Source organism: Lithobates pipiens, unplaced genomic scaffold, assembly GCF_037356315.1.
Source record: "Lithobates pipiens isolate NorthernLeopardFrog02 unplaced genomic scaffold, aLitPip1_a1.2 Scaffold_13, whole genome shotgun sequence".
In the NCBI taxonomy this organism is placed as follows: domain Eukaryota; kingdom Metazoa; phylum Chordata; class Amphibia; order Anura; family Ranidae; genus Lithobates; species Lithobates pipiens.
In genome coordinates this window covers 188978650-189119943 of record NW_027507718.1, presented here as the reverse complement: position 1 = coordinate 189119943, position 141294 = coordinate 188978650, and the positions used below count along the sequence as shown (strand labels likewise).

The window sequence follows — 141294 nt, the reverse complement described above, 5'->3', positions numbered from 1 at the left end:
TAAGGACGTGGCGTCAACCACCTCTCGGCCTGCCCCTGCAGAGCTGACAAAACATCCGCCCCAGTGTGGCTCCTGTCCCCCAAACAAACCAGCGCAAGCACGGCATGGCATCGTTTTGCCTGCGTACTTGCGTAGCCCCTGGAACGCTTACGGAGCACCGCTGGTTCTGAGGACAGAGCACTGGAAGAGGCCATGGAGGAAGAAGAAGAGGAGGGGGTGGAGGAGAGAGGTGTGTCACAGTAGTAGCATTTTGGAGGCATGGTGGCGGAACAACCTCCAACACTACTGCACCTTGTCCTGCATCCTTCCCAGCAGCCAGAAGAGTGACCCAATGGGCCGCGAAAGACAGGTAACGTCCCTGTCCATGCCTGCTGGACCATGAGTCAGCGGTAATATGCACCTTACCGCTGACCGCCCTGTCCAGCGAGGCAAGGACATTGCCTTCCACATGCCGGTAGAGAGCCGGAATCGCCTTCCGTGAGAAAAAGTGGCGTTTGGGGACCTGCCACTGAGGAACCGCACATTGTACAAACTCACGGAAGGGGGCCGAGTCTACCAACTGAAAAGGCAGCAGTTGAAGTGCTAGCAATTTAGCCAAGCTAGCATTCAACCGCTGGGCATGTGGATGGCTGGGAGTAAACTTCTTCCGCCGGTCCAGCAGCTGGGGCAGGGACATTTGCCTGCTATAATCGGATGTGGATGTACCACTAGCAGAGTTCCCGGAAGCACTTGGCTGTGACACACCTAATTCTACACCTTCATTCCTCTCAGAGCAGGTTTCAGAGAGGACTGAAGGTCTAGTGGGGTTGGAGATGCCAGCTGATGAGGAGCAAGGAGAGGTCCGCTTTGTTCTTTGGTGTGGGTCTTTGAGGTACGCTTGCCAACGAGCTGCATGGCAGGTCAACATATGTCTGGTCAAGCATGTGGTGCCCAAGCGGCTGATGTTTTGGCCACGTGAGATACGCTTGAGACATATGTTGCTAATAGCAGCGGTGCGATCTGATGCACTCGTCTCAAAAAAGGCCCACACCAAAGAACTTTTAGAATAACGCGCAGAGGAAGCGCTCTGCGCAGGCGGAGCTCTGCGGTGTGATTCAGTTGGTGTGCTGCCCCTAAGCTGACCCCCGGAGGGCATCCTGCCTCGTTGGACATGTGCCTCCTCCTCCTCCTCCTCCTCCTCCTCCTCCCTCCTTCCAGGCACCCACGTGGAGTCAGTGCCCTCATCATCCCCTCCCTCTTCATCGCTGTAGCAAACCTGGCAGTATGCTGCAGCTTGTGGAACATGACTGCCAGATTGCTGTCCTTCTTGAGCATCCCCTCTCTCTGCGCTCACGCTACTGCCTTCCTCTAGCTGAGTGTCATCATCAGAGCCCACCAAACACTGGGCATCCTCCTGGAGCATGTACCCAACACTGTGCTCAAAGAGTTCAGGAGACTCCTCAGGAGGACGTGGTGGGTCTAGGGAAGGAGTCACTGATGATGACATTGAGAGGAGGGAAGACGATGTGTTGGCAGCTGCTTTGCTACTACCCTGAGACTGGGTGAGAGAGGATGAGGAGGATGAAGAGGGCTTGGTCATCCACTCTACCAAGTCATTGGCATGTTGCGGTTCAACATGTCCAGCTGCAGAAAAGAAGGACAAGCATGTCCCATGGCCACGTGCTGATGACAATGCACCGCGTCCACGACCAGCACTGTTGTCTCTAGACACAGAGCCTGCTTGCCCTCTTTTATCGGCTCGCGCCTGTCTGCCTCTCCTTGCTGGCCTTCCAGACATGGTAATGGCCTGAAGGGAGTTGGGTAAAACAGTAGTTGGGTAGTTTATATTGTGCTGGAGGCACACAACACTCACTAACTCCTGCAGATGCCTTTTTTATAGAACAGCAGAGATAAAGGGGTATATACAGATGTATACTGTGCTGTGCTGGAAGCACACACAACTTCCAATAACTCCTGCAGATGACAATTGGGCCCAAATAGAGAACAGCTATGTAGGTGGATTATAGCGGTATGTACTGGGTACAGAGCACGCAGACAGCACGCACTATCTCCTGACACTACTGACTGCAAGCTCTATTATTAAAGATGGACCACTAGCTATATAGGTGAGGTGAATATCACGGTGTATACTGCGGTCAGGGCACGCAGACAATAACCAGAAAACAGCAGAGTTAAAGGGGTATATACAGATGTATACTGTACTGTGCTGTGCTGGAAGCACACACAACTTCCAATAACTCCTGCAGATGGCAATTGGGCTCAAATAGAGAACAGCTATGTAGGTGGATATAGTGGTATGTACTGGGTACAGAGCACGCAGACAGCACGCACTATCTCCTAACACTACTGACTGCAAGCTCTATTATTAAAGCTAGATCACTAGCTATATAGGTGAGGTGAATATAGTGGTGTATACTGCGGTCAGGGCACAGACAGTAACCACTACACAAGAGCAAGATAGGAAATCAGCCAAAAACGATTGGTGTGTAACTGTGTTGAAGGTACACAGAACACCCACTGCTTCAGATGCCAACACACTACACGAGGCCGCCTCAAAGGCGGCCTTATATAGTGTGGGGCGTGCACTACACAGCCTGAGCTATGATTGGCCACAGGCAGGACGCCCGTGGCCAATCATGGCTCTCCTCGCTGCTGGCGCTGCGATTGGCCAAGCATGCGGGGTCACAGTGCATGCTTGGCCAATCATGAGCCAGCAATGCACTGCGCCATCGCAGTGCATTGTGGGCCACACGAATTTTGCCGCGAACGGCCCAAACGTTCGGAATTCGGCGAACGCCCGAACGACCAATGTTCGAGTCGAACGTACGTTCGACTCGAACACGAAGCTCATCCCTAATCCTGACAGTGGTGTAGTAGAACCAGTTTCCAGTGGGATGGTACCCTCTGAACCAGTTTCCAGATACTTATAAGTGAGACTTATCTCTTTGTAAGACAGGGAGGACCGTACTCGTTATTTGCTATCAGTAGAACCTTGACTGTATCCTGAAGAAAATATATAACAAAGAATGTTGGCTGCACTAACCCTTATTTTATGTGTTTAAAGATACAGTACACCACCTATATTACCAAAAAATATATATATATGTATAGATATACAGGTGCTAGAAATCAATAAAATGACATGACATGCATTATGCCAGTGCCTATATCATATGTATGAATCAAACACCAAATATCATCACCAAAATTTTCTGTGAATGTGAAAAATTTATAAATAAAATAAGATAAACAAATAAAAATGTAAATGTCCAATATTTCTGCTGGTTAAGACGTTCCAGTATTTAGTGAATCCCTCTACCGAATTTTCTGCTGTGTTCAAACTGCTCAAGTACTCCTATATTTAACATCCATGATTCCGTGTTTCATTTTGTATCCACTAGTTTAGTGACGACACCACCACCATAAGGATTTGCCAGTCACCAGATTCTACTATAGAAAGCGCCTTTGGTTCATTGGTACGGATAACCACTCCGCTTTGGTCTATGCTGCTCCCAGTAAATAGGTATATAACAATGTCCGCCCTCATCAGGGGCGAATCCAGAGTCTAGTCTCGGGAGGGGGACTGCTATAAAATATGTTCTTTTAGGGGCAATTTATATGGGAAATGACTGGTATTGGCGCTTCAATCATTACGGCACCATGGTTGTTATGGTGTCAGGATGATTGAAGTGCATTATTTCTATTATTACATTGTAATATAAAATTACATGGTTCAACTCACCATAATGCAGAATCAGTGGGAGCCCTGAGGATGTCACTTGCCATGTCGCCTGCCACCAAATGTGGATTGTCACTTGCCACGTCACTTGTCACCAAATGCGTAATGTCACTTGCCACCTCACCTGCCACACATTGTGGATTGTCACTTGCCACGTCGCCTGCCACATATTACGGATTGCCACTTGCCACAACACCTGCCACACATTGGGGATTGTCACTTGCCACCTGCCACACATTGCGGATTGTCACTTGCCACGTCGTCTGCCACATATTATGGATTGTCACTTGCCATGTCACCTGCCACACATTGTGGATTGTCACTTGCCACGTCACCTGACATATATTATGGATTGTCACTTGCCACGTCACCTGCCACACATTGCGGATTGTCACTTGCCACGTCACCTGCCACACATTGCGGATTGTCACTTGCCACGTCACCTGCCACACATTACAGATTGTCACTTGCCACGTCACCTGCCACACATTACGGATTGTCACTTGCCACGGATTGTCACTTGCCACGTCTCCTGCCACACATTGCGGATTGTCACTTGTCACGTGGCGTTGCCTGCCACACATTGCGGATTGTCACCTACTGTGTCACTTTTCTGCTAAGGTGGTCTTTTGCTGTGTCCCAGAGTGAAGTTAGACAGCAGAGAGATAAATAATCTCTCTGCTGCACACAGCTTCCCACACAGTGAGGGCGGAACTGCAGGGATGCAGGGCAGTGAGAGATGATGTCATCTCCCTGCTCCCCTGCCCGCTGGTTTCCTGATTGGCCAGCAGCCCTCAGACACTGAGCCGCTAAGCTGCCTCTCACCTGCCCACTCACCAACCGAGCCGCCCGCACTGTCACCCATGGAACCGGCCACGCTGTCGCCCACGGAACAGTCCGTGCTGTCACCCGCGGAACCGGCCGTATTGTCATCTGCAATTCTCGGGGGAGGTAATTGCCCCTTTGCCACCCCTGGATCTGCCCCTGGCCCTCAGAAAAAATGGACAATGATCATTGCGCCGTATATATATGCGCATTTATCATAAAAACAGACTGTTATGTACCTAGTGGTGAGCCCGGAATGCAGAAGGAGACCTCTCTTGCGTCCGCGACTCACGGCCCCTGATGGTGGTGACAGGAGGCACGGGAGTCAAAGCATAAGTGCCTGGCAGGATCAACAGCCGAAGGATGGATCAGGCTGATTTCAGGAACTGTAGGTGGACAAGCAGGCCTCAGTAGCAGGGGACAGGAACCAGTAAACAGTAGGAGATCAACAGGAACAGGTAGATAACTCAGGAGCAGGCACACAGAAGAGTCAGGCAAGCCAGGTCAAACCAGACAGTCAGTAAAGGAACAGATGCAGCAGGCGGAGGCAGGAACGTGGAACAGGACCGGTCGGTAACGGATGAGCACGGATGGACCAGAGGATAAGACAGGTGCAGAGTCGTAGACAAGCCGGAGGTCAGAGGCAGGCAGAAAGCGAGGAAGGTCACAGGTCAGGCCGGATCAATACACAAACAGATCAGATTCAGGCAATAGACTCAAGAACGCTGTAGATCAAGCAGCAAGATCTGAAGGGAGAACTGGGTTTAAATAGCAAGCCTGGCGCAGATAAACGCGCGCGCACCCATGCACACACACCCAGGCACCCACAGGCGCGCACAGTCAGGCGACGGACCACTGTCCTCAGCCAGCCTTTCCTGACACAGACTATGCCACTCACATTTATAAGTGCCCATATGTCGGTACCAAACTTGCCTAGTGGTTTGAATGGGTGAAGGTATCGCCATGTATCTCCCGTTCCGGCGTGTGTCTCAAGCCTCGTCGTTTGGCAGGAAGTGACGTAGTATTCTTCCCAGCAGCCTCTACGCGTTTCGCAAGTACGTTTGCGTCATCAGGAAGCTGCTTACTATCTGTACGTTACTATAAATGTCGTGTTTTGAGGCCAATCGTTGGTTCTGCATTACCGCCATCTTAGTTACTGTTATGTTTTACCCATACCCTATCTCTACATTCTCATTGGTCCCCCACTCCGTGCTCCCAGAAGTTAGATTAATCTCAAACACCTTTACTAAATATTCCCAAGGGGCAGTTTGGATTCACATATCTTATGCCTCTCCCAGTACTTTTACCAAAGTCACCCCATGTAAGCGGCTGGAACAGTTTTTACAATCCTCGTTGGATTGGTTTGACAACTTTACTATTTAAAAATATTTTAACCACTTAAGGACCGCCCGCATGTAATTATACGTTGGCACAATGGCACGGACAGGCACAATCACGTACCCATACGTGCCTGCCTTCCAGAGGGTGGGGGGTCTGTTCGGACCCCCTCCCGCTGGCTGCGGCGGTCTGTTTCGCTTCAGGAGCGATCCGGGATGAGGGGATGGCCATTGGTTTCTGGCCATCCCCTCTCGATCGCTCCTGGTGATTGAGAAGCTTCCCCTGCCTGCGTAGTGTAAACACAGGCAGGAGGAAGTGATGTCACTCTCCTCGGGGCGGTCTTTTTGACCGGACGGCGAGGAGAGAAGACATCCTAGTAAGTGCACCAACACTACACTGACATGTAGGTACACAAATCACCCCCAGTCACCCCCTGATCACCCCCCCCCGACCTCCCCCTTCCTCCCAGTCACAGTGCCAATGATTTCAGTGATCATTTATTTACTGATCACTGCATTTAGTGTCAGTTGTGACTGTAAAAAGTGTCAGGGCAGTTGGTGTTAGGTCCAGGGTAGCCCCCTAATAAAGGTTTAACCCCTTGATTGCCCCCCAGGTAACCCTTTCACCCCCTTTTGCCAGTGTCACTAAGCGATCGTTTTTCTGATCACTGCATTAGTGTCACTGGTGCCGCTAGGTAGCTAGTTATTTTTTAGGTTCACCGCCCGGTTTTTATAGCATTAGGTACCCCCATATACTACCTAATAAAGGTTTTAACCCCCTGATTGCCCCTAGAGTTAACCCTTTCACCAGCGATCACCGTAAAAGTATCACTGGGGAAGCTGGTTAGCCAGTTAGTTATTTAGTTATTTAGGTTCCCTGTCAGGTTTTTATATAGCGTCAGGTACCCCCATATACTACCTAATAAAGGTTTTAACCCCCTGATTGCCCCGAGGTAACCCTTTCACCCCCTTTTGCCAGTGTCACTAAGCAATAGTTTTTCTGATCGCTGCATTAGTGTCACTGGTGTCGCTAGGTAGCTAGGTATTTTTTAGGTTCACCGCCAGGTTTTTATAGCATGGTACCCCCATATACTACCTAATAAAGGTTTTAACCCCCTGATTGCCCCTAGAGTTAACCCTTTCACCAGCGATCACCGTATAAGTGTCACTGGTGACGCTGGTTAGCCAGTTAGTTATTTTGGTTTTTATATAGCGCCAGAGACCCCCATATACTACCTAATAAAGGTTTTAACCCCCTGATTGCCCCTAGTTAACTCTTTCACCAGTGATCACCATATAAGTGTTACGGGTGACTCTGGTTAGTTAGTTTGATTTTTATAGCATCAGGGCACCCACCATTTATTACCCAATAAAGGTTTAACCCCCTGATCATCCGGCGGGTGATATCAATTAGGTTTTAGAGTCAGATAGGGTCTGCGTCGCCCCTGGCAGCGCTAGGTTAGTGGCAGTACCGCTAACACCCACGCGCAAAGCATACACCTCCCGTAGTGGTATAGTATCTAAACAGATCAATATCTGATCTGATCAGATCTATACTAGCGTCCCCAGCAGTTTAGGGTTCCAAAAAAAGCATTGTTAGCGGGATCAGCCCAGATACCTGCTAGCACCTGTTTTTCGCCCCTCCGCCCAGCCCACCCAAGTGCAGTATCAATCGATCACTGTCACTTACAAAACACTAAACACATAACTGCAGTGTTCGCAGAGTCAGGCCTGATCCCTGCGATCGCTAACAGGTTTTTTTTTGGTGGCGTTTTATATTTAAATCCTGAAGGCAGTGCTTGGTTTTCGGGGTCCCGTACACGGCTAGGCTCCCAAAAAGTCCCCCACATGTGGTATCCCCGTGCTCAGGAGAAGCAGCAGAATTTATTTTGGGGTGTCATTTCACATATGCCCATAGCATGTGTGAGCAATATATCATTTAGTGACAACTTTGTGCAAAAAAAAAGTTTGTAATATTCCCACAACTTGAGGCAAAATATAAAATATTCCATGGACTCAACATGCCTCTCAGTAAATAGCTTGGGGTGTCTACTTTCCAAAATGGGGTCATTTGGGGGGTTTTGTACTGCCCTGCCATTTTAGCACCTCAAGAAATGAGATAGGCAGTCATAAATTAAAAGCTGTGTAAATTCCAGAAAATGTACTCTAGTTTGTAGATGCTATAACTTTTTCACAAACCAATAAATATACGCTTATTGACATTTTTTTTACTAAAGACATGTGGCTGAATACAATTTGGCCTAAATGTATGACTAAAATTGAGTTTATTCGATTTTTCTTATAACAAAAAGTAGAAAATATTTTTTTTTTCCAAATTTTCAGTCTTTTTCCATTTATATCGTAAAAAATAAACATCGCAGAGGCAATCAAATACCATCAAAAGAAAGCTCTATTTGTGGGAAGAAAAGGACGCAACTTTCGTTTGGGTACAACATTGCATGACTGCGCAATTACCAGTTAAAGCAGTGCAGTGCGAAATTGTAAAAATACCTCTGGTCCTTAGGCTGACAATTGATCCTGGGCTTAAGTGGTTAAAATATGTTACACATTATAATAATTCTTAATCTTTATTAGATCTACCTACGTGGGCTCAATGCACATTATGTATTAGTATACATGATTTTTAATTGTTCTATACTGTTCTATTCATGTTGTGTATTTTTCAATAAATAATGTTTATTTTCATACCTCTTCATTGATTCCTATGCCTTTAAAGTCTGACCTTGGTTTACTGTTATAGTACACCTTTTTCTTGTTTATTGCCTTGATGCAAATGTAAAGTCCCAGGATGGTTGTTGGGGGGTAAATAATAAAAGCAAAATTTCAGGGCCAAAAATCAATTTTTTATTTAGCAACACAATAGCAGCAATAGTTATGTGCATTGTGCAACAAATGATCCATATATCAAAAACACACCTAGTCCCCATATTGTTGTAGCTCAGTGTTTCTCAACCTTTTTTCAGTCAAGGCACCCTTTAAAATTCCACATAATCTCACAACACCCAATTCTAAAATATAAAAAATGAAACTAATAGTTTTACACAATGCAACATCCACATGCGTAGGACACCCAACTTTAGAGGTGATTTCTTCTTCCAATGCACACTGGTTAGTATTCCAATGTTTCTCTTCTCCCTCAGTTTCTCTCCCTCACTCAGCTGAGAGAAACTGTCCAGGTGCCTGCGTCCTTCTTATCAGCCGATGATGTAATTGGTTGTTAGGACACTGGTGGCTAAAAGGTTGTAATGGTGCAGAATATGGCTTTATGTAACTAATAGGTAGCCTTGATCCACCCGCCAGCTTGTATACAATTTTTGGGCAATTTCTAGGCATTTGGCCAAGGCACCCCTGAAGGCACCCTGGTTGAAAAAGGCTGTTGTAGTCCACAGTTCACATGCAGCATATCTTTTGAAATTTCTTCCTCCATGTGCTCTATAAAGAGAACAACTGAGCTTTGCTCTTGTAATTTTTACTCAACAGAAAGATTCTCAGTGGGAAGCAGTGAAATATTTTAAAATACCAGTTTACAGTGCCATCCCCTGGACAGTTAAAGTGGATGTAAACCCGATTCATGAAATTTGAGCTGGGTACATACTGTAAATCTGCAGTGTTTTCTTATCTCTCTTCAAAGCACTATGCATTGTAGCTGTCTCCTGCTCAGTTCTTCTATTATCAGCCTGATAACTCCTGACAAGTTCCCCGTCTCATATGATAAAAGCAGCCTGAGTTTTGCATTGGGGAGGATGTTATAAATAGATTAGCAGAGGCCTGAACTATGCAACGATCCGAGCTGAAAGTCTCTACCTATGAGGAGAGGCTTTCCTCCAATCAGCTGTCTTGGCTGTATGCCCAGGCTTCACTGCAGTGCTAACCAGGAAGAGAAAATCTCCTAACATGATTTTAACTTTCTAAACAGTATATAAAGCTGAAGACAGCAGATATACATGTAAAACTTATTTAGGAGGATTTGTTTAATCCCTGTGTATCATCTGAGTCTGTTCACTTCACTAGGTTATGTTAGGGTTTACATCCACTTTAACAACATTTTAGATGATAAGGTTGTTTGGAATACCACAGCATTTTTAAGACTGTTGTTTTACAAACATTATAAAAATAATTTCTAAAAAATATACAGTGTTGTGTTTCCAAATTCACCACCTATGAATAGAGATTCCCTTAACCACTTGCCGACCAGTCGCTGCAGTTTGGGCTGGGCGAAATGTTGCTTCACCTTTTGGCCACTAGGGGCGCGTGCACCCACAGAGCGTGCCCGGAGCCCATGCGAGTGCCCGGCAGGTGCGATGACCACCGGGCTCTCGCAAATCATTCGTGACAGAGTGAGAACCGAGATCTGTGTGGTTCTTTCAGGGGAGAGGAGACAGATCATGTGTTCATACTATGTATGAATACCAATCTCTATCTCCTCCTAGACAGTCCCATCCCTCCACAGTTAGAAACAAACATAGGGAACACAGTTAACTCCTTGATCACCCCTAGTGTTAACTCCTTCCCTGCCAGTGACATTTACATAGTAATCAGTGCATTTTTATAGCACTGATCGCTGTAATATTGTCAATGGTTTCAAAAATATATCAAAAGTGTCCGATGTATCCACCATAATGGCGCAGTCTCCATAAAAATCACAGATCGCCGTCATTACTGGTAAAAAAATAATAATAATAATGAAAAAGCCGTAAATCTATCCCCTATTTTGTAGACGCTATAACTTTTGCACAAACTAATCAATATATGCTTATTGCGTTTTTTTAACCAAAAATATGTAGAAGAATACATATCGGCCTAAACTGAGGAAGAAATTTGTTTTTTTGATAAAAAATTTGTGATATATGTTATAGCAAAAATAAAAGATATTGTGTGTAACGACACCCCGAGTATGAAAGGGGTTAAAGTCGTTTAGGATATTCCCTTCCCGAACACCAAGGCAGCTACCGAACACTTCCATCAGCCAAACAAGGAACCCAAACGAATAATTCTCCCCCACATACGAGACGAGGCTCTGTATTGAGGTTCAAACAGGAATGAATCTTATGCCGCGTACACACGATCAAACAAGCGGGTGGAAAAGTCCGGCAAACTCAAGTCCGCCAGACAATCCCCCCGTGTGTAGCCTCCGGCATATTTTTTGACCCGAAAGTACGGCGGACTTAGAAAGAAGTTTTGCACTCCAATCTTCCCGCCGGACTCGCATTGGTGGTCTAGGAGGAGATAGAGATTGGTATTCATACATAGTATGAACACACGATCTGTCTCCTCTCCCCTGAAAGAACCACACAGATCTCGGTTCTCGCTCTGTCACGAATGATTGCAATGGGTAGCCGGAAAACGGTGCCTACTGCAACCCTTGCGGCTACAGTGTCTCCGGTGTGTTAGCTCTCTGGGATGAGGCTCTTCTCTAGTAGGGTCATGGTGGTGCCAGTATCACGTAGGCCATTGGCTACCTTTCCATTAACCCGGACAGCCTGCTTGTGTTGCTGCCTGTTGTCCTGGTTAGCTGCTTGTACTGGATCAGCCTCATGCAGGACACCCCAAAGTTCTTCCTTCTCCACTCAGTGAGCCGCAGGCATGGATGTGCGGGGATTCCCCCTGCTGGCTTTCTCCATGCCTGGGACTGCCTGACTGGATTCAATGGACAGTCTGGCTTTTTGTGCCCTAGCTGTTTACACCCGAAACACCTGATGGGTTGTGAGTAGTCCTGGGAGTTGAACCCGGGCTGCTGAGAATAAGTGGCTCCTGGAGGTGGTTCTGTAGGGCAGTACGACTGTGGTCGGTAGGCGCCTCTGGAGGGGGTGCCGCTGATCGATAATCCACCCAAGCTGTTGTCTTGACCACAGTGTTATCCAGTTTGCAGACGTCTGTGTATTTGTCCGCCAGGCGAGCTACTTCAGGCAAGGTGAAAGGTTTTTGGTCCCGGACCCACTCTCTGACTTCCGGGGGCAGCTTGTCAAAGAAGTGCTCCAGCAGGAAGAGCTGCAGCACTTCTTCCCTGGATACTGCTTGGCATCCAGCGACCCAGTGGGATGCCGTGCAGTGTAGGTGGCATGCCCACTTGTTATATGAGTCTCCAGTCTGCTTGCTCGTCTCTCGGAACTGCCTCCAGTGTGACACCATACCTGGCCAAAAGTGCTTCTTTTACCAGCCCATAATTCATAATCTCCTCGTCTGGGATGGCCCTGAACGCTTCATTGGCCCAGTCTGACAATTTCCCAGATAAAAAGGTAACCCATTCCTCTGTGGGCACCCGGTGTAGGGCACATTGCCTGTCAAAATCGGCAAGGTACCCATCAATCTCCCCTTCTGCTTCGATTAAGTTTGTATATACATTTATAAAGATTTTTGTGTTAAACATATTTCTTTTTTATTTTTCATTTTTTTTTACTTTTTATTAAATTGTTTCTCCATATTATTTTTTCTTTTTTATTGACATTTTGCCAATACCAAATCTTTTTTCTCAACATTTTTTTGAGCCAGCTTATTCATTTGTACTGGCCCTCTATTAATGTATGACAAGGAAGTTATATTTTAACTTTATATATATGCGCATCATTTCCTGTTCCTGTTTTGTTCCCATTACATTGGCTTGGTATCAAAACGAGGCTTGAAGAGCACGCCAGGCCGCCATTTGTGAGATCTTCATATATTAATAATCGATTAATTAGCCGCAGGTTTGTTTGCGGAATTATGGGGGTTTAGTTGTCTATATATACACAGCAGGATCAGCGGGACGACACCACATATGATATCTTTGTAGATGAAATGAGTCGGGGTGGTGCCGGTTGTTCCCATTGTGTTGCCATCCGGATTTTTAAAGCGCTTGCATTTCTTCCCAAATGTGAGTGTAACCATTCATTATTATATTAAATGTTCTGTTAAGCGAATTCACACTATGTGATTTTTTATTTCCTTTGACCTTTTATGCGTGCATCCAAACCATGATGTTTACCTCTGGAGCCTCTCTATATCTGACTTGGGCCACCTGGAAGAGTGTGTATTTACAAATACATCTTCATACTGGCTGATGCCTTCCAATCATTGGTGTATGATCACCATAAAGTCATGAATGACTCATGGGGCATACACCTTATTGAGTCCATTCAATCTGGTAAGCCTCAGTGTTATTGATGGTGGCTTCTTATTGTCACTAGTGATGGCCGAACGGTTCGCCCGGCGGTCGTTTCGCGGTGGATTTCGGCTGTTCGCGGTCCGCCCGTTCTGCGGACTATTGGCGCCGTTCACCCGGCGGACTTCCGTGTTTACTGTGTAAAAGAACTTTGACCTATGATGACACATCCATCATGGGGTACAGGACAACCAATTGAGACATTACAGCACATGGACACTTGGACATTCCCCCAACTTATAAATTCACCCGATCCGGCGGCCATTTTACATTCTTTCTTCTGTCACTATAGGGAGAGGTTGCTGTGTGGAGCAGGGAGAGATTACAGTGACCCAAATCGTTAGCTATTTGGTACACAAAAGTTATTTTCAGGACTGGTATAGGTGTTAGGTGTAGTTCAGGATAGGCAGTGCTGTGCTAGTGATTGTTGCAGCAGCCTGAGTGTCTTTTGTCAGTTTAGAGAAAAGGACAGGATGGTGTGTGCTGCAGGGACAGCCAGTTTAGTCATTAGCTGTTACTATCAGGTCCACAAAAGTGCTATTTCAATTATTGTTCCAGTAGCCTCTGTTTTGTCAGTTTATATAGGGACAGGCAGGAAGCAGTGTGTGAGGCAGTGAGGGTCAGTTTAATCAGTAGCTGTTACTATTAGTTCCACAAAGGTTCTTTTCAGGACTGGTATCAGTGGTATGGTAATAGGCTTGTACACGTATAATATTCTTTCTTCCAAATATAGAAAGAATATTATACTTGACTGCTGCCCTTCTGCTGCAGTCTGCTAATCATTCACAACCCACTTGTTCCACAAAAGTCCTTATAAGGACTGGTAACTTGGTCTGTCCAGGGTGCTACAGTACATAGGGTTGAGTGAGGTACAGTCTGCCATTCCATAAGGACTGGTATAGGTCCACAGTACATAGGGTTGAGGTGCACTACTGCTGACCGCTGCCCTATACTGCAGCAGTCCTTCATCGGTATAGGGACTGACGTACAGTCTGCTAATCACTCACACACAACCTACTTGGTCCACAAAGGTCCTTATAAGGACTGGTAAGGTATAGGGTGCTACAGTACATAGGGTTGAGTGAGGTACAGTCTGCCATTCTATAAGGACTGGTATCGGTCCACAATACATAGGGTTGAGGTGCACTACTGCTGACCGCTGACCTATACTGCAGCAGTCCTTCATCAGTATAGGGACTGACGTACAGTCTGCTAATCACTCACACACAACCTACTTGGTCCACAAAGCTCCTTATAAGGACTGGTAAGGTATAGGGTGCTACAGTACATAGGGTTGAGTGAGGTACAGTCTGCCATTATATAAGGACTGGTATCGGTCCACAATACATAGGGTTGAGGTGCACTACTGCTGACCGCTGCCCTATACTGCAGCAGTCCTTCATCGGTATAGGGACTGACGTACAGTCTGCTAATCACTCACACAGAACCTACTTGGTCCACAAAAGTCCTTATAAGGACTGGTAACTTGGTCTGTCTAGGGTGCTACAGTACATAGGGTTGAGTGAGGTACAGTCTGCCATTCTATAAGGACTGGTATCGGTCCACAATACATAGGGTTGAGGTGCACTACTGCTGACCGCTGCCCTATACTGCAGCAGTCCTTCATTGGTATAGGGACTGACGTACAGTCTGCTAATCACTCACACACAACCTACTTGGTCCACAAAGCTCCTTATAAGGACTGGTAACTTGGTCTGTCTAAGGTGCTACAGTACATAGGGTTGAGTGAGGTACAGTCTGCCATTCTATAAGGACTGGTATGGGTCCACAATACATAGGGTTGAGGTGCACTACTGCTGACCGCTGCCCTATACTGCAGCAGTCCTTCATCGGTATAGGGACCGACGTACAGTCTGCTAATCACTCACACACAACCTACTTGGTCCACAAAAGTCCTTATAAGGACTGGTAACTTGGTCTGTCTAGGGTGCTACAGTACATAGGGTTGAGTGAGGTACAGTCTGCCATTTTATAAGGACTGGTATTGGTCCACAATATATAGGGTTGAGGTGCACTACTGCTGACCGCTGCCCTATACTGCAGCAGTCCTTCATCGGTATAGGGACTGAGAGTTTTGTCACAGGGTCATTTAAAAAAATGACAGGCAGAGGAAGAGGCAGGCCCTTCCGCAGGGGTGGTAGGGGTAGGGCAGGAGCAACAGGCTTGAGCCAAAGTGGGAAGTTGCAGAAGGTGCGTTCAATTACTTTAAAGGACGCACCAGACTTGGTTGAGTGGCTCGCTCAGCCTTACTCTTCTGCACCCTCCTCATCCTCTCGATCTGCACCCTCTTCTTCACTCTCTGCTATGTGCACCCCCAAAGACACTACCACCAACAACACCACCACCACCACATACCTTCCGTTTGAGTCACAGGAATTATTTTCCGATCCATATGAAGACATTTCTGATGCGCAGCCACTCTTGGTATTGGATCAGGAAGAGGAGGTAGCAACAACCGCTACTCAGCAGTCTGATGACAGTACCCAGATCAGCCCAAGGAGGAGGTTGGTCCCCGGTGTTGCTGCCTACTCCGAGATCTCTACTTATAGCGGTGGGGAAGGTGACGTTGATGATGACGTGGCTAGTGATGTCACGTGGGTGCCCACAAGAGAGGAAAAGGAGGGGAGTTCAGAGGGAGATATGGACCAGCAGATAGGGAGGAGAAGCAGGAATAACTTACATTGCACAGGAGGGACAAAGCAGACTGCAAATGTATCAGGAACGAGTCATCGATCATGTACGGTCACATCTGGCGCTCCCAGGACACCGGCACATGGCTCCGCAGTGTGGGCTTTTTTTAACGTGTCCGCTGCTGACAATAGCGTTACCATCTGCAATCTTTGCAGTCAACGCATTAGTCGCGGTAAGCCCAACACTCACCTAGGGACGACCGCCTTAAGAAGGCACATAAGCAGCCATCACTGACCCGAGTGGGAGCAACGGAACACACAAAGCCACACTGCAGGCTCTCACCATCCAGCCTCGTCTTCTACTTCTCCTTCTCCTCTCTCCTCACAATTGTCCTCCACTCCACCTTCCATCATGCCAAGCTCACGTTTTTCTGCAAAAAGGCAGGCTTCCGTGGGCCTTTTTCGAGTGTAAAAAAATGATGAAGCCGGATAACCCTCTTGCCCAACGGTTGACGGCTGGCTTGTCAGAACTGATAGCCAGCCAACTACTGCCATATAAACTGGTGGACTCGGAGGCCTTTCGAAAATTTGTGGCCATTGGAACACCACAATGGAAGGTCCCAGGAAGGAAGTATTTCTCAGAGAAGGGCATCCCAGAGCTATATGGCCATGTTCAACGGCAAGTGAATGTATCTCTGGCACACAGTGTCGGTGCCAAGTTACATCTGACCACAGACACGTGGTCTAGCAAACACGGGCAGGGAAGGTATATCACTTTTGCTGCCCACTGGGTGAACCTTCTGACGGCCGTCAAGCATGTAACCCGTGGCACCCATGTAGATTTGGTTTTACCGCCACGGATTGCATGCAGGGCTGACTCTTCTTCTCCTCCTCCTCCTACTCCATCCTCCTCCCTCTCCTCCTCAGCTGACTCCTCCTTTTCCGCTGCTAGCGTCTCTTCCGCTGCGCCGCCCAAGCTCCCCAGAACCTATTCGACATGCCAGGTGAGACGTTGCCATGCTGCGTCTGTTGTGCCTGGAAGCCAAGAGCCACACTGGCCCGGCACTGCTTTCAGCTTTGCGTTCACAGGCAGATCAGTGGCTAACACCGCTCAATTTGACAGTTGGTAAAGTGGTGTGTGACAACGGTGCCAATCTGCTTATCGCATTGAAACAGGGCAAAATCACGCACGTGCCATGCATGGCACACGTCTTAAACTTGGTCGTGCAGCGATTCCTTGTCAAATACCCTGGGGTCCAGGACATCTTGCGGCAGGCAAGGAAAATCTCGGCCCATTTCAGAAGATCTTACACGGCCATGGCTCGCCTTGCTGACATTCAGCGGTGACACAATCTGCCGGTCAGATGTCTTATTTGCGATTGCCCGACACCATGGAACTCAACCTTCTATATGCTTGATAGGCTGCTCCAGCAGAAACGTGCAGTTAACGTCTACCTGTATGAACTCTGCCGCAGAACCGGTTCTGGGGAGCTGGGTTTTTTTTCACCGCGCCAGTGGCTGCTCATGCGCGACGCATGCAGACTTCTGCGCCCATTTGAGGAGATCACCAAACTGGTCAGTCGCAGCCATGGCGCCATCAGTGACATGGTACCTTATGCCTTCTTTATGGAGCGTGCATTGCGTCGTGTCATTGATCAAGCTGTGGAGGAGCAGGAGCGGGAAGATGAGGAAGTCACAATGCTGGATGAATTCCCAGGGGGGGCTACTCTATCTGAGACAAGTGAACAACAGGAGTCTGAAGAGGAGTCAGAGGAGGATGGTGCCGGGGCGGATGAGGAGGAGCAAGAAGAGCATGCTTTAAACCTTTCTGGGATCCCTGTTGTGCGTGGATGGGGAGAGGAGAATGAAGAGGACGACATTATCCTGGATAATGAGCAGGAGCCAGGCCACCACACCGCTTCCACTTTAGTGCAAATGGGGGCCTTCATGCTCCAGTGTTTTAATAGGGACCCCCGTATAAAAAACATAAGGGTCAAGGACCAGTACTGGGTGGCAACGTACTTAGACCCCCGGTACAAACACAAAATGGCGGAAATGTTACCGCCGTCACAGAGGGCTGTCAGAATGCAACACTTCCAGGCCTTGCTTCGAGAAATGCTGCATTCTGCTTTTGCGTGCGCTGGCAGAGGAGCAATTCCCACTGCCAGAGAAGGAGTTGCGGGTACCAATCCAACAGCGCCTGCAAGAAGAGGCTGGTTTGAAGATGTGTTGGTGACTTCGGATATGAGGTCATTCTTTCAGCCGACCCATCGACAGGTGTCATCCGGATCTAGCATCAGGGAACGCCTAGACCATCAGGTGTCCGACTACATGGGGTTAACGGCCGATGTGGACGCTCTGAGGAGTGACGAACCCCTGGACTACTGGGTGGGCAGGCTTGACCTCTGGCCAGAGCTTGCCCAATTTGCAATCGAACTGTTGGCTTGCCCCTCATCCAGTGTCCTGCCCGAAAGGACGTTCAGCGCAGCAGGGGGGATCGTGACCGATAAGCGTACTCGCCTAGCTCACGACAGTGTTAACTACCTCACATTTCTAAAAATGAATGAGGCATGGATCTCGGAGGAATTCAACACATGTGACCAGTAGACCATGTATATGTCTATAAACAATTTTTTTAATCGAGCACAGAGACCTTCTTTCTTCATTTGGCTCACTTCCCTGTCCATAAAAAGCACACCGTACTATATGCCCGTACCCTCCTCTTTGAAGAGGTTGAGCGGTGTCATATTTCTACTGGGGCTGCTTATTATGAGGGGCTCCCACCATCCCTGTGCTGTGCTGACATCCTCCTGGGGCTGTACCTCTGCTGTGCATATTATGAGGGGCTCCCACCATCCCTCTGCTGTGCTGACTTCCTCCTGGGGCTGTACCTCTGCTGTGCATATTTTGAGGTGCTCCCACCATCCCTGTGCTATGCTCATTATGAGGGGCTCCCACCATCCCTGTGCTGTGCTGACTTACTCCTGGGGCTGCTTATTATGAGGGGCTCCCACCATCCCTGTGCTATGCTGACATCCTCCTGGGGCTGCTTTTTATGAGGGGCTCCCACCATCCCTGTGCTATGCTGACATTCTCCTGGGGCTGCTTATTATGAGGGGCTCCCACCATCCCTGTGCTATGCTGACATCCTCCTGGGGCTGCTTATTATGAGGGGCTCCCACCATCCCTGTGCTATGCTCATTATGAGGGGCTCCCACCATCTCTGTGCTATGCTGACTTCCTCCTGGGGCTGCTTACGGTGCAGGTGTCAGTGCTGTATATCACGGTGCTGATGTCAGTACTCTCTATCACGGTGCTGCTGTCAGTGCTGTATATCACGGTGCTGGTGTTAGTGCTTTATGTCACGCTGCTGATGTCAGTGCTCTCTATCACGGTGCTGTTGTCAGATGACTCTTTCACAGTGCAGGTGTCATTGCTGTATGTCACGCTGCTGGTGATCATCTCCTGCACCCTCTTCTTTGCCTACCCTGGTCCCTGACCTTCCCTCTCCTCCATTGCCTTAATGCGCTCCATAGTCCTGAATTGTCACAACAATTTCCCATATAAAAAAAGAATGCTTGTAGTTGTCGATCCCAGATTCACCTCATACATGTGTTATGTCATTGGCCATGTGGTGGGACTATGTTTGCACAGCTATTAATTATTTTGTGGCTGCAAATTTGACTTGTAGGTTTGCGAAGTTCGCCTCCCATTGAAGTCAATGGAGCCCGCCGCGAACGTTCCGGTTCGCGAACTATCGGCCGTGTTCGCGGTCCGCGTTCGCGAAACATCCCGTCGGAAGTTCGTCCATCACTAATTGTCACTTCTCACGCACACTATAAATGTCTGTTTTGGAAGTCAAATTTTAGTCCAGCAAGATTTATTCATCTATCAACACCTCAACTTTTACATGGACTTTTAGAAATTCAATGCATTGTAACTAATACCTTTACAGTGGACTTTCACATTCTGATATTTATGTGTTTTTTGGCACTTTATAATTTAATGTATTTTTTATATGTCAATTATTACACTTTATATTTCATGATTACCCTTATTGTTTACATATATGGTGTTAAGGTTTAATCGTTAAGCATCCTCATTTGGTTTTATTTTCACATTGCCTATTAGCGCTGCACCTTTATTCCTTAAACCCCAAATACCTCCCTCCGCATTTCCCAGCCATTGCTTCATGGCAGAATAAGGAAGAAGAGTGTCTCCTGGCAACCAGGATTGACAACCACCCCCTGTCACCTCTCCACCCCCAACAAACCCCCTTCTGCCTCTCCACCCACAACAATAAACCCCTCCCGCCTTTTCACCCCCAACAATAACCCCCCTCCCTACCTCTCCCCCCCAACAATAACCCCCTTCTGCCTCTCCATCCCCAAAAATAACCCCTCTCCTGCCTCTCCACCCTCAACAATAATCCCCCTCTCGCCTCTCCACCTCCAAGGATAACCCCCCCAACTCTCCACCCTCAACAATAACCCCCCTATCGCATCAACAAAAAAAACCTTTCCTGCCTCTCCACCCCCAACAATAACCCGCCTCTCCACCCTCAGCAATAACCCCCTCCCACCTCTCCACCCACAACAATAACCTCCCTCCCGCCTCTCCACCCCCAACAATAATCCCCCTCCCACCTCTCCACCCTCAACAATAACACCCTTCAATGCTTCTCCACCCCCAACAATAAACCACCTCTCCACCTTCAACAATAACCCCCCTTCCACCTCTACACCCCCAACAATAACCACCCTCCCTGCCTCTACATTCCCAACGATAACCATCCTCCCACCTCTCCACCCACAACAATAACCCCACTCAAGCCTCTCTACCCTCAACAATAACCCCCCTCCCTGCCTCTCCACCCCAACAATAACCCCTCTCCCGCTTCACCTCCCTCAACAATAACCCCCCTCCCGCCTCTACACCCTCAACAATAACCCCCCTCCCACCTCTCCATCCTCAAAAAAAAAAACCCTCCCACCTTTCCACCCCCAACAATAACCCCCGTCCCTCCTGTGTCACACAATTCATAGAGCCCGCCTTCCTCCTAAACTACAGAGGTGCTGAGAAGAGGCAGTGTGGTAATCACTCCTGGCAAGCAGAAAAGTAGCGTGGGATATTTAGTCCTTAGAAACTGAACGTAAACAGCAGAGGAGAAGCAGAAAACCATGCAGGTGGAAGAGGAAGCTGTGGAAAGAAATGGACAGCAGACAAGCAGCATTTGCAACACAAAATATTTTTCAAGAAGCTAATATTGGATTGTCAAATGTAACTATTGTTTCTACTGGTGTTACAATGCTGTATTATAAAATAAATGTGTAGACTTTCTATTAGGTCCTGAGTTTTTGGTGCATTTTCTAAAAGCACGAGTCTTGCATTCTGCATCGTTGGTGTGCTTTCTGAAAACATTGGACATAATAGAAAGTCTATGGGAAACCACGGGTAGTCTGCATGAAACCATGCTGCGACCAAACCAGTGTGGCATTGTGAAAAAGCCATTAATGGGATGACGGCCATAAAGTATAGACGTTGATTTTTTAAAGAAGTTAAAGTTGTTGTAAAGGCACAATGTTTTTTATCTTCCTGCATTCTAAGCATGACGGTAAAAAACCTTCTGTGTGCAGCAGCCCCCCTAATACTTACCTAAGCCCCTCTCAATGCAGGAATGTCCACAAGACATTCTCTTCGGGGACTCGCACTACTGATTGGCTTTTGGCATTGGCAATGGCTCTCCCTGCTGTCAATCACAGCCAGTAAGCCAATCAGGAGATGGAGGGGGCAAGGCAGAGCTGTGCCTTCGTGTGTGAATATACATACCAAGCCGTATCTCGGTAGTGTGCCTGCTTGGGTGCCCCCACAGAAAGCTGCTTGTTGTGGGGGCATCTGGCAGGAGGGAGGAGTATCGGCATGAGACCGGAGAAGAAAAGAGGAGGATCTGGGCTGGTCTGTGCAAACCCACTGCACAGAGTATTTAAGTATAACATGTTTTTTTCTAAAACAAAAAAAACAAGGCTCTAATATTGCTTTAAAGCAGAGTTCCACCCAAAAGTTTCTCTGGGAGGGAGGGAGGAGCGTGTATTTGTTTTTTTAAAGGTACCCTGTCCCCACTTCCGGGAGATCGGACTGAGGCGAATTATGTCAGCAGCTCCCCCCCCCCCTCCTCCCTCCCCTTCTGCCAGCCCAGTGAGAGAGTGCAGTGCACTTCGCAGTAGGGACACAGCTGTGAAGCTAAAAGGCTACACTACCGGGTTCCCTTATCTGCTATGGCGTTGGCAGCACCGGACCAGCCGTTGTAAAAATCAGCTGCGGTGCCGACATCGCTGGACTCCTGGATAGGCAAGTGTCCTAATGGTAAAAGTCATATACAGTATGTGTAGCTTCTGACTTTTAATTGTTAAAGGGGTGGACGGAACTCTGCTTTAAGGCTGCATTCACACCTGAGCATTTACTTTTCAGGCAGAAAGTCGCACATTTTTGGCACGATTTTGCAATGTAAAAAGCAGAAAAACGCCTGTAATCTGCCCAAAAAATAGGATTTTTGTACTCACCGTAAAATCCTTTTCTCTGTAATTCACCGACCGACACAGCTCCTCTCTGTAACTACATAGGTTGTATAGCCTGCCATTAGGAGAAATTAGGCAAAATTGTTACACAATACACACAACTTTAATCCTGCCCCGGGGGGCGGGCCCGTGCTATCAACCCTCCTCCTGCTGCTAGCAGCTTCAGTACATCAACAAGCAGTATAACATAGAAAAAACTAGGGTTGGGTGCTGTGTCGGTTGGTGAATTGCAGAGAAAAATTTTTTTACGGTGAGTACAAAAATCCTATTTTCTCTTATATTCACCGACCAACACAGCTCCTCTGTAACTACATGGGACGTCCCCAAGCAGTGCCAAAGTACCAGGGGTGGGAATAAACAGCATTAAAAACTTCATCCACCATGGCAAGTGGGATCTAGTGAAACTAAACCCACAAAAAAACAGAAGTGTGTGGAAACTCCACCACAAAGTTGGGCAACCTCAACAGGAGTGATCCCCCAGACCGCAACCTTGCGGAAGTAACATAACAGTGCAATAATGAAACGGTACTGTGTTTTTAGCGAAAAAAAACAGGGAAAAAACTCAATACCAACTACACGGCCGCCTTCAAAACTTTGCGGCCAAAACCAGCATCAGCCGATGCACTGACATCTACCTTGTAAAACTTGGTAAACGTATGGACAGACCACCAGGTCGCCGCCTTACACACCTGAGCGACAGACGCTTGGTGTCGGAAAGGCCCAAGACGTTCCGATTTCTCTTGTAGAGTGGGCCGTGACTGGAAAGGGAGGCACCTGCCCCTTCAAGGCATAGGCTTGGACTACAATCTGTATGATCCACCTGGAAATGGTGGCTGACGAGATCGCCATACCCTTCTTAGGACCAGCCACCAAAACAAACAGTGAGTCTGACTTCCGAAAGGAAGCTGTGACAGACAAGTACACCTTCAGTGCCCTAACCACATCGAGGGCGTGAAGGGCTACCTCTTTGGGGTGCTTCGGCTTAGGGCAAAACGATGGTAATTCAATGTCCTCATTGATATGAAATGCCTAGACCACTTTCGGTAGAAAGGACGGTTGCGGACGCACCACCACCTTATCCCTGTGTATTACCAGATAAGGCGACTTGCAGGACAAGGCCGGCAGTTCCGAAAACCTCCGGGCCAATGTGATGGCCACTAGAAAGACCTCCGAAAACCTCCTGGCCAATGTGATGACCACTAGAAAGACCACCTTCTGTGAAAGGGTCAACAGAGGAATCTCCCTGATATTCTCAAACTTCTGAAGCGCCGACAACACCAGGTTCAAATCCCACGGAGGCAACGGAGGATGCACCGGAGGGACTACATGGTGCACCCCCTGAACAAAAGTAATCACTAGTGAGTGAGACACTAGGGGGTCGCTGAAAAAAGACAACCAAACCTGAAATTTGCCCCTTGATGGTGCTCAACGCCAACCTCTGGTCTACACCTTGCTGAAGAAACAGCAGGATCCTGGATATAGATAAGGAGTGCGGATGCCACCCTTTCGCCTCACACATGGAGATATAGGCCTTCCAAGTACGATAGTATATCTTCCTGGAAGAAGATTTCCGCGCTCTCAGCATAGTCGGAATCACCGAGTCCGACAGACCCCGGTTCCTCAATACCTGGCTTTCAACAGCCAGGCCGTTAAAGCCAGTGAAGGTAAAGCAGGGTGAAAGATTGGACCTTGAGATAGGAGTTCCTCTCGCAACGGCAGCTGCCAGGGAGCGTCTGCCACCAGGCGCACCAGGTCTCCGTACCAGGCCCGCTGAGACCAATCTGGGGAGGATTACCGGAATCCCCTCGGCATCCACTCTGCGAAGCAGATGTGCCAACAGTTTCAGCAGAGGAAAGGCGTAGATCAGGTGGTACTGATCCCATGGAGCCACCAGCGCGTCTGACGTGTCTGCCCATGGATCACTTGTCCTGGACACAAATCTCGGGACCTTCCGATTGAGTCGGGAGGCCAATAGATCCACATCTGGTGTGCCCCATTTCAGGCAGAGCAGCCTGAATACATTTGGATGCAATGCCTATTCTCCTGGGTCCAGCATCTGTCGACTCAGATAGTCCATCTGCCAATTTTCCACCCCCGGGATGTAAATGGCTGACAGGGCCGGAACGTGTCTCTCTGCACACCGAAGTATGTGAGCGACCTCCCGAGCAGCGGCGGAGCTTCTTGTTCCCCCTTGGTGATTTATGTATGCCACAGCCATGGCGTTGTCTGACTGTATCCTGGTCGGATGCCCTTAAAGACACGTCGACCACGTGTGGAGGCACAGCCTGATCGCTCTCAATTTGAGCAGATTGATCGGCAGCTTGGATTCTTCCGTCGACCAGAGGCCCTGAGCCGACTGAATCCCCATCACTCCTCCCCAGCCGGCCAGACTGGCGTCTGTAGTGACCACTGTCCATTTTAGAGGAAGGAACTATTTTCTGGCCGGAATCACCGGGGAACTCAAACACCAGATCAGGGAGTCCCTGACTAACATTTATAGGTAAAAATGATCCGGGGAAAATCCGATTGCCTCTTGGGGAGATCAGGAAGGAATTTTTTCCCCTGCTGTAGCAAGTTGGATCATGCTCTGCTGGGGTTTTTTCCCTTCCTCTGGATCAATATGTGGGTATAGAATTGGGTATATGGGATTGTACGATATTTTTAATTTTTATTTATTGTTTTTAAGGTTGAACTGGATGGACTTGTGTCCTTTTTCAACCTAAATATGTAACTATGTAACGATGTAACTACCGTATGTAATGCATGTTAGTTTGTTTTTAAAGTAATACAATTTCATTCCACCATGGGGTCTTTTCTTCCCTAGAGTTTTCAGTCTGTATTTCCATTTTCCCTCCCTTTTTTCTCTGGTTCCACCAACCTCACGTTTTTAATTGATATTAAATTGGATTGTACCACCCCCTTTTTAGGAGGAATGGATATATATATATATATATATAAGATAATTTTATTGTAAACCTGTATGCTATGAAGAAGGCTTTGGCCGAAACGTATTAGACCTTTAGATGTAGCACTGCTGTTAGTGCCCATTAAAGATTTGTAAAAAGAAGCAATCGTGTTGCCGGCATTTTTTTTGCTATTGTGTGAAACTTACCTGAAAGCGCGAAGCATTCCAGAGATGCAATGTCATCGCTGGAAACAATGTCCATCTTTACTCGGTCTTCCTTCCGGGTTTAAGACTCTGGCTCTGTGACTGACCGAAGCCGCCGGTCATGGCACAGGGCTCTCAAGAAATTGCACGGTTGGACGTTCTTTCAGAGCACGTGCACCAGTGATTTTACTGGCTGCATGTACAGTAAATATCTCCTAAATGGCACTCCTTTAGGAGATATTTACACTACTTATCGGTAAGCCTTATTATAGACTTACCCAGTGCTGTGTCTTGGCCTAGTCTTTTTTGCCTTTGCCGCCCCCCTTCCAAAAAAAAAAAAACCCTTGACCTGTCCTCCCCACGTCCCGCACAGGTTCAGCCTCCCGTGGCTCGCTTGCCTTGTTATATATCGTGCACTCAGCACTGGCACAGTATGGATGCATACTTGGCCGGGGGGGGAGCGACTGACGCCCCCATAAAACGGACCATGACTGACTGTCAGCTTAACTGGTGGAGGCGGAGCCTAATGCTCCGCCTACCCACCTCTGCGCGACATCATTGCATGCAGTCCAGCTTGGAGGGTCGTGACAGGTCTCTCTGGTTACCAGAGGAGGAGGATGACGATGGCGGGAACTCTCAGGTAAAACGCAGCCACTGTGCCCATGAATTGCTGCCACCAAGCGCAGCCAATGTGCCCATCAATTGCCACCACTGTGCCATCAAACGCAGGCACTGTGTTCATCAAACGCAGCCATTGTGCCCATCAATTGCAGCTACTGTGCCATCAAACGCAGGCATTGTGTTCATCAAACAAAGCCACTGTGCCCATCAATTGCCGCCACTGTGTCATCAAACACAGCCACTGTGCCCATCAAAGCAGCCACTCTGCCAAAAAATGCAGCCACTGTGCCTATCAATTGCCACCACTGTGCCATCAAACACAGCAACTGTTCCCATCAAACGTAGCCACTGTGCCATCAAACACAGCCACTATGCCCATCAATTACCACAACTGTGCTATCAAATGCAGTCACCATGCCCATCAATTGGCACCATTGTGCCATCAAACCCAGCCACTGTGCCCCTCAATTGAAAGAGGAAGGGATGTGGTTTACAGATGATACAGCGTGTCTTAAATAGGAAGGGGTGTGGCCTTGACAGGAAGGGTGAGAAGTATTTAAATTAGGGTGTGCATGAGTTTAGTCAGGCCTAGGGCAGCACAAAACTTAAATACACCACTGGACTTACCCACAGGTGAAACTTAAAGGAGTTGTAAAGGTTTATGGTTTTTCACCTTAATGCATTAAGGTGAAAAACCTTCTCTGCTGCAGCAGCCTTACCTGAACCCTATCGTTCCAGCGTTGAGAATGAGCCCAGTAGCTCCAGCTGTTGTCTCTGTCCTCATTGCATAGATTGGTTCCCGCTGCTAATGAAATCCAGTGACACGGGAGCCAGGGTTGAATCCTGCTGTCTGTGTCAATTGGTGCAGCAGTGGAATTCGAGAGCCTGCCTGCATGGGTGCCCCCATGGAAATCAGCTCTCAGTGGGGGCATTCGAAGAAGAGGAGGAGCCAGGAGTGCTGCCAGGGCACCCCAGAAAAGTAGGATTGGGGCTGCTCTGTGCAAAACCCTTGCACTGAGGTATGACATGTTTGTTCTTTAAATAAAAAGCTAGCCTTTACAATCACTTTAGCTACTTGCTGACCAGCCCCTATCATTATAAATCGCCATAGCTGTACGGCAGTCCCTTTAACAGCTATAGCGGGCGCATGTGTCGCCGGAGCTGATGCTTATGGCTGGTGGCCTCGATATCCACCAGCCACCCATGATCACTCCACAGAGAGCCAGAATGGGGATCTGTCAATGTAAACAAACAGACCCCCGTTCTGACAGGGGAGTACTGAGTGATCGTCTGATCCTAGTGATCAGGTACAGTGATCTCTCTCTACTCCTAGTCAGTCCCCTCCCCCCACAGTAAGAAACACCTCCCTAGGGAAAACTTAACCCCTTAATAGCCCCCTAGTGTTAACACCTTCCCTGCCAGTGACATTTCTACAATAATCAGTGCATTTTTGTAGCACTGATCGCTGTGTAAATGTCAATGGTCCCAAAAAAAGTGTCCGATCTGTCTGCTGCAATGTTGCAGTCCCGATAAAAAAAACAAAACGCTGATCACCGCCATTACTAGTAAAAAAAAAGAATAAAAATGCCATACATCTATCCCTTATTTTGTAGACGCTATAACTTTTGGGCAAGCAAATCAATTGTCCGTTAAAGCCGCACAGTGCCGTAAGGCAGAAAACGGCCTGGTCAGGAAGGGGGTAAAACCATAGTGGCCAACTGTCCCGAAAGTCTGTCAATGTGGATGTCGGGGCGGGGGCCAGTCGGATGTCGGGGGCCAGTCATGGTATGTGGATGTCGGGGGCCAGTCTGTGAATGTATGTGGGGGCCAGTGGTATGTCGGGGCCAGTCTGTGAATGTGCGGGCCAGTGGTATGTCGGGGGCCAGTCTGTGGATATCAGGGGCCAGTCTGTGAATGTGGGGGCCAGTCTGTGGATGTCGGGGGCCAGTTTGTGGATGTTGGGGGCCAGTCTGTGAATGTGGGGGCCAGTCTGTGGATGTCGGGGGCCAGTCTGTGAATGTGGGGGCCAGTCTGTGGATGTCGGGGGCCAGTCTGTGGATGGTCGGGCCAGTGGTATGTGGGGGGCCAGTCTGTGGATGTCGGGGTCCAGTTGTATGTCGGGGGCCAGTCTGTGGATGTTGGGGGCCAGTGGTATGTCGGGGGCCAGTCTGGAGATGTGGGGGCCGGTCTGTGCAGTATGTGGGCGCAGGTCTGTGCAGGATGTGGGGGGCCGGTCTGTGGATGTCAGAGGGGCACCAGATGTAAGGAGGGGCTCCGCTGATGGACACAGATGGCGGTCTGTGGATGTGGGTACCTCTGATGGGGCACCTGATGTAAGGACAGACTCCGCTTGGGACACCTGATGGCATCTGGTGGCAGGCAACGTGGCTTGTGATGCGCTCGTGGCTCCCACTGATTCTGCATTAGGGTGAGTTGAATGATTTCATTTTATATTACAATGTAATAATAGAAATAATGTGCTTCAATCATCCTGACACCATAACAATCATGTCGCCGGGATGATTGAAGCGCCAACACCAGGTATTTGGAGTATCTTTATCTGCTGATTGTCAAACTCTGGAAAACACATATTGCTATTGTGGTGTAGGATCGGGGGGCTGCTGTCCCTTCTTTCCCCCTCTCCCCCCCTCCTTTCCCTCTCCATCCCGCATTCATCTCAGACTCTAACCACACCCCTTTGAGCCACGCTCCATGTAAGCCATGCCTGCTATTTAAGTAAACCACGCCCATTTTTCGCCACGGCGCGCAGCGCGTGCCACATTTTTACCTTTTCCTATGCCACACCTATAAACGCATGCCCCGCCCCCTAATTATACCACGACTCCGCCTACTGCCAAAAAAGTGTCCCGAATTTTTTTTTTTTACAATGTTGGCAACTATGTAAAACCTTCCAGTTTACTTCCTCTTTAAGAAGTTTCAGCTATTACATTGTGAAAGCATTCCCTCCAATTGTCCAGTCCTGTGGAAGCTTTCCCCTGAGTGGGAAGAGCACATTACTGATAAAGGCAGTGAAGGCTCAGTGTAACTGTATGAGGTCCTCCCTTCTTTACTAGATCACCATGCTCGGCACAGCAGCCACACCCTCAGTCGTCTCCTAACGTACAAGTGGGAAGGACACACGTTCTGCAACGCAGGGCACGCCACTCCCGCTCTCCACTCCACTCCACGCCTGTGTTTACCAACAACTCCCCCGTCTCCACATGACACACCGCCCTGTTCATCTAAGTGGGCGGAGACTGCTGGCCCCGCCGTTCGGCTTCTTGCGCTTTCGGACTGGCGGTTTTGTTGGAGTGGGCGGGCCTTCTTCTGCCAATCACCTTAGAGGTTGTGTAGGAAGGCAGCTTGTGTACAATGTACGCAGAGGGATCAGGTAGGTAGTGGTGTGTGTGAGCGGGAGCCATGGCTTTAGCGCAGCTCCCTGTTTGTAGCAATGAGAAGTTTTAAAGTGTCGGCCAGGAGACGTGAGCTTAGTGTGAGTGTGTCTATAGTATTCTACACATGTTTATGTACAGAGAGGACTTGTTCGATTTAGTTCTTAGCACTGCATAACCTGCACAAATGATGGCAATAGTAGGACTGAACTTCCTATGTATACATGATGGGGGTGTGCAGGCACTTCCTGTGTCCTCCTATAGTGTGCATGTCTGCTGAGCTCTGTACTGAGGTGCACTTTACTGTATGTGCATCCACCGCAGAGCTGCATGCAGGGAATTCATAGAAGTAGGGACAGCGGCTGTATGCGCACAACTGCATGTGGGCAGGAGTGGGTGCACAGACGCAATCGTAGTTCAAAGCTTGCAAGCGGGCAGGAGTGGGTGCACAGACGCAATCGTAGGTCAAAGCTTGCGAGCGGACAGGAGTGGGTGCACAGACGCAATCGGGTGTCAAAGCTTGCAAGCGGGCAGGAGTGGGTGCACAGACGCAATCGGGTGTCAAAGCTTGCAAGCGGGCAGGAGTGGGTGCACAGACGTAATCGGATGTCAAAGCTTGCAAGCGGGCAGGAGTGGGTGCACAGACGCAATCGGGTGTCAAAGCTTGCAAGCGGGCAGGAGTGGGTGCACAGACGCAATCGTAGGTCAAAGCTTGCGAGCGGACAGGAGTGGGTGCACAGACGCAATCGGGTGTCAAAGCTTGCAAGCGGGCAGGAGTGGGTGCACAGACGCAATCGGATGTCAAAGCTTGCAAGCGGGCAGGAGTGGGTGCACAGACGCAATCGGGTGTCAAAGCTTGCAAGCGGGCAGGAGTGGGTGCACAGACGCAATCGGGTGTCAAAGCTTGCAAGCGGGCAGGAGTGGGTGCACAGACGCAATCGTAGGTCAAAGCTTGCAAGCGGGCAGGAGTGGGTGCACAGACGCAATCGTAGGTCAAAGCTTGCAAGCGGGCAGGAGTGGGTGCACAGACGCAATCGTAGGTCAAAGCTTGCAAGCGGGCAGGAGTGGGTGCACAGACGTAATCGGGTGTTAAAGCTTGCAAGCGGGCAGGAGTGGGTGCACAGACATAATCCTATTGCAAGCGGGCAGGAGGACGTCAGCGGCACATGCGCTGCGAAGGTCAGATGACTTCACGCGTGTATGCGCGAGGGTGACATAATCGCGGCTTTGGCCACTCACAGTGCCGGAGCTGCAATATTCCCGGAAGAAATGCAAAGGGAATGTGTCAGCTTCCTTGGCGTGGACCGTCATCAGATGTCGAGGCCTCGTTCTAAGGTGAGTATTTCATAATGAGCTAGTATAGTACAACCGCTTTCATTTGCAGGGATTTTCTTCCTGTTTTGTCCATGGGACAGGAAATGAAGGTAAAATAAATTGACTGGGCTTATAACCCTCCATTACATTATCCAAAAAAGGGGGGAAAAAAAGGTTTACCTATAGTTCTACTTCAATCTCAGAATTCTCCACTTTCAAAGAAATATCAAAACTTTCACATAATTTCCAAACAAGTCATTAACTTTCCACACAAGTCTCTTTATAAATACCTTCCTTTTTTTTTTTTTTTTTTAATATGGCCTTCCAAACCTGCCCGTCTAAAACACATTATATAAAACGCATACTATTGGTCACAGTCTCTCTGCTCTAAGCACCCCCCCCGCACTCGAGCACTGGTCTGTAGAAGAGACGGGAGTGGCTGGCTCAGTCTCTCAGCAGCTCGCTGAGAGGCTGTGCCGGCCCAGGGTTGTGGGCAGACTATTGTTGCAATATTGCGCCAGCCTGGGCCAGCTCTGGAATGTCAGCTGACAGCAGGCTTAAGCTCGCTGTTGGCTGAAAATGGGTCACAGGAGTGCAGAACGAACTAAGTAAAGCCCCTTTTTTTTTTTTTTTTTTTTTTTTTTTTTCTCTTTTTTTTTTTTTTTTTTTTCGGAGCTAGAATTCTGCTAAAATGTTTACAATTTCGAGGGTTCATTCACGACAATGAGCAGCGGTGGAAAATGGGAATTGTCTCTCCATTCACAGAATCTGGATAGTTGACAAATGTAACATGGTGGGAAATGGCACCCTAATATCGGTGTAACGTGAGACATGCTGTGAAAGATGGACTTGGCCTTTAATAGATAAGGATCGTTATAAATTGCTGATATTTTAAGAGTGCAAACCAAGCATAACTTTTACTTTCTGCTGTTATTCTTTTCTTTTTCAGTGTATTAGAACAATTACCTTGACTTTGAAACATGTAGTTTAATCGTGCAGGTGAGTATATGGTTGTGCTTTGCTTGCTGCTTTAACCTCTACATAAGAAAATAGTTAATTTTAATAAAGTCAATGTTAGTAGCAATATAGGAGCTGTGCTTACTTTAAATACCCAATCAATTGTGAGGGGAAAATCAATCTATACATAATAAAATAGGGTTTTTGTTAGGCAAAGCTGTGTTCATTTTAAATACCCAATCATATGCTATGTTACTAACATTCACTTTACAATATAAACATATCATTTGCATAATGAACAGCTTTTTTTCTTTAACAAATCAACTGCAATGTATTGCTATTTGGAAGAGCTAATTTTCCTTTGTGAGGCAAAAATAAATATTCCCATATCTGCCATCTTCAGATCTTACCATTTCGAGTCTTAAGTCTGTAGCTAAATTCTAGATCTTAACCAGATCAAGGTTCAATCTTTTAAAGCCCAAATCTAGGAATTGTAAACAAAACAAAAAAACGCCTTTGCAGCTCACCGCACCGCAAGGGCTAAATGCTTATTATGTCAAGGGGTTAAAATAGAGGTTGTAGTACTTACTTGCCTTGCACCCTGGCTGTGGTGCTCTCCTCCTCTGCCTAAAGCCCCATACACCCTATCAGATTTTCTGCTGATTTTTGTCTTCAGATTTACCAATACCATGTAGTGCAAGTACCTGCCTGATTGCATACAAATTGAAACTCCTAAAGTTTGACCTTATATTATATGGTTTTGGTAAATCTGAAGACAAAAATCAGCAGAAAATCTGTATTGTTCATTGAGGAGGCTAAAGTGTGACTGGAGACAAATGCTGCTTACAAGCTGCAGGGGACCGATTGTAGTGCTGGAGGGATGCTGCTGGAGCGAGGAATTAAAGGTAAGTACATTGGGTATAGAAAATAATCGCCACCTTAAAACGCATTTAGTAGCTATGCTGCCTGAACTGAAGACACACAATTTTTGTTTTATCCAGCTGTATGCACTCAGTGCAACTTGTAACATCCAAGTGAAAAATATAACCCCCCCCCCCCCCCCCCATGTTTGAAAAAAATAAATAAATAAATAACCTCTTGTGTCAGTATTTTGTTGGACCATCTTTTGCTTTAATTACAGCCTTTAGTCTGTTGGGCTATGTCTCTACTAACTTTGCACTATTTGCTCACTCTTCTTTGCAGAACTGCTCAAGTTCAATTAAATATGATGGTGACTGTTTGCGGACTGCAGTCTTCAAGTCATTCCACTGATTTTCATTGGGGTTTAAGTCTGGGCTCTGACTAGACCGTGCATGGACATTCACCCTTTTCTCCTTCAACCACTGTGTGGTCATTTTTGCTGTGTGCTTTGGGTCATTGGCATGTTGGAAGGTAAACCTTCTTCCCGTTGATCACTTTCTGGCAGAGGGCAGCAGGTGTTCTTCAAGAATTTGAAGGAGTATTGCCCCATCCATTTTTCTACTATCCTGACAAGTGCTCCAGTCCCTGCTGCAGAGAACCCCGCCATAACAAACTATAATAATTAAGAAATGGTGTTGCGCTCCGGCTAAATAAATCTAATTAAACTAAGATAAACTAACATGTACTCAAGTACCAACCAAAACAGAAATAAAATAAAATGTGAAACTGTATGTTTAAATAAGCTCAGACAATGTGCATAAATTCTAAAGTGCAATACACCAGGTCAAATTGTGCACTTAACATAAAAAACTTGGTATAAGAAATCTTCTATTAATGACAGTGAAATAGTATTGAGTGCACACAAATGTATAAATGATATGGCACGAAGAAAAAAAAAAAAAAAACTGAGTGTCGTTATAAAAGTGCAATACAAATCAAAAAATGCACAAAATGCTAATAGTCCATGTGCAGTGTATCACGTGTATGAACAAAATGCTAATAGTCCATAAACAGTGAGATATGTGTTTGAACAAAAGCAAGAATGAGGTGAACTACAGTTATATAAAAAGCATGTCCATTTAGTGGTAAAATACGTCCATTTAGTGATCAACAAAGCAGTATCCTGCGTGCTCCAAAAACAGGAGGTGGATTCCACCAGTGCTCCTATGCGTATTATATCCTCACACTAGGTGCAGTAATTACCTTACCTTACTGCTGTAAGGTAAACAGCATTTCCAAAGTAACGCTTGTTGTCCAATAATGTAGGTTCAGTAGGTGATGTGATCCTAGACTCTCATTCACCGTGGGCACGTTGTAACATGCAGAGAAAGCAAGGGGAACACTCCAATGGTGAAGTACGTATTCACAATTTATTGGATATAAAACGAAGATATAGGTACTCGCATTTAAAACAGTAATAAAAAGCACAACTAAACAAACACGTGTCACGTTCGCGCTTCCGGACGTCACTTCCGGTGTCCTTACTGGCCAATTGTGTTCCTACGCGTATCGTCAAATGACTTCATCAGGGAATAACAACTGGGGTAAGGACGAACGTATAAATAGTGTCAGTAATTGGCGGCCATTTTCGTGAAGTCCATTGTAGCCACATCTACGGCCATTTTCTCGTGGGCTAATATACATAGAATGATGGCCTACAGACGTAACAGTGGCAAGGAATGTGCAAACTTCACTTACGATCATTTTTTGGGGGCATTTTTAATGTAGATGGTCATTAACTGTTTTAGCCCACTGGGAAATGCCCGGGAACCATTATTCTTATTGGCGCAGCCCCGAAAGTAAATCAGAGCAACACGTCTCGTTAGTGCACCTGCGCAGTAACGTTCGTTTCTAAAAATGACATCTAGCATTTTTAGAAACGAACGTTACTGCGCAGGTGCACTAACGAGACGTGTTGCTCTGATTTACTTTCGGGGCTGCGCCAATAAGAATAATGGTTCCCGGGCATTTCCCAGTGGGCTAAAACAGTTAATGACCATCTACATTAAAAATGCCCCCAAAAAATGATCGTAAGTGAAGTTTGCACATTCCTTGCCACTGTTACGTCTGTAGGCCATCATTCTATGTATATTAGCCCACGAGAAAATGGCCGTAGATGTGGCTACAATGGACTTCACGAAAATGGCCGCCAATTACTGACACTATTTATACGTTCGTCCTTACCCCAGTTGTTATTCCCTGATGAAGTCATTTGACGATACGCGTAGGAACACAATTGGCCAGTAAGGACACCGGAAGTGACGTCCGGAAGCGCGAACGTGACACGCGTTTGTTTAGTTGTGCTTTTTATTACTGTTTTAAATGCGAGTACCTATATCTTCGTTTTATATCCAATAAATTGTGAATACGTACTTCACCATTGGAGTGTTCCCCTTGCTTTCTCTGCATGTTACAACGTGCCCACGGTGAATGAGAGTCTAGGATCACATCACCTACTGAACCTACATTATTGGACAACAAGCGTTACTTTGGAAATGCTGTTTACCTTACAGCAGTAAGGTAAGGTAATTACTGCACCTAGTGTGAGGATATAATACGCATAGGAGCACTGGTGGAATCCACCTCCTGTTTTTGGAGCACGCAGGATACTGCTTTGTTGATCACTAAATGGACGTATTTTACCACTAAATGGACATGCTTTTTATATAACTGTAGTTCACCTCATTCTTGCTTTTGGAGCTTTTGTTCAAACACATATCTCACTGTTTATGGACTATTAGCATTTTGTTCATACACGTGATACACTGCACATGGACTATTAGCATTTTGTGCATTTTTTGATTTGTATTGCACTTTTATAACGACACTCAGTTTTTTTTTTTTTTTTTTTCTTCGTGCCATATCATTTATACATTTGTGTGCACTCAATACTATTTCACTGTCATTAATAGAAGATTTCTTATACCAAGTTTTTTATGTTAAGTGCACAATTTGACCTGGTGTATTGCACTTTAGAATTTATGCACATTGTCTGAGCTTATTTAAACATACAGTTTCACATTTTATTTTATTTCTGTTTTGGTTGGTACTTGAGTACATGTTAGTTTATCTTAGTTTAATTAGATTTATTTAGCCGGAGCGCAACACCATTTCTTAATTACTATCACTTAATTTGGGGAGGGTTTACACCCCTGCCGGTGTTTTGCTGCAACCACACTAGTTCTAGGACACATTGATAGGCGCGAGAATACTTTTACTCTCATAACAAACTATAAACCTCATTGAAAATCTGTGGAAATTTTAACTGAATGTGGACAGTTGTGCAAAGAGTGGGCAAATAATGCAAAGTCTAGATGTGCAACTTTAGTAGAGACAGATCCCAACAGAGTAAAGGCTGTAATTAAAGCAAAAATATTGACACAAAAGGGGGTGATCCTTCCAACTCAGCCATTTTTACTATTATATATATATATATATATATATATAATTTTTTTTTTTTTTTCCCTATTCTTCTTTCAGGACTGCCACTATGAGGGATAGTCTCCTCCTCTGGAAACACTGCGCCAGCCCATAAATTTCTCACTTCCTCCGGCGGGGCCACACTGCAGAGAACCAGGCCGGTCAGTCAGGGAGGCTGTGACCATTTTTTTTTCAGATCCTGTAAAAGGGAGCAGGGGCTTCCTAGGGGAAAAGGTGGGGTACCTACCCACGAGGTATTTCAAACCCTTCCTAGTCGAGTGCGGCTTCAGGTTGCGGGGAACCCCTATCGCATCTACAGGGACGCAGCAGGCAGGTGGTTCGGATCTCCCTGTACTCTATACAGACCGCATTTTTTGGAACTTGGTGGGCCGGGCGACGTCACTTCCGGCGGAGACTAATGCTTACCTTTGACCCGCGACTTCCGCTTCCGGGTTGTGAAGCTGATAGAGGGGCCGGGCACAAGCTGGAGATGAGTCGGGAACGCACACAGGCAGCGTGAGACTCGGTAGTAGCAGCCGCCTGCAGTCATGTCTGAAGCAGATGCGCAACCAACGCACACTACCTCCAGCCTTCCTAAGGTAAGAGCACCCTGGGGAAGGGTACTCTCTATATAGGATTGCCCCTCCATGTATGGTTCCTATCAGTGGGGGGGGGGGGGGGCAAACCCTCTGGGTGGTCAGGGGAGGCTCAGATTCCTGTATGTTAAAGAGGGTCTAGTGCACTCCCAGGGTTGTGTTCTAAAGTGACAAGTTTTCCTGCTTTTTCTTTTTGTGCATGTGTTTAGGAAAGCTGCAGAAAAGTCTAAATCTACGCATGGCTCTAAAAGGAAGTATGCCTCCTGTAGGGAGATTTTAGGGGAATCGTGGACAAGTGTTGTGTAGCGACTGTATAGACTGACTTGTTAAAGGGAATCTGAACAGGAGTCAGGACTAGCAGCTTCAGTCAAAGAGCTCTTGTCTACCTTCTTCATTTAAATCCTTATTTGATAAGTTTCAACTTCCCACTAATCTGGCTCCCCAGGATACAACCCCGCTTCAGGCTCAGGGTTCTAATCTGGTCCAACCTGCTACTACAGGTAGGACAGAGGAGGTTGCAGGCCCTTCAGGGCAGGAACAGAAACAACCAGGGAGGTTCAGAGGGGGAGGGACCAGGACAGGGGTCCAGGAAAACCTCCAGATATAAATCATCTTTGGATGAGGTAGAGGACCTCTTAAAGGCAATTTATACAACCCCGGTATCCAGGCACATAAGAAACCACTGACCCTTCATGACCAAATGTACATGGGTTTGGGGGAACAAAAGAGAAGAGTTTTCCCAGTACATGAGGTATTGGTTGAAACAGTTAAAAGGGAGTGGCTATATCCCTAAAGAGAAGATTCCCATTCTCAGAGGACCTGGCATCCATTTGGAATAAAAAAAAAACAAAAAAAAAAAAAACAAATTGGATGCCGCCTTCTCCCACACACAGATCTGGCATTTGAAGACATAGGGACCTTGGCAGATGTCATGGACAAAAGGATTGACTCTCTGCTTAAAAAAACTTGGGATTCAGTTATAGACAATTTAACCACTTGCAGACCGGACCATTTTGCTGGTCAAAGACCAGACCACTTTTTGCGATTCGGCACTGCGTCGCTTTAACTGACAATTGCGCGGTCGTGCGACGTGGCTCCCAAACAAAATTGACGTCCTTTTTTTCCCACAAATAGAGCTTTCTTTTGGTGGTATTTGATCACCCCTGCGGTTTTTATTTTTTGCGCTATAAACAAAAATAGAGCGACAATTTTGAAAAAAACGCATTATTTTTTACTTTTTGTTATAATAAATATCCCCCAAAAATATATAAAAAAACTTTTTTTTTTCCCTCAGTTTAGGCCGATACGTATTCTTCTACATATTTTTGGTAAAAAAAAATCGCAATAAGCGATTATTGATTGGTTTGCGCAAAAGTTATAGCGTTTACAAAATAGGGATAGTTTTATAGCATTTTTATTAATTTCTTATTTTTTTTTTACTAGTAATGGCGGCGATCAGCGATTTTTTTATTGTGACTGCGACATTGTGGGGGACCCATCGGACATTTTTGACACATTTTTGGATCCATTATCATTTATACAGTAATCACTGCTATATAAATGCATTGATTCCTGTGTAAATGACACTGGCAGTGAAGGGGTTAACCAGTGGGTGGCAGTGCAGGGGTTAAGTGTTCCTAGGGGTGTGTTACTAACTGTGGGGGGGTTGGGCTTTCATTTAGTGAACACTGATCTCTGCTCCAATCACATGGAGCAGAGATCAGCATCACTAGTTGCTAGGCAGAATGGAAAAATGCTGTTTACACGGCATTTCTTCCATTCGGCCGCTCCGTGAGACGATCGCGGGGATGCCCGCGGCGATCGAGTCCGCGGGTCCCGCGACCGGACTCACGGGGGTCCCGACCAGCGCGGGAGTGCGCCGCCGGCGGCGCGCTCCCGATGGCAGGGCAGCATTGAATATTGGACGTACCTGTACGCCAATATGCCTGCCCGTGCCATTCTGTCTACGTACATCGTCGTGCGCTGGTCGGGAAGTGGTTAAAGCCAGAAATGGCAGTTACAGTAGTGGTTCGCAATTTAGAGCTCTGGCTTTCCCAGATCTAACATATTGAAGCGGGCACGGACACGGAAACCATTTTATCTTCCTTCCCTACAATGCTGCGAGGTATCGCATAAATAGCAGACGCCTCGGCAGAGTTGGTCTGCATGTCGACCAGAACAGCAGCCAGGGATAGCGCCTCCAAGGTCAAATTGTGTGGGATATCTTTTGACGGGAGACTTCTTTGGCCTAGGTTTAGAAACTGTTCTAGACCGCACAGCAGACAGGAAGAAATCCTTTCCCCCACAGAGATTCCTTGTCAACCATTTACCCAGGTGCACGACAAAGGCTGAGGCTTTGCAGGGAGCACTGAGGGAATTAGAAAATCGAAATGTTGTTCAGAGTCCCAAAGGCGGAAGAGGGAAGGGGTTTTTATTCACACATTTTCGTATTGAAAAAACCCACAGGGAAATTCAGATTTATTCTGAATTTAAAGCCCCCGAACAGGTCAGTAACATACAAAAGATTCTATATGGAGTCAATCTTTACAGGAAGGCCTCTGCTACCCCACAACTGTTTCATGGTATCATTGGACCCAAGGGATGTGTATTTTCATGTCCCTATAGCAGAGGCCTCACAGAAGTTTCTACACCTTGCAGTAGACTTAGGTGGAGAAACAGTAAACCTACAATTTCAGGCACTACCATTCGGCTATCCTCTTCACCCTGCATTTTTACCAAAGTCCTGGCAGAGGCCATGGCCTTTCTCCGGCTCCAGGGGATATCAATAATAGCCTACCTGGACGACCTGCTGTTATTTTCCGCTTCCCCCAATACAGTTAGCCAAAAATCTCGACCTAACAAAAAGGGTCCTTTATAGACCTGGGGTGGCTACTGAACTTGGAGAAGTCCAGCCTGATTCCCTCACAACAGATCACATATCTAGGATTCCTGTTGGACTCAACACTGTTGAGAGTTTTTCTACCAATAGAGAAGGTACAAAACTGGACAGAGCTGTAGCCTCTCTTCGGAGCAACCAACAGGTTTCCATAAGATTTCTGATGTCAGCATTGGGTCTGCTAACATCTACCCTCCCAGCAGTGCAGTGGGCAGGACTACATTTTTCGTCCTCTGTAGACCTTCGATCTAAGAGTGTGGGACTACAGTCAGGAGGATCTAGACCAGGGGTCTCAAACTGGCGGCCCTCCAGCTGTTGCAGAACTACAAGTCCCATGAGGCATTGTAAGGCTGACAGTTAAAAGCATGACTCCCACAAACAGAGGCATGATGGGACTTGTAGTTCTGCAACAGCTGGAGGGCCGCAAGTTTAAGACCCCCTGATCTAGACACCCTAGTGCACGTTCCACATCAAGTAAACAGATCCCTCTGGTGGTGGAGGAAGGTGACAAACCTGTCGTTAGGACATCTGTGGCTCATCCCAGTTTCTCGGCTGGGGGGCGCATCTGGGTTCCTTTCTAGCTCAGGGCACCTCGGAAGATGATGAGCTACGTCAGTCGTCCAATTGGAAAGAACTGAAGGCAGTCGGGCACCACATTCAGGTGCGGTTGGACAGCTCATCAGCCATGGCCTACTTAACCACTTGCTTACTGGGCACTTAAATCCCCCTCAGTCCCAGACCAATTTTCAGCTTTCAGCGCTGATGCACTTTGAATGACGATTGCGTGGGCATACAACACTGTACCCAAATGAAATTTTTATAATTTTTTCCCCACAAATAGAGCTTTCTTTTGGTGGTATTTAATTACAGCTCGGAGTTTTATTTTTTGCTAAACAAAAAAAGATGCAAAAAAAAAAAAATCATGTGTAATAGTTTGTTATAAAATTTTGCAAACGGGTCATTTTTCTCCTTCATTGAAGTGCGCTGATGAGGCGGCACTGATGGGCTGCATTGGTGGGCACTGATGGGCTGCATTGGTGGGCACTGATGGGCATAGTTAAGGCGGCACTAATGGGTACAGATGGGTGGCACGGATGGGTGGCACGGATGGGCACTGATGGGTACCACTGATAGATGGGACTGATGGGCTCTGATAGGTGGCTCTGGTAGATGACACTGATGGGCACGGATATGTGGCACTGGGGTGCAGCACCTTTGTTGAGGCAGATTGTGGGCACTGCTGGGTGGCACTGTGGGCACTGACGGGGGGCACTTACTTTTTTAATGTGGCACTGGCAGGGGGCAGGTGGGCACTAGCAGGGCTGGCCATTATTGGGACTGATGTCCCGATCACGACCGCCGGCTGACAGCGCGAGGAGGAATAATAGCCGATTACCGGCTCTGTTTATATCACATGATCAGCTGTCATTGGCTGACAGCTGATCATGTGATAAGGGGTCGGGATCGACCCCTTGCACGGATCGGTGATCAGGCGAGTCTCGTAGACTCGCCGATCACAGAGCGCGCCCCTCAGGGGGCGCGCAGGGCGCGCGTGCACGGGACTACATCTATTGACGTCATCCCGGAAAAGGAGATCCGCGCTGTAGCCGTCATTTGGCTATAGCGCGGATCTCAAGTGGTTAAACAAACAGGGCTGCACGAGAAGCGGAGCCCTGTTGACCTTAGCAATAGACATTCTGAGCTGGGCCGAGACCAACACTTTTACTCTCAGCAGTTTTCTTGACAGGAGAAAAGAACGTGATGGCAGACTTTCTCAGCCGAAAGAAGCTGAGAGAGGACGACGGGGTCCTCAACCAGGAGATCTTCAATCTCATATCAAGGTGGACCTTTTCGCATCAAAAAGCAACGTAAAAACCCTCTGTTTTTTTTCTCACTAAGAAGAGGAGATGGACGCTTTGACCCAGAACTGGCATTTCAAGACCTGCTATGCCTTCCCACCGCCAGTGTTGTTGCCGGCAGTTCTGAGGAAGTTTTTTCAAATTGAAAACACGTCCCTGATTCTTGTGGCACCACATTGGCCCAAGAGGGCATGGTTCTCAATACTCAAACAACTGGCAGTAGAACCTCCCTTATTCTTTCCCCCTCGGGAAGATCTCCTCTCACAAGGTCCAGTCCTCTGTCCACAAGTGCACCAGTGGAAGTTAGTGACCTGGCTACTGAAGAGGGTATATTAAAAGCTAAGGATTTTTCAGAGAGGTTCATTTCCACCCTCCTTAACAGCTGGAAAAAGGAAACACGCCAGATTTTTAAGAAGGTCTGGCTATGAGTGGTGTGTAGGAAGCTCATTCTCGGTACAGAGCCCCACTACAGTGTTGGAATTCTTGCAGTGCGGGGCAGACAAGAGCTTATCTATAAGTACCCTCAGAGGTCAAGCGTCAGCACTCAGTGTTTATTTAGAAAAGCAACTGGCTACCAACCCGTGGGTAGTCAGATTCTTTAGGGCTCTGAATAGACAGAGACCAGTCCAAGGTCTGCCCTGTCCCAGGTGGGACCTATCTTTAGTTTAACGGGAGCCCCCTTTGATTCTTTAGAAGGATGTTTACTAAAGGAGCTTACTTTGAAAACAGTATTTTTGGTAGCAGTGACAACTGCCAGGAGGGTCAGCGAGATTGAGGCCCTATCAATTGGACCCCCTTTTTGCGTTGTTTTCCCAGATCGCATAGTTTTTAAAACTGATCCGGCTTTTTTTTTGCCTAAAGTGGCACCTGGCTTTCATAGAAGCCAGGAGGTAGTCTTACCCTCATTTTGTCCCAACCCTTCAGGGGAAGAGGAATTTAAAATGTCATTATTTGGATGTAAGATGTATCCTACAGTACCTAGAGCTGACCAAAACATTAAGAAAGTCAGACTCTTTATTTGTTTTGTTTTCCGGGGACAGAAAAGGGTGCAAGGCGTCCCAACATAGTATTGCCAGATGGCTCAGAGTAGCCATGGAGCAGGCTTATTCAGTTGCAGGGAAAGAAATCCCAATGGGTATTAAGGCACACTCTACCAGAGCTATGGCAGCCTCTCTGGCAGAAAGAGCAGGAGCAACGCCAAAACAGATATGCAGGGCAGCAACATGGTCCAGCTACTCCACTTTTGTAAAGCACTACAGAGTGGACCTGGTGTTGGCAGGGGAGCAGGCCTTTGGGTGAAAGAGTGGGACTACAGCTTGCAAAACCTAACTGCTCGTTTATCCTCTCATAGTGGTTGTCCTGAAAGACGAATAGGGAAAATTTGAGTTGCGTTTACTGGTAACGTCTTTTCCAGTAGTCTTTCAGGACAGCCCTAGTTACCCACCCGAAATTTTGAGGGGGGGGTTCTTATAAAAGACCAGAACGCAGCATAATGGTATGTGACAGTATGTTATTAATGTGTTCTTGTGTCTCCCCAGCTGGCTGGAGGTGATCTTGATATAAACTGAGGTCTGGCAGGGGAAGTGAGAATTTTAGGGGCTGGCACAGTGTTTCCTGAGGAAGAGGAGACTATCTCTCATAGTGGCTGTCCTGAAAGAATACTGGAAAAGACGTTACCGGTAAGCGTAACTCAAATTATTATTTTTTTTTTCCCCTGACATGTTGATGTTGTTTTTCACATGAATGTTATAAGTCGCACTAGTAAATCTGGATAAAACAAAAACAGTGCCTGTCTTTATTTCAGGCTGCAAAGCAACAACATGTGGTTATTTTAAAGGGGGGGGGGGGGGGGGGTTAATTCTTTTCCATACCCACTGTATTAACACACCTTATTTATGAACCCTAGACATAGCGAGCATTTAAAGTGGCTGTAAACCTCAGACCTGTAATATAAACAATACATATCCTACATGCATATGGCTGCCAAGGGATAGTCTTTCAAGCCTCTCTACTAAGGGTAGGGGGGCCCCAGTTTTAAATGGGGGTGGGGGGGTGGGAAGACGCACCATGAAGATTATATACCTAATGGTCCCCTAATTTGTCTCATACAGACACTGTCCTGAATGAGGACCAGGCCCCAAAGATAGATTTATATGGGCTCACCTTGTATCCAATTGGCCTAGCTTGTTGGGTTCCATCCGTGTCTTATACCGCCAAGGTACTGACGGGATACATTCCAACACTGCCAGTCCTCTTCTTTATATGCCCCTCTAACGGGGATGTCCTTGCTGGTCTCTGTACATCGCATGATGCCGTCCCACTTTGGCATGCAAGCAACGCAGATCCACACAAGGACATCGTGCACATGTGCAGTAAGGCACCATATCCGAATACCCAATGAGTTTGTCGCCCACTATGGAGCCTTATGCTGCACAATTCACACTGCCACCTAGCGGGGAGCGTCTGGCAGCACATGCCCCCACCTAAACACACTACGAAAAGGACAACACTCTTCCATCAGTCTGATGGGATTCATTTGTCCATGCCGAACGTATCTGAATATAATAAAAAACATTTACTCAGTAAAAAAAAAGTCCATTCAGATTTGAAAATTTAACATGGGTTTAAATAAAGAGCCTTTTAAACTTGTGTAAAAACTTCATGAATTGTGGCAGTGATTGAGAACTGTAATTTTACATCTTAAACTCATCACTTATCTCTGTATCCCTCCCTTCTTCTTCAATAATTGTACTAAAAACCACTGAGCAAAAGTTAATCTCCATTGAATATTTACACCTATTTTATTCTGAAAGCTCCACAACAAACCTGTATGAAGATGAACTATGGATTCTCCGGCTTTCATTTTCTGTAACTGGGAAAGCCGCTTCTGGCCTGCAAAGGTGAGTAGCGGGTTAAAGTGTAATGCCCCATACTCGCTATCAGATTTTCTTCATTTTTTTTTATTTTTTTTCCCCCTTCAGGTTTACCAAAACCTTATAGAACAAGGGCCTGCCTGATTGCATACAAATTGAAACGCCTAAGGTTTGACCTCATATCATATGGTTTTGGTAAATCCTGAAGGAAAAACTCAGCAGAAAAAAAGATAGTGTATATGGTTGGGGCTAAACACCTGTTTTGCTTTTTTCTTCATGGCTGATTTGTGTACATTTTGCAATAAAACACTCAAGGAAACCCCGGTAGCAAAATAAAAATCTGGTTGGCCGCACTTCCAAAATCACCTTTTTATTATACAAATCTTCACTAAAAAAAAAACAATGACATAAACGCCGCATAGGAGGAAAAAAAAAAATCTTTGTTTCACACTGAAACCGCTAGAATTTTTTTTCAGTTTTTCTCTAGGCTGCATTTATACCATTGCGATTTTGTTGCATATTTGTATAATAAAGGTGATTTCGGAAGTGCAGCCAACTGGATTATTCCCCCCCCCCCCTTTTTTTTTTTTTTTTTTTTTTTTTTCTCCTCTCTCTCTTAAATGAAGACAACTGTGAACTGGTCCAGCACCTGATTAATGTTGGCAGTGTATTTAGCGAACTTGCCTGGATCTTCCTTTTTGTCTTAAAACCAACTCCTTAATATGCTTTTACTAAAAGGTTTTTACAAACCACTTAGTTACAAGACATACAGTACAGAGTACTACAGATATGCATACATTAACCGCTAGCCGACCAGCCGTACTGCGGCAATGTGGCTCGGCTGCACGAATCGCCGTTGTTACGTCGGTAACAAACACCCATGTATAAAGAATATGTATTGCCTCAAAAGGTATTCTAAAGAACGGTAGGGGTGGGTGTCATCATCCTAATTGAAATAATGGAGAGAGTCCATCAATCACCACAGGTGTTACATGGTCTTTTATGGCCTTATCCATGTCAACCCGTCCCTTTCTCTTCATAAACCACCATGCCCGGCAGTCTCCATCACCGCCGGGCACCCGCAATCGCTCGGGGCACACGGAGAACCGGGAGCTCTGTGTGTAAACACAGTTTCCGGTTCTCTGAAGAGTGAACTGACAGATCGTCTGTTCATACAGAGTATGAGCAGCGATCTGTTAGTTTTCCTACACAATCCCATCTCTCCTTCAGTTAGAACACTTCCTAGGACACACATTAACCACTTTACTACCCCCTAGTGTTAACCCCTTCACTGCCAGTGAAATTTTTACAGTGACAATGCAATTTTTTGTATTGTGTGTAGTACCTCTGCGCTCGACCCTATGGGTGTACTGTAAGGGGAAGATGGGCTACTGCTGCAAGCACTGATGAAGGGAAAAACTCTAACCCTAATAGAAATAAGTAGAATGTGTAATAGTGCTGCGCTGAAAGGGGAAAAAACAAGGGGGAGAGGGGAAAACCAAGGGGGAGAACGGGGAAAGTAAATGGTCGGGGGTGAATTAGATAATCAGAAGCAATAATACATCAAAAAATAGCTAGTCATAAACACGCTATATAATCCCTATAGTAGATAAATAATATTGAAATCAAATGACAATTATTGAATATTGTGGATCAAAGTGTCACAGTGCTACAGATATAATAAAATAGCAAGTGTTAAAAATAAAAGTAAAAAGTGCTAAAAATGAAGTGCAAAAACTCAAATAAAGTGACTGGTGCAAATATGTATATCATGAACAACTGAAATAATCACACTCGGCAATAAATCCGTAAAGCACTCCGTATAAATAAATAAAGTGCTAACTCCGTAAAGCAAAGTGCTAAGTGCCAAATAAGTCCAAGCAATATATCACATAGATGAATAAACTGGGAGTGAAAGCAGTGCATCTATTGCTGTCGTGATATTCAGGCAAAAAACAGATCCATGTTTTATGCTGTGCAAAACATACAGGCAATCCAGTGGCACACTCCTTCTTTCCCCCTTCGTGGGATAAATGGATGGGTGTCCCCTTACCTTACTGCTGTAAGGTTACAGCGCATAACATATGTTGGTCACTATGTAGTTCCCTCTCACTCTTAAACCGGATGGGTTTGTTGTATGTGTATTATTATTATTATTATTATTATTATTATATAATTTTTTTTAACCAACCCCCCCCTCCCGACGAGCTCGTGCACAAAAGTGAACGCATACGCGAGTAGTGCCCACATATGAAAATGGCGGTCAAACGACACATGTGAGTTAATAATTCTAGCCCTAGACCTCCTCTGTAACGCAAAACATGCAACCTGTAGAATTTTTTTTAAATGTTGCTTATGGAGATTTTTGAGGGTAAAAGTTTGACACCATTCCACGAGTGGGCGCAATTTTGAAGCATGACATGTTGGGTATCAATTTACTCGGCGTAACATTATCTTTCACAATATAAAAAAAAAACTGGGCTAATTTTACTGCTGTCTTATTTATTTATTTATTTATTTTTTTATTAAAAAAAAGTGATTTTTTTTTTTTTTTCCAAAAAAAGTGCGCTTGTAAGACCGCTGGGCAAATACGGTGTGAAAAAAGTATTGCAATGACCGCCATTTTATTCTCTAGGGTGTTAGAAAACAAAATATAATGTTTGGGGGTTCTAAGTAATTTTCTAGCAAAAAAAAACTGTTTTAAACATGTAATCACCAAATCTGAAAAAGAGGCCTGGTCCTTAATTGGTTAAAGTGACGCAGTGCCGAATCGTAAAAAGTGGTCTGGTCTTTGGCCAGCCAAATGGTACGGGGCTTAAGTGGTTAACACATGCTATAATTTCCTAGCAAGTGAACAATGACAATAGTCTGCCATAGGAATACCCTAAAGTATTTTGGCTTTTGTTATAGTTGATCCACAATTTACTTGGCTAACAAGATTACCAACATTAAGCAATCGCAAGAAAACTGGTTCTTGATTCGCCCGCTCTCACTTTAGTGTTTACTTGTGATGGAGTCCACACTTGGTCTGGAAACATAGGCATGGCTGCTCATTCTTCGATTCATCCTGCATCTTTTTTTATTTTTTTCCCACCAAACTCATCTCTCTAGTTCCCTCCATTTCCTGCCAAATTTCCTATTTAACAAGTATTTTCAAATAAGCTAAACAGATTTTGAAATTTTTGAAATAAAGGAATCCCAGCTACTGACTAAAAGACAACCCTTTAACTAAAAGGGACATTAATTGTACATCGCAACTTAATTCTTAGAGCATTAGGTTATACCCCATCCATAGGTGATGAGACGCTAGCAAATCTTGACTCAGCCCGGCATAACCCCTCTCACTCCCAGCATTGTCTCAGTGTTTTGCTATTTAGAAATTAGGTGAGGGGGCGCTATACCCAAGTGAATAATACTAAGGCCCCATGCACACGAGACGCTGTTAAACACACGTTCAGAGGCAGTTGAACACTTTTTTTTTCAACTGCCCCTGAACTCCTTCAATGTTATCCTATGTGTCCAGGTACAGTCTCATTTTTTTTATCTTAACGAAACGCTTCTTGGCGCAAATGCGGTAAAACTCTGCTAAATCACAGTAAAAATTGCGACAAAATGGGCGTTTCTAAACGCGTTCAGCAGAGTCTGCACCGGCGTCTTGTGTGCATGGGGCCTTACACCTATGGTATTCAGTAAATAAATAAAGCTTATACGTACAAAATCAATGTGCTCCAAAATAAAGTGCATGAATAACATTAAGTACATTCAACATTTTAAAGTACATCACAAAAAGTTAATTGCGCTCTTCTGGACATATATCCTTGGTTCTTCAATGAGAAATATCAGTAAACCATCACTATTTATTCACACCTCGCTGTGCTTTATTGGAAAGCCACAGGCTTCCTGATGACATCATTTGACGAAACCTACGTTGAGGCGTAGTTTCCAGTTGCCTCACTTCTGGGACCCAAGCAGTTAGTAGTTGGAACGTACACCGACTCCAGGGCTTGACCGGAGTGGTGGTGATCCAGTTGCAAACAAGCAAACCTTTCTAGTACCAGAGAGGGCACTTTATATGTAAGCAGCCTGTGCACATGTTTTTTTATATAGTTTAATTCCGTTTAATTAAACTATATAGTTTTGTTTTTGGATTTATGTTGGCATGGCGGAGTGGAGGCGTACAGTTCTGGATCCATGTTAATTGTGTCAAATATGTGACGAGCTATAAGGATATTCAACACCCAAGCAATTATTGACCTTTTTAGTTAGAGGTCATGGCAGTCTGTTGAGTCGCTTTCCAATAGAGCACATCGGGTGTGAATGAATATTGGTGGCGATTGGTTTATTTCACCTTTTAAAGAATCAAGGATGAACATCTAGAAGAGCACAATTAACTTTTTGTAATGCACTTTAAATGTTGACTGTATTGTTATTCATGCACTTTATTTTGGACAGTGACTTCGTATGTTTTAGCTTTATTGAATACCATAGGTGTTAGTATTCACGTGAATATAACGCCCCCTCACTTAATTTCTAAATTGTTTAGTGTTTTATACACATTTGGGGACGGCAGCTTTGTCAGATTTTGTTTATTTTACATTTCAAAACACTTTGGCATGGGGTTTAATGTTTGTTTTTGCTTGCGTCCGGAGGTGGTGAACATGCATCTCTCTGGTGTGGGAGTTTTTCCTTTGGTGCCATCCAAAAAGATTGCTTCCTGCTGCTGAGCCTTTGTGCTCTGGAAAAGCAACATTTATCCAGATCTGTTGGTACAGACTTCTGTTTCCAGAGACTGTGCCTGGACCCTTGGGAGAAACGTAAATTGCTTGTAAGCTGCTGTGTACATTGGACCCCCGCAGAATATGCTCACCTTGGCAGGCAGTTATATCTTATGAGTTAGCTGGCAGGTGCTATACAGGTTCAGGACCATGGTCTGCTACAGCCCGGTCAAGTCCCTGAAGACCCTGCAGGTTGTGCCTGACTGGAGAGGTGATGACTGAGCTGTTTGCATATTTGCAGCAATTTCCATAAATGTATTGCCTCAGTTTAGGGGTCCTTATTGCTGAGTTCCCATCCTTGAACTGTGGGAAGCTAGGGCACAGTTGAGGGCTCCCCATTGCGACTGGGAGCAGAGTAGTGCAGTTGCTATGATGTGGTCTAGTGGATCAGTAGGTGCTGGACATGTGCATGCTGCCCACCCAATGGCAAGAGAGGGCCTCTGGTGTTTCTGCATGCGCATGCAGGAGCAGCCCACCCATCCTTTCATGCAGATGCAGCCCACCCATCTGTATTACTATGCAGATGTGACCGTGTTGGCAAATTGCACAAGTGTAGGCGCCGTCTTGGTTGTGTCCCTTTTCTTCCTGGGATGTACTGCATTCAACCTCTTCAGCTCTGCATTGTGCTACACGGGCTGCATCAGGACCTTAGAATGTAAAGTGGTGGTACTGTGAGCAGTGCGCCTCTTTTTGGCACAGCTAGCAAGATTGTCCCCAGTACCAATGTGTTGGTGATAGTCTTCCTTCCACAAAGTCCATTATAGGGAAACAGACCGCTGTGTCTCTGATTCACCAGGTTTCTGACCCTCTACTTCAAGAGCTACTTCCTCTGGCCCAAGGAGGAACTTCCTTTTCTCTTTCTGCTGTACTGGAATGACTGGCAGGAAATATTTAAATGTGGTGTGTGGGTTTTTTTTTTCCTTTTCTTTCCCCACCCCCCCCCCCCCCCCATCCGTTGTGAACTCCCACCTTTTTTAAGGTTGGATGAGTAAGAATAAAAGGGTGAAGGGTCAGAGCAAGTAGACTCCTGTGAGGCAGAAGAGTTCTTCCAGGAGGACACTCCAGCTTCAAACATCTCCCAAATTTAAGGGACCATGGTGAGTTTTCTCATAGGTGATCTGTAAGAACTTTCATTACCAAAACTCGTTTGGCCTAAGGTGACAAGGTTAAGGTCTTAGAAGGCTGCCAAGCCAGCCAAATTATTTTCTCTACATCCTCATACTGAAGATGAATTATAAAAGGACTGGCCTGACCTAGACAAGGATTTTGTGCCCCATATGCAGTTTGTGAAACAAATCTGCTTCTGTAAGAAGTGGTATGTCCAGGCTGTGGACCCCGTAATGTCTTATATGAAGTTACACGGTCAGATTTGGTGACTCACCCTAATGAAGGGGAATCTCCAGAGGACTTGTATTGCATCTGTCATTCCACAAGACCATGTGTGGATCCACATACCAGAAGGACAATATCGCAAAAAAAATTTGCAGTTTCCCAAAAGGTTGGTATACAGTGCTCAATGAGCCTATCTGGCTGTTGATCTCATATCTACAAAGTGGATAGAGGACATCTTCACCCGCTCATACAAGTCTGTGCTTCTTTGTCTATGTATGTGTTACATTTTAAATTAATTAATAACGTAGTTTGCAGTGTTTTGTGAAGGTTTTGATTTGACTGTTTGTCTTTTTGCTACATATATTTTAATAGCATACTGTCAGGGGTCACTGTATACCAACCTTTTGGGAATTCTGCCCAATTTTTTGCGATGTCTTATATGAGTAAGACACTAAAAAGCTCCAGTGAATGATGTACAAGTGTTTAAGGACCCTGCAGGCAAAAAATAAAAATAATGAAGTCCCTTTTTAAGTTCGTCTTCGTCTTCGTCTTCGTCTCTCATGACAGGGAGCATATGCCCTTTAAAGTTAAATATCTGGTAACACATTGGATACAGTTAGTAGGCAGTCAGTTAGCACCCGAAGTTGTGGCTGTCCACTGGTCTGGAAAACAATAATGATGATGGACAGCAACCTATAAGGCAGGGGTAGAGTCCTGAATTCCTTATTGGTTCTGGGGTCCTGATCATTAGAAGGTACTTGGATGCTGATCAACATCCTGGAGCTCAGAAGGATTCAGCTTGCCTTCCAACACTGGACACCGCTGCTTTTGAGGGCTGCCAGTCAGGGTTCAATCCAACAATGCCATGGCATTGGTGTGCACCAGTCATCAAGGTGGTACCAGACAGTCAGGCCAGTCTCAGAAGCAGAGCTTATTTTGTATTGGGCACAACTTCGTGTTTTGTATAGAAAGAGAGAGAAAAGAGGTTCTCCCAAGAGAGCGGATTAGGACACTATTTGTTAAATTAATAATTTTTATTGTAAAAGAAAACCAACAATGACAATTTAATGAAACCGTTAATTAGACCTAATTTGTACCTCCATGGATAATTAAAAGACAACGTTGTCGCATTTAAAATGGGGGGGGGGGGGCGGATGCAGCTGCATGCACACTCACACACACTCTCATACGCTCAAATTGATCATCAAAGATTGTCAAAAATTTTAAACAGGAACACCGAATACTGCCGTTTTATTATCAACACGTATAGCAACAAATGCTAGTGCCAAGGAATTATTAAATCATCCAGAGGAGTGTACTCCTGTTTAAAATTCATTTTTGGCAATCTTTGATCAATTTGAGTGTGGTGCCCCATTTTAATGTGACAACGTTCTCTCTCTCATGCAAAGTGGAATTCTTAAGCATGCCCTTGTGACACTATGTTTAACCTGGTTTGTGTTTCCCACGTCTTATACGCCTACCTTGCATAAATCTGAAGTTAGAAAGGAAAATAAGGGCCTCAAACTCACCTGAGAGGAAAGGTGCTCAGACCTGGTCACGCTCTTGGCAGACTCTCCGTGGGCCGTCCCAAATCATCCAGACCTTCTTTCTCAAGGGCTCATGGTCTATCCTGCTTCACAGCTGTTGAAGCCCAGGTCCCAAAGGATAGGGGATTTCAGAATCCTTGATTTTTCACCTTGCTTAAGGCCAGACAGTTATCACCACACATGGAAAGCATACTTGGTTTGGTGTAAAGCGGGGAAGGTTGAACCCAGAATTTACTCAGCGGGATTGGTTTTATCTTTTCTTCAGTCAGTCTTGAATAAGTTCTTGTCCCTGAGCACAATTAAAGGTATCTGAACTCATGGCCTTATCCGGTATGAAATGTTTCTTGTACTTCACAGGCTTGTTTTGCCAACTTGAACCTCTATTCTGCCCAAGTTGGTTTCGGCATTTCACAGAAATCGGGACATAATGTTGTCTTCCTTTTTGTCTGACCTACAGAGGAATGATCCTCCTCCTGTTGGTGCTTCGAGGCTTTTCGGAATCAGATCTAGGTTGTAACCTGGTCTGCTATGGGCACATTTGGCAGGTTTTACCAGGTGGGTGTTCAGGCCTTGAAAGGAATGTCCCTCCCGGCAACTCTTTAGGGGCCTTGACAGTCCTATTTTCTTCTGAAGAAGTTTCGTTGTTGGGCCTGTTGGCCTTTGTTTGCTGTTTCATGGGATTGCTTTTGGATATCTTAATTGCCTAAGAATTAATTCTGCTGTGTCTTGTGATCTACAATTTAGGAAACTGATCTTAAAGTTACATAGTTGGTAAAGTTGAGTAAAGACATTAGTTCAGCCTGTGTGTTTGTATTTATGTCCCTACCATGTCCCATATTTCTATATATTGCATTTGCTTAGATTTACATCTATATCTATATCCTTCTTTTTTTTTTTTTTTTTTTTTTAATTAGCAACACCAATTGCTGACACCGCCAGTTGTGGAAGGGAGTTCCACATCCTTACCACTCTAACAATTAAGAAACCCCTATGCAGTTTTAGGTTAAACCACTTTTCTTCAGACTTCATTGACTTGCCACGTGTCATCTTTAGTAACCTGAGACTAGCTTTCTCCCTATGCTAGAATCCACATTTTAGATATTTGCATTTTGCAATCATATCTCTTGATCCTGCTGTTCTCTACAGTATCTCCACCTTCTGCTCATGTTCCCAATTCAGCAAGGGATTTTGCAGCCATTAACCACTTTCAGACCGGACCATTTTGCTGGTAAATGACCAGAGGTCTTTTTACACTTTGGCACTGCGCTGCTTTAACTGGTAATTGCGCGGTCATGCAATGTTGTACCCAAACAAAATTTGCGTCCTTTTCTTCCCACAAATAGAGCTTTCTTTTGATGGTATTTGATTGCCTCTGCGATTTTTATTTTTTGCGATATAAACGTAAAAAGACCGCAAATTTTGAAAAAAAGATATTTTCTACTTTTTGTTATTAGAAAAATCCAATAAACTCAATTTTAGTCATACATTTAGGCCAAAATGTATTCAGCCACATGTCTTTGGTAAAAAAAAAGTCAATAATTGTATATTTATTGGTTTGCGCAAAAGTTGTCACATCTACAAACTAAGGTACGTTTTCTGGAATTTACGCAGCTTTTAGTTTACGACTGTCTATCTCATTTCTTGAGGTGCTAAAATGACAGGGCAGTACAAAACCCCCCCAAATGACCCCATTTTGGAAAGTAGACCCCCTAAGGAAATTGATAAGAGGCATGTTGAGCCCATTGAATATTTTATTTTTTTGCCTCAAGCGATTGAATAATGACAAAAAAAAAATTTTTTTTTTTTTTTTTACACAAAGTTGTCACTAAATGATATATTGCTCACACATGCTATGGGCGTATGTGAAATGACACCCCAAAATAAATTCTGCTGCTTCTCCTGAGTACGGGGATACCACATATGTGGGACTTTTTGGGAGCCTAGCCGCGTACGGGGCCCCGAAAACCAAGCACCGCCTTCAGGCTTTCTAAGGGCGTAAATTTTTGATTTCACGCCTCACTACCTATTACAGTTTTGAAGGCCATAAAATGCCAAGATGGCACAAAACCCCCACAAATGACCCCATTTTAGAAAGTAGACACCCCAAGCTATTTGCTGAGAGGCATGTTGAGTCCATGGAATATTTTATATTTTGCCACAAGTTGCGGGAAAATTACAAACTTTTTTTTTTTTTCACAAAGTTGTCACTAAATGATATATTGCTCACGCATGCCATGGGCATATGTGAAATGACACCCCAAAATAAATTCTGCTGCTTCTCCTGAGTACGGGGATACCACATATGTGGGACTTTTTGGGAGCCTAGCCGCGTACGGGGCCCCAAAAACCAAGCACCGCCTTCAGGCTTTCTAAGGGCGTTACAGTTTTGAAGGCCATAAAATGCCAAGATGGCACAAACCCCCCCCCCCAAATGACCCCATTTTAGAAAGTAGACACCCCTAAATTTAGGGGTACACTAGTGAGACTAGGTAATAAATGGCGGGTGCCCTGAAACTATAAAAAAATAACTAACCAACCAGCGTCACCTGTAACAGTTATATGGTGATCACTGGTGAAAGGGTTAACTAGGGGGCAATCAGGGGGCTTTATGCGGTAGTATATGGGGGTCCCTGGCGCTATAAAAAGCTGCGGCGAACCTAAATACCTACCTGCCTAACTAGCGTCACCTGTGACACTAATACAGCGATCAGAAAAACGATCGCTTATTAGGCTGGGTTCACACTGGAGCGATGCGGGAACGCCACGAATGCGCGGCGGGTTCCCGCATCGCATGCCTCCCGGCGGCAGTTCACACTGCCCTATGCGAACTGCTGGGAGTGTCAGTGAAATGTTAATGACACCCCCAGATCAGTTCGCATATCGCAGTGCGATCTGCAAACTTGGATCGCATGGTGTGAACACCCATGCGATCCGATTCTGCTGCGGACCAAAAAAAGGGTCCCGTGCGAGTTTGCGGCGGGTGCGGCGGGTGCGACACGAATTCAGCCATACTATCTGTATAGCTGAACTCGAATCGCACAGAGATCGGATGTGATTTGCACTGCAGTGCGGTGCGAATCACATTCGTTCTCATAAACCGCTGCAATGTGAACCCAGCCTTAGTGACACTGGCGACGGGGGGTGATCACGGGGTTAAACCTTTATTGGGGGGGTTAGGGGGGTACCTTAGAACTAAAGGGGGCTAACCCTAACTGCCCTAACAGTTATTAGTCACAAATGACACCTGCCGGGTGATCAGGGGGTTAAACCTTTATTAGGTAATAAATGGCGGGTGCCCTGAAACTATAAAAAAATAACTAACCAACCAGCGTCACCTGTAACAGTTATATGGTGATCACTGGTGAAAGGGTTAACTAGGGGGCAATCAGGGGGCTTTATGCGGTAGTATATGGGGGTCCCTAGCGCTATAAAAAGCTGCGGCGAACCTAAATACCTACCTGCCTAACTAGCGTCACCTGTGACACTAATACGGCGATCAGAAAAATGATCGCTTATTAGGCTGGGTTCACACTGGAGCGATGCGGAAACGCCGCGAATCCGCGGCGGGTTCCCGCATCGCATGCCTCCCGGCGGCAGTTCACACTGCCCTATGCGAACTGCTGGGAGTGTCAGTGAAATGTTACTGACACCCCCAGATCAGTTCGCATATCGCAGTGCGATCTGCAAACTCGGATCGCATGGTGTGAACACCCATGCGATCCGATTCTGCTGCGGGCCAAAAAAAGGGTCCCGTGCGAATTTGCGGCGGGTGCGGCGGGTGTGGCGGGTGCGGCGGGTGCGGCGAATGGCTGAACTCGAATCGCACAGAGATCGGATGTGATTTGCACTGCAGTGCGGTGCGAATCACATTCGTTCTCATAAACCGCTGCAATGTGAACCCAGCCTTAGTGACACTGGCGACGGGGGGTGATCACGGGGTTAAACCTTTATTGGGGGGGTTAGGGGGGTACATTAGAACTAAAGGGGGCTAACCCTAACTGCCCTAACAGTTATTACAGTCACAAATGACACCAATGCAAAAAAAAAAAAAAAAAAAAAAAAAAAAAATGACATTGGTGTCACTGTGACTGGGGGGCAGGGGTAATTGGGGGGGTGATCGGGGGGTAAAGGGGGGGTGTGAGTGTGCCTGGCATGTTCTACTGTGTGTGGGATGTGTTGGTGCAACTCACTGATCCGCTCTCCTCCGTGTCGGAACGAAAAATACCGACACGGAGGAGAGAATACATCACTTCCTCTCCTGTGTTTACATTACAGGAGAGGAAGTGATGTCACCGGGGATTTCCATTCGTCGGGAGCGATCGCGAGGGGGTGGCCATGAATGAATGGCCGTCCCCTCGTCCGGGATCGCTCCCGAACGAAAACCGACCGCCGCAGGCACCGGGCGGGGGCCCGATCGGGCCCCCGACCCGCGGGAGGCAAAGCACGTACATGTACGTGCTTATGCCTGCCCGTGCCATTCTGCCGACGTACATCGGCGTGAGGCGGTCGGCAAGTGGTTAAGGCAGCTCTAAACATGCTCAGTTTTCAGTGAGTTTCTATGCTGAACATTTACTCCCATCTCACATCTGAACAGCCCATGTGACCTATAGAGTCACACGTGGATGTGTACACAGTGGTAAATGACAGGCCACTCCCTCCCTCCTCCGTGCCCACTAACCAGCTAAACACAGTGGGGGTGGTATAGTACATCTTGATTTACTTCCCTCTTATTCTAACCCATAGGCTGTAGGGCCTGTGACTGGTAGAAATGTTCCCATATTATGTTTTCCACAAAATAGTAAAGATTTAATTTCAAATGTATATTTGTATGCCAATTTAAAATGGTTTACTGATTTTATTTATTCTTCCACTGTATTTCAAAGCGTGTTTTTTTTATTTATTTTTTTTTATTATTTATTTTTTTTTTCTTTAAAACATGTGACCAGCAGCAGAGGACTAGAAGCTCCTCCTGCCACTGTTTCCCTGCAGACAGGCTGGGAAAGATCTGGGTCACGTGACGGCTCTATCTCATAGGAAGGAGGTACTTGGATTTTTTTTTATTTAAATAATTACTGTGCCATCATCCAAATACAGAAATATAAGGGAAAATGTAAATTAAACTATGTGTGTTTAGTATCACACTGCCGTGACCTGAAAGTCCGCATGACTTTGCCAGGCAATTTCGCAGCAGCTTCAGGGAATCTCTGGGTAATCTTCCTGTAATGTCAGATCCAAATCACATCAATTAAGATAAGGATCCGACTTGGAGGCAACTTCCATGAAAGTCTATGGGCACAAGTCAAATAGAAGTCGCTTTGAAGTAGATTTCACATGTCATACGACTTGGAGTCTCACAAGTGGGATCCCAGGTTGCGGCAGTGTGAACCGAGCCTCAGAGGCTCTTCTCCGGGGAGAATGGGTTTAATGTATGTTAGTTTCTCATAATGGAGATCCTCCAGCTCCCTTATCAGAATTGTTGCCCTTTTAATCTTTGTTTTTCAAATTGTTTATGAACAAATTAAACAGACTTGGTCCTAGAGCAGAGCACAATAGCGCTCCGCTCACAACTCCCAGACCATTCAGAAAATTCACTATTTATCACCACCCTCTGGACACACTTCTGTAACCAGTTTTCTATCCAGGTGTGTGTGTGTGTGTGTGTATGTATGTGTATATATATTTCTATATCACACACACATTATATTATGTACTAGTTGTGTGGTATCATGCAAAGCTGTATTTGTATGCCAATTTAAAATGGTTTACTGATTTTATTTATTCTTCCACTGTATTTCAAAGCGTGTTTTTTTTATTTATTTTTTTTTATTATTTATTTTTTTTTTCTTTAAAACATGTGACCAGCAGCAGAGGACTAGAAGCTCCTCCTGCCACTGTTTCCCTGCAGACAGGCTGGGAAAGATCTGGGTCACGTGACGGCTCTATCTCATAGGAAGGAGGTACTTGGATTTTTTTTTATTTAAATAATTACTGTGCCATCATCCAAATACAGAAATATAAGGGAAAATGTAAATTAAACTATGTGTGTTTAGTATCACACTGCCGTGACCTGAAAGTCCGCATGACTTTGCCAGGCAATTTCGCAGCAGCTTCAGGGAATCTCTGGGTAATCTTCCTGTAATGTCAGATCCAAATCACATCAATTAAGATAAGGATCCGACTTGGAGGCAACTTCCATGAAAGTCTATGGGCACAAGTCAAATAGAAGTCGCTTTGAAGTAGATTTCACATGTCATACGACTTGGAGTCTCACAAGTGGGATCCCAGGTTGCGGCAGTGTGAACCGAGCCTCAGAGGCTCTTCTCCGGGGAGAATGGGTTTAATGTATGTTAGTTTCTCATAATGGAGATCCTCCAGCTCCCTTATCAGAATTGTTGCCCTTTTAATCTTTGTTTTTCAAATTGTTTATGAACAAATTAAACAGACTTGGTCCTAGAGCAGAGCACAATAGCGCTCCGCTCACAACTCCCAGACCATTCAGAAAATTCACTATTTATCACCACCCTCTGGACACACTTCTGTAACCAGTTTTCTATCCAGGTGTGTGTGTGTGTGTGTGTATGTATGTGTATATATATTTCTATATCACACACACATTATATTATGTACTAGTTGTGTGGTATCATGCAAAGCTGTGAATGGACCTGGCATGGCGGATTATTCGTTTTAATACTTGGGAATACTTGTGCATTTGTATGAGGCTTTGAGCCCTTTTTTTTTTTTTTTTTTTATTTAGGTCACAATTTGAGCCTGCAACAAAAATAATACATTTTGAAATCCTAAAAATGGTTATTTGAATCCTAACGAATACGAAACCAAAACTCTAAAAGCCTGTCGTGTTCTGACAATCTCCCACTGTTCAAGCAAAAAGTGATGGTATTGGAGTTCCACTTTAACATTTGTCATATATGGTGCAAGTTTTACTTTAAAACATGCTTGAAATACATCTAACTTGTTTTTATGAGAAAACAGGCTAAGCTATGAGCTTTTAAATGTAATTTGTTCTTGTGTATTATTACCCAGTGCACTTTACATAATAGGAAGTGATTGTTCACATATTTGTGTTTTTAAGCCCTGTTTCTGGTATATGTAAAGATGTATTTGTGTTTTTTTTTTTTTTTTTTGTTTCCCTAATGATTTAAGGTTTTAACTAAATTCAAGGGACCTTTATCCAAGAACAGCAAATTACAAGTAGAAATCTTTGAAGAGCTTAAACAGTTAAGTATATTTTCCAGTTTTTTAAAATGCATCACACAGTGCTAGGCTTATCTCTCTTTTCCAACATTCATTAGCCAGTTACTCCAAAGTGGAGATGATACTATATTTTTTTTTTATTTTTTTTGTGTGGTTTTTGGATTATGCTATGTAAACAAAGTGGACTACCACCTATATAGAGCTGCTAGACATAGTTTACCATTTGCTTTCCTGTTAAAGGAAGGAATGTGCAAATTTTTGGGGACGCTGTTTTCAAAAATCACTGTTTAGTATGAGAATATATATATATATATATATATAATTTTGTCTTTCATTGCGGGACATAGAAATTTGTAAACGGGCTATACTGCCACTTACAGGAGGTTGGGACACTGCCAAACCGAAAAAGTTGTAAGCTGGCCCCTTAGTAACCCCATCGCTACACAGCATGCTTTATTTTCTTGTTAGTTTTTTTTTTTTTCTCTGATTTCAATCATTCCCACGTCGTCGTCCAAGCTGGTTTCTACATAGCAGCCATTCTGATTGGCATATCCTCAGAAACTGCTTTGGATACTGTACCTGGACACCCTGGAACATTGTGGAACTATCATAGATATTAACATTTCGAGGAGTGGGTTCTGCATTATGGCGCTTTCAAGACCTTTGTGTACTGTTCGCTACAGAGCACATTCTGGCTTCAGAGCTGTGGCAGGATCAAGTATGACCTTATCTCTGATAACTTAGTGATGCTAAAGTCTGTTTTTTTTTTTTGTTTAATAATATCAAACATGTTATACTTGCCTGCTCTGTGTAATGGTTTTGCACAGAGCAGCCCAGATCCTGCTCATCTTGTCTCTCGCCGGTTCATTTGACCCCTGCCAAATGCCCCCACAGCAAGCAGCTTGCTATGGGGGCAGCTGAGTTGCTGCTGTGTGTTCATTTAGACACAGAGCCTGCTCCCGCACATTCTTTCTCCTCATTGGCTCACTGACTGACAGCAGTTGGAGCCAACGGAACCCGCTGCTGTCCCAGCCAAGGAGGAGAGAGTGTCCCGGACAGCCAAGCCTCTTGTGCAACATTGCTGGCTCGGTATGTATTTGGGGGGGGGGGGGTGTCTGGGTTGCTGCACACAGGTTCTTTTTATCTTAATGCATAAGATAAAAAAAAAAACTTCTGCATTTAGAACCACTTTAATGAGTTAGGGCTCTTTCAGACTGGTGGCCGGAGGGAAGTAAAAATAGGCAGCTCCTACCAGAGTGCTAACATTACAGACTGAGAAGAATGTACACTTTCCGTGGTCATGTTTTGCTTCACGTTACACCAATGTTTAGCTCGGGCTGCAGCATTTGGCAGGCGGCACCACAGGTCATACTCATCCATTTAGATCAATGATGCCTCAGCCCCAAGCCAAACACTTGGCTCACAGTTGTGCGATCCTGAAATGTAAAATTTACATTTGGCAAGTGCCACCTCCTAAATATCTGCTATACGGTGACAGTCATAATCAACAAAGTCAGACCAGATTTGTCTGGAATCGTGGGGAAGGATAAGCTGTGCTGACATGAAGCCGCTGCAGCCATCTTGAAACGTCCTTCCTTCCCAGCTGTAATTACAGAGACCAGAAATGCTTCACAAAACACCACCTAGTGTTCAAAATGAACACTGCAGTGTTTTGATAGACTAAAAAGGGAAAAGAGAAGGCCACAATCCAAGTTTACCACAGTTGCTTGTGTTCCCTTAACCATCCAAATGACCACCAGGATCAAAAAACATCCTAAATGGGTGACTGTCATGCAAAAAAGGGCATTGACAATCCAGTGAAGGAAATTGACATATGTGAATACCCACTGGATTATTTCTAAGGGCAAGCTGCCCCATAGTCAGAATAGCCTATGTTGGTAAAATCGGCCCAAATACTGTAATATAGAGGCCCCTCACTTAGGCCGCATCCAGATATAAAATGGATATCAAAGACCTAAATCGAGAATAAGGGGTGCAAACCATCCAAATATCCTTGCAGAAAAACAATTTGAAAATGTGATTTATTAAAAACACTTATTTTGTACAACAGATATGAAATGACCATTACATTTGCCCCCTTAATTTATGGAAACATGATTAAAGCTGAATACTAGGATAGAAAAAGGGGGGGGGGAAATGCATTTATTATATACAGAAGAGCAGAGTGTCCCCTAAGTACCAGTAGTTCTTACATTGTACACCGGCACTATAGAAACATTTTGAAACTTAATGCATCATTGAGCCCCGGATGCTTGATGGCAGACAAATTAAAAATCCATTTTGTTTTTCATTGTAACATCAATTTGTCTACACCGCCCCCTCTTTCGTTCAGGGAGATCTATTCCAAGGTGAAGAACCTTATTTTAGTGGCATCAGAGTGGTGATCTAGTCCCATGTGGCAACTAATGGAACTCTCAAACTTCCTGATATAATAGGGTAGGTTAAAGCTGATTCTATTTAAGTGGAAAATGATCAAATTGGGTGATATTAATTATATGGTCTTGCAGGTGTGAATACAGAGTTATTTTCTGTACACGGACACCTTGTCAGAGCTCTTGGTGGTTCTGAGGATTCCTTGGAACTGTGGCCTTCTTAAAGGGGTGAGAGTGCATGCATCCGATGATCCATATGTTTTGTTAATCATGTAAATACGAGATTTATTGAATTTGATAGAAACCTTTTTTTAGGTTTTTATCGCTTTATAATTTTGTTTTATGTCTTGTGTTTTAGTGGTAATGTAATAAGGTCCTACAAAAGCTCCAGAAGAAGCCACAATTGTGGTAAATCATGTAGAGGCATCTATTCTTTTGTATAGCTGCCACTGAGCTCTAGTGTGCTCTTCTTCCTTTTTTCTTTTAGTATTAAAAAAAAAAGAAAATTTTTTTTCTTTGTTTTGTTTTAATATTATATATTTTTCTAATATCAATTTCTATTGACTGTCTGCACCTTCAAATTCCATATTTGCCTCTGGTAATATTTTTGAATTCTAAGGAGGTGGTGCATATTGTGAAATTTCAAACCTTTAATGTTGAATCTCTCCCTATAATTGTTGGGTTCTCTTCATCTTCTGCTCCTTCAGGCAGGTCCACAAGGACCTCCATGTCCACCTTGGGCTTTTTGTCTTAGTGCTCAACTGCTGGCGCAATCGTCTCCAAGCACATTTTGGTGCAATTCCTAGAATTTCTGACCTTTCTGAGCCTCTAACTCAAAATGTGCCCAAAGCCCTTGTTAACATTACGTTCTGAGTCCCCACAGTCTCCTGGAGAAGCTGTTTTTGAGCCACCTGCAGATGACTCAGATCTACAAGGGATGTCTGGGATCTTGGTTTTCAATCATGTAGGTTTGTTAAATATCGACCAACGAACCTGTACTCCTTCAAGTAAAGTCTTCTTTGCCCTTGATATAGCCATTACCAATGACTCCTTCACCCATTACAGCAGTAGCAGCACATAAAAATGTAGAGCCCACCACACACTCTATCTCTCAGGTGATGTGGTTCAAAGCCAAAGATCATTTAACATTTCTCTTTTTAGCCTTCTTCCACCAGTATGGGGGCTGTTGGTCCTGCTGGGTCTTTGGGTACTTTACTTTCCTTGCATTTGGTTGCCCAAGTCAGCCCCTGTGGTCTTCAGTTTAGTCCCTTGAGTTCTCCTTTAGCTACCCCACTTCCCCCTTCTGATATCAGTGGATATCAATCTGTATCTTCTTATGGTTGTCTGGGTGCCCTGAACCCTGGGACCTATGAATCCTACTCTGGTAGGAACGTTTCCATAGGAGTAAAATGCCATTTGGACCCAAACCCCTCCCTACAGGGTAGATTTGATTGCTTCCTACAGTAATTGATACTTCCTTACCTAGCACTCTTCTGAGGGACCTTTTTGATTTACAATTTGGACAAAGACCAGTCCCTACTTCTCCTAGTAAGGACCTGATCCTTCAGTGTCCTCCAGCAGCATCAGTCTCTGCTAGGACTGAAACAACTAATCGCCATAATCTATTCTAATCGATAATTAAATAGTTGTCAACTATTTTTTCATTACCGATTAGTTGGCCTGCATACAGAATGCATTATTTGTTTACATGTCAGTAAACAGTGCAGCACACATACATCTCATTTAATTGTTCATAGGTGTTACTAAGTGCCTGAGAGCTTGTGGATGTGTGAGGAGCAATGCGCCATTGGAAATGTAGTTCTGGGCAGTAGAACTAGGTGATTCTAAAGACTTTATTTTTTGTTTTACCTTAATCGCTTGCCGACCATTGCAAGCTGATTTACATCTGCAGAATGGCACTGGAAGGCGAAAGGGCGTACAGGTACGTCCCCTTTTTAAGAAGCTGTGTTGCGGGCGCACGCTCACCGCGGTCTCTGACCGTGGGTCAGCCGGAGTCTTCCACCGGGTGCGGAATGTTTTACGGAGAGGAAGAATGGCGAGATGCTTTTGTAAACAAAGCATTTCCCTGTTCTGCCTAGTGACAGGACAGAGATCACTGCTGTCATCGAACAGTGATCACTGTCCTGTGTGTCGAAGCCCAGCCCCCTCAGTTAGAATCACTCCCCAGGACACACTTAACCCCTTCAACTCCGCCTAGGGGTTAACCCCTTCACTGCCAGTGTCATTTACACAGTAATGAATGCATTTTTTATAGCACTAATCGTTGTATAAATGGCAATAGTCCCAAAATGGTGTCTAAAGTGTCCGATCTGCCATAATGTCGTAGTCCTGATAAAAATCGCAGATCGGCGTCATTACTAATAAATAAAAATGCAATAAAACTATCCCCTATTTTCAAAACGGGAGGGGGCACGGGTTGTGAAACAAAACCCCGGGACTTTTAAGGTGCTAAACTATAGGTTGGTTAGGGTCACACAAGCACTGTGCTCAAACTAAAAAAAATTTTTTATTTACAAACAATAAAAGCACTGATATTATTAACATAATGAATACAGTTTATAGTTTCACAACTGATCATTCCATAATATACCACTCTACATGTTTCGCTTGTTCAGCTTCTTCAGGAGTATTTACAGTATATAAATGAACTAGAAAATACATAAAAAAATTATAATCAATAAATGTGATTACATTAATGTACACAAAAACATGTGAACAGTGTGTCCATTACATAGGTTCGGATATTGACAAATAAAATAAAGGATAATTACATCAACCATACACAATAATACATAGAAAAATCTTTTGATATATTCGTTATAATTGTCAAATGCTGTATAAGTCCCACGAAAAATGGGTCAAGAAAAGACTACATATATAGTAGATCTGCAAAGACTCTTGCCGAGTGGGAAGAGGAGCAGAATCTGTGCTTACAAGATCAAACAGCCTTTTTACATGAGCAGAGGATTAACCCCATTTAAGTTCCACAGGGAGTATAACAAGCATGCTTTACTACATACAGTTGTGCTCATAAGTTTACACACCCTGGCAGAATTTTATTTCTTGGCCATTTTTCAGAGAATATGAATAATACAACAAAAACTTTTCTTTCACTTATGGTTGGTGTTTGGCTGAAGCCATTTATTATCAATCAACTGTGTTTACTTTCTGAAATCATCATGGCAAGTAATGCCTCCAGTTCCTGTAAATTCTTTGGCTGTCTTGCATGAACTGAGCGTTTTGAGATCTCCCCAGAGTGGTTTGATGATATTGAGGTCAGGAGTCTGAGATTGCTACTGCAGAACCTTCAATTTATTCTGCTGTAGCCAATGACAGGTCGACTTGGCCTTGCGTCTTGGATCATTGTCATGTTGGATTGTCCAAGTACGTTCCATGAGCAGCTTCCTGCCTGATGAATGCAAATGTTCCTCATACTGTAACATACTGCATTAATCTTGCCATCAATTTTGACCATATTTCCTTTTCCTTTGTAGCTCACACATCCCCCAAAACATCAGCAATCCACCTCCGTGTTTCACAGTAGCATTTATGGTTGTTTCCAAAAAGCAACATTTTTGTCTCCTCACTCCAAATGACTTTGTGCCAGAAGATTTGAGGCTTGTCTCTGTGCTGTTTGGCGTATTGTAAGCTGGATACTTTTTTGGCATTTGCGTAGTAATGTCTTTCTTCTGGCGAGTCGACCATGCAGCCCATCTTTCATCAAGTGCCTCCTTTGTTGTGCATCTTGAAACAGCCACACCACATGTTTTTTTTCAGTGAGTCCTGTATTTTACCTGAAGTTATTTGTGGGTGTTTCTTTGCATCCCAAACCATTTTCCTGGCAGTTGTGGCTGAAATTTTAGTTGGTCTACCTGACTGTGGTTTCGTTTCAACAGAACCCCTTTTTCCACCTCTTGATTAGTTTGAATATTGCTGATTGGCATTCTCAATTCTTTGGATATCTTTTTACATCTCTTTCCTGTTTTTATACAGACCAACTACCTTTTCCCGCAGATCCTTTGACAATTATTTTGCTTTCCCCATGACTCACAATCCAGAAACAGTGCAGCACTGCATAGAAGTTGCAAGGGTCTGTCAGGAGTCCAGAAATTCATTGACCTTTTTTACACACACACACACACACACACACACACACACACACACACACACACACACACACACACACACACACACACACACACACACACACACACACACACACACACACACACACTACAAGTAAACAGATCACAAGTGAGGATGGTTACTTTTTTTTTAATAGCCATTTAAACCCCTTTGTGTCAACTTGTGTGCATGTTATCAGGCCAAAATCACCAGGGTATGTAAACCTTTTTATCAGGGTCATTTGGGTACTTACTATTGCCATTATGATTTTAAAAAGAAATTTGTATAGAATGACAATTTTTTGTGCCACATCAGTAATAAAATTCAAAAAAACAAAAACCCCTAATGGACTTTTTAGGCACGTACCAAGTAAAGTATAGTAGAGTACAAAAAACGATTTATTGATTATAAAGTGTCATAAAAACATATAACATAGAAAATACATTTTACATAGAAGTCACCACTGTACATACAGCAAACTATGATACTCTTGCACCCGATGTGTTTTGGAGTAAAAAAATATACCTCCTTCCTCAGGGGTGTGCATTTTGAACAAGAGAAATTTTCTATTTAAAAAAATATAAACAACATATGTTGATATATTGAAACAAAAAAAAAATATACAAAATTATGCAGAAATACAATGTTTTAAGTTTCACATATTTCACTTACGTCTTAGGGTAACATTCTATGATATTGTGTTTAAAAACAACAGACAGTGGAACAGGTATACCAAGCAGTTTTATAGCTTCAAAAGCTCATAATAGCGTTGTATTAGATGTCTGAGCCAAATTAAACCAAAAGGTGGGCAGCTAATAAAAAAACGCCCCAAGCCTTCTCATGGCCCCCAACGAGGGCAACACACTGGGGCACAAACAGCCAGTCCTGTAAAGTACCAAAACAAAATTATATAATTTTTTTTAAAATGAAGGGAGAGTTTTACCTCACATATTATCTTTTGGGCTTATATTTATGTACACAGTACATCTATTATTTGTATTGAAATTATTTTTCAAAAAAATAAGAGAAAATATATATACCTGAGAGTGACCGCTGAAGTCAGCAATAGAGTGCTGGTAATGAAATGTATAATGGTTGATCATGGCTATAATAAAGAATTTAAAAATCAATTGGTTAAATTGATTTTAGTTATTTTATTAAAATAAAAAAAAAAGTAAATGCGCACGTCTGAGCGGGGCCACGTCTACTCCACCCGCTGACACAGCAAGCTTCTCCAGTGGACTGCACATGTCCACTGGGGTTATTTTATATTTTTTTGAATAGAACATTTCTCTTGTTTAAAATGCACACCACTCAGGAACGAGGTATTATTTTTTACTCCGAAACACCTCGGGTGCGCGAGTATCATAGTTCACTTGTATGTACAGTGGCGACTTCTACGTAAATGTATTTTCTATGTTATATGTTTTTATGACACTTTATAATCAATAAATAATGTTTTTTTTTTTTTTATGAATGAATCATTTGTATAGCGCTACAAAGCGAACTGAATCGCCTCAAGGCTCTAATATACTTTTTAGGCACGTACCAAGTAAAAAAAAGTATAGTAGAGTAAAAAAAGTCCATCATTAGGGGTTTTTGTTTTTTGAATTATGATTTTAAAAAGAGTAAACACTGATCATGGCTTCCGAACACTAGCCATGAGTGAAAGAAAAGTGTGTTGAGTGTGTTTGTTTTTTTTTTTTTTTTTTTTTTTTTTTTTTTTATGTGGGTTTAGTTCCAATTTCCGACCGCTGCACTCAGAAATACATTGATACAATGGCAGAGGTGGGCAAATGGGCGTACCTGTACGTCCCCTTTTAATTGGTGGGGCTAGTGGGTGAGCACCTGCGGCGTACAGTGTACCAGCGGACCTACGTCCGCTGGTGTCCCGAGATCGCGTCACAGCCGCAGAACAGAGAGATGACGTAAACAAGGAATTTCCCCATTCTGCCTTGTGACGTGATGGGGATCTACAGCTCCCTGTCATCGAGAGCAGTGATTGCTGTCATGTCAGTGGTAGCTCATCTCCTCCCGAGTTAGAATCACTCCCTAGGACACACTTAACCCCTTGATCGCACCCTAGTGTTTAACCACTTCCCTGCCAGTGTCATTTACACAGTATTCAGTGCATTTTTATAGCACTCATCTCTGTATAAATGACAATGGTCCCAAAATAGTGTCCGATGTGTCTGCCATAAGGTCGGTCATGATAAAAATCGCAGATCGCTGCCATTACTAATTTAAAAAAAAAAATGCCATAAATCTATCTCCTATTTTGTAGACGCTATAAATTTTGCACAAACCAATCGATATACGCTTATTGAGACTCATTTATTTCCCCCCAAAATATGTAAAAGAATACAGTATATCGGCCTAAACTGAGGAAAAAAAATGTGTTTTTTTTATATATAAAATAAAAACCGCAGTGGTGATCAAATACCAAAAGAAAGCTCTATTTGTAGGGGGAAAACAGACTGTTTTGGTGTAACGTTGCACGACCGCGCAATTGTCAGTTAAAGCGATGCAGTGCCAAATTGCAAAAAGTGTTCTGGTCAGGAAGGGGGTAAAATCTTCTGGGGCTGAAGCAGTTGAGGTAAAAAAAATAATCTGAGATCAGCTCCCTTTTGTATATTTACCTCATCCCGATCTTGATTTAGCATTGGGCCTGAAAGCAGCAGCACTGCTCCCTCTCCCCCTCACTGGACTCAGATGCAGTAGTGTAAGCCATTGGCTCCTGCTGCTGTCCTTCCCAGCCTGTGGGGAGCGAGTCTGAGCTAAGCTGTGCGTGTCAACCCATGCACACAGTGCGGCTGGAGATCGAGCCCACACAAGTGCCCCCTTATCAGGCGGCTTGCTATGCTGGCCCTCCTGCCTTCAGAGTGTCCCTACCACAGAAGATTGTAGCTGCTGTGTAAAACCCTTGCACAAAGACGTGTGTGTGTTTTGTGTTTTTTTTTTTTTTTTTTGTACAGCAGCCCCCCAAAATACTCGCCTAGACCCAGCAATGTTGCAGGAGTGTCTCGGCTGCCCGGGACTCCCTTCTTGATTAGCTGAAACAGTAGCGTGGCCTTATTGGCTCCTGCTGCTATCAAAGTCAGTCAACTAATGAGAGGAATGGGGGAGGGGCTGGGCCACGGTTCCGTGTGGACACAGGGCGCTGTGGCTTGGCTCACCTGTCCCCATAGTAAGCTGCTTGCTGTGGGGGCACTCAACAGTAGGGAGTTGCCCGAGAAGGTAACTGCTAGACTGCTCAGTGCAAAACCACTATACAGGGCAGGTAAGTATAACATGTTTGTTTTTTCAACTAAAAAAAATTAAAAAATAAACTTTAGTATCACTTTAAGGGCTCTGTGCAGGGAAGATTAGCATTTGAACCCAGAGAAGCTGGAGGCTGATAGAATTGGAGGTCAATTTAAGTGGTTGTAAAGGCGAAAGGGTTGGGGTTTTTTTGTTTTTGTTTTTTTTGGTCTTTTTTTTTTTCATGGCATATCCATTGTGGCACTTAGAAGACCCTCCCCAGAACTATCAGTTTATGGCATTCTTGCCATCTGAGTTCTTCTGTGGGTCCTATTATCTGCAAACCTCAAGATGTGGCTTCCTAGGTCTGATACTGGTAACTTTTGAGCCACCACTGAGTGGGCCTGGTTACCTCGCGGTCTCGCTAGAGAAGTCAGCTCCATGTCAAGGGAAATATCTGTCAAATATGTTTCTCTGTCTTCCTCTCTTGAGGTTTCTGGGATAGTTGGGAAATACCTTTCTAGTACAATCTCTCCCCCTCTTCTGTGGACTCCTCAGTTCTTTTTCTCTTCCCTATCTATCTATCTCTATATATTATTAAAAAAAAAAAAAAAATTCCCTTCACTGGGAGGATCTCTGCTGGCTATATCCCCCTGCTAGGGAATTCTATCTGGTTCCCAAGAGCAGACTTTTAGACTTGTCAGGTATCCTTTATGTAGGTTCGTATTTTGGCCTGACCTCTTTTGGAAATTGCTGCTGCAGGATATTCCTTGGTTTGGGAACTCTGCCTGCTGCACGGTAGGGGGACGTGGTCCCTACACCAGACACTGGAGTGTTATTCCTGACTAGACTACTTGTCATAGAGATAAGACATCACCACCGGGATCCCCTCAACTAATGGTTTTCACATTGCTGGGTAAGTGTTTAGCACTTGAGAACCCCTTCTTCTGTCCCATTACCAGCAATCTTATTAGTGTGATTGCTCCTTGCCTGAGGATTCTGCTCTGATCCTGGGGTAGATTGGGTCTGTCAATTGCTTTAGTCCACCGTCTTAGTTGGGCTGCTTTTAGACAACGAGCTGCTTCTGAATTCCCAGGTCCCTCTGGGCAATGGAGAAAATTATTGTATTTACTGTAAAATGTTTTTTCTTCAAGTCTATTGGATAATACAGGTCCCTCCCCTCTGTTTGGTCCTGCTTTCAAGAAGGATTGACTTACAATTGTTTGCCAGTGTCCCAACCTCCTGTAAGTGGCAGTATAACATGACTGTTTCTGGATTTCTGTGTCCCTCAATGGATTTAAAGATTTTTTTTTTTTTTACAGCAAGTACAGAAATGTTAAATAAGGTAACTTGAAAGAATTTTTCAACTTTTGCAGAAAACTGTGGCTGATGCAGACTTTTTTTAATTTGTCACATGTCCCCATTAACTTGCCAATTTAAAAATTCCAGCTTAATTTTTTTAAATGCTCTCTCCTCTGGAACTTCCAGCAAGGAAAAATTCTACTTTTAGTTTTTCTTTATCGGGGGGCTGGGAAGCTGTTTGCAGTAATTAGCCCTGTCTGTACTGTGTAGACAGATATTCTCTTTTTTTTTTCCAAATATATTTTTATTGAATTTTTCAAATGTGGGCAAGCGCCTGGCAAACTTACAACAGTGGTTAAGCAGTAGAGGTCGCAGCCTCTGAACAACATGTTCTAGCAACAGCAAACAACATTAAATACGTTCAGTATGCTACAGGGAAGATCCATAAAAGATGCGTTCAACTATCACCTGACGACTTCATCCCGGTGTCTCTAACACAGAGAAGGTAAAGTTACCAACTGCCCTGAGTCTGAGAGTCCGTCCACTTGCATAAACAAAACCATCCCTGGATAGATATGGAGGCAGCCACCGGAGGAAAGAAGAAAGAAAGAGAATGAAAGTTGGGTAGCAAGAAAAGAAGTGGGTGGGAGGACGGAGGGAAGAACAAGTGCCCCAACTGTTAATGTTTCCATGATATTAGAATCAGGCTGCCTTATCTAAACTATGGCAGGTTATAATCGCTCAGGCCTTAAGAAGTGATTTGCCTTAGTCTGAATGTATAAATATGTTCCATAGGGACCAGGTGTTCGTATATGCGTCTTGTCTATTTTGAGCTGACAGTATCAAATCCTCCATTTTATTCATCTCCTCCACCTTCTTCAACCACATCGCTGTAGTCGGAGGGCGTTGCTGCATCCATAAAATAGGGATACAGGATTTGGCTGCATTGGTCAAATGATGCAATATGGACTTTTTATAGCGTTTTGAGGGCAGGGTGGACATATGGAGTAGGAAGAAGGCTGGGTCATCAGGCACCTGAAAGTCTGTGAATTTCTGGGATATCTCGCGCACCACAGTCCAGAACGCTGTCAACTGGGGACAAGCTCAAAACATGTGCAGCATCGTTCCTCTTTCCTCGTGACACCGCCAGCAAACTTCCGACGCGTCAGAGAAAATAGGCATCAAGTACCACCTCATCAGGATCTTGTAATTGGTCTCCTGTATTTTTGTACACAGTGAGGATTTGAGGGAGAAACCAATTAGGTTTTGTTTCTGGGCCGTAGTGAAGGTGCGTTTGAAGTTCCACTTCCCACTTAGCTATGCACGGCAAAGTTGGTGTCTGGGCGGGAGTGTTCAGGAGGGCATACATCTGGGATAGGACCTGCGACAGCAGTTCCTTTCCCGCCGCAAGTTCTTCGAAAGGGGTCAGGAGCCTAGAGTAGTCACGAGGGTTCGGGATACCCTGGAGAAAATGATGTACCTGCAATGCATTCCAGAATGGAAGTCTGAATGCGCATGCAGGATCCGATAGTTCTGTCAAAGTTGGCCATCCCCCTGATCGCACAAAATGTGCAGCTGTCGCACAGTACCTTAATGCCTGAAATTGTGTGGAGGAGTTCCCCGGGGGAAATCTGGGATTGCCAGGGTTAAGGGTGACGTTTATTCGTTAGAGAAGTCCGAAGCATCGCTCGGAGACTTTGTTTTATAGTGTTCCCTATCAGGGGGTGCAATTTTGTCTCTGAAGGGAGAGAGTCACAGCACCACAGTGCTTTACTCAAGGGTAGGTTTGCCTGCTGTTCTGTTTGTGCCCATAGTTTATACTCTTGGTGTCTACCCCAGTCAAATACTCATCCCATATGCACCGCTTGATAATAACGTCTGATGTCAGGGAGCGCCAATCCTCCACAATGCTTTGGCAAGGAGAGTTGATAACGAGGTATGCATGGTTTTTTGTCAGCCCAAACAAAACAAGCAAAAAGGGCTTGTACTTTTTTTTTTTTTTTTTTTTTTAAATAGACGGGGGGTATTCTAATCGGGGGGGGGGGGGGGACTGGAGAAATTTGGGTAGCACGCTCATTTTCAAAAGGTTACTTCTCCCAAACCATGAATGTAACCCTATACGCCAAGAGTACCTTGGTTTTTGCCAGTAACTGGGGAAAAATACTCATAGATGCGTGCCAGGTCGGGTGAAATGCTCGTGCCTAGGTATGTCAAGGTGGAAGATGTTCATTGTAACCGAAAGTTAGATTGTATGATCGGGAGGGCATGTGTCGGTATAGATATCCCCATGGCTTCGGATTTAGTAAAGTTTATTTTAAGGTTGGACAACCTCCCATAAACCTCAAATTCCCTAAGTAGATTGGACAAGGATACTTCCGGACTGGTCAGTGAAAAGAGCATATCGTCCGTGTAAGCAGATACCTTGTACTGATCCCAACCAACTACCACCCCTTGTATGTCCGGGTTCGATCTAATCGTGGACAAAAAGGGCTCCAAAGTAAGAGCAAACAAGAGAGGGGGCAATGGGCACCCCTGTCTTGTTCCGTTTGTTAACCGGAAGGGGTCAGACAAGATTCAGTTTGCTTTTACGCGGGCGGTTGGACTAGAATATATTCCCGTGATCCGGTTGAGCATCACCTCCCCTAGCCCAATGTGTCTCAGAACTGTAAACATAAAGGACCAGTTAACCCGGTCAAATGCCTTTTCAGCATCTGTGTTCAGGAATATACTCAGGTTTTTTTTGGAATTCACAATATGTATAAGATTCAGGACTTTCTAGTGCTATCTCTGGCTTCCCTAGAGGGGATAAAACCGACCTGGTCTAAGTGTATAAGCTTCTGAAGGTGTAGTGCTATTCGGTCTGCCAATATCTTGGTGAACAGTTTAAGGTCCACATTCAGCAGCAAAATGGGACGATGGCTACCACAAGCTGCCGGGTCTTTCCCATCCTTGTGGTTCACTGAAATGTGGGTACTCAAAGAGTCCCTGGCAAATGTCCCTCCCGCCCCGATTGCATTAAATACTTTTAGAAGACGTTGTCCTAGAGTCGGGAATAGCGTTCTATAGTACTGCAGGGTGTACCCGTCAGGACCCGGCCCCTTTCCTGGCTTCATTTTTGTAATGGCCTGCTGAAGTTCTGTCATAGTTATAGGGGAGTCTAATGCTGCGTACACACAATCGGAATTCTCGTTGGAAAAAGCTCTGATGGTTTTCCCGATGGAATTCGGCTCAAGCTGTCTTGCCTACACACCGGAAATTCCGATCGTTTATAACGTGGTGACGTACAACACGTATGACGGGACTAGAAAAAGGAAGTTCAGTAGCCAATAGCTTCTGTCTCGTATTTGAATCTGAGCATGCATGATTTTTGGCGTGTCGGAATTGCATACACATGATCAGAATTTCCGATAGAAAGTTTTTCTGTCGGGAAAATTGAGAACATGCTATCAATTTTTGGCTGGCGGAAATTCCGACAGCTAAATTCCGATGGAGCATACACGCGGTCGCATTTTCCGATGAAAGCTCTCATTGGTCTTTTTTCCTGGCTGGAATTCCGATCGTGTGTACGTGGCATTAGTCTCTTTTTTGAATTTCCGGTGTTAAGGACGGTAGCCCAGAGGATACAACATACTCCTCCATCTCCAATGGGGACGCCATCACCTGCGGTAAATTGTGCAAGTTTGAGTAGAAGGTTCTAAACTCCTGCGTAATATGCGTAGGTAAAACTGCCCTGCGGCATCCTGCGACATTGATGTGAGGGATATATGTAGAAAGTCTGTGTTCTCTAACTGTCTTGGCTAACAGTTTTTCCCGCACTTGTCCCCGGATTCATACACTACCCTGCGGCACACTTGTAAGGCCACTTTCGCCCTGTAATGGAGAAGCTCGTTTATCTGTGTCCTGAGAATCACCAGGTCCGACTCCGAGGACTGTGTGGGGGCATGTTTGTGCCTAGACTCAGTGCCAGCAAGCGACTGCAGTAGTTGGGCGAGCTGTTGGTTGCATTCTCTTTTTAATACGTGCCCCATGTCTAATCAAGATGCCCTGTTGACCGTTTTGTGGGCCTCCCACAGGATCCCCGGGTTGCAGTCTGGTTGATCGTTCTGCTGAAAATAGTCTAATTCCCTGGTGACTTCTGTCAGTACTTCTGCGGTCTGCAACAGACTCTCTCGTCAAGACGCCAGAATCGGTGTCTGGGTGAAGAGGTATCGGATAGCGTATAGACTAGAAATATGGGTGCATGGTCCGACCAAGTCCTATTCCCTATTTGAGTATGTTCTACCGCATGCAGTTGGGTGTGGGGGACCGAGAAGTAGTGTATTCTGGTATTTACCCGGTGTATGAAGGAGTAGTACGTATAGTCTTTCACCCGAGTGCTGCAGTCTCCAAACGTCTGTCAGTTGTAATTTGTGAAGCGCCTTAGCCATGCGTTTAAGTTGGTTTAGAGGGATGGAGGTTTTGCCCGACGAAGTGTCTACCGAGGGGATCAGCGGGGCGTTAAAGTCGCCCCCTAGAATTAGTTGTCCTTCCCTGTAGTGTTTCCAGTGCACCTTCTAGAAACGCGCTTGGTATTCGTTAGGGGCATATAGCACTGCCAGTGTCAGCTGTACGGTACCCACCAGGCCCTTAATAAAAACCTAGCGTCCAGAGGGATCTATAAGAGAGCTTTGGCATTACCAGGGGACCTTACTGGAAATCAATATGGAAACGCCCTTGGATTTGGTTTCATAGGTATGGTAATCTATTGTCTTTAAAGTGAGTCTCCTGGATAAAGGCAACATCTGCTTGGGCTCTCTTTAGTTCATCCAATAATATACGTCTCTTCTCTGGCATATTAAGACCTTTGGCGTTGAGGGACAACACTTTAAGACTGTCCAGTGCCATCTCCTAGTAAAAGGGAAGGGGGGGTGGGGTGGGAAGGGAAGAGGGAGGGGATGGGAATTAAAGCAAGGGAAGAAAAAGCGAGGGATAGGGTAAGAGGCAAGAAAGAAGTATAGAAAAGAAAAGGAGATAAGACGCGCAAACAATTTTGTTGTTGTTAGAAAACAAGGGCAAGGTCTAGCACCTCACCCCGAACACAAATCAATATCGGCATATGCCACCCGGAGCACCAATTGGCACTTCCCGGCGGAATATGCTATCCTATTTGGGGGTGGGGTAGGACTGGGCTCGAACAACGCGCCCCCGACCGACCACCCACACCCTGACACAACCTGAGTATATAACAATGCACTTTATCCTTAGTATAGTAAAACGGGAATAACTGGAAAGGCAACGAGATATAGAATACAAAACCCCAGCAGAGCCACCGATCATAGGTCGCTGCCCCCCCCCCCCTCCCCAATCTAGGATCTAGCGGGCCCAACATACCCCCAGAACTGGAGAGCTACCGCAGCCACATGAGATAATAGAGACAACGACCCAAATGCACCTCAGATCCGGATAGCATTGATCTTTGCTGTTCCCACATCTCCCCAGCGGCGCCACGATACAGCCGTGTCAGGCCCCCTCCATTCAGAATAGCCGACACGGCCGGCCGCAGTGTCCTAGGAGTCAAATGGGTCTGGCATGCTGGTTCAAGGGGCCCCCGTGCAAGTGGACTTCTGCTGGAGGTCCACCCCAAAAGTCCTCAACGAGTCTCTCAAGCAGTTGGATGAGGAGGAGTTCAGAATGCAGAAGTTTTAGGGAGCCTGGTGGCAGTGCATGTGGGGCAATAAACTTCCCCTAAGATCCAATTCCTGGGGTGCAAAGTTTGATCACATCGGGGCAGACCGAGTAGGGCAGACGGGGGGGCAGTCCAGATCCAGATCCCCTGGGGCAATCTGCCAAGCCTGCCTGTCACCTGGAAAAGGGTGGTAACTCCAACAAGATTGCATGCCCCACCAGCAAGTAGAAATGGGTACAGTAATGTGTCAATGGGGAGCCAGGATGCAGGCAGGTGTGGGCATCAAGAGAGCACTGCACCTGTCCAAGGGGTCAGTGAGAAACTTTGGCACAAAAAAGAGAGAACAACGTCCCCATGTGGGTCAGTAGATCAAGACTCGCAAGGTTTTTCTCGGGAGGTTGCCCATGGTTGTCATCAGCTCCTCTGCTGTCTGGGCCCGGGGTCTTTTCCCTGTCTCAGTACATACGAGCGTCCCTATGAACGGGGAAGAAGAGTCAGCCAATCTGGTACGGGGACAGGTTCGGCTCCCACGAAAGAAAAAAGATCCGGAATGTCACAGAGAGCCGGTATCCCCATTGGTAAGTGACCCCTCTACCGAGTCCAAGAGAGGCTTCAACATGGTGCGGCGTTGTAGAGTCGCACGGGAGAGATCTGGCAATATTTTGATACTCGCGCCATCGAACTCCAGGTCCCCAGCCTCCCAGGCCTTGCGTATAATCTGCTCCTTGTGCGCAAAATGATGCAGCCGACACAGGACATCCCGGGGGCGCAGGGGGTCAGATGATCTAGGCCCCAACGCTCTATGAATTCGGTCAATTTCCACCCTGTCTGGCAGCTCGATCCCCGCTATGCCGCGGAAGATCGCAATTGTCGTGTCCGCAAGGTCCTCTGCACCCGTTGCTTCTGGAAGGCCACGGAGCCGCAGGTTATTCCTATGGCTCCAGTCCTCCATGTCCTCAAGAGGGAGCTGTTGCTCTATTAGGGACTCCGCTTGGGACTCCTGCAGCTGCTCCACCGCCAACATCCGCCGCTCCAGGGCCGTCACTGACGACTCCCCCGTCTCCAGCCGGGTGGTAAGTGCCGAGACTTCCGCTTTCACCTCGTTCAGCTCCTTCCGGTGAGCCGCTTTCACCGTCCCTATAAGTGCACCGATGTCTGCCTTGGTTGGCAATGCCTGGAGCAGCGCACGGAGCTCCGCATCCACCTCACCACACTGGAAGGGGGTCTGCGGCGGGTCTCCGACATCAGAACGGTGGTCCGGCGGGACTTCCCCCGTAAGAGCCTGCCAGCGGCGATCTCGCATCAGGGGTAGGGGAGGGCTTGGAGACAGGCTCCCCTCCTCACCTCCTCATGCGGCCGCCATGTTTAGCTCCGACTAGCTAGGCTGGGATAGATGAAGGAGCCTCCTAATTTCACCGGAGGGTGTCTGTGATGCCGATTTTAGAAAGTCTGCCTTGTCTCCTGGCTGTCCTCTTACGAGAGGAGTGTATAATGTCCCGCAGTATTGTCGGCAAGGTCGGGCTAATAGGAGACGGCCGGGAGCTCAGGATCAACACGTCCTCATTCAGCCATGTCCCGGCCACGCCCCATATTCTCTATCAGGATCAACACATGCCAAATTATGTTACATGGTTTCCAATGGCATAGTTCACATCAGTACAGTCAGTTCTGGAAAAAAAAAGTACAGCCTGCTGCTTTTTCCTTGCATAGAACTATACTGGAATGTATCAAAAAAAGCATACAAAATGCACCGGACCCCAGTACAATGACAGGAAAAGGAAGAAAAAAATGTATTTCAAATCCTCCCACGATACTCTTCTGGCCACAAGCCCATCTGGACAAGATGATAGAAGGCTGTATGTGGATACTGATGGGCTCCATCAACAGTGGATGTACCCAATAAAGTCTTCTCTTGCAAGCTTGCAGTCTCAACAGTGCAATGGCCATAACCATAAATAAGCTTGCCAGTGCAGACCTCTTCTCTACACAGCAGCATGCAAAGAACACTTCCAAGGAATAAACAGAAAGTGATCTGATGGGAAAAGCGAAAATAAAGGTTTTGCAATCGAAATGAACCAAAAAAAAGCAAGCATCTGGTACGCATCCAGAAATGCATAAAATGTGTTACAAAAGCGAATGCAGAAACGCATCCGAAACTAATCTGGAGGACGTTTTTTTTGCGGCGTGAATGGGCCCTAAAGATTTAGGAGCTGAGCTTCTCCATTGTTTGTTAATGGGAACTGATCATAGCCTGTCCCCATAGCTATTAGGACAGATCATGTTGAGCTAGAATGCTTGCAGTTGCCCATGAGCCGGTCTCCTCAAAATATCCAAAAGGGTAAGAAATATTTTTAAAAAATAGTTTAGGGAAGGTATGGGAATAGGAACGCATAACAAAAATACAGTTGATTTTTCTCAAATTTGACTGCAAAAGTGAAAATACGCTTTAACCACCTCAATGCTGGACACTTTCACCTCCTTCCTGCCCAGGCCAATTTTCAGCTTTCAGTGCTCTCGCACTTTGACAATTACTTTTTTACCATTGTATCCAAATGGTAAAAAAAAAAAATATATATATATATATATCTATATCTATATATCATTTTTTTTTTTTTTTTTTTCTTGTATGACTGATTTTGAGCTTTCCTTTTTTGCTTTTATTTTTTGCTATATAAGCAAAAAAGTACTACAAATTTTAGGGTAAAAATTTGCAAATCCTTTTCTTTTTTTTTTTTTTTTCAGAACTTTAGGCCAAATTGTATTCTGTTACATTTCTTTGGTAAACATACCGTATTTATCGGCGTATAACACGCACCCCAAGTTTAGGAGGGAATTTTAAGGAAAAAAACTTTTAGGAGGGAAGTTTAAGGGAAAAAAAAAAACTTACATTTATATGCCCATCAGTGTCATCTGCAGCCTTGTCCACCGTTGCAGCCTTGTCCACCATTGCAGCCGTGTCTATTTTATTTTTTAAAAATGCCGTCGCCGAGAGAGCCGGATGTGTATCTTGGCGGCGTGCGGTAGTTCTTGGCGGGCCTCCGGCCGCTTTCGGCCGTTCTCGGAAGCTTTTGGCCGCCGAGAAGAGCTGAAGGCGGCCGGAAGCTTTTGGCAGCCGAGAATGGCCGAAAGCTGCCGAGAATGGCCGAAGGCGGCCGAAAGCTGCCGAGAATGGCCGAAAGCCGCCCAGAGGCTCAGAATTTCGGGGGATCGGCGTATAACACGCACCCACGATTTTCCCCTGCTTTTAAGGGGAAAAAAGTGCGTGTTATACGCCGATAAATACGGTAACACAAATCAGTGTATATTATTTAATCTGTGTGAAAGTTAGTTTACAAACTATGTAATATATATTTGAAAATTGACCAGTCCTGATGTACTAACTGCCCATTTAATTTTCTGAGGCTCTAAAGTGCCAGGACAGTACAAATATCCGCCAAATGATACCTTTTTGTAAAGTACAGTGCAAGGCATTTAATAAGTGACGTGGTTTTAGTTATGGCTGGTGGCACTGACAAACTGATATCAGAGCAGCCAGCTAATGTACATGATCATCACCACAATGGTATGTCACTATAGTGACACTAATAAATTGAATATTCTTTTCACATTTTTTTTTTTTCTTTTACATTGTCACTAGCGCAGTGCAGTGTTGCCATAGTTGACCCTACACTGCTCTAGGGTGGTGATTGAATGAGGGTTTTTTTTTCCCCCTCTGATTACTTATACATACTGGACAAGTGATTGGTAACAGAAATGACATGGTACCAGGACGGTGCACAGCTGCCCAGGACTCGGATCGGTGATGCGCTGTGTCTTGTGGACAAAGTGGTCACAGGGGCCTGCACAAGGCACAGTTCTGGGAGGACAAAGTTGCACGGTTAATATGAATAAACACATTCTGTAAAACTTCATGTTCAAACTATTATGTAAGATGTTTGCATTATCCTGTTACATTGTTCTTCTTTTATTTATTTTTTTATTCACAGGACATCTGTAAACTACAGCGATACGAAACCATTTCTGATGGTCGAACTAAATAAAATCAGTGAGGATCTAGGTGATCGTTTATTACATTTTACAAGAATTCACTTTGGTTTATCTGTCCAATCAGTGTCTACATTCATTATGATTGGTGTGGCTATAGTACAGAATACTACTTTATTTTTTATTTTATTTTTTCCTCCCAGTATTTAATTGGTTAAAATTGGGGTTAGGAGGACTAGGTTATAGTTTAAAAGTTTTTGGTCTTCTAATATATTTTTGATTAAAGTGAATGTAAATTACTGTATATTTTATTAAAGAGGAGCTCCAGGCTTCTTCAGAAAAATATAAAGGTCATCAGCTACAAATAGTGTAGCTGCTGACTTTTAATATTAGGACACTTGCCTGGCCAGGAATCCAACGGTGTCCTCACCCGAACCAATTTTTCAATTGGCTGTCGGGTGCTGCAGCCGTCTCCACTAAAGGAAACTGGCAGTGAAGCCTCGCGGCTTAACAGCCGGTTCCCTACTGCGCAAGCGTGAAGTACGCTGCACTCTATGAATGGGCCCAACTGCAGGGGAAGGAGAAGGGGGGCCAACGTTTTGGCTGAGTTTGCAGCGGAAAGCTCAGCCAGGAGTGGGAGCAGGTACCTGTCTAAACCAGGTCCCACCCTTCCCCAAAAAGGTGCCAAATGTGGCAGCGGAGTTTTCCCTTTTTTGATGGAGCTCTGCTTTAACCACTTCCAGCCCAAGGATATCATATGTCGTCCTGGACTTTGAGTGGGGATATCTGAATGATGCCTGCAGCTACAGGCATCTTTCAGATATCCTCTTTTTCGGCCAGTGGTTCTGTGCACCGTAAGAACAATTTATAGCTGTAGTTCAGCCTCTTGATTGTTCTTGCAGGTGGCGGGAGGTGACATCGCCCGCTGCACTCTGGTGCTTCTCCAGGCTCGCCTGTGCGATCGGCGAGCCGGAGAACAAATCGGTCGCTGCTAGAAGTTGATCATAGATTTCTGGTGACCAGATGGTCCCCAGTCATCTCTGACCCTTGGAGGCGGATGTAAACCATGCTAGGGACTCTGCTGGAAAGGGCGAGACAGTTGATTTTTTTTTTTTTTTTTTTTAATCTGTTTTTCCAGATTGGAGGAGAGATGTGGGGTCTTAGAGACCCCACATCTCTTCACAAAGAGGACCTGTCACGCACTATTCCTATTACAAGGGACGTTTTATATTCCTTGTAATGGGAATAAAAGTAGTCCATAAAAAAATTTAAAAAATAAAAATAAAACTGAGTGTGTAAAAATAGAAAAATAAAGGTAAAAATAAATAAATAAAAAAGAAATATTCAAGCGTAGCCTATGGAGATTTTTAAGTACCAAAGTTTAGCACCATTCCAGGAGTGTGCACAATTTTAAAGTGTGACATACTAGGTATCTATTTACTCAGGGTAACATCATCTCATGTGACATAAAAAGTTGCAACAATCACCATTTTATTCCCTAGAATCTCTGCTAAAAAAATTATAGAATTGGGGGTTCTGAGTAATTTTCTAGCAAACAAATTATGATTTTTACATATAGGAAATGAGTGCCAGAATAGGCCCAGTATGAAAGTGGTTAAGTTTGAAATGCGTGAACAAGTGATACTTTTTGTCCCCTCTGGGTAGATTCCCCCCTCTATTTGTCATGGTGACCATTGTCACAGAGATTGAAATTGAGGGTAAATGTAAAACTTTGGTCACCATTGCAACAAGTAATAGGAAAATCCTCAAATGGGAACAGCTTTTATGAAATCTGTCAAAGATGGTCACTTACTGAACAAACATAATTTGAACACTTGGATCATTTTGGTGCTTTCTCTGGTGTGACGAAGCAGCTGATCTAGCTGTGCAGAAATGGAGCATTGCAATTTGTGGTTTGCTGCAGCAGAGATGCTTGGGTGTGGGTCCTGCTAAATTCAACCGAATACCAACCCTGCAAATAAAAACTCAACTCAATTAATCTTCAGGTCCAACTAAATGTGTCAGATTGCCTTAAAACCGGTTGTACATTTTATTTAATTTTTTTATTTTTTATGGTACTCTTACCTGCTCTGTGCAATTGTATTGCACAGAGCAGTCAGGAACCCTCTCTTCTGGGATCTTTTGCGCTATTAGCTGCTCCTCTTCTGTGTACCACCATAGGAAGCAGCTTCCTATGGTGGCACCTCTGTGGGCTTGCTCCGAAGCCAGGCTGTGTCTGTCCATTATCACACTGTGGCTCCCCAACTCCCTCCTTGCTGGATTTGATGGACTGCAACAGGAGCCATTGTATTCTACTCTTGTCTCTGAGCATCTGAGGGGGGAGAGAGAGAGACCAGTGCCGCTGGCGATAAACAAAGTGCTTGATCAAGATAGGGCTTGGGTTCTCATCCATGTAAACCTACGTTGATCTGATTTTAACCCCTTGAGCTCCAGAAGATTCCCCCCATCTCATGACCAGGCAATTCTTTTTGAGTTCGGCACTACTTTAACTGTCATGTGCAGTCATGCGATGCTGTACACAAAGAAAATTTAGATTGTTTTTTTTTTTTTTCACACAAATAACGCTTTATTTATGATGGTATTTGATTACCTCCTGGGTTTTTTTTTTTTTTTTTTTTTTTCTAAACGAAAAAAGACCCAACATTTTGAGAGAGAACCCAATATTTTCTACTTTTCTATTATAAAAATTCAACAAAAATATCATCGAATCCTAAATTTTGTCCAAAATGTATTCTGCTACATGTCTCTTGGTAAAACAAAATCCTGATAAGGTGAATATTGATTTGGTTTGCATAAAAGTTCTAGCATCTACAGACTATGATATAAATACTGAATTTTTTATTTATTTTATACTAGTAATGGTAGTGATCAGCGACGTATAATGGGACTGTGATATTGCAACGGACAATCTGACTAGGGAGAAACTAACTACCAATGACATCTCCAGTGATCAGTGCTAAATAATATTCACTGTCACTGTACTAATGACATTGGCTTGGAAGAGGGTTAACATCTAGGGCGATCAAGGGGTTAAATGTGCCTAAAACTGTTGCTGTATGAAGACAGCCCTGTGTTTACCAACACAGGGCTCTCTTCTGTCATTCAATGAGCCAGTTAGCGAGTCCCAGCCATAAAACATTGGCCAGGACCCATGGATTGTGACGGGCTTGTGCTGCAGTGAATGCAAGCGCAGTCTTCTGGTTCGTGCGTACCTGTAAGAAATCTGTGACGTACAGGTACGTGATTGTGCCTGCGCAGGCTGACTCGCTGCAGTAAATTTACTGAGGTGGGTCGGGCAAGCAGTTTTTTGTTTTGTTTTTGTTGTGCGTTTTATTTTTTCATTGCATGCATTGCTAGGCCTTTTGTGACAGATGAAACAAAACCTGTTCTTTTAATTTTTTTAGGTTGAAAAACCTGTTAATTTTTAATATTTGTTGTGTTTCTAAGGACATGGTTTTTTGTTTTTCTACAGACAGATCTAAAAATCTCAAAGTTACTCCTGAGGAAATAAAGTATCGAAATGCACTCCGCACAGCACTGAATCTCTTGAAAGAGAAAGGAGAAAGTGCACTCATGCAGAACGACAGAGATGCAGCCACTACCTGCAAAGAAGCAGTAAAACATGAGGGGGGTAATGAATGCACATCTTCAAGAAAAAACCTTATTGAGAAAAAAGCTTCAGGCTCTACCATGATAGACAGCAAAACACTCAAAAGGAGGATATGCATGAGAATAACTAAACGCTCAATGCGTCTCAGGGCATCAAATAAGCCCAAACCCACCCAGACAGAAATAGATGTTAAAAGAAAAAGGGTGGAAGACACAAGCACAGAAAAAGGCAGTTTTCACGGTGAGAAAAAAACACCCAAAATGGTGTCTGTTAACAGCCGTACTACAGAAGAGCAGGAGTCTGAAAAAGGCAAGAGTAGAAGGGCCACAATTAAGAGCCATCTTTCCCCTGCAAAGGAGAAACGGACTGTCACGTCACCTCAGCCAGATGAAAATACCACAAGGAATGTAAATCGACGTACCAAATGCCTTGTTTCAAAGCCTACAAAAAACAATGTACAGGTGCCCATCACCATACAGGAATTTAGATCTGATACAGAGGAAGAAGATTCCCACAGAAAGAGCAAATACAACCAGCTCCCTTTGCCAGACTTCAGCTTCAATGAGACCGGTAATATAACGCGAATATACCGTCACATAATCAGCACATAATCTTAGTTGCATAGTAGGTGAGGTTGAAAAAAGACACCAGTCCATCAAGTCCAACCCATGTGTGTGATTTATATGTCAGTATTACATTTGTATATCCCTGTATGTTGCATTCATTCAGGTGCTTATCTAATCGTTTCTTGAAACTAATATATGCTCCCTGCTGAGACCACCACCTGTGGAAGGGAATTCCACATCCTTGCCGCTCTTACAGTAAACAACCCTCTACGTAGTTTAAGGTTAAACCTCTTCTAATTTTGAGTGGCCATGAGTCTTGTTAAACTCCCTTCCGTGAAAACGTTTTATCCCTATTGTGGGGTCGCCAGTATGGTATTTGTATATTTGAAAACGTATCCCTTCTCAAGAGTCTCTTCTCCAGAGAGAATAAGTTCAGTGCTCACAACCTTTCCTCATAACTAATATCCTCCAGACCCTTTTATTAGCTTTGTTGCCCTTCTTTGTACTCGCTCAATTTCCAGTACATCCTTCCTGGGGACTGGTGCCCAGAACTGGACAAGATACTCTAGGTGCGGCCGTACCAGAGTCTTGTAGAGCGGGAGACTTCTCATTTTATCTCTGGAGTTGATCCCCTTTTTAATGCATGCCAATATTCTGTTTGCTTTGTTAGCAGCAGCCTGGCACTGCATGCCATTGGTGAGCCTATCATAGGACCCCCAGGTCCTTTTCCATCTTGGATTCCCCAAGAGGTTCTCCCCTCAGTATATAGATTGCATTCATATTTTTGCCAGCCAAATGCATTATTTTAGCCTTTTCTACATTGAACCTCGTTTGCCATGTGGCTGCCCACCTCATTAACTTGTTCAGATCTTTTTGCAAGGTTTCCACATCCTGCAGAGAAGTTATTGCCCTGCTTAGATTAGTATTGTCCACAAATACAGAGATTGAACTGTTTACCCATCCTCCAGGTTGTTTATGAACCAATTAAATAGGATTGGTCCCAGCACAGAACCCTAGGGGAACTCGCCCTTGTAGCCAGTTTTCAATCCATGCACTCACCCTATGGTCCATGCCAACGGACCTTATTTTGTACAGTAAACGTTTATGGGGAGCTGTGTCAAATGCTTTTGCGAAATCCAGATACACCACGTCTATGGGCCTTCCTTTATCTAGATGGCAACTCTCCTCCTCATACAAGGTTAAGATTGGTTTGGCAAGAATGGTTCTTCATGAATCCATGCTGATTACTGCTAATGATACCATTCTCATTACTAAAATCTTGTATATAGTCCCTTATCATCCCCTCCAAGAGTTTACATACTATTAGGCTAACTGGTCTGTAATTCCCAGGGATGTATTTTGGGCCCTTTTTAAATATTGGTGCTACATTGGCTTTTCTCCAATCAGCTTGTACCATTCAAGTCAGTAGACTGTCAGTAAAAATGAGGAACAATGGTCTGGCAACTACCGAATTCCCGAAGTACCCTCAGGTGCAAGCCATTTGGTCCCGGTGATTTATTAATGTTAAGATTCCCAAGTCTAATTTTAATTCTGTCCTCTGTTAACCATGGAGGTGCTTCCTGTGATTTGTCTTGAGGATAAACACTGTAGTTTTGGTTACCGAAGCTCCCCAATTCCCCTGTGAAGACTGAGAAGAATAAATTCAGTACCTTCACAATCTCCCCATCCTTTGAAACCAGATGTCCTCCCTCATTCTTATGGAGCCAATATGGTCTGTCCTCCCTTATTGCACCCTTATATTTCTTGTTGCATTCTTTATAAAGTCTGAATGCTGCTGATGATCCCTCAAACTTTTATTTTTTGAAGGCCTTCTCCTTTGCTTTTATATGCATTTTTACATTGCAGTTAAGCCATCCAGGACTTTGTTCGCTCTTTTTTAAATTTATTACCCAATGGGATACATTGGCTAATGCCCTTATTTAATATGCTCTTAACGCAAACCCATCTCTCCTCCGTGTTCTTTGTTCCTAAGATTTTATGCCTTGTAGCAAGGCTTGTAGTTTAGGGAAGTTGGCTCTTTTGAAATTCGGCGTCTTTGTAATCCCCTCTTTGTAATCCCCTTGTTTCCTATTTGTATGATTTATACTGCAGCCAATTGACCTGTGATCGCTGTTGCCTAAATTGCCCTATATTTCCATATCCATAAACAGGGCTGTATTTTTTGTAATCAGTAGATCCAGGAACGCTTTATTTCTGGACTGATTAACCTAGAACATAACTTCTTGCTGTAAAGAGTATGTAAACCCAACATTTCATATTCTTGCTATGCCATGTACTTGTATGAAATGGTATCCTTTTCTTTTTGTATTTCTTCCTTAAATGAAACATCTGGTGTTCCTGCCAGTCCCTCTGCTGTCCTAATTAACTGACCACACTAGTCAGGACAACACGCTTATAAACCAGGGCAAAGTTACAATCACTTTAATCTCATGACCCCCAGGCCTTTTCTGGCACTTTTTGTTGTACCTATAACAATCCAGTATTTTTTTCTAGAAATTTTTCTTGGAACCCTCAAACATATATTTTTTTTTTAAAGCAGAGGCTATAGAGAATAAATTGGTGGGTATTGCAACTTCTTATGTGACGTTGTATTTGCATGGTATTCACATGGTATTTGCGCAGCAGTTTTACAAATGCAACGAGGAAAAAAAAAAAGTTTTAAAATTTTAATGCAAAAAAAAAAAAAAAAAACACAATACATTCCCAATTTTTTGGCAAAATAGAAAAGATATTGCGCCGAGTAAAATTGAGAGACACTTTAAAATTGCACATGCCCATGCAACGGCGATAAACTGTCAATTTTACTATCCATAGGCAACACTTTAAAAGCCTTTTACAGGTTACCACTTTAGATTTACACAGGAGTCTTGGTGCTAGAATTACTGCCTATGATCTGACGTTCACTGTGATGCCTCACATGTGTGGGACTATTGCTGTTTGTGTGCATTCAATACCGACAGGTGCCGTTTGCCTTTGCACAGGGGACAGGGTACTTTTAAAGATTTTCTTTTCTTTTTTTTTTTTTTTTTACTTTTGCACTGTCATGTTAAATTCTGGACTGTCTACATTCCAAAAGGAGTCATTTGGGGGATATCCTCTGTCCTGACATTTTTAGGCATCAAGACATTAGATGGGCCGTCGGTACATCAGGATTGATAAATTTTCAGAAATATAGCTTAGTCTGTAGGGAAGTTAGAGTTCACAAACTAAATATACTCTGATTTGGGTTATTTTCACCAAAATAAGTTGCAGAATACATACAACCGCATTCACCGGAACGATTTGCCTTGCACTCTCATGCGCGACATAAAAGCTGTTTAAACCCACCAGGGCTAATCAAACTTTCTTGGATCCCAGCAGTATTCAACAGAGGAAGATGATATTCCCATATGCCAACATAAAAGGGGAAAAAAGCCTCCAATAGCGTGATAACTTAAAATCATTTATTAAAATGGACACAAAAATCCTCAACCATTGCACTCACATCACTTCAGTGTAAAAAACGGCATTTAGGGACTACTCCCATAAAACGAGCAGCAGCGGTATAGTGTGGTCACGGCAGACCCTGGATGCAGTTAATGCCTCTCACCCTCCACTTCCTCGATCGTCCTGTATCTGAGCCCCGTCACAACCGCAAACAGCAGAACATCACTCGTCACACCTGGTTGCCGTACAGCCATGCTCCGACATGTTTCGTTATTCCAACATATTCATGAGAGAGCCACAATGGTGTCACTCCCGTGGCACAAAGCTCTGACGGGACAGAATGGGCATGCCAATCCTTCAGAGCATATACGCTGGTGATGTCACCAGCTGCATGCAGTGTGAATATTAAGGAAATATTCGCTGTACCTATAGGTAAGCCTTATTATAGGGAAAGTGGGGGGAAAAAATACTTTAATACCACTTTTAATACTGCTTTAAATGATTCCCTTTCTATGCCTTCTATCTATACTCTGCATTCTGACTTGTCTAAGGAATGTCTGTGATTGCAGACAGTCATCCAGAACTCAGGAATGTACACATGATACATTGTTCTTTCTCAGATAATTTTTTATTTTTTTTTTTAAATACTTTTCATCATAAGATGATGGCAATGCCTGCTTTTAAAGTGCTGCTGTTGGATTTTCTGGCCATCTGATACGAGTATTCTTCAAGCTCCCATTTTTTAATGGCGCCAATGCATCATATTTTCTGTTTGTCAATTGATGCTACACTATGAGCCGTGTGTGTTGGATTGTTCACATCACTGATGAAATCGATAATGAGGAGTGTGGTTCTCATTGATAACATTGATGGTGGGGAGTGAGCTATGCGTGCTGGAGTGTAAATTTCACGTGTGCCATGGATAATGGGGAGTGAGCTGGAATGTGCTAGAGTGTAGATCTCACTGACCTGGATAGTGGGGAGTAAGTGGTTGGTGTTCTGGGCTATAGCTCTCACTGGTGGCATTGGTAGTGAGCTGTGTGCACTGGAGTGTATATCTTGGGCAGGCCATACACCAGGGGTCAGCAATCTCTGTGTGTGTTCCAAAAAAATTGCATTTAAGAGACCACTGCACAAATACAGTGTGACAAAATATTGCAACAATCACTGTTTTATTCTCTAGGGTCTCTGCTAAAAAATAATATATAATTTTTGGAGGTTCCAAGTAATTTTATAGCAAAAAATACTGATATTAACATTGTAAGAGACAAAGGTTTAGTCTTTAAGAGGTTAAACTTCCCTCATCTACAGACAAAGTTCATTCCTTTGATCTAAAAACAAAAGTTACAATGTTTAGTTATCTACCACTGAGGACAATGTTGTGAAAAACTTGGCAGACTGACTGAGCAGAGAGCTCTCTAAACTTGTTACATGAATGAATTGGGAATTCTGCAGAGATCGTGAGGAGTTGAATCGAGATCACGATTTTTTTATTTTTATTTTTTTAACGATTAATCATGCTGCTGTAATGGAGGGCCGCATTCACCTGCTAATAAATTAAGATGATAATCTGGACCCCTTTACATTACAAAGCTCCGCACCTCTAAACCCCTGATATGCTTTATAATTGCGCTCACACATGGAATGGCAACAAACTTCGGTACTTAAAAATCTCTATAGGCGAGGCTTTAAAAAAGTCTACAGGTTACCAGTTTAGAGCTACAGAGGAGATCTTGTGCTAGAATTATTGCTCTTACTCTAAGCAGCGCTATCTCACGTGTGGTTTATATTTGTGGTTGCGACTTGCTTTTACATTTTTTTCATTTCCTTTTTTTTTTTTTTTTTTTTTTTTTTTTTTTTTTTTTTTATACTGTCCCTTTTCAAAATAAAAATAAAAATTCTGATCACTTTTATTGCTGTCAGAAGGAATGTGAACATCCCCTGTGACAGTAATAGGCAGTGACAGGTACTCCAAGACCCCAAATCCCTCTTTTGCACTTAAAAGCGTTCAAAACGCTAAGTTTGGCTGTTTTGAATGCTGTAATTTTTTAAAATTTGGCACCTTTTTAAAGCGATTGGAAAGGTTTTGTGTTTATTTTTTTTAAATAACAAACATGTCATACTTGCCTCCACTGTGCAGCTCGTTTTGCAGAGTGGCCCCGAACATCCTCTTCTTGGGTCCCTCAGCAGCTCTAGCAGCATCCGATAACTCCCTAGGAGAAGCGCGCTTCCGAGTCCAGCATTTCTGTCCACACACACACACACCACGTCATTGGATTTGATGGACAGTAGCGGGAGTCAATGACTGCGCTGCTATCAATCTATCCAATCAAGAGCCGAGAACCCCGGGCAGAGGAAGAGCGTGTCTCTGGTGTGTGAAGTTGCGGGGCTCAGGTAAGTAAAACGGGGGGGGGGCGGTCACTGCCAGGTGTTTTTTCACCTTAATGCATAGGATGCATTGAGGTGAATAAACACAAGGGTTTACAACCACTTTAAGTCTTCTGTAAACCGGAAGTGATGTCCATAACATCGCTTCCAGGTTACTAGATCTGAGACCCGATTGAAGCCAGTTCTGGCTTTGTTTGGGTCTCCGACCAGCCAGCAGGGGTGCCCCCGCTGACCTTCACTCTGCTGACCCCTGTAAACTGCCCCGCTGACCTTCACGCTTCTGACCCCTGTACACTGCCCCGTTGACCTTCACGCTGCTGATCCCTGTACACTGCCCCGCTGACCTTCACACTGCTGACCCCTGTACACTGCCCCGCTGACCTTCACGCTGCTGACCCCTGTACACTGCCCTTCTGCTAACCCTTTTAGTCTGCTCTACACATTCATGACCCTTGTACTCAACCCTGGAAACTACTGGCCCCTGTACACTGCCCTACATACTAATTTTATTGGGACCTTGCTAACTTTTTCCTTTTCTCCACCTCTCAAAGGTTGCCTACCCCTGGGCTAGGTCATATGATCTGATGAGGCAGTTGTCTATTCTACACATGCATATATCATGAAAGAGTGGTCAAATACCAGTTACATAAACTTACCATTGGGTAGAATTAATTGCAGTGTCAGTTGTTGCAAATCTTGGGTGTAAAATGTATGATTGTGTATTGCTCACTTAGACTTGGACTTCTTTGTTGCCCTGATACTGGCTTCAGAGGGGATTACTGAGCACACAGGTACAGTATGCTGCACATGGATAGTCCGATTACTGTATTTGGGTTTTATGGTAATTTTTCATAATTTAATTTTTATTTTATTTTTTCTCCTTTTTAAATTATGTACCAGTTGATTTTAATTTGAAAATGCAATCAAATGTGTGTGTGTTTCAGATTTATTATCTTCAGAATTGTCTATGGAATGTAGTTCTCCAGAATTTAAAGCTGTTCCAGAAGTGTGGCCAAATGACGATACAGAGGAAGATGTAGAGCTTCCTGTCATTGAATTTAAGAAAGGTAGTGTTATTGCTGAACCTTTTTATATTACTATAGAAAATGATATGGTGCTATTACCTAAGGCAAACTGTCAGACTGCAGTTGTCATTTCCGTAGAATAACTAAAATCAGCTGCTGTCAGACATTTTTCTCCAATACATGTTATAACTAAATCCCATTGCAGTATTTGGAGCCCAAAATTCTTCTAACTTCTCATGTATTTATATACTTGTGAAAGAAGTGTTTTCATGCCATCAAGCACATTTTAAATAGGGAGATTTTTACATTGAATGCATACTACATATAAAATAAGCATATACCAAACTAGCATTTTATACAACTAAACCCAGAAAGTGAACAGTTTCCCCTTTTTTAAATGGTACCTTCACAGTCTGCATCTAATTTTTTTTCTTCATTTTTGCTGTTTTTCACATTGTTTTAGTAATTTTTGTGTTTCTGTTCTGATGGGGGAAAAAAATCCAGATTTGAGTGACATATTTTCTTCTAGAACCAGTCTCCTTTGAGCGTGGGTCGTTTGTCTGGTGTAAATTTAAGCGATACCCTTACTGGCCATCTTTGGTAAGGCTTTAAAGTGTCATGTGTTATAATACGTTTTAGATTTGACAGTGTAAACAATATTTCAAATTTTGTAAGAGCTGACGATAAATATTTTATCTGACAGGTCAAATTAGTGCGACACAAAGAAAAGCGGGCTTCGATAATATTTGTGGAGGAGTGCCTTTCTGATCCAAACTCTCAGAAGCAAAGGTAAATAAAAATATGCCTTCTGAAAGCTGTAATGTAAGACAAAGATGGCTATTTTTTTTTTTTAATTAGTTAAAATTTAGCCCGTTAGTACATTTTCATGTCTGCATGAATAAATTATACTCTTAATCACCTCCCACCTGGCCACAGCCAGGTGGGTGCTTCCTCCTTCTGAGTGAACATTCAGGAATGTCCCTCCAGAAGTAGAGGGATCACGTGCCCGCTCAGCGGCGCAATCCTGATGCGCTTGTGTCACCCGGACACGGCACATCTGTGATTGGCCCTACTGATCACATGAGGGCTGTGTCCAATCAGAGCTGTCATGTGATGTAAATAGAGAGCTGGTTGCTAGGTGATCGGCTCTCCTCTCCTCACACGGAAGTTGTCAGTGAGGAGAGCAGATCGCTGCATCCAGCCAGTGATCAGTGAGTATGAGCTGACTTACTACTTTACATTGTAGCAAAGTATCATTTCTTCAGTGTTTGTCACATGAAAAGATATAATAAAATATTTACAAAAATGTGAGGGGTGTACTCACTTTTGTGATATACTGTATATCTGATGCTAGGGCCTTTTTAAAGTCCAACTCTGGGCAGATAAAAAAAAAAATACCACTTGCAGTGGGGCTGAGCCTGCATTGCAAAGGTTACTAGCTCAATTTTTCCAGGAGAGAGAAGAAACTGTTTTGCTTACCTGATCCTCCACTCCCCCAGCTGAGGGCACTCCCTCAAAAAAAGTTAACTTTTTTTTTTTTAATTGCTTATTTAGGGGGGTCAGAGGGAATTCTGAGACCAGATGAGTTATACTGCCACCTACAGGAGAATTAGAGACTCTAATAGGCTTCAAAATAGGGTGGAGAAAACAAAAAGCAGCGCGTGATGGAAATCGCATGAAAATGTATTAGTCTTTAGATAAGTAACATGATGACTTTATTGCACTAAGAGTCAAATATAAAAAGTTGCACCAACAGTCAGTAGTAGTATAGATACTTGTAGATGGTTGCAGAACAGTCATAAAAGCATATAGCTAACTAAGATACTGATATAAATAATAAACAATACCACTGCTGATGCAAATGACTAATAGTTTGTAGCGCTAATATGAACTGTATATATGTTTTCAAAATAGGGTGGACTCATGACACAGAGTGCACCCTGATCCCACCCAATTGTGTGATGATAGCAAATAAATTTTCATTATGTTCACACTAATCTTCCTCCCTGCAAATCAGGAGGCATGGCGGCAGACCTGTTTCCTGATTGGCCAAAGTGCCAGACCACCCTATGATGGGCACAAGTGGCTGCGTATGATGGGGGAGGGGGGGGGTTCAGTATTTTTGTTAGTTTGCGCCCCCCAAAAATATTTTGAGCACCAGCCACCACTGGCTGAAGCCATTTATTATCAATCAACTGTATTTGCTTTTTTTAAATCGTAACGACAACAGAAACTACCCAATTGACCCTGATCAAAAGTTTACATACCTTGGTGATTTTTGCCTGATAACATGCACACAAGTTGACACAAAGTGGTTTGAATGGCTATTAAAAATTTAACCATCCTCATCTGTGATCTGTTTGCTTGTAATTAGTGTGTGTATAAAAGATTAATGAGTTTCTGGACTCCTGACAGACCCTTGCATCTTTCATCCAGTGCTGCACTGACGTTTCTGGATTCTGAGTAATGGGGAAAGCAAAAGAACTGTCAAAGGATCTGTGGGAAAAGGTAGTTGAACTGTATAAAACAGGAAAGGGATATAAAAAGATATCCAAGAAATTGAAAATGCCAATCAGCAATGTTCAAACTCTAATCAAGAAGTGGAAAATTAGGGGTTCTGTTGAAACCAAACCACGGTCAGGTAGACCAACTAAAATTTCAGCCACAACTTTGTTCAATAACTTCAGGTGAAATACAGGACTCTCTGAAAACATGTGGTGTGGCTGTTTCAAGATGCACAATAAGAGCCGGTTCACACAGGGGCGACTCAGATCTGACTTCAGGTCGCCTCTAGTCACCTTAAGTCGCGCTACATGTGAAAATCAATGTAAGTGAATGAGAGCCGTCTTAATGCACACTACTGAAGTCGCTGCGACTTCAGAAAAGGTTCCTGTGCTACTTCTATCCGACTTGTAGGCGACTGGTACCCATTGATTTCAATGGAGGTCGCCTCCAACTCGGATCTCCGTCTATACGGAGGCGACTCTCTCAGAATTATCAACTCTCAAGGGGGAACTCCACGGCAAGTTTATTAAAAAAAATTTGGCGTGGGTTCCCCCTGTGAGAGCATACCAGGCCATTAGGTCTGGTATGGATTTTAAGGGGAACCCCCTACGCCGAAAAAACGGCGTGGGGTCCCCCCCAGATCCATACCAGACCCTTATCTGAGCATGCTACCCGGGCGGTAAGGAAAGGGGGTGGGGACGAGCGAGCGCCGCGTGCCCTCAACATGGGGGGTGCCTTGGGGAAGACGGGGCCGCGCCCCCCCCCCCCCCCCCCCCCCGCCCCGCCCCAAAGCACCTTGTCCCCATGTTGATGAGAACAAGGGCCTCTTCCCGACAACCCTGGCCGTTGGTTGTCGGGGGTCTGCGGGGGGCTTATCGGAATCCGTGAGCCCCCTTTAATAAGGGGGCCTCCGGATCCCGGCCCCCCACTGTATGTGAATGAGTATGGGGTACAATGTACCCCTACCCATTCACCTGTGAAAAAAATTTACAAAAAAAACCACAACACACAAGGGTTAAAATAGTTAAGGCTTAAAATAGTTTATTGCACAGCTCCGGGGGTCTTCTTCCATCTTCGGGGGTCTTCTCGCCGGACTCCTCCGCTATCTTCTGCTCTTTTGCTAGCGGAGGAGCCCGGCTTTCTTCTTCGCCGCTGCCCTCTTCTTCTGACTTCGGGGGTCTTGTCCCCCTCTTCGGTTCTTCTTACCGGGCCACCGCGCCTTCTTCTAGCTCTTTTACTGGCGGTGGTCTTCTGTCGCCGCTGTCTTCTCTTCTTCTGTTCTTCTTCTCTTCTTCTGTTCTTCTTCTCTTCTTCTGTTCTTCTTCTCTTCTTCTGTTCTTCTCCTCTTCTTCTGTTCTTCTCCTCTTCTTCTGTTCTTCTTCTGTTCTTCTCCTCTTCTTCTGTTCTTCTCCTCTTCTTCTGTTCTTCTCCTCTTCTTCTGTTCTTCTCCTCTTCTTCTGTTCTTCTCCTCTTCTTCTGTTCTTCTCTTCTGGAGATGTTGCCACGCCGCGTGTTCTGTCATTGTGACCAGAGACAGCGACGAGGCAACATCTCCAGAAGAGAAGAACAGAAGACAGCGGCGACAGGAGACCGGGCCACCGCCAGTAAAAGAGCTAGAAGAAGGCGCGGTGGCCCGGCAAGAAGAACCGAAGAGGGGGACAAGACCCCTGAAGTCGGAAGAAGAGGGCGGCGGCGAAGACGAAAGTCGGGCTCCTCCGCTAGCAAAAGAGCAGAAGATAGCGGAGGAGTCTGGCGAGAAGACCCCCGAAGACGGAAGAAGACCCCCCGGAGCTGTGCAATAAACTATTTTAACCCTTGTGTGTGTTGTGTGTTTTTTTTTTTTTTGTACATTTTTTATTTTTTATTTTTTTCACAGGTTAATGGGTAGGGGTACATTGTACCCCATACTCATTCACATAGGGTGGGGGGGCCGGGATCCGTGGGCCCCCTTATTAAAGGGGGGCTCACGGATTCCGATAAGCCCCCCGCAGACCCCGACAACCAACGGCCGGGGTTGTCGGGAAGAGGCCCTTGTCCTCATCAACATGGGGACAAGGTTCTTTGGGGTGGGGGGGCCGCGTGCCATGTTGAGGGCACACGGCCTGATAAGGGTCTGGTATGGATCTGGGGGGGAGCCCCATGCCGTTTTTTCGGCGTAGGGGTTTCCCCTTTAAAATCCATACCAGACCGTTATCTGGTATGCTCTTGCAGGGGGGAACCCACGCCAAATTTTTTTAAATAAATTTGGCGTGGAGTTCCCCCTTGAGAGCTCATTCTCTGATTGGCCATGGCAAAAGTCGTCCCTGCCTGGGGCGACTTAAAGTCGTGTTGTAAGTCGCCCCAAGTCGTGTTTAAGTCATGTCCAAGTTGCCTCCAAAAGTGGTGTTGCCCCTGTGTGAACTGGCTCTAAGGAGGCACTTGAAGAAAGATGAGCTGCATGGTCGAGTCGCCAGGAGAAAGCCATTACTATGCAAATGCCACAAAGTATCCCGCCTACAATACGCCAAACCGCACAGAGACAAGAGATATATATTTACTTTTTTTTCTTTATATGACTGATTTGAGCTTTCCTTTTTTTTTTTTTTTTTTTTTTTGTGTTATATAAGCAAAAAAGTACTAAAAATTTTTGGGTAAAGAAGTTTTAAATAAAATCTTTTTTTCATAACTTTAGACCAAATTGTATTCTGTTACATTTCTTTGGTAAACATAACTCAAATCAGTGTATATTATTTAGTCTGTGTGAAAGTTGGTTTACAAACTATGTAATATACATTTGAAAATTGACCAGTCCTGATGTACTAACTGCCCATTTCATTTCTTGAGGCCCTAAAGTGCCAGTATCTATCTAGCTATCGCTATCTCATAAACCTTATATCACAGGGTAAAAAATCGTTGATTGATCTCCTAGAACATTAGCAGCTCTTAAGAAACTACCCTAGACTGACACTTGTAACAAGTATCCGTAAATCACACTATGATTAAAAGAAACATATAGAACAGTATAAAAAATAATATAAACGAATAAAACTGTGGCCTAAAATAGATCAGAGATTAACGATAATCTGTTTCAGGACTGAATGAACTGTTTAGCGATAACCAGTTAATTCATTCCTGCAACAGATCACTGTGCAATTCATTGAGTGAAGGTGACTGTGCCAGAAACTCATACAACCAGTGTGGAAAGGCGATTCACATATGGAACTTAATCCTTCACCACACCACCTGTGCAGGTCCCTGTGGATATTGCACTTGCCAAACTCCGCTGGTTAAAGCGCTTATCGTATAAACAGGTGCACCTCCTCACATAACACAGCGTCCCCAAAATGTCTTGAACTTGCAATCAGAAATAAAAATGCAACCTTGCGTTTACATATGCCTGTATCTCATCCTGTTGAAGTTTCCTACACTCCTGTGCAATGATATTTTTGGGATATCCTCCAATCAAATCTTTTTCAGTCATGTCACTAACAATACGTTTTACCCTACAGAGTAGACTCCTGACAATCGATCTAAAGATATGCAGTGGGTGAAAGCTGTCAAATGACAGCAATTTATTTCGACCTGTGGGTTCCGTGTATAGATCAGATTCCACCCAATCCTGCTCTATATAGATCCTTTTCCCAAAAAAAGGACAGACTTGCCCCCTAAATTCATTTTGAATTGGATTTCAGGACAACAATCATTAAGCATTGTATCAAATCTTTTCAGAGACTCAAAGTTGCCCCGCCATATGACGAAAATATCGTCAGTGAAGCGCCACCAGGTGGTACAATGTGTTAGAAATCATGAGCAAATATGTATTGATGTTCAAAATCGTTCATAAACGCACAGGCATATGGCGGGGCAAAATTAGAGCCCATAGCAACTCCTTTTGAGCTTTTAAAATTAAAACGAAGAGCTGTATGGTAGATAAATAAATGTAGGTCCCTGGAATGAAGGAGGGAATGAATAGGGACTATGACTTATATCTTTTTTTCCCCAATCGTCTTTCAGGACAGCCACCTTAGAGAGACACCGGCTCCTCCCCTCTGAGGAAACACCGCCTTCAATTTCATAATTTAAGCCTCCTCCTCCCTTCGTTCCTCAGTTATGGTGTTTCCTCCGGCGGGGAGACATCGCCAAGGAACCTTAAGGCTAGATTCGGTTGGTGAAACTGAAGCCATCCGAGCGGAGCCCTGGCCCCGCTCGGCTATCCGACCGTTCATCGGTCGGGCCAGGACAGTCCTATCAGCGGGGAGCTGAAGTGTTCGTACTGTCCATATACCCTAAACTCCGCTTAGGGAAAGCGGGAAGTTTATGGGGACGTCCGTTCGTTCACCCGCGGGGGTTTCAACGGAACAAACAGTCCAGTCGGCTGGGGAAGCTGAATACTCGACTGACCTTTACACGCACTCCAATCTTCGCTTGGGGAAAGCAGGAAGTCTTTGGAGAGGTTCATCCTTGCGTTTCGCCCAGTGGGGTGCTGAACGAAGGCGTCCAGGGCCCCCCTGTGTACGCAGCCGGCTGGGAGCTGGAAGCCGGACCGGTAGGCGGGCGACGTCAGTTCCGGTGGGGGCGGACCCCTTCGTTCGATCCGCGTCTTCCGGTTCCGGACGCGGCACGTGAAAGGGAACCTAGCGTTCGGCTGGTGCAGCCTCTCTTTTCACAGTTGCACAGGTAGCTGTTAGAGGCGCATTCGTACCACGCTTCCTCAACGGGAGAATGTCCGAGGCAGAGGCTTCAAAAACTCCTGGAGATAATAGCACCAGCCACTCGAAGGTAAGAGGAAACCTGGGGAGGTGTTCCCTTACTTGTATCCAGTAGCTCCACTGGTGTTCCTCCTTGGTGGTCGGGGGGAAGGGTAGTGTGTCTGGGATCCTGGTGATGGTTGATCCTAGGGGGGGCACTCCCGGTGGTCCTCTATGTAGCGCTGGTGTTGCTGTTTTTTAGGCTCATGCTGCCCCTTCCTGTATTTTGTGTCTTTCAGAAAGCCACGAGCAAGTCCCCCCATGGTTCTAAGAAGAAGTGCCCTTCGTGTAGAACGTCTATGGGAGACTCTTGGTCTAAAGCTATTTGCAAACAATGTATTGAGGATTTACTTAAGGAACAGGCAGTAGAGCAGGGTGCAGATCTGGTAGCTTCTATGAAGGAACTCTCTGGTACCTTTCAGTCCTTCCAAAACTTTTTTTCCAGTTTTCAGTGGCCCCAGCCTCCGAGCACTCCTACACCAGCGCAGCAGAGTGTACCATCCAGCCCTGTGGATGTTCCTCCTGCAAGGGGAGAGAATTCAGAGGGTCCCAGGGAGGAAGCTGAGGAGGAAATTGACAGTGTCGTTTCAGACTCCCAGGGGGAGTCTGACGCAGAGATGCTGGATGGGGAATCCAGCAGAATCTCGCGGTATAAGCTTTCCCTGGAGGATGTGGATGAGCTCTTGGGAGCGATTCATACCACTTTAGGTATTCAAGAAGAAACTAAGACATTGTCACTCCATGATCGGATGTACAAGGGCATGGGGAAACAAAAGAAGCGGGTGTTCCCAGTGCATGACGTCTTGATCGATACCATCAAGAAGGAATGGCGGGATCCCGAAAGGAAACCTTTCTTTTCTGGGGCATTAAGACGTAGGTTTCCTTTTTCGGAGGAAGAGACTCTCGTCTGGAATAAATCTCCCAGACTAGACGCTGCTTTTTCCCAGGTGTCCAGACACACTGATCTATCCTTTGAGGATATGGGGGTACTGTCTAACCCTATGGATCGAAGGATGGATTACCTGCTTAAGAAGGCCTGGGATTCGTCACAGGGAAATCTTAAGCCAGCCATGGCAACCACGGTGGTGGCCCGCAACATGGAGTATTGGCTCACCCAGATTAGCGCACACATTGAAGCAGGGACAGCAAAGGAGACTATTCTATCCTCCTTTCCCATGCTTCTTAAAGGGATAGCCTACATAGCGGACGCTTCGGCGGAATCCGTGAGGATGTCGGCAAGGTCCTTGGCCCTGACCAACTCTGCCAGGAGAGCCTTATGGTTGAAGACCTGGCCTGGAGACAATGCATCCAAACTTAAACTTTGTGGAATCCCCTTTACAGGAGATCTACTGTTTGGACCAGGCCTTGAAGCGGTGCTAGATCGCACAGCAGACAAAAGAAAGGCCTTTCCTGTTAAAAGGAAAATTGGGGAACAAGCCAAAAGAAAGACTCGTCCCCAGAAAAGGGTTGTACCACCCCGTACGGTTCAGCAGAAGAAAAGTTGGGGACCCAAAAGCAAGGGCCCCGGGGGAGCAATTTTTCGCCCTCCTGAACAGCCCAAAAAATCTCAGTGACAGGGTCACGGTGGGAGGAAGATTGGGGGCCTTCCTCCCACAGTGGGAAATGATTTCCTCCAATCAGTTTGTCTTGGGGATCGTCAGAGGAGGTTACCATTTGGAGTTTTCGGAACTCCCTCCTCTGAGGTTCCTTGTCACCGAGCTGCCAAAATGCGCAGAAAAATCATCTGCCCTTCTTTCCTCTCTTCAGGAGTTGGAAGAACAGGAGGTGGTAGTACGGGTTCCAGTAGGAGAGACAAGCAGAGGCTTCTACTCTCACGTCTTCGTGATTCGCAAGCCTTCGGGAAAGTTCAGGCTCATCCTGAACCTGAAGCCCCTGAATGTCTCAGTTACCTACAGAAGGTTTCGGATGGATTCGGTTTACTCAGTAAAAGCACTCCGAACTGCTTCATGGCATCAATAGATCTGAAAGATGCATACCTGCATATTCCAATCGCAGAGTCCCACCAGCGTTTTCTCAGACTGGCAGTGAGAACTCCAATGGAAGTACTACACCTTCAGTTCAGAGCGCTTCCTTTCGGACTATCCTCTTCCCCCCGAATCTTCACCAAAGTAATGGCAGAAGTTCTGGCATTTCTGCGTCTCAGGGGAATCTCGGTGATCGCATATCTCGACGATCTCCTTTTGTTTGCCCCTTCCCCAGCACAATTAATTCAGGATTTACAGGTCACAAGAAACCTGTTAGTAAGCCTGGGTTGGCTCCTGAACCTGGAGAAATCCAACTTAATCCCTTCCCAGAGGGTCACTTTTCTAGGGTACGAGTTGGACTCAACAGTACAAAGGGTCTTTCTTCCTTTGGAAAAAATTCAAAAGATAGACAGGGCTCTGTTGTGTCTTCAGGGCAACCACCAGATCTCCATAAGGAAGATCATGTCAGCGCTAGGGTTGCTGACATCCGCTCTTCCAGCGGTTCAGTGGGCAGGGTTACATTACCGCCCTCTACAATTATTTGTGCTGAAGGTTTGGGATCACAGCCAGGAATCTTTGGATTCTCTGGTTTCGATTCCAGATCAGGTAAAGAGGTCCCTCTGGTGGTGGAGGAAGGGAGCAAATTTGTCCCAAGGTCTAGAGTGGGTCATGCCAACCTCCAGGGTGGTCACGACCGATGCAAGCAGCTCAGGTTGGGGGGCGCACCTAGACTCCCAATTAATACAGGGTATTTGGGAAAAGAAGGACTCGAGGAGATCCTCGAATTGGAGGGAGCTGAGGGCAGTAGATCTAGCTCTCAGAACCTTTCAGAAGGAGCTCCGGGGGAATCACGTAAGGGTAAGGTCGGACAACTCCTCGGTGGTAGCTTACATCAACAGACAGGGGGGCACCAGGAGCAAGTCCTTATGGGCCCTAGCGAAAGCCATCCTCAGATGGGCCGAAGCAAATATCCTGTCCCTTTCAGCAATCCACTTGAAGGGAGAACAAAATCAGGTGGCAGATTTTCTCAGCAGGAGAACTCTGAGAGAAGGCAATTGGGTTCTCAAGCAGGAAATATTCGAAATGATCACCCGGAGATGGGGGATTCCTGCAATAGATCTCTTTGCCGCAAGGGAAAATGCGAAGGTAGCAACGTTCTTCTCCATAAACAGGGGGGACGGGGCATTGGCGGTGGACGCACTAGCACAGAGTTGGGGTTTCTCCAGGTGCTATGCTTTCCCCCCTCCAGTGCTCATTCCAGCAGTATTAAGGAAATTTCAAGTGGAGAATACTACCCTCATTCTAATTGCACCTCACTGGCCCAGGAGGCCGTGGTTCTCGATCTTGAAGGGCCTGTCTGTAGAACCCCCCTGGATTCTCCCAGTGCAGGAGGATCTCCTGTCTCAAGGTCCGGTGTTCTGCCCTCAGGTAGGACGATGGAACCTGGCAGCGTGGCTTCTGAGGAAGAATTGCTAAAAGCCAAGGGCTTCTCAGACCGGTTGGTAGCCACTCTTCTAAACTGTAGGAAAAAGGAAACCCAGTCCATTTACTTAAAGGTATGGAAACGGTTTAACAGCTGGTGTTCAGAGGGTTCCTTCAACGTGCATAGCCCTATAGCCGTTCTAGAGTTCCTACAGGCAGGGGCGGATAAGGGGTTAGCGCTTGGAACACTAAAAGCTCAGGTTTCCGCTTTGAGCGTGTTTTTAGAGAAACATCTAGCGTCAGATCCTTGGGTCGTAAGGTTCTTCAGGGCCCTAGGTAGGCAAAGACCAGCTTCAAGCTCCCCCTTCCCGGTTTGGGATCTTTCTTTAGTTTTACAGGTTCTCACAGGAGAACCTTTTGAGCCGTTAGAATCTTGCTCATTAAAGCTGATCACTCTCAAAACTGTGTTTTTGGTGGCGATCACTACAGCAAGAAGAGTAAGTGAACTCGAAGCCCTTTCTGTCAGGGCTCCCTTTTTTCAGGCTTTTCCTGATCGTCTGGTGTTGAAGATAGATCCGGCCTTTTTGCCTAAGGTAGCTTCTAGTTTCCACAGGATGCAGGAGATTGTGCTACCTACATTTTGTTCAAATCCAGTTAGAGAACAGGAACACATGTTTCACAGACTAGATGTTAGAAGATGTGTTCTTTATTATTTAGACTGCACAAGTCAGTTCAGAAAGACAGATTCACTTTTTGTTTTATTTTCAGGGGCCAGGAAGGGTTCCAAAGCCTCTAGACGTACCATAGCTAGATGGTTAAGGTTAGCCATTGGGCAGGCATACGTGGCAGGGGGATTAGATCCTCCAGCTGGCATTAGAGCACACTCAACTAGGGCCGTGGCAACTTCTCAGGCAGAGTGGGCTGGTGCGTCTCCGGAACAGATCTGTAGAGCTGCAACGTGGTCCAGTTTTTCTACGTTTGTGAGACACTATAGACTGGATCTTCTGTCAGCCAAAGACCAAGCCTTTGGTCGGAAGGTGCTACAGGCAGTAGTCCCACCCTAAGGTAATATACTCGCTTATCCTCTCTAAGGTGGCTGTCCTGAAAGACGATTGGGGAAAAATTGAATTACGTACCGGTAATGTCCTTTTCCAGGAGTCTTTCAGGACAGCACCGGTTCCCACCCAAATTGTTGCAGATCATCGGGAACTCATTACATGAGATCGTCAGGTAAGACTTAAAAAGTTTATTTGTTTGACGTGTTCTTGTGTCTCCCCAGTTTGGCCGGAGGTACTCTGGAAGAACTGAGGAACGAAGGGAGGAGGAGGCTTAAATTATGAAATTGAAGGCGGTGTTTCCTCAGAGGGGAGGAGCCGGTGTCTCTCTAAGGTGGCTGTCCTGAAAGACTCCTGGAAAAGGACATTACCGGTACGTAATTCCATTTTTTTTTTTTTTTTTTTTTTTTTTATAAGATTAACCATATCACTGTATGATCGATACTAGGACTGGATTTAAATAATTTAGTGATTGTGGAACCAGTGAGTTTTTTAGATTCAAGTTTGGAGGGCATTGAGTTTTGAGATGAATTCAAGCGGAGACTGCGAGCCAGGCCTTCTCGTCCACATCAGTGTCTTGCAAATGCATTTCTGGAAGAATGGTCAAACCTTCCCATAGACCCATTCCTAAATCTTGTGGACAGCCTTCCCAGAAGAGTTGAAGCTGTTATATCAGCAAAGGGTGGGCCAATGTAATATTTAAACCTACAGACTAAGACTGGAACGCCATTAAAGGTCGTATGTGTAGAGGCAGTTGTCCCAATACTTTTGACAATGTAACACACACACACACACACACACACACACACACACACACACACACACACACACACACACACACACACACACACACACACGCACGATTATCAATACCCATTATCAATACCTTTTAAGTGATCACTGCAGCTCTGTTCATAGCTGCAAAAGGGGCTTAGAGAGGTGGGTGGGGTGACCCTTGATGATTTGGTGGAAAGACCAACAGCAGCTCAAACTGGTACTGTGGTAACCTGCATAAAATGCAGATACAGAAATACGCAGTGAGAAGCTGGGCAGGGGGATTGTAGAGAAACCGTAATACACTGATCTTCCCAGTGAAGAGCTGGAAAGGGGGGCATGTCAGCAGCAGGCAAGGAAACTGCCGCATACTGATCTTTCCAGTAAAGAGTTGGGCAGGAGCATGTCAGAAAAAGTCTGACCAGTAGAGTGCAAACAGGCTCTGCTTACAAGTAGAATGCAAAGACACAAACTGACAACGCTGGACTGGATGTGCTAAAATGCCATAGTGTGGCCAGTTGAAATAGGAAAACAGGGGGACTGGCAGGATCACCAGGTATTTTACACAAAGGAAGCAACACAAAGAGAACAGGATACTTTAGTAAAAAAATGCATGATGGCATAAACACATCAGAAATATGAAATGTTGGGGTATCCTATACTTTAACCAGTTGCCGACCGCCGCACGACGATGTACGTCGATAGCATGGCACGGGCAGGCATATTGGCGTACATGTACGTCCCTTGCCTCCCGCGGGTCGGGGGCCCGATCGGGCCCCCGCCCGGTGCCTGCGGCGGTCGGTATTCGTGCGGGAGCGATCCCGGACGAGGGGACGGCCATTCGTTCATGGCCACCCCCTCGCGATCGCTCCCGACGAATAGGAATCCCCCGTGACATCACTTCCTCTCCTGTAATGTAAACACAGGAGAGGAAGTGATGTATTCTCTCCTCCGTGTCGGTATTTTTCGTTCCGACACGGAGGAGAGCGGATCGGTGAGTTGCACCAACACTCTACACACAGTAGAACATGCCAGGCACACTCACACCCCCCCTTTACCCCCCGATCACCCCCCCAATTACCCCTGCCCCCCAGTCACAGTGACACCAATGTCATTTTTTTTTTTTTTTTTTTTTTTTTTTTGCATTGGTGTCATTTGTGACTGTAATAACTGTTAGGGCAGTTAGAGTTAGCCCCCTTTAGTTCTAATGTACCCCCCTAACCCCCCCAATAAAGGTTTAACCCCGTGATCACCCCCCGTCGCCAGTGTCACTAAGGCTGGGTTCACATTGCAGCGGTTTATGAGAACGAATGTGATTCGCACCGCACTGCAGTGCAAATCACATCCGATCTCTGTGCGATTCGAGTTCAGCCATTCGCCGCACCCGCCACACCCGCCGCACCCACCGCAAATTCGCACGGGACCCTTTTTTTGGCCCGCAGCAGAATCGGATCGCATGGGTGTTCACACCATGCGATCCGAGTTTGCAGATCGCACTGCGATATGCGAACTGATCTGGGGGTGTCAGTAACATTTCACTGACACTCCCAGCAGTTCGCATAGGGCAGTGTGAACTGCCGCCGGGAGGCATGCGATGCGGGAACCCGCCGCGGATTTGCGGCGTTTCCGCATCGCTCCAGTGTGAACCCAGCCTAATAAGCGATCATTTTTCTGATCGCCGTATTAGTGTCACAGGTGACGCTAGTTAGGCAGGTAGGTATTTAGGTTCGCCGCAGCTTTTTATAGCGCCAGGGACCCCCATATACTACCGCATAAAGCCCCCTGATTGCCCCCTAGTTAACCCTTTCACCAGTGATCACCATATAACTGTTACAGGTGACGCTGGTTGGTTAGTTATTTTTTATAGTTTCAGGGCACCCGCCATTTATTACCTAATAAAGGTTTAACCCCCTGATCACCCGGCGGGTGTCATTTGTGACTAATAACTGTTAGGGCAGTTAGGGTTAGCCCCCTTTAGTTCTAAGGTACCCCCCTAACCCCCCCAATAAAGGTTTAACCCCGTGATCACCCCCCGTCGCCAGTGTCACTAAGGCTGGGTTCACATTGCAGCGGTTTATGAGAACGGATGTGATTCGCACCGCACTGCAGTGCAAATCACATCCGATCTCTGTGCGATTCGAGTTCAGCCATTCGCCACACCCGCCGCACCCGCCGCAAATTCGCACGGGACCCTTTTTTTGGCCCGCAGCAGAATCGGATCGCATGGGTGTTCACACCATGCGATCCGAGTTTGCAGATCGCACTGCGATATGCGAACTGATCTGGGGGTGTCAGTAACATTTCACTGACACTCCCAGCAGTTCGCATAGGGCAGTGTGAACTGCCGCCGGGAGGCATGCGATGCGGGAACCCGCCGCGCATTCGTGGCGTTCCCGCATCGCTCCAGTGTGAACCCAGCCTAATAAGCGATCGTTTTTCTGATCGCTGTATTAGTGTCACAGGTGACGCTAGTTAGGCAGGTAGGTATTTAGGTTCGCCGCAGCTTTTTATAGCGCCAGGGACCCCCATATACTACCGCATAAAGCCCCCTGATTGCCCCCTAGTTAACCCTTTCACCAGTGATCACCATATAACTGTTACAGGTGACGCTGGTTGGTTAGTTATTTTTTTATAGTTTCAGGGCACCCGCCATTTATTACCTAGTCTCACTAGTGTACCCCTAAATTTAGGGGTGTCTACTTTCCAAAATGGGGTCATTTGGGGGGGGTTTGTGCCATCTTGGCATTTTATGGCCTTCAAAACTGTAACGCCCTTAGAAAGCCTGAAGGCGGTGCTTGGTTTTCGGGGCCCCGTACGCGGCTAGGCTCCCAAAAAGTCCCACATATGTGGTATCCCCGTACTCAGGAGAAGCAGCAGAATTTATTTTGGGGTGTCATTTCACATATGCCCATGGCATGCGTGAGCAATATATCATTTAGTGACAACTTTGTGAAAAAAAAAAAAAAAAAAAAAAGTTTGTAATTTTCCCGCAACTTGTGGCAAAATATAAAATATTCCATGGACTCAACATGCCTCTCAGCAAATAGCTTGGGGTGTCTACTTTCTAAAATGGGGTCATTTGTGGGGGTTTTGTGCCATCTTGGCATTTTATGGCCTTCAAAACTGTAATAGGTAGTGAGAAGTGAACTCAAAAATTTACGCCCTTAGAAAGCCTGAAGGCGGTGCTTGGTTTTCGGGGCCCCGTACGCGGCTAGGCTCCCAAAAAGTCCCACATATGTGGTATCCCCGTACTCAGGAGAAGCAGCAGAATTTATTTTGGGGTGTCATTTCACATATGCCCATGGCATGTGTGAGCAATATATCATTTAGTGACAACTTTGTGTAAAAAAAAAAAAAAAATTTTTTTTTTTGTCATTATTCAATCGCTTGAGGCAAAAAAATAAAATATTCAATGGGCTCAACATGCCTCTTATCAATTTCCTTAGGGGGTCTACTTTCCAAAATGGGGTCATTTGGGGGGGTTTTGTACTGCCCTGCCATTTTAGCACCTCAAGAAATGAGATAGGCAGTCGTAAACTAAAAGCTGCGTAAATTGCAGAAAACGTACCTTAGTTTGTAGATGTGACAACTTTTGCGCAAACCAATAAATATACAATTATTGACTTTTTTTTTACCAAAGACATGTGGCTGAATACATTTTGGCCTAAATGTATGACTAAAATTGAGTTTATTGGATTTTTCTAATAACAAAAAGTAGAAAATATCATTTTTTTTCAAAATTTGCGGTCTTTTTACGTTTATATCGCAAAAAATAAAAATCGCAGAGGCAATCAAATACCATCAAAAGAAAGCTCTATTTGTGGGAAGAAAAGGACGCAAATTTTGTTTGGGTACAACATTGCATGACCGCGCAATTACCAGTTAAAGCAGCGCAGTGCCAAAGTGTAAAAAGACCTCTGGTCATTTACCAGCAAAATGGTCCGGTCTGAAAGTGGTTAAAGGAGTACTGTTGAAGTCTATCAATGAGAAATCTTTCATTCATTTACCAGATCCTTTTTCCTCATCAGTAATCAGTTGCATAATGCATAACCCATGGGCAACACATTCTGCTTGCCAATCTGAAAGTTTGTGTTTTTTGTTTTTGTTTTTTTTTCAATATAGTTTCCAAGTATCCCTTCGCACATTAAAGCATTATGACTGTCCGGAGAAGCAGGAGCTTTTGGTAAGTTGGTGGAAAGCTAGTGCATCAGGAACGGATGTATTTCTGCTGTTAGTAGATTGTTATATTGCATACAATCCTATCTAGAAACCATTGGCACGTTTAAATAGGCACAAAGTGTATATGTTGATGACCGTAGAACCCGCTTAGGAAATTTAGACTTTAATGCCCAGCTTTGGATGTTCTTAAATGTACCTATACAGCGAGGTCCCCCTGCATTGCACAGGTCAAATGCTCATTTGGCTAGTCGGAAGGAATAAGTACAATTTCTTATCTTGCACCCCACTCCTGCAAATTTCCCAGTGACCAATCCCCTGAAGCTACTTCATTCGTAGTTGTCTGACGACATGACGTACAATGTAGGACCAGCAGTCCTGCATTGGACAGTGATGGCCGTCCACTCTGGAACATGAGCGCCAGCTGCTAGTGAAGTAAGGTAAGCATTTGTACTTATTCCTTTCCCCTTAGACAATCATTTAGCCCATGCCATATGGATGGGACCCGACTACATGGGGAACTTTTAACAGCCCAGAGTTGGGCTTTAACCAAACCAAATAAAAAATCTGAAATTAAATAAAGTGAAAAAAAAAAAATGCGAAGGCAATCGCTTAGGTCACACACGCACATGAAAACTGTGTTCACACTACATGCAGTGGATTTAAAAAGGGGTGTGTAGTAGAGCTGCAACTAACGATTAATTTGTCGACTAATCTATTGATTTATTTCTTCGATTAGTCAACGACTATCCGATTATTTTTTTTTTTTTTAATGAATCTAGTGCATTTTGATTAATCTAATTAATCCTTTGGATGCATGGCAGAGTCTTGCATGGCAGAGTCTTGCATGGCAGAGTCTTGCATGGCAGAGTCTTGCATGGCAGAGTCTTGCATGGCAGAGTCTTGCATGGCAGAGTCTTGCATGGCAGAGTCTTGCATGGCAGAGTCTTGCATGGCAGAGTCTTGCATGGCAGAGTCTTGCATGGCAGAGTCTTGCCTGGATATGGAGGGATGGCTGCTTCCATCCGACCTCTCCCCTCCACTGCACAGATCAGTACACAGAGGGGAGAGCGAAACCGTCATGTCATGACGCCGGTTTGTTTACAAGTGATCGCTCCGTCGGAGCGATCACATTGTAAATGCCTGGGTGTAGAAAGATGGCCGCTGCTTCGGAACTAGGCCGAAGCCGCGGCCTCTCCTAAGGCCGAGACCACGGAGCGCTCTGCAGATTGTGGCATGTGCCGATCCGAGCGGGGTGACCCGTTTGGATCACGGATTGGTGACTGTCCGTTGCACCCCTAGGGATGGTGGCACGGAGGAGGAGAAGAGAGGGGGGCGGCAGGACGGAGGGAGAGAAGAGAGGGGGGCGGCAGCACGGAGGACAGTGGTAGATACTAAGCACTGTGATGCATCGACGCCCTGCATGCACGTCAACGTATTTTTGTAGTCGACGTAATGGATTAGGTCGACTCGTCGTGGCAGCTCTAGTGTGTAGACTTTTGATAATGTCAGGTTTCTGTGATGTAAAAAAGAAACAAAGATGAATCATTTCAGAACTTTTTCCACTTTTTAATGTGACCTATAAACTGTACAACTCAATTGAAAAACATACTGAAATATTTTACACGGAGGAAGTAAAAATAAAAAATAATGTGGTTGCATAAATGTGCACACCCTCTTATAACTGGGCATGTAGATGTGTTCAGAATTAAGCAATCACATTCAAGCTCATGTTAAATAGGAGTCAGTATACACCTGCCATCATTTAAAGTGCCTCTGATTAACCCCAAATAAAGTTCAGCTGTTCTAGTAGGTCTTTTCTGACATTTTCTTAGTCGCATCCTACAGCAAAAGCCATGATCCGCAGAGCGCTTCCAACGCATCAGAAGGATGTCATGGTTAAACGGTATCAGTCAGGAGGAGGGTACAAAAGAATTTCCAAGGCATTGGGTGAAGATCATCATTATCAAGTGGAGAAAATATGACTCAACAGTGGCATTACCAAGAACTGGATGTCCCTCCAGAATAAATGAAAAGACGAGAAGAAAACTGGCCAAGGAGGTTGTCCAAGAGGCCTACAGCAACATTAAAGGAGCTGCAGGAATATCTGGCAAGTACTGGCTGTGTGGTAAATGTGACAACAATCTCCCATATTCTTCATATATCTGAGCTATGGGATTGAGTGGCAAGATGGAAACCTTTTCTTACAAAAGAAAACATGCAAGAACGGGTACATTTTGCAAAAACATATCTGAAGTCTCCAAAAAGCATGTGGGAAAATGTGTTATGGTCTGATAAATTCCAAAAGATATGTTTGGTGCAAAAAAAAAAAAAGAAAATGCACATCACCAAAAGAACACCATGCCCACAGTGAAGCCTGGTGGCGACAGCATCATGCTTTGGGGCTATTTTTTTTTTTTTTTAAGCTAGAACAGGGGCCTTAGTCAAGGTAGAGGGAATTATGAACAGTTCCAAATACCAGTCAATATTGGCACAAAACCTTCAGGCTTCTGCTAGAAAATTGAACATGAAGAGGAACTTCATCTTTCAGCAAGACAACGACCCAAAGCATACATCCAAATCAACAAAAGAATTCAATTTGAAAATCTGTGGGGTGATCTGAAGAGGGCTGTGCACAGGAGATGCCCTCGCAATCTGTCAGATTTGGAATGTTTTTGCAAAGAAGAGTGGACAAATATTGCCAAGTCAAGATGTGTCATGCTGACAGACTCATAGCCAAAAAGTCTGAGTGCTGTAATAAAACTCAAAAGGTGCTTCAACAAAGTATTAGTTTAAGGGTGTGCACACTTATGCAACCATATTATTTTAGTTTATTTTAACTTCTCTCCACCTAAAATATTTCAGTATGTTTTTCAATTGAGTTGTAGTTTATAGGTCACATTAAAGGTGGAAAAAGTTCTGATATAATTTCTTTGTCCTGTTTTTTTTTTTTTTTTTTTTTTTTTTTTTTTACATCACAGAAACCTGACATCTTAACAGGGTTGTGTAGACTTTTTATATACACTGTATGTGAGGTATCGCTGTTAATTGTTATAGCGGGAGCAATCATTTCTAGCCCCAGACCTCCTATTTAACTCTAAACTGGTAACCTGTAAAGGTATTTTAAGTGTCGCATATTGAGATTGAAGTACCACGAGCGTGCAGTATCTCAAAGCAGAACATGTTGGGTATCTATTTACTCAGCATTATGTCCTCTGTTACCAAACAATTGGGTATTTATAATGTGTTTTTGTACATTAAAATTCACTAAAGTGTGTGTTCTGGAGAAAATAATTTTATTTTTTTGAAAAACCAATGCACAAATACACAGATGTGACACACAAAATTGCAACACACAGCGTTCGTGTTTTTTTTTTTTTTTTTCCAGGCTCTCTGCATTTAAAAAAAATGTTTGGGGGTTCAAATTTTCTAGCAAGAAATTTTAGCTTTTTACATATAAGTGAGAACTGTCAGAATAGGCCCGGTTTTGGAGTGGTTAAATTGCATTTACATGTTGATTGTCACATCTTGTATGTTTGTTTTTTTTTTTTTGTTTTTTTTTGCACTGTATGGTGTCAATGTTGTTGTGTGGTATGATTTAACCACCTTGCCGACCGGCTCACGCTGATATATGTCGGCAAAGTGGCACAGCTGCGCAAAATCACGTAGGGGGTACGTCACCCCTTTTTAATGGCTTCCCGAACGCCTCACTCAGATATACTGCGGCAGAGGGGCACGTACAGGCAGATAAACGTACCTGTACGTTGCCCTTTAAGAGGTGGATGGCACGCGCCCGCTGTTAGCTCCGTGACCGCGGGTCCCATGGACTCTGTCTGCAGGCATATCCACAATAGTCTCATGGAGAGGAAGAACGGGGAGATGTTAATGTAACAAGCAGCTCCCCGTTCTGCCTAGTGACACTGTCACTGATCAGCGCTCCCTGTAATCGGGAGTGCTGATCAGTGAAGTGTCACACACAGCCCCCCCACAGTTAGAATCACTCCCTAGGACACACTTAACCACTAAAGCGCCACCTCATGGTTAACCCCTTCACTGCCAGGGACCTTTTTACAGTAATCAATGCAATTTTTTTGCATTGATCGCTGTATTAATGCCAATGGTCCCAAAAATGTCAAAATTGTCCAATGTGTCCGCCATAATATCTCAGTAATGCTAAAAACCACTGATCGCTGCCATTACTAGTAAAAAAAAAAAAAAAAAAGATTATCAATAAAAATGCCATTAAACTATCCCCTATTTTGTAGACGCTATAACTTAACCAATCAATAAATCGCTTATTGCGTATTTTTTTTTTTTTTTTTCTTTCTACAAAAATATGTAGAAGAATACATATCGGCCTAAACTGAGGAAACGTTTTTTATATATTTTGGGGGATATTTATTATAGCAAAAAGTAAAAAATTATGCTTTTTTTTTTTTTTTTTTTTTTTTTTTTTTTTTTTATTGTCGCAATTTTTTTGTTCATAGTGCAAAAAATAAAAACCACAGAGGTGATCAAATGCCACCTAAAGAAAGCTCTATTTGTGGGGAAAAACATCAATTTTGTTTGGGAGCCATGTTGCATGACCGTGCAATTGTCAGTTAAAGCGACGCAGTGCCGAATCGCAAAAGGTGCTCTCGTCAGGAAGGGGGTATATTCTCCCGGGGCTGAAGTGGTTAAGAGCCGCCAGAGGCATGCACGTGCCCACTGCACGGCGGGGGGACCCAATGCCGGCGGGCGTAATCGCATGCACGAGTGCCAGCACAGGGATTTCTGTGTGTAAACACCAAAATCCCTATACTTTGAGAGGAGAAGAGACAGATTGTGTGTTTCTACGAAGTAGAAACAGCGATCTGTCATCTCTCCTAGTTGGTCCCATCCCCACATAGTTGGAACATAATGAGAGAACACACTGTTAACCCCTTGATCACCCCCTAGTGTTAACCCCTTCCCTGCCTGTGACATTTATACAGTAATGGGTGCATTTTTGTAGCACTGATAGCTCTATAAATGTCAATGGTCCCAAAAAATGTGTCAAAAGTGTCTGATGTGTCCGCCGCAATGTCGCAGTCACAATATAAATTGCAGATCGCCGCCATTACTAATAATAAAAAAAAAAATGTATAATAAAAATGCCATAAATCTATCGCCTATTTTGTAGATGGGATAACTTTTGCGCTAACCAATCAATATACGCTGAGGAAGAAATTTGTTGTTTTTTTTTATATATTTTTTTGGGGGGATATTTATTATAGTAAAAAAATATAGTTTTTCTTTTTCAAAATTGTTGCTCTTTCTTTGCGCTATAAAAAAAAAAGTCAGAGGTGATCAAATACCACCAATTTTGTTTGGGTACAACATCGCACGACTGCGCAATTGTCAGTTAAAGCGACGCAGTGCCGAATCGCAAAAAAGGGCTTGGTCAGGAAAGGGGTAAATCTTTCCGGGGCTGAAATGGTTAGAAACTGCACACTTTTTTTATTTTTTTTTTTATTTTTTTTTTATTTTGCATGTAAGTGTCCGGGGTTGGCCTCCAAAATCATTACTATAGTTCGAAATTAACCACAAAAACTACCACCAATGCCACGCAATCACGCAAACACTTTTATACAAAGGTATAAACTGCCTTAACTCCACTGAAGCCAGTGAACGATTCATGATTAACAACCATACAACATTAGAGCTACAGTCCAAGAAAGTACACCTATTACAATTAGTTTCTTGGATAGCTGACAACCCTGTCCTACCTCCCAATTTATAAACACTTACCTGACTCCATGTGACTGCTCTCACTTACTGGTTTCACAGGACAAATTGGAACCATTTTAACAGTTTGGATGGAGAACTATACAGGGGGTATAGAAAATAATCACCCCCTCCCCCTTTAAAACAACTACATTTTGTTGCTTTGCAGCCTGAAATGAAAACCGTTTTTTTTTTTGTTTTATCCAGCTGTATTTACTAGTGCAACTTGTAACATCCAAGTAAAAGATCTAACACCAACGTTAGAAAAAATAAGAACAATTCAAAAACAGGATCACCCCCCTTTTGTGTCAGTATTTTGTTGGACAATCTTTTGCTTTAATTACAACCTTTAGTCTGTTGGGATGTGTCTATTGTCTTTGCAATATTTGCTCTCTCAGCTCTGCAGTACTGCTCAGGTTCATTTAAATGTGATGGTGACTGTGGATGGCAGTCTTCAAGTCCTATAGATTTTCAATGGGGTTTAAAGGGGTTGTAAACCCTATGCGTTTTCCACCTTAATGCAGTCTATGCATTAAGGTGGAAAAACTTCTGTACTGCAGCAGCACCCCCGAGCCCTCTTCCCCCCCCCCTTATACTTACCTGAGCTCCGTAATTCCCACAACGGGATCGTTCCATCACACCAGCTCCGGCCGGTGTCTCATGTCCTGATTGGATTGATAGCAGCGCAGCCATTGGCTCCCACTACTGTCAATCAAATCCAATGACTCTGGCGCCAGGGGGGGGGGGGGGTTGGGGGGCCCAGAGCCGAGTCCTACTGTCTGTGTCAATAGTAAATGCAGCTGTATAAAACAAAAACTGCGTCTGTCTTCATTTCAGGCTGCAACACAACAAAATGTAATTACTTTAAAGGGGATGATTCTTTTGTATAACCATTGTCTACCACAATGCAGTATCCCCAGCTTCTCCATTTCTGATATTTGCAAAATTTTGTTTTTCTTTTTTGTAAACATTTGATTTATATTTATTTTTTAAGGCTGTTGCACGTAAAGATTATGGGAAGTCTGTGGATTGGTGTGATGCTCTAATACGTGACTACGGAATACGATTGGGTGAGCTCACTTGCTGTACTTGAGGTTTTATTCCATAAGACAGATCTATGCTCATATTTGATCAGACATTTTTCGGATTTAATGAGACTAACTGGTCAGGTTGTCTTTCAATAAATTACTGTGCAGTACCACACAACAAAGTGTCTCTAAGCAAAACTTTTTTGGGGATGGGGGTTAGACCATCTGTCAGACTATATAATAGTCTGTATACCAGTTTAGATTCACCCCTTTATTTGTATTGGTGACTGTTGTGGCCAAAAAAGAAAGCCAAGGTAAATGTAAAATTTGGAGTTTCATAGGTTGGAAAGAACAGAAGTCCATCCAGTTCAACCAACTGAAAAAAAAAACATTTGAAAACCTTCATACACACAACCCCAACATTTACAACTTATCTAGGAGAAGGCAAAAAAAAAAACTCAAAGTTTGATCCAAATTGCTCAATGAGCGAACAATGTGTTTCCTAATCCCCTTGGAAGCAGTCGAATATTCCCTGGATCAACTACCCCAGTGTTATTACCTGTGTATCCATTTATATTTTTTACATATAGGAATACATCCAGCTTTTTTTTTTTTTTTTTAAAAAACCCTTTACTGAGCTGGCTAGAACTAGTTCTTGAGGGAATCTGTTCCACGTTTTCACAGCTCTTACTGTGAAGAAGCCTTTCCACATGTGGAGGTTAAATCTAGTTTCCCCCAGACTTTTAAAACAAAGTATTTATTTTACCAGCTTTGGCAACTGCAGCTTGGCATTGCATGCTATTATTAAAGTGGAAGTAAAGTCCGCTATATTTTTTATGTTTTATTTTTTATTTTATTTTTTTAAGGCCCTCCAGGTGAGTTATGCCATAATGTGCTAGTATGCACAGCATATTGGTACATAATGGCAGTCTTGCCCATCATATGGTTTCTTTCAGCACAGCGCTGGGACCGATCCAGCGGGCCCTTGGCGCTTCCATTTTCGGCCACTTGATAGGCCAGGCCGCGATGACGGCACTCCATGCATGCACAGGAATCGCATCCCCTCGGCACGTATCGGGGGGTCGTAAATGTTCGTTGCGCAGACAGGAGGCGGCATTTATGGCAGAAGAGACCAAGAGGGTCTCTTCTGTCATAAATACCCTGCCTGTCAGCCATTTGATTAAAATACAACTTTAATTCCTCTTTAAAGAGGGAGGAAACCCTGATGTGTTACTTCCTTTCTTTTTACCCTGCAAAGTAAAAGCATAATGTGCTAGTATGCATCGCATACTAGCATATTATGTGACACTTACCTGCAAAATAAGCCAGTGCCATCCCCGCTGCAGGCCGCATCCATGTTTGTCCCTCTTAATTCCATGGCCGCGGACTCCAGCTCTGTGACTGGCCGGAGCCGCATGATGTCTCTCACGCGAATGCGCGCGGAAGCCCCTAGTCACAGCACTTGCTCCTGAAGAAACATCATGGTGGGTGTGTCTTCACAGCGCATGTGCTGATGATGTCATTGGAGCAGTATACAGCAAATATCTCCTAAACGGCGCACGTTTTAGGAGATATTTACAGTACCTATAGGTAAGCCTTATTCTAGGCTTGCCTATAGGTACAACTTGCAAAGGGAAGTTTACAAGCTCTTTTAAAGTGGATGTAAACCCTCACATATACCCAGTAAAGTGAATAGCCTCTGATGCACAGAGATGAAACAAATCTCCCTACGTAAGTTTTACATGTATATCTGCTGTCTTCAGCTTTATATACTGTTTAGAAAGTGCACATCGTGTTAGATTTTTTTTCTACCTGTTCAGCACTGGGTGTGGATTCTTGGCATACATTGTGACAGCTGATTTGAATGAAAGACGCACACCCCCACTCCACATAGGCAGAGGAAGGAAGGAATGTGTGGAGCTGTGCAGTGACTAGATCAGCTCTCTGCTAATCTATTTATAGCACCCACCCCTACACAAATTTCAAGCTGGTTTTATCTTGGCTGTCGGAGAACTTGTCAGTTATGCTGATAACAGAAGAACAGAGTAGCAGAAAGACACGGAACTTAGGGCTTTGGCGAGAGATAAGAAAACACTACAGATATGTGCTTAGGTCAAATTTCATGAATCAGGTTTACATCCACTTTAAGTCTAATCTACCAGAACACCCAGATCCTTACCAACTATCCCCATCTGTTCTGCTCCTAGTATGTATGATGTATGTTTTTAGCCCCTAAGTGCATAACTTTACATTTATCAACATTAAGCCTCAGTTGCCAAACAAATAGTTCATTGAGATTGACTTATAATTTGGAGACCTCCTGTAAGGATGTTGTTCCACTGCATAGCTTGGTGTCCTTTGCAAAGACTGAAATGGTACTTTTTATCCCAAACACTATATCATTTTTAAATATGTTAAAAAGTAGGGGTCCCGACACTGAGCCCAGGGGTACACCACTATGAATCATTAATCACTACTTTCTGAATACAGTCTTTTAGCCAGATTTCTATCCATTTACAAACTGAATTTTCTAAGCCTCTAGACTTTAACTTATAGTGGTTGAAAAGGCAGATTTTTTTGCAGGTAAAAACCTGTTTGCAGCAGCCCCCTCTTGATTCATCGGTGTCCAGGTGACCCTCGACTCTCTTGGGACTCGCACTCCATTGGCTACCGCTGCTGTCAATCACAGCTAGTGAGCCAATCAGGAGAGGGGGGGCGCAACCGCGGCTGTGTGTGTGAATGGACACGCAGCCGCTCAGCCCATTGCAAACTGCATAGAGATTACATGATCATGGTTGCTTAAGCATGCATGGATGCACAAAGATGCATGTTTATTTGTGTTTGCAGAAACTTACAATAATTTACATGTTTGCATGGAGATGCATGTTCATGGTTGCATAGAATGCATAATCGCATAGAGATGCATGGTTATTAGTGCTTGCATAAAGATGCAGGTTTGGACATGTTTATATAAATGGACATTGATTTTACATAAAGATGCACGGTCGCATAGAAATGCTTGATCGCATAAAGATGTTTGAGTGCATAAAGATGCATGATGCATGTTTGCTTGAATAGTCATTGGTTTTACATGTTCACTTGGGGGTGCAGTCGCTCTGAATTTAGGAGGTAGTTATGAAATGAGGGGAAACTCTGCTGATTGTCATCCAATCATATGCAGGCTAAAATTCAGGTTTTTTTTTATTTTCTGCCTAATGGTTTAAATGGCAAAAAAAAAGCGTATTACAAATAACGGAGTAGGTCCTCCTTTTGGTGGCAGTTTCTATAATAGTGTCTCCCTCCCCTCGGGGGCTTTGCTTTAGGACATCCCAGATATTATGGTGCTGTGTCCCATGATGTACGATAAAGAAAAATTGATTTTTAATACAGCTTACCTGTAAAATCCTTTTTCTTAAAGTACATCATGGGACACAGAGGTCCCTCCTCTCTTTTCTGGGATCTTCATTGCTTGCTTCGAAAACTGAGGTACTTCCTGTATGGGAGGGGTTATATGGGGGGAACTTTCTGTCTTGGTTGCCAGTGTCCAATCACCTAATAGGTGGTGTATAACCCAGATAGTCATTATTATGGTCCGCTGTGTCCCGTGATGTACTCCAAGAAAAGGATTTTACAGGTAAGCTGTATATTAAAAATCCATTCTTTTATTTTTATTTTTTTTATAAAAAAAAAAAAAAAAAAAAAAGACTATAAAACACAACACATCTAGGTACACTACGTCCACAGACACTACTTTGTCTAAGTTTGTTTACTTGCTAATTTGTTGCCTTTTACCTTTTGGCCTGTCCACTGCACCCTGGGTCGTTACCAAAGTGCTAGCCCCTATTCTCTCTCTGCTTCACTCTCAGGGTATACCCATTGTGGGATATTTCTGTGATGTTAAGGTAACAGTTGACAGGTTCTGTCTGCCAATGTTAGCTGGACAGTGCAGGCCATACAGAAATTCATATGGATCCTAAATATTTTGAATCAGTTCTAATCAGTTCTGCCTCATATGTTACAGAGCAGACTGCTGTGTAGATTCTACCCATGGAAAATTTGGCAGATGTTCTTAGTCATCGATACCTGGACTCCAGAGAATGGTCTCTTCACCCACTACATGAATGGAGGAGGTGGGCCTGTCATCCATGCACCAGTCCCTCCATTTACAGGGCACATTTCTATGTTGGAAGCTATACTACAGCTTCTATAAATGGAAAGGAGCAGAAAGGGCAGCCATATTGAGTGCCTATGATGCATCCAGCTGTTTATATTTACTCTCTGCAGCATAGGAAGATTGCTTTTGTGGGGTATGGAGAGGGGGGAGATGGAAGATTTCAAGAGAGCAGCCCCCAGCACGAGAGGCATTTCTCATATTTCTCATACAATGCAAGTATTGTCCCTTTTGTGCTGATATAAAAATAGGCCAGCCAACAGACAGCTTGACTCTTAGCCAGTTCAGCAGGAACTGGCCAAGATTGGAACAGTTTATGGGCAGGCTGAATGTAACAAGTTGATTGATCAACTTGGGCACAGCCAGACTGCCGGATTCACTTGAAATTATCGCTAGCGGCTGTCATAGCCTCTAGCAGTAACCACGGTCTTCTCCCGGCAGGGATGGCTAAAACACATGTCTTGGTCGGAGGGATTCCCGTCAGCACTTTCTGTGGTGATGGGGGGAATAATGCGACTTTAACAGGTTGCAGGAAATTTGTACCGCCAATGGCCTGCTTTAGGCTTTAAGCAATAGAATAATAGTGCAACCTTGGATGTATACCTTTTCACCATTTTGTGTTCAGCCTCGCTAAGACCCACCTGACTAGAGCAGACAAAAACGTATAAGGCAGATCAGTGAAACAGAATTGCTGATCACACAATGAAAGTTGAAAACTTGTAATAACCATTGTGCTTGCCATTAGTTTGGGATCTTTAGGCAAAGGACATCAATTTAAAGTTACTTTGTAGATATCTCTGTGTGCTTTTGTTCAGTCTTTCAGTTTAAAATTTTAAGTGACCTGAAGTAAATTAGGAACAGATTCATTTTAGGTTTTACATCCCAGACGTCCCAGTTCTTTATTAGTCTGCACTTGAAATGCTGGTCATAGAAGCAAATATTTGTGCACAATGCAAGAAAACATTTGGCAATTTCTTATGTGCAGGTGCATCTTGCAATTTGACAATTCTCTTAAAGAGGAACTGTAATCTGCTCACATAATTTGTAATAAAAATATCTTTGCCATTCTGAAGCTTCCCTCCAACCCTGTTGCATATTATTTAAATACTATGATTCTGTACTTGCCAAATATGCTGCAGAAATCTCCCTCCACTGAGTCTGGCTGCAGCCATTTTAACTGTGGGCAGCTGAAGCTGCTACTGTCTGTTCACTTCCTGGATTTACACAGATGCACCTCCAGCTCTGCAGCTCTCATTGGCCCTCTTATGATATGTTCACCATATCTTCATTTCCAGTTCAGCGATTATTTAAGCAATGGCATACAAGTGGTGGCCAATACACATACCAGTTGGAAGAAAGGGTCTGAAAGCCTTTCCTGGTTTATAATCTTTATGAGATTAAAGATAACTTCCATAATTATGGGTAATGCTTCCAACCCACAAACCAGATTCCACTAAATTTTGTGTTTGTGACTGGGTCAGATAATTGTGGCAGTTTTTTTTTTCTCTACACAAGATTTTGAAATGTAAACTTAAAAATCATGTTTTCTTTATTTCATATATCATGGGACACCGAATCAGACTAATAATCATTACCTACTGGGTTATACTCCATCCCCAAGTGAATGGACACTGGTAGACCAAAAGTCTTCAGACTGGAAGTGATCCCCTATATAACCGCTCCCATGCAGGAAGCACGTTTTTTTCTTTTTTTTTCTTACCAGTGTCTGCAAGGTGGATGGCACAGTTTGTTCGCGCTCTCTGCGTTCCATTGCTCTAGTCCCACAAACAGTTCTTGAATGAATCAAGGGATTGGCCGATCGGATCCATTTGGCACATGCTTATATGCTTAGATAAATAGTACCCGAGCCTCGCAAAGGAGACTCAAGATCCTGCAAGGTTTTTCCTGTAATGCAGCCTCTGGGTGCTGGACCCTGCCAAGTGTAATCCTGGACACCACAGCGCTAAGGTATTCCTGCAGGGTGCTGTACAAGTCCAAGGGAGTGGACCCTAAATATGAAAAGGGTACGCAGCCCTTGAAGGTCCTCAAGTGACAGGAACCCACCATGATGGGTGAAGTTTGGGCTCTTAGTTTCCAAGCTGCCCTGCACCTGGACGGGTAAGTGAAAACCCTTTACTTATTATTGTGGGTGTTTGCAAAGTGTACCTTTTTTTTGCTTGTATCTGGCTGTTTCTTACCTGTATGGTGGCGCACGACGGTGCACCATTTTGCCTTGGTTCTCTATGGCACACATGCATTGGCAAGAGTGCCGCTGTGTTTAGCAGTTGTTTGGCGGACGTGGTGCACGTGCATTGGCAAACGGGCCACTCGACTTGGCAGTTTAGCGGCCATGGCGCATGCTGCTTTGCTGCACATGCGCAGTAGCCTTTATCTGGGTGCACAAGGATTTGCGTCATACGCAAACACAGCCACACCCGTTCACCGGGACCACGCACATGCAGAACGTTATGGTGCACACCCAGCTTGTATAAGGCTGTATAGGCCAAGCATGCGGTGCTTCCAGAAGGCTGCTGTGGGACACAATGCAGGCTCTGAACAGACACTTGCAGCAGTTCACTCTTTCCTTACCCAGGTCACGTGAGTCACCAAGTGCTGCTTGCCAAGCTAAAGGTGCTTAGCAGGATTGTTACCTAGGGGCTTGGGAGCCCTATTCAAGAGTCTCCCTACTGTGTTTTAATACTACACCCAAGTACTGTTTTTGTGGTGGGTAAATGTCTTCAAAAAAGAGGATCGGGACTAACACTACAGGGAAGGGCACACTGATGTCAGTAGATCCTGATGAACCTAGTTGTATCCCTAGAGTTGTATCCCCTGAAAGACCAGAGGCTTCTGGGCAATCTGAGCCACTGCGCCTGTCTGGTATTGTGCCTACAGTCAACGCTGCTGCTTCACCCTTTATCACTAAGGATAAACTGTCCTCTGCCCCAGCTGAGTTAGAGCACAGGATTGCTGGCATGATTGCCTCCATCTCACAGCGGGTGTAAGGAGTTTCTATCATATGTGGTCTACATGGTGATATTTGCTGACTGTGTTCAGCTAATCATTGTTTCATAGCTCTATAAATTTTATTATGTTAAATTTGAATAAATTATTTTTTATTTTAAAGTTTTCCTCGATTATTGTTTAATACATGTTGCCTATAAAGTCCACTGGGGGGGCGGGGAAACTTTGTCTCTTTGCCTCCATCCCACAGGGTAGCAGAAAGCGTGACAGATCACCCTCCTCTTCTGGAGCAGGAATGGATTGAGGATGGGGAAGAGCTTAAAGCTCAGGACTTTGTGGCGGACCCGGCAGATGAGTCTGCTTCTGAGCAATCTGGACAAGAATATATCCAGTTGGTATCTGCCTCTATCGCAGAGGCTTTTGATCCTGACTCTGACAGAAACGGTTCATTCTATCTTTTAAGTTGCCTCTTTCAGAGGTGACTGAGCCCCCCTGGTCCTCTTTGGGATCTCTGAAGCCTATTCAGGCCGCACAGGCTTTCCCTCTACACCCCCTGTTGGAACAGGCGGTATATGCTGATTGAGAACATCCTGACAGGATTTTTGTTCCTAAGAGGTTTTCCCTTCTTTTTTTTTTTTTTTTATATCCCATGAATGAAAAGTTCATTAAATAGAGCATGCCAACAGTAGATGCAGCAGTCTCTTCCTTCAAACAAGAACTTAACTTGTCTGGTAGATAACGCACAGGGTTTGAAAGACCCTGTTGACAAGAAATTGGAGTCATTATTAAAGGCTTCCTTTTCTTTGGCCAGTTCAGCTATTCAGCCAGCTGTTGCAGCAATTGGTATCTGCCAGTCCATAAAGGATCAGGTGAAATCACCTGATGGACCTAACCAAGAGGATGATCTGCCTGAAAGTAAGACCGATATTTCTCGAAAGCTGTGTTTTGCTATTGACTCCTTTTTTAAAGGATTCAATACAGCAGGTTTCTTGTTTTGGCCCTCATCTGTACATATGCGCAGATTCTTATCGCTTAAGAACTGGTCAGTTGAGCGTCCTCGTAAAAAGTTATTGGCAGGTTTCCCTGTTCATGGGGAACATTTTATTTGGTGATCGTTTGGACAAATATATCTAAAAGATCTCCAGAGGGAAGAGTTCTCTAGTTCCTGTGAAGAAAAGCACCAAATGTCCCTCGTTTTAAAACCTCGGGGACTGCTTCCTCCAATGTTTCAGCGCCGAGGTGGTTTCCCTGCCAACAGGGTGCTAGGGCCAGGGGAAAGCCACAGGGCCAGAAAAAGCCCTGGGTCCAAGATTCTTCAAAACCCAGCACCAAGCCCTCCTTTTGAGGGGACGCACCCAATCCATCAAGTGGGGGGAAGGCCGCTGCACTTTGTGGACATTTGGAGAACAATCATTCAGGATGAGTGGGTCACCTCAATTATATCTCGCAGATACAAGCTAGAGTTGTGGGGGGGCTCCCCCTCAGGTTTTTAAGATCCAGCATTCCCTCGGATCCAGCAAAAAAATGTAATGCTTCAGGCACTACATCATCTAGTGCAGTATTTCTCAACTCCAGTCCTCAAGGCACCCCAACAGGTCATGTTTTCAGGATTTTCCTCAGATGAAATAGCTGTGGTAATTACTAAGGCAGTGAAACTGATCAAATCACCTGTGCAAAATAATGGAAATCCTGAAAACATGACCTGTTGGGGCGCCTTGAGGACTGGAGTTGAAACACTGATCTAGTGCATCAAGGAGTCATTGTAGAGGTTCCTGTATCCGAAAGGGGCACAGGGTTTTACTAAAACCTGTTTACGGTTCAGAAACCAGACGGGGACACCAGGCCCATTTTCGGACCTAAGATTCCTGAACAAGTATCTATCTGATACAGTCCTTTTGAATATAGTCTGTCCATCTCTCAGGCTGGGGAGCGACACTAGAAGGGCTCACAGCTCAGGGGAAATGGTCAGGAACAAAACAGATCCTGCCCATCAACGTCCTGGAATTACGGGCAGTACAGCTGGCCCTACGGTCCTGGATGGTGGAGCTTCAGGACTGCCCTATCAGGGTTCAGTTCGAGAATGGCACTGCAGTGGCATATATAAACCATCAAGGCAGTACCAGAAGTCATTCAGCTCTGAAGGAGGTAAACCACATATTAGCTTGGGCAGAGGAACGTGTGCCGATTTTTATATCGGCACTCCATATCCCGGGAGTAAAGAATTGGAAAGCAAATTATATCAGCCACCAGCAGATCTGCCAAGGGGAATGGTTCCTATACCCAGTGGTGTTCCAGGAATCTTGGCGGCGTTGGGGATTGCCAGAGGTCTACCTATTGGCATCCAGGTTCAACAACAAGCTACGGCAATTTGTGTCCAGAACAAGGGATACTCTGGCAATCGGAGCAGATGCTCTTATAGTTCCATGGAGACAGTACTCCCTGGTTTATGCTTTCCCTCCAATCCCTCTACATCCACATTTGTTACGCAGGATTCGGAAAGAGGGGGTTCCAGTCATTCTAGTGTCACCAGCCTGGCCCAGAAAGCCCTGGTTCCCGGAGATTGTAAAACTGACGATAGACGGGTCATGAACGTTTCCACGTCGCCCCGATCTACTGTCTCAAGGTCCTATATTCCACCCCAATTTACAGTCTCTAAATTTGACAAAATAGCTATTGAAGCCAGGGTGCTAAAGGACTGTGGCATCTCGGGGCCAGTAGTGTCTACCCTAGTGAATGCTAGAAAAGCTGTCACTAGGAAAATTATCCTAAAGTCTGGAAGACTTTTTATATTGCTTGGTGTGAAGGCAGAAAATGGCATCCTTGGAAATACGTGATTGGGAGAATTCTCTCCTTTCTACAGTCAGCTGTGGAAATCAAGTTGGCTTTGAGTACAATCCGAGGTCAAGTTTCGGCCCCATCAGTATTCTTCCAAATGCCTTTTAGCCTCCCATTCACTGATCCGAACCTTTATGCACGGGGTAACTCGCTTGCTTCCCCCCATTAGGTCACCTATATGTTCTTGGGACTTGAACTTGGTGTTGTCTGTGTTACAGAAACAACCATTTGAACCTATCAAGAAAATTCCATTAGCCTGGCTCTGTGTCCCAAGATGTATGAAAAAATTTAGATTTTTTTTTTTTTTTTTTGTCATACTTGCCTGTAAAATCCTTTTCTTTGAGTACATCATGGGACACCGAGATCACTCCCCTCAAAAAAAGAAAGAGGATTCAGTGCTTGCTACAAACTGAAGTACTTCCTGTGTGGGTTGGGTTATATAGGGGATCACTTCTGTCTGAAGACCTTTGGTCTACCAGTGTTCATTTACCTGGTGATGGAGTATAACCCAGTAAGTAATGAATATTAGCCTGACTCTGTGTCCCATGATGTACTCAAAGAAAAGGATTTTACAGGCAAGTATGTAGAAAAAAATCCTATTTATGGTGTAGATGAAGGAAAGATTATGTCCCTTTACTCAGACTGAGGCTCTGCTCTTATGAGGTATTCTGTCTCATCTACCCCGCTCTTTCTTCCCTGATTCTAATGAGATTCATCTTTTCAGACCATGTGATATACCTTATACTTTTCTTTGGCCGTCCTTAATATTTACTCAGATTTAATGCTCCCTTATCCATATACATTTGTTGCCTTCCTCTGGATCAACTGTGGGTGAAGGATTGTGTATATGGAATTGTGTGTGTGTATGTATATGTATGTGTGTATATATATATATATATATATATATATATATATATATATATATATATATATATATATATATATATATATATATATATATATATATATATATATATATATATATATATATATAATATAATTTTTTTTTTTTTTTTTTTTTTTTGATTGGACTAGATGGGGGGGGAGAATCTTTTTTTTTTTTTTTTTTTTTTTTTTTTTTTCAACCTGACTAACTTTGTAATATATGGTGAGTTGCTATGATGGCATAACTAACTCTGACTTGCATCTTTTTCTTCACTTTGGCACAGGTTGTGGTTTTTCTGGTTCTTTCTTGGAATACTGCACCTCAGCAATTAGTAAGTAGTTTCAGGTCTGTGGTTTTATATTTAATGAAAAATGTATGTAAAAAATGCTTTCCTTTCCTTTAGACAGATCTTTTAATAGGGGGAGTTCAACAAGCAACAACGAGTTGTGAAAATGACTGCACTTTATCTGTTACAGGCTACCCAGTAAGAAAGGAGTGTTGTAAAACAAAATTGAATTTCCCCTCAATATGTCAGGAAATATGTGACCCTGTGCCAAGCATCACAGAAAGTGATTCTCATGTGATAAAGAAGATTCTACCGGACCGGGCACGGGCATCCAGAGATAGAGCAAATGAGAAACTGGTGGAGTGCATTGTGAAGAGTAGGCAAGCAGAACGTCATCTAAAAGGCATCCTCACGGGAAAGAAAAAGTCACACTGGTTAGAAAAGTTTCAGTCATCAAACCAAAGTGTGGAGTGCCAGGAGACCTATATTGAAGATGAAGAACAGGCAGAGTTGGTGATGGGCTATCTGCAGCTGCTTTGTGAAACTTTGAGCATACAATCAAAAAAGCTTATGAATGGCGATCAAACGAAATTCATTCTTGAGGTGTTGTTTCCAGAGGTAAAGTTTGTTTCATCATATTACTCTGTTTCATAGTGCTTTAGAAATTTCAAAAGCCAATTGAGTATTGCTCCATTTCTTCTGTGAAACATGAAATCCTTGTTTTATGTTGCATATTGCAGCCTTTCTGAAACTTTTTAACACACAGGAACACTTGAAATGACTTTCCTAGGCTCAGAGAACCCCTGTTAAAAAAAGATTATATCTACAACTTAAAGGGGGATTCCACCAAAAAAAAAAATATTAAAAGCCAGCAGCTATAAATACTACAGCTGCTGACTTTTAATAAATGGACACTCACCTGTCCCGGGTTCCAGCGAGGCCGATCGATCCCTCGGCTGCTGCCGCCACCATTCTAGGTGAGGGAATCAGGAAGTGAAGCGAATCGGCTTCACTTCCCGGTTCCCTACTGCGCATGCGCGAGTTGCGCCGCGCAATAGGAAATCTCCGCGCTGTCACTGGGACCCGTGTGTGTCCCAGCAGACAGCGCGGCAGGGCAGGAAATGGCGTAGACTCCCACGGGAGTCTATGCCCGGAAGTGGGTGTAAATACCTGTCTTTGACAGGTATCTCCACCCCCCTCCCCCCTGAAAGGTGTCAATTGTGATACCGGAGGGGGGGAGGGATCCGGTCAGCGGAGGTTCCACTTTAGGGTGGAATCCCGCTTTAAGATACATTAGTGTGATGGTCAGTGGGAAGAATGCACCTTGCATTTGTGGACAATGGGAATAATTACCCTCTTACGGATAGCTATAACGATTAAATGGTGTCCGTGGGAACCTTTCCAAGAGGCAGACATTGCTCATTGATCAAGGAAACCCCTAGCAATCTCTGGAGGAACCCTAGTTGGGAATCTCTGGCATATAGGAACATGAAAACCACTAAAATGAATAAGATCTATGCCCAGCCTGAAATTTATCAGCATGCCAGGAGTAATAAAAAATGGGTAACAATTCTCATGAGTACTTTGATACTGTGTTCTGCCCCTTGGGTTCTATTTTCATACCATCTGGTTATAAAGGAAAGGGAAATAATTTAACCCTTTCATGACTAACCCTTTTTTTTGGAATTTGGTGTTTACAAGTTAAAATCCATATTTTTTGCTAGAAAATTACTTGGAACCCCCAAACATTATATATATTTTTTTAGCAGAGACTCTAGAGAATAAAACGGCGATTGTTGCAATATTTTATGTCACACGGTATTTGCGCAGCGGTGTTTTAAATGCAACTTTTTGGGAAAAGGGACACTTTCATGAATTAAAAAAAAAAAACATAAAATTAGCCCAATTTGTTTGCGTAATGTGAAAGATAATGTTACGCCGAGTAAATAGATACCAAACATGTCACACTTTATAATTGCGCGCACTTGTGGATTGACGACAAAGTACGGTACCTAAAAATCTCAATAGGCAACGCTTTAAATTTTTTTAACGGTTACCAGGTTAGCGTTACAGAGGAGGTCTAGTGCTAGAATTATTGCTCTGGCGATCGCGGTGATACCTCACATGTGTGATTTGAACACAGTTTACATACGCGGGCGCTACTTCCGTATGCGTTTTCTTTGCTTCGCGAGCTCGCGGGGACGGCGGGCGCTTTAAAAATTGTTTTATTTTTTTATTTATTTTAAAATGACCAAAAAAAAAAATTTGATCACTTTTATTGCTGTCACAAGGAATGTAAACATCCATTGTGACAGTAATAGGTGGTGACAGGTACTCTTTATGGAGGGATCGGGGTCTAAAAGACCCCCCACCCCTCCTTTACACTTCAATGTATTCAGATCGCCGAAAACAGCGATTCTGAATACCGTATATATTTTTAAAACCGGCGCCATTGGCAGCCGAGTAAACTGGAAGTGACGTCATGACGTCGCTTCCGTGTTTACTATGAGGAGACTGCAACGAAGCCGATTACGGCTTCGTTCCAGTTCCTCCCCAGCAGCCGGAGGCTGCGGAATTTGACTCGGTGCTCCCGATCGAGCGGGAGCACCGGTAACAGCGGCAGGAGGGGGGGGGCGTCCCCTCCCGCTCCTCCGGCATAACAGCCGAGCGGCTTTTAGCCGCATCGGTTGTTATGGCTGGATAGCCAATCGCCCGCTGAAAAGAACGGTACCGCAGGTGCGGGCATCATCCCGGTATACCCCCCGGAAGCCGAGTACGCACATCTGCGTACGCTCGGCGGGAAGGGGTTAATGCATTTTAGCCCTATCTGTTCTATAGCCATTTTATTTTATTTTTTTACACTCTTGAAAAAAATGCATATTTTAGGCCTAAAGATTACTTCTGAGATGAAAAAGATTACTTTTGAAATGAAAAGGAAATTCCTGATCGCAGCCAGTACATAGTAAAAAAAAATAAAAATAAGTGTAACTACTGTCAGAAACCCTGACATGCAGCTCTCTATGGTCATCTCCTCCATCATCAATAGAGGAAGAACTCCCTCTCTCCCTCCTTGCTGCTCCATTGATGTTCCTCCATTGTGACTCTGAATAAGTGAAAGTGGTTGTAAACCCTTACAAACCACTTTGACCTACAGGTAAGCCTAGATTAAGGCTTACCTGTAGGTCCAAGAAATATCTCCTAAACCTATATGGTTTAGGAGATATTTAGCCGAAGACAGCCACTGCTGTCTACGGCGCATGGGCCATAGACAGCGGCGCGCAGGCGCACTGGGCAGGCCGCAGATCGCGGCGATATGCCGCGAGTGTCGGCTTCCGTGCGCATGCGCGGGAGTGATGTCATCGCTGCTCCAGCGAATCACAGCGCCGGAGCAGCGAGACCCACCAAGAAGATGGACGCTCGGAACTACAGGGGACAGCGGTGACATCGCTGGCTCCTGTGTCAGGTAAGTGACATATAATGGACTACTATGCGATGCATAGTAGCCCATTATGCTTTACCTTTGTAGGGAATCAAAGAGGAACTTTTGAAAAGAGAGCTCCAAATAGTGCTTATATTGTTTTAAAATTATAATCAACTTATTAACCACTTCTATCACATATCAGGCACTTTTCCCCTCTTCCTGCCCTGGACAATTTTCAGCTTTCAGAGCTTTTGCCCTTTGGGTACAGTGTTGCATGATTGCGCAATTGTCAAACTACATTTTTATCATTTTTTCCCCCCACAAATAGAGCTTTCTTTTGGTGGTATTTGATCACCTCTGTGGTTTTAAGTTTTTGTTGCGCTATAAACAAAAAAAAAAAAAAAAATGCCAACCCAAAAAAAAAAAAATGGGCATTGATAGGCGACACCGATGAGCACTGGATAGGTGGCACTGATAAGGGGGTACTGACAGGCATTATTGAGTGGCACTGATTGGCACTGTTGGGCACTGACAGGCGTTTATGGCGACAGGCTGGCAGTTGTTGGGCACTGGCAGCTGATGGGCACCTTTTGATGGGGTCTGTGCTAATGAGCCGATCGGCTCTCCCTGTCAGCGTGAACTGAGGAAATCCGTTTAACAGCACTTCCTGGTTCACACGATGACCAGCTGTTATTGGTCACAGCTGATCACATGGCTTCATACCATGATCGGAGTTGCGGTGTGTCAGACTGACAAACAGCACCTTCGTTCACCACGCTGCGCGCCCCAGCTGTGTTATCCTGATCATGTCATGACGTCCGGTCAGGATATAACAACCACTTTGCCGCCGTCATTCTGCTTCATGGCGGGCGGCAAGTGGTTAAAATATGTGCATAAAACTCACATTAGTTGCATGCTCCAGTGCACCAACTGTGTATACAACACATATCAATATAAAACCACAATGCTGCAGCTACTTTGTGCCTCTCTGTAAAATATAGGAGCATCTTGCCAAACAAATCTGCCCCTCCCCTTCGCGTTATGACGCCATCTCCTCTTGATACTACATCCACTCTAACCAATTGGGTTTTTTTTTTTCCCGCAGGTGTGTTATGTTAATGCTAACACCTGCTGCTCACATAGAGCATGTCTTTTATGTCTATGAATGGGGAATCAAATCAATCCCCTTTCAATCTGTGTGTGTGTGAGATATGATCGTTAAAGACAGTACATTCACCCACGAATGCTAAACCTATGTTCTGGGACATGAGAGGTTTTTATGGATGTGGCAGATGTCATTGCTGTACAAAAGGTCCCCAAAAATATTAAACTTGAGGAATTCGCTAACCCAATTCACCAAAGAACTTGTACTGTAAGGGATTTTATATTGGTAAAACTAAGACATTTAAAAGATTGTATAAAAAAAGTATCTATAATAAGGTATAGGGTATGAAAAATACCATCTTTCTTTACATTTCAAAGAAGTTTATAATCTAGATTATAGCGGGTTATGATTTTGGGGCATAGAAGCCCTAAAAAAAACATTGGAGAGGACTTGGGGAGATAAGTAAAAGAGAATCGCGGTGGATCCATGAATTGTCAATGGCGCCAAAGGGGTTAAACAAAATTTTGATTTGGGTTGTTTTCTTAGTAATAAATACATAAGATGTGAGCGGCAGGTGTTGGCATTAGCATAGCACACCTGCGGGGAAAAAAATCAATTGGGTAGAGTGTATGTAGTATAAAGAGGAGATAGCGTCTTGTCCAACTTTGGGAATCCCCCTGATGAGTCACGTGACCCTGTGACATAACACGTAGGCGAGGGGCAGATTTGTTTAGCAAGACGCTCGTATCTTTTACGGGGAGGCACGAAGTAGCTGCAGCATCATAGTTTTATATTGATATATATTGTATACAGTTAGTCACTGGAGCACCCAACTAATGTGAGTTTTATGCACATATTTTAATAAATTTATTATAATTTTAAAACGATATAAGCACTATTTGGAACTCTTTTCACATATGAGTCACAATGAAGGAGCATCAACAGAGAAGCAAGGAGTAAAGCATGATTTGTTAGTCCAGGGTGACTAAAAAGCCTATTCTGACCAAACTTAAGTGAGAGGTCACGCTTTGTGAGGTGAATTCACATAAAGCACGGCTTTTGAGAATCTGTGAAGATTATATAGGTTTCATCTTTATCCTAAAACATTAATCAATTACTTGATTACACTCAAGCACTGGATATATATTTGGACTGTCATAGGAAGAATTATATGAATATATCTCAATATTGTATATTGGCACATATTGCACAGGAAAATTGATACACTAAGAGATTGGATATAGTTTATATCGCATCATTGTACATTTGCACATTTTGTATCTATGTTGGTATTAATTGCACAGGAATATAGATACACCAAGAGTTTGGATACATTTTATATAATTATAGTTTAATATTTCTCATTTATATTGGGAGTGTTATTTGCTGCTTGATTATAGATTAGATAGTTTTCACCCAAGTTGCTCGCAAGACGGTCTATAATTTAAAACAAAACAAATCTATCGCATACAATTCCAAATTTATTATGCAAAAGTTAAGATACAGACTAGTAACCACATCCATGTTTTGTACCCAAGTAAAATTCACATTTATAATACAGAGAATGTTCCTATTTTTTTCTATTTCGATATTTGTATTGAATTTGGCAAGTTATACAGAACAGACAATCTGCGTTGTGTGTACATAAAAGAACAAGGTGAACATAGTGATCAACAGTATATCAATGTACACAATAGAAAAAAAAGTAAAGATGTGATGTTTCTAGAGCACACCCTGGATCAGTTTGATAGAGATTAAATCAGGACAGATGATCGCAACACTATATAACACCTCAAATATGTCAGCATGGTCAGCTGGGAAAGTGAAGAAAAGACAAAGAGAATAGAAGGGGGGGGGGGGGGGGTTGTCAAATCAGGAAATAAAGCAAAAGGCTTGTACTAGAGGAGGGAGAGCCAGAAGTGTGGAAGGGGAACTTAGTGTGGGGTTCTCTCACAACAGGGAGGCAATAAAACAGGAAGGTGGGTCAAATGTCACAAAATAAGGTGAGGGTGGTGTATAGGCGATCCAAGGGCCAGATCTCTTTAAAAATTTTTGGGCTATTGGTAAAGGTGCTAGTCAGATGTTCTAAAAAAAAAAAAACACCTAGCCTGGTTTTGACTTCAGAGAAGCCAATGTCTTCTGCAGCCATTTAATTTGGATACTAGTACATAATGTGCCAATTTGAATTATTTGTTAGTGAGATTTGGGGGTTTAAAATTTTAGGAGGGCTAACCATGGATCTCTGGATAAATGAACCCCAAAAAAATTGTAAAAGAGGGCAAACACTTTGGACCAAAAAGACCTAGTATTGGGCAGGTCCACCACTTATGGAGGACATCCCCTTCTGTTTGGCAGCCCTTAAAGCATGTGCCAGAATGTCCATAAATTGTGTGTTCTGGTTTGTATAATATACCACTTGGTTAAGACCTTTATAGGCTGACTCGAGAGCTGCGACATTAATAATGCAAGTTGCAATGGTGGACCACGTGCAGGACAATTTTAGATCTGCCTCCCAACTCACCACGTAGGCATGCATAGCAGGGGAAGAGAGACGGTTAAGATGTGAGTAAAATTTGAAAACCAGTTTGGGTGCTAGTGGTTTATGACAGCAAGAATGTTCAAAGACAGTCAGGTGAGAGGTTTTTGTCACGTGTGAGGGAAGTTGGGTGTATCTAAATAATTTGTTACGGGGTTGCATGGAAACATTCTCTGAGGTTTGGCTATGGTATGACTTTCAAGAAGTGAAGAGGCCCAGGTGAAGCCCTGTTGGGTCCACCAAAAGAAGACCACTAAAGAATTGAATTCTGGTGGAAGAAAAAGTGTAGGGAAGCTCATATAAGGGTTACTCCAGATCGTACCCTGGAGCAGAGATGATGAAAGGGACTATTATGGTACCCATATACAGTGATCACAAATAATATAAAAAAATTAATCAAATTTTATTTCACACAAATTTAAGACAATTCCAAAAATATACCAAAAGCAACTGATTATTACACAGATCTTAAATTTAAAATATTAGGGTTTACAGAATTACAAAGGACCCCACAATGAAGCAGGGACATGTCGTCGTGTGACTAGACGTTTCCTTGACCGGTTTCGCAGCTATATGCCGCTTTCTCAGGAGGCGTCAGCCATAACATCTATAAAAGAACAAGATCCTTACAGTCAATACATCAACGGTTCATTTTATGCCAACAATCACAAATTGATGTGGTATTACATTTGGAGTATTTATGTAGAACCATAGTGACTCACCCAGACAAGAAAAACACTTTATGGCAGGAGGTGGCAAAACTTAAGACACCCTACAATAGGGTGACCCCTAGGGGCGGAAACTGGGGGCAGAGAGCGGTGAGATCAAAGATGGCTATAATAAAGCTTAAATTGGATGAAGACTCCCATATACTACTTAATGACCATGGGCAAAGGAGAAAAGAAAAAAAAAAGAGGGGGCATGACCCAAGCGTACACAATGTAGTCCATAGGTCAAAAACAAACCGTGATCAAAAAAGATTGAAAGTAAAAAAAATTGAAAAATATTGTTCATAACATACCCAATGGGGAACTAGAAGTTAATTGTCAACCAGGGTAGACTGCGTCCTTTAGGAACAATCCCCCATATCTATTACAGTGACGTCTGAAACCTCTAGTCCCGTTGGATGACGCTCACATAATGGGCTTGCACGAGCGCCGCTCGAGTATTGCGTCCAAACGAGCGCCATTAAAAGCCCCCAACCTGGAAGTTAAGGGACGTCATGGAAGGTGTCCCAAAGAACCAGCCTGATTCATGTTAGACCAAACCCAGCATGACCTTTCGCCTCATGTGAGACGGGGCAGGTAGGCGTTCCACTTATGCGGACGTATGCCTACACCTTTTCCCCATTGCCTTTACTTACGTCATCTATTGGCGCTGGGGAGGTTCAGGCCGGTTCTTTGGGACGCCTTCCGTGACGTCCCCTAACTTCCGGGTTGAAGGCTTTTAATGGCGCTCGTTCAGACGCAATACTCGAGCAGTGCTCGTGCGAGCCCATTATGTGAGTGGCATCCAACTGGACTAGAGGTTTCAGACGTCACTGCAGGTAATTAATATATAGATATGGGGAATTGTTCCTTCCTTCTCTTTTGATGGTACTTGGCTGCGGAAGTAATCTTTCCTAATTGGTGATTTGGAAGGGATGGCCTGATGGCTGCTGCAATGCCAGACTGATCTCTCCCTCCTCATCCTTAATGTAACCATTTTATAAAAGACCTGATTGGCAAGGTCTCTAATTATTCTGAAGTGCCCACTCGGTACTGATTTCCATTCCATTTTTTATTGCATTTTCATCTAGATCCCTGCAATTAAATACCCCCGGTTAATTTATCAGCCTAGGCTAGTAAATGTGGTGAAGCTCTTCTAATTTCCATAATTCAATCACGTGCAAGCAAAAAAAAAAAAAATGCTTTTTTTATTTTCCTGTGGTGGTGTGGTGAAGCTTTACCACATTCACTAGTTTCTGGGGAAAATAAGTGTAACTACACAGTCTATTTGCCTTTTAAGTAAGTCAACCCCTATGTGTTTTACAATGAGTAGTACATTTTGCATTCAGTACCATTCAACACTGTAGAAAACAAACTTGCAAGAAAACTATACCAAATCCACTGCAAGCACAAAAACACACATAAGGACTTCAGTGATGTATTGAAGTAGCTAGCTTTTTTTAGAAAAAGGTTAGTAATGTTGGCCCTAGTATTTTTCTCTTAGACTTGCTTACCTCAAAGGACAACTGTACAATTGTCCTTAGATAAATTCCCCACAACCCGCGAGTGCATCCCACTGGGACAGGTACACTCAGCCTCATACCAGCAATTTTCACTATGTGGCCCCACTCAGAGCCACACAGCCGCTTAGTACTGTGCATACACACCATAGCAATATTTATTATGACAGAGCCTTACTCATGGTGGCCTCTGGTCATTTGGATGTACATTTTTCTCCTAGGAAGGAATGATAAGTATTTGTCTTAGTTGGATGCACTCAGACGGGTAGGGGGATTTATTTAAGGGCAGATGTACCAAGGTACAGTTGTCCTTTAAGCACATGGTGCAAACTACTTTCCATCATTTTAGCAGTTTAGTACAAATATAAATTTATAGGACATACTGTTAAATGTGAATCCTTAGCTGTACACTGCAGCCTATACAAATACCCTACATTTGCCATTTTTCAGGAATATTCATTGTTTCAATTGTTTCATGTGCAGGCTGTCATTTTTGCTATATCTGCTACAGAAGGCTTGAGTTTTGAAAAAGCAGAGAAGAAATTTTTAGCGGGACCTTTACTCAGTAAGAGGTAATAAAAAAATCTATAGTTATAATTGTGTTATAAAAATGCATCATTCCAAAATTCTAATGTATTACAATATTTGGGGTTTTTTTTTTCAGAGAAAGAAAACAATTTGAGAAGCAGATTATGGATAAGAAGAGGATAAGACTTGAAGAAAATTTGTAGCCTTAAAGGGGAATCGCATTATTTTTAATTTGCCACTAGCAAATATTGGACATTTTGGACATATTGAAACCAAACTTATTCTATATGAAGTTCTGCCTTGCGTTTTGTTTGACTATCTTGAGAGTAAGGACCATTTGCTACAGACAACACTAAGAAACCAATTTCTCTGTATGTGATCATACATGCCTCTGTACAATAGAGTTTATTATTGAGCTCTTGCTGCTATGTATTGCACAGGGTCCAATAGCTGTCAGCACATGCAGTTAAAGCCGGTCTTCTCTGCTGTGCTTTGATCCTCTAGGCATCTCTGTTTTTATTCATGGAGATCATTTATAAAGATTGGACCAAACGGTAAACCACATCAACCAATGCGGAGCCAGATTTCATGACTGAAGTTGGAAACGCAGACAACTAAATTCTAGTTGATTGCTGTAGGCACCACCTTTTTTTCTACACTGTGACCTGCGATTTATTAGACTACATTCACACTGGGGGGGGGGGAGCGGTGAAGCCGCACTTTTAACCCCCTCTAGCGCCCGAGAAAAGGGATAAAAGCTTTGCAGGTGCTTCGGCAGCAGTGCCCATTGATTTCAATGGCAGGGGCTGTGTAGGAACACTGTATACACTGCTCCCGCACCGCCCCAAAGATGCTGCTGTCCATCCTGCAAGCGCAGCGCCCCAGCGTAAAAGCACTCTGGCTTTCACGCTGGTCCTGCAGAAGAGGCAGTTTACAGGCGCTATTTTTAGCGCAAAAAATGCCTCGGTGTGAAAGTAGCCTTAGTGTACCGCTCAGGCTCAATCACTGTGGGGAGTAGTGTGGGTGATGCTGCATCCACTACAGGAGTGCCAGCAAGGGATGGAGCTCGTCCCAGGTCCTATAGTCCCTAGAAGGAAAAGAAGGATCCACGGTGTCCTGTGACAGTTATGGCAGAGAAAACCTCAGCCTGGGCTCCCACCAGGCCACTCACCCAACACTTTTCACTCTGCCCCTCAGAGCTTAGTCATGGGGATCCCCATGACTAAGCTCTGAGGGACAAAGAGAAACGTGTTGGGGGGCATGGCCTGGTAGGAGCCCAGGCTGAGGTTGTCTCTCCCATAATCCTCACAGGACATTGGATGTGGGGCATCGGGGATCCTTCCCCTCTACCTTTTTTGTTCTACGTTTTTTTTTTTTTTTCTTTCTGGCGCACTCACCAGCGGTGGCTGTTTATCACATGAATCGTTTTGTTTTTTTTCAGTGATGACAACTAATCATCTGTTTTTGTATTTTTATTACGGATACTATTTGACTATATTTTTTTACTTAATTTAGTTTACCTCAAAGTGTTAACCCCCAGTTGATTTTCCTTACTAACCAGGAGCCATGAGGCGCTATAAACCCATATGACCTATATTGCCTTGTAGAAGAGTGATCAACCAGAGATAATCAGGGATTATTATACACAGATTGCACTGATTCAGTAAACCATTATTGCTACCATGGCAGACTGATTTATGCTAACGTATTAATGCTGGTTGGCAAATAAATATTTACATGTAGCCTTTTCTTTACTGTATGCTTTGAGTCTTATTTAGTAAGGCATTGTAATGTGCAGAAACCCCCATATCAAGCAACCAGAAAAGGTCCTTGAGGGTATGCACCATGAGTGAGCTTTTGACATTGCTTGAGAATGCATTTCATAAAAAATCTTGAGCTTAACCAGAAATAAAGCCAGCAATACTGCAGTTGAGTGGCTCTCCGTTGCAGCAGTTCTAGGCACCACTCTGTTCTGGATATTTATGGACATTGTGCAGAAGCAAAACCATTTATGTGCACATACATGTTACACGTTGGCTGTATGTAAAAAAGTGATGTAGAGTAGTAGAATGTAATGTAGTGGAAACTCTACATACTCACAGGGGCGTTTCTTAATGAATAGCAAAGTCTTTGTGTAATATGTGAATCAGTATCCCTTCTCCAAAGGGTGTGTAGCGGAGATATGTATGACTTCATCCAAGGCATTTCAAACGTACTTTCAGGAGTAGAAATTGAAGAATCCTTCATCTGTTCAATAGTTGGTTTATTGTGCAGAAAGATAAGCAAAGACAAGATTGACATCTGGTAACATATGGCATGGTGATGGCTTCTAAGGTGGTACTTCTGGTGTTACATTTTCAAAGTATAGCGTTCCTTTTTTCCCACCGATCTTCCTCACTACTTATACTTTTCATGATGTTATGTCAGCATATCCTAATAACTCCCACATTTGCATATATACCCAATATGGTTCAGTCTATAGATAAGTAGCATAACTCCACCCATTGTCCTGACCAACTAAAAAATATAAATACCTACTCAGCAAAACCACTCCTCCCTATATGATCTGCTATTGTGTGACCTTCAGAAACCATCACTTACCACCGAACATATAACTTACATATATTTTCAGAAACCCTTATCACTTAAAATATTAATTAACTCAAAAACTTCTAACAATTCCCCCTCAATGCACTATAATCAACAAATAATAAGTGCATTCATCTTAAATAATAAATGTCTGATTCTCTTTTTTCCAATACAAACAATACAATAAACATTAATACAATGCACATTAATACATTTTAGTGAGTCAGATATTGTACATAAACATTTTCCAAAATTCTGAGATGTTTCTATGAAAACTATTTCATTCCATTATATGACACACTCTCTATGTGTATTCTTATCTGTGAAACCACTGACCTACTGACCTTAAGTCATAAACTTTGGACATGGAGAACAACTGGTACCAAAATGACATTCACACAACTTAAATATTACCTAAATCACTCACACTTCATTTATGGCCCTTTCATACACATTTTGAATCAATTGCTCCAGATGTACCACAGCTAATCACTGGATCAGATAAACCAGAAGTCATTTTCCGACTAAAAATACTTGTCATAATTTTTTCACCTTTTTTCATTTCTTCCTTAATCAATTTATAAAATCGTTTTATTCTAACCATAATACTGATTTGAAACAAAATACATAAAAACTTTCCCATTATTCGATTGTCATATTTTATATATTCTATCATTCTGTTTATTTTTCAATTTATTTATCCATTTATTCATGACCAGCAAGCAACTTTTCTATTTCTTTTTTTTTTTTTTTTTTTTTTTTTTTTATATTCCAAAGTTATTTAATTCAACAATAACTTTGTTTAGACGCATTGAAATGCTTTTCTTCATATACTCTAATTATACCGTTTTTGTCTTTCCTATTATCTTATCACTATCATCATTATTCATAATTCATAAAAAAATTCTTATGAGAATAACATCCCAACTCCCCCTCACATAATGATCGACCGATCAATATGTCGCTTTTGATGCAAGTTCACCAAAAAATGATAGTCCTTGATAACATAATCAAAAAAATAATAACTTTTGAAAAAACAAGAAATAGTAACAAATAGAAATTTAGTTGTGCTTATTGCATTGTCATGGAAGAATTTTTAAAAAAAACTAAAAAAAAATAAAATAAAATCGTTTTCTTTAAATTTAGAAACGAAAGATATATCTATAAAAGAAAATGAAAACAAGTATCAAATTCTTTTAAAAATTATGTTTTCCTAAATTTTTATTAATCAATTTAAACCATTTTAAACTGATAATTCTTTCTGTGTTTACCCATTTTATTCTTATTTTTACCAATTATTTTTACCAATACTTTTGAAACAAAAACTATAATCCCAATCTACTTTAAAAATAACAAAATAATCTCATCAACTGATATCCCAGTTGACATCTCTGTTGACATCCTTGGTACCTTCAGATCTATAATTATTAACCATAACTTTAGCTACTGGAATACATTTCTAAACATACTCATTAGAAATAGAAATCTCATTCAAGACATCATTTCTATCTATTTCTAATTTATCAAAGGCCTAGCCATGTTTTGTGAACAAACTTCTGAAATACCTATACTTGTTGTTTGCAAAATTTGCACCCACACTACTTTCTATACAACAGATTATATAAAAAACTAAGTATGCTAATCTCAAAAGACTGTCATTAACTCTAAAAGTTAACACCTTATTCTTGAATCATCATACCCAATACTATTCATACATTCTACATTACCTGAGTACTTAAGATGATAAGAAACAAAAACTTTACAAAACCTAAAATTGCATACATGTCCTTTACTACCTGTCCTATAAAATTTTAAATCATTAACTGATTCCATGGTTTGAAATCCAACCCCAATGGAATATGACATAAATTCACAACAACTTAGCTTTTGTAAAAAATATTATTTTTTCTAGAATTACTTCAATTAATTTATCAAAAAGAAACATTAACTAAAAAAACAATATCCTTGTAATCCTCCTGTAGCAAGTGAAAAACAAATATAATCAATCTATATATGTTTGCCAAATCCCTCAATACTTTGTAGTATCAGGTTAGGCCTCTTTCACTTTAGATAATTCTATAAACAAATAAAACAATTTTCAGAAGTTTGATGACAAAGTGTTCTAAAAGGAGTAGTTCAGAATTTTTTCATTAGCTAAAACAAAAAATCAGTCAGTCAGTCAGGTACCTGGGTATGCAAAAATAAATATTTTCATTTAAAAATAACTCTATCCATTATTGTTGGAATACAATTATTTTTACAATAAATGTCCTCCTTTATCAGTCTGTACGGATTCTAACTAAGACAACATGTCATAGTCCCCCTCTTTATCCTGTGACTAATATTAAATCTTGTAAAATATGATCTTGCCAAATTACTGTTTTTTTCTCTACACTGACAATTTATTTTAATTTTGTAAAAGAACATTAATTTAGGTTGGGCTTTCCTAAATATTCTGTTTCTGAAAGAAATTTGATCATGTTGAAGTTTCTTTTCAGAACCCAGCATTCTCCTCATACCGTATGATTTGAATGAACCACACCTGCTCTGTCACTCACTGCTAAACCAACACATGACAGTCTTAATTTCAGCTTTCAATGTGTCCACTAAAATTTGAAAAAGTGACATTCTCATGATTAATTTACACAACTGTGGCTCTATCCCTCACACTTACAACTGATCTTTTTAACATCCAATTGCCATTAGACAAAGCTGTGTGTATTGACACCTCCTGTTTTCCTTGAAATAACACCTTTAGTGTAACATAAGATGTTTTTCAAAACAAATGGTGCTAAACTCACAATGTCTCAGATCTGTAGCATTGGACAATGCACCCCTTTTATTTACATAATAATTTACATTTAAATAAACACATTTATTTATAAATACCAATGAAATTGTCTCATCATCCACATACACTTGAATGTAAAATGACTGAGAGAGATTTCTATAATTTACCAAAAATACTAAATTAATAGGGGCTTTCTTTAGATCTTCAAATGTTTGTATATAAGTTATCTTTTGTTATTAAAAATATATTTGCCCTACAGTAAGCCTATATAATTCATTAAAATTTACTCAGACAGATACTTTGTCTGCAAAAATCTCAATGAACTCTCGAAAAAAGTTAAGGCCTAAAAAAATCTTATTTTTCAAGACAATTACTTTTAGTAAGTAATAATACCTTTTAAATATATATTTTCCTCATCAGTGAACCCTCTTCCAAGTATCTGTAAAATTTAACACAAGAAATACTAATTTACAAAAACTTTTAACAATAGTTATTTTTAAAATTTTTTAGATTGAACAAAAACTTTCATATTTTAATATTTTCTCTGGGTAACCTTAAGTAAATTAGAACAATTTTACTACTTTTAATTTAATAACTAAATCCAAGTTTGTAAAAATTGCTCAATCCTTAACTTATTATAT

At 43.9% G+C, this 141294-nt stretch overlaps 1 protein-coding gene across 10 annotated transcripts; it reads left to right on the top strand.

Annotated features, from left to right (window-relative positions):
• The first annotated feature begins 29264 nt into the window (after window positions 1-29264).
• On the top strand, window positions 29265-137023 carry PWWP3A (PWWP domain containing 3A, DNA repair factor). Of its 10 annotated transcripts, none has more exons than XM_077476017.1 (15): window positions 29265-29407; window positions 31672-31721; window positions 44185-44271; window positions 59060-59133; window positions 79843-79901; window positions 83334-84041; window positions 90817-90939; window positions 91427-91497; window positions 91601-91686; window positions 107488-107548; window positions 114281-114356; window positions 125454-125501; window positions 125647-126074; window positions 135229-135317; window positions 135410-137023. In XM_077476017.1, exons 3-15 carry the CDS (start codon window positions 44215-44217, stop codon window positions 135474-135476), a joined length of 1947 nt encoding a protein of 648 aa, XP_077332143.1. In that variant the 5' UTR covers window positions 29265-29407; window positions 31672-31721; window positions 44185-44214; the 3' UTR covers window positions 135477-137023. The 10 variants fall into 10 exon arrangements, with proteins under 10 accessions (XP_077332143.1, XP_077332140.1, XP_077332146.1 ...); XM_077476014.1 differs by having other exon boundaries at window positions 29266-29407; window positions 79843-79913; XM_077476015.1 differs by lacking the exon at window positions 29265-29407 and adding an exon at window positions 29439-29509 and having other exon boundaries at window positions 79843-79913.
• The last annotated feature ends 4271 nt before the right edge of the window (window positions 137024-141294 follow it).

What these genes read in the sequence shown, in the direction of transcription:
- PWWP3A (XM_077476014.1), top strand. Translation starts at nt 44,215, where the DNA reads ATGGATTCTCCGGCTTTCATTTTCTGTAACTGGGAAAGCCGCTTCTGG. An exon ending in CGGAGAAGCAGGAGCTTTTG is followed by an intron (nt 107,549 to 114,280) that starts GTAAGTTGGTGG and finishes TTATTTTTTAAG; the next exon opens with GCTGTTGCACGTAAAGATTA. An exon ending in ATACTGCACCTCAGCAATTA is followed by an intron (nt 125,502 to 125,646) that starts GTAAGTAGTTTC and finishes TATCTGTTACAG; the next exon opens with GCTACCCAGTAAGAAAGGAG.